This window comes from Elephas maximus, chromosome 3, assembly GCF_024166365.1.
Source record: "Elephas maximus indicus isolate mEleMax1 chromosome 3, mEleMax1 primary haplotype, whole genome shotgun sequence".
Lineage (NCBI taxonomy): Eukaryota > Metazoa > Chordata > Mammalia > Proboscidea > Elephantidae > Elephas > Elephas maximus.
Window position 1 is genome coordinate 140,385,193 of NC_064821.1, and position 144,179 is coordinate 140,529,371.

A 144,179-nucleotide genomic window follows, 5' to 3' on the forward strand; every position below is an offset into this window, starting at 1 on the left:
AAGTTGAACCAACCAACCAGCTTCCTTGCTTCTCATTCTGACAAAATTGTGGAAAATGTTCAAACATGTGATCACCCAGAGCCTCGCTTCTCACCAGTACTTGATCTATTTCTGATGATATTTGGCATATTAAAATTGCCACCTCATGCTACGGATTAGCAGCACCCTCTTTACTACTGAAAGCAGAGTCATCAGTGCTTTTAAAACTAGTCAGACTTGAGAACCAACTTAGAAAACTCATCCTTACAATTCTGTTTCTCTGGAACCACTCGCAGTACCAAATGTCTTAGGCTGGATTCTCAAGAGAAGCAAAATCGTGAAACGTGTGTATGGATGTGTGTGTGTGTGTATAGCTATATATAGATAGAGTGAGACAGAGAGCTTTATCTCAAGGAAATTGCTCACATGGTTATAGTGGATAGCAAGTCCCAAGTCCACGGGTCAGACATCAGGCTGGAGGCTTCTCCCATCTCATGTATCTGCAGGGGCTGACAAACCCAAGATCAGCAGGTAAGGTGGCAGGCTGCTGGCTAAAGTCCCAAGAGCCTGATATCAGATGATGACCAGCCAGATGCAGGATCCAGAGCAAGCAAGCGAGCTTTGCCAAAACATCTATATATATATTGGATGCAGGCCACACCCCCGAGGAAAATCTCCTTACAACTGATTGGCTGATCACATCAGATCACATCATGCAGGATGACTACATTACCATATAACTGCCCAATTATGTCATTACATAACTGCCAAACCACTGAGAATCACGCCTCAGCCAAGATGACACACAACCTTAAGCACCCCACATTACAAGCCCAATGATTACCTTAATAATTTTCCAAACTGGTAACTAAAAAAACCTATAAATAATTTTATCTAGTCCTCTAAAAATGTTAAGTCCTGTTTAAATACACGTTCATCTACTCTACTTTTGCTTCCTAGGAAAGGTAACTCTCATGATAGTCAAAGACAAATAGATGTTGACATTCTAAACTTGCCTCATATTTTTTCATTATGAAAATGGACAAATAACACAACTAAGTATTTATACTATTATGGTGTAAATTCCAAATATTCTGGTATAAAATAATATTTACTAAGAGGTTATTCTACTCAGATAACTTTGGTAGGAATATGCCATTTGGCTAAAGGCCTAAGAGAATTGATTTTTGACTGTATAAACAGGTGCTTCCTTGAGGGGATCTACCTCTCTTTGGTTCAAAGAGCTCTGTGCTTGTGAATTTGTTGAGGATCTGTGGCTGTCTATTACTGTGATTCAAGTCAGGCTATGTTCACCAGACCTAGAGTGTTTCTGCTTATGCAAATCAAGTAAGACTTTAATAGGTGTGTCTCATCTATTACATTTCTAGAGACACTGAACAAGGAGTTCATGCCAAAGAGCTTTGATGGACAGACCATTCTGATTACTGCTTCAGCTCTGTACTCAGCATAGTAACTGAGGTCACGTTGTCTTTTAGGGTTAAATGTTGTGACTTGACCCTTCCAATCTCATCTTCCCATCATCCTCATTCATTTCAATGATCCCATTTCCATGGTAGCAGTTCCCACTGTCCTTCATAAAATAGCCACCGCAGAGTTCTTTGAGGAGGTGAAAACAGTTCTGTAGGACGTATTTCTTACAGCCTTTTTGAAGGTAGTGTCTTATTGACCTTTCCAGGGGATAAAAGTAGGGGCGAATGAGCATGTCTGTGGAGTGTACAACTGATTTTTGCTCAAAGGATTTGGACTTTTCCCCCTGGTTCCTGAGAGGTCATCTTTAAACACCTGAGATTTTCCCAGTGATTGGAGTCTTTTTAATTCCTGGAGGGGCCCCAGTCACACTTGAGAATTTATGCTGAAGGGACAACAGGGGCCTCTTTGAGAGGACAAAGAGGAAACGTCCCTAAGAGGCTGGTTTAGAGGGATATTGCCAAAGGAAAGGAGTAACCAAAGGATCTTGAGATATCTCCTGCTTACTCTGAAATGGGGTAGCAAATACATATATATGTACAGACGGACAAACCAAATGTGGAAAATGTTCACTGGTAAATGTATATGTCGAATACATAAAGTTACCACTCTTTCACTTTTTGTTTGTTTGAATTTTTTTTGAAAAGGAAGATTTGGAGCTCTTGTCCCAGGTTCTACTTTGTTCTCTTGAGAAGAACATTCTGAAAACAAAAGGTTAGGTGTCTAACATGAAGACTGCAGGAGGGATGGGTGGTGGCAGTTCCCCGTGGCCCAGAGCAGGATACAGCTGTTGGGGGCTCCAAGCCGCTGGACAGCTGCTCATCACCTGTCACCTCTCCAAGCCTGGGAGATGCTGGGACTCTTCTGCATCAAACAAGGCTAAAGAACATTTCTGCGGAGTAGAGACTTTGCAAAACACCTCTCCCTGACTGGGAGTTGAACCCAGGTTCTGGCGGCGAAAGCGCCAAATCTTAGCCATTAGGCCACCAGGGAACTGCTGTGAAGCCTGTAATCTCCCACCTCCAGACAGTACATCTTTTTGCACCAAACTTTCGGGGAAGCCTCGACGCCCACCTTCTTGGATGCTGCCGTCTCCGGCAGCGATCGTCAACCAAGGCCCTTTCCTCCTTGCCTTCTCAAAAATGCAAGCCAGCCTGCCACACGCCGAGCGCTGTCAGCTCTCCACAAGTTTCGGAGCAAGGAGGCTCCTCCCCCCCGCACCTCAGACCTGACCTACAGATGCGCCTTTGCCGGGTGGCAGCGTGTGGAGAGATGGTGGCCGGATCCAGGGCAGGGGACGAGCCTGCAGGAAGGAGGTCCCCAGGGTGGGAAGGGGGCCGAGCACAAGCCCCTAACAACTCCAACATCAAAAAGGGCTCAGGTGGATGCAGAAACGGAGACAGCCTGGAGGAATAACTCTTTCAAACAAAGCCCCGGGCCCCCGAATTGAACTCCGGATTTTCCACCTAAAGTCATTGTCCCTGCAGTTATCCCATCTTTGTTGATGGCAACTCCATCCTTGCATATGCTCAGGCAAAAAACTGCGAGTTCTCCTTGGCGCAGGTCTTTTCCTCAGACCCCACATCTAATTACTGGGAATTTACACGTTCTCCTTGGTGGGCCAGTGGTTGAGAGCTTAGGCTGCTATCCAGAGGGTCCGTAGTTCGAATCCACCAGCCGCTTGTGGAAACCCTATGTGGCTGTTCTAACCTGCTCACTATGAGTCGGACTAGACTAGACCCCAATGGACCTTTTGGTTTTCTGTCTGTCAAATGTGGACCTTGGCCTACACAGTTCCTTCTTTTCCTGAGCTCAGAATTTGGACCAAGGACTCTCCTGATAATGGCGGGAGATCAATTTAAGGCGTGACCCTGCGCTCGCTCAGACCTTAGGCTTCGAGACCCTTAATTTCAGGGCGTGGGGTTGGGCTGCCTTTGCTCCTTTTATGTGGCTCTGTCCCTCAAAATCAGCCTGTTCCTGGCCTGTCTCGGGAAGTTGGGGACATGCCTGAGACCGCTCCGCTCGATTGGCCTCTCTGGATCAAGAAACCAACTCCCTTCGGGTTCCGCCTGCAGAGAAGCTTCAGAAGGCGATTTTTTTCCGTTTCTTGAACTCGACGGTGCCCAGGTGTGCGAAACGCGGGGGCGCACGCGGTCAGTTTCTGGTTCTGCAGTAGCCCGCTGTTCTCTCCGCCTCTGGAAAGAATCCAGTGCAGGCCTTCAAGGCTGGCTTGGCCTGTGTTGGTTGTTCGATGTTTTTAAAGAGCCAAATGCCCGAAGACGCATGTTTCAGTCTTTGCTGAAGTACGGCTAAAACATGAAGAGATGATTAAAGCAGTGGACTGAAATTGAGTCGCACAGAACAAGAGGCGCCACAAGTGTCAGAGGGGGGACAGAGAGGAGGTGCTGAGGTAAAAGGGCTTCTGAGGAAAGAGCCCAGTTCAGGCCCCAGGGAGAGCGCAGGGTAGGGCCTGGAGGGAGGGTTCTACTGTTCCCGGGTGGACCGGAAGTGTGGATCATTTTGAGTGTGTGTGTGATAAAACAGGTAACAAAACACTTGCCACTTCAACCACTTTATGTGCACAGTTCAGTGACAGTAATTAGGCTCACTATGTTGTGGAACCATCACCACTATCCCTTTCCAAAGCTTTTCATCATCCTTAACAGAAATGCAGTGCCCCTTAAGCTATCTTTCCTGCCTTTTCCCTCCCACCTGCCCCTGGTGACCGCTCATAAAATTTGATTTCTATGCATTTGCTATATTCCACTTACTTGGAATCATGTAACATTTGTCCTTTTGCGTCTGGCTTCTTTCATTCAGCATAATTTTTCTAGGTTCATCCATATCTTAACATGTATCAGAACTTCCTTTCTGTTTATGGCTGAGTAATATTCCATCCTATGGATATACTCCATTTTGTTTATCCTTTCATCTGTTGATGGACACTTGGGTTGTTCGCACCTTCTGGACAATGTGAATAATGCTACAATGAACATTGGTGTACAAGTATCTGTTTGCACTTCTGCTTTCAATTTTGGGGTGTATAAGGGTAGTGGAGGTGTTGGGTCATTTGGGAATTCCATGGTTAACTCTTGAGGAACCGCCAAAGGGATTTCCAGAGGCTGTACCATTTTACAATCCCACCAGCAATGGGTGCCGGTTCCAATTTTCCACATCCTCAGTAATAGCTTGTTTTCTGGTTTTCTGCCAAACGGTTGAGCACTCGACTATTAACGGAAAGGTTTGCGGTTGGAACCCATGCAGACACGCCTCGGAAGACAAGTCTGGCGATCTGCTTCTGAAAGGTCCAAAACTCCAAGCCGTTGCCATCGAGTCAATTCCGCCTCATAGCAAGCCTATAGGACAGAGTAGAACTGCCTCATAGGGTTTCCAAAGCTGTGATCTTTACAGAAGCAGACTGCCACACCTTTCTCCCGCAGAGCGGCTCGTGGATTCGAGCTATTTTTCGGTTAGCAGCCGAGCGCTTTAACCACTGCACCACCAAGTTAACCCACCCACTGCCAAAGTGGGTGGGTTAACGCACCACCAAGTTACAGCCTTCAAAACCCTATGGGGCAGTTCTGCGCTCCACTCATGTGGCCACCATGAGTCCTAATCCACTCCATGACGACTAACAGCAAGTGGGGGGATGAATAACGAGTAATGACATTGAATATCTTTTCATGGAAACACGGATCATTGGTCAAGAGCACCAGGGCCGTTAAAGGGGCCACGGAGGCGCTGGTCCGAAGCCCCGGGGTGACTGCGTTCACGGCTCCAGGCTGTGGGGAGCTGGAGAGCCGGAGAGGAGCTTAGCTCTGAAAATGCAAGCTCTAGTGAGCTGCGGCATCCCCAAGCCCGGGGGACTGAGCCCCGCCCCCCCCAAGTCCCAGCTTCCCGGATTAAAAAAAAAAAAAAAAATTGATAGGAGCAGAAAACTACTTTGGGGCCTAACGGAAGCCTCATACTCCTTTGCCTGAAAGGATTGTTGGTGTTTTTCCCCCGAGGGCTTTCTGCAGCACTTTGCTGCTGGCAGTCGAATTCGAAATGTAGTTGAATTTCGTATGTCGGAAGCCGAAGTACTTGGGGAGTGCAGGTCTTACAATTTGTATGGACAAATTCTTACGCAAGCTCACTCACGTGGTTCCCGTAGCGTAGTGGTTATCACGTTCGCCTCAAGAGCGAACGGTCCCAGTTTAGAACTCGGGCGGAAACAGGCTTTCTTTTCCCAAAAGACAAGCGTTCTCCAATAGCCTTGTAAGGAAAGGAAAAAAAAAAAACATGGCAGGAGGACTTCCATTACTCAGCACCTGAAACCAGACCTCATTTCTCTGCCCTAAGTAAGATGGGAGACCAGGACACAATTCTCGTCTGGTTCTTCGGAGGGGGGGCACCAAACGAGACCTGCTTTATGTTAGTTTTAGTTCCAGAGAGCTCTAAAGGTTCTCTTTGTTCTCTTCTATCACCTGAACCTTCTCCACAGGCTGACGCTGAAGAAGAAAAAGGCTCCGGATAGACCCTGGCTTAGGGCTCCTTGGCTACTCTCGAAACAAGGACCGTGGGACCCCACACGCTGGCTTTGAGTTCTCACATCAAAAGCAAACGAAAGTGACAGGAACAAGAGAAAGATAACAAAGAGGCATTAAAGCTAAGTCTTGAGAGGAATGACCAGTCAAGACAAATGCAGTGAGCCTTGGTTCGCTCGGTGCTTACTGAGGCCCTTTCCCGGACTTTGCTACTGGCAGTCGAATTTCGAAATGGGAATCAATTTCGTACACTGAAAACCACGAAAGTTGAAGACGGCCGGCATAAAGTTTTCATAGATGTTTCTTAAAACGTAACAACCTCAAGGTTTCCGTAGTGTAGTGGTTATCACGTTCGCCTCACACGCGAAAGGTCCCCGGTTCGAAACCGGGCGGAAACAGTTGCTTTTTACTCCTCAGAGCCTATTGCTACTTTTTCCCATTGCTTTTCTTTTTTCTTTTCTTTTGTTTTTTGGTTCTAGAATTAGACTAGAAAGCCCCAGAGGGAAATGTACAAACTGTGATGCCCCAGAGGAAGTTGCAATACAACCAGAAGTACTGCAAGATTTTTGCCACTTTATATGAACCTAAATCCTAGGGTTCATCTATGGAAATGGATCCTAAGACGGTAGAAGCAGGGCGGAAAGAATATAGTGCTGGATACGGCTAGGTTTACTTATTGATATAGGTGCACTAGGTAGAAATTCTGGAGCCATTGTATTAGTTTGAGCAGCTGACAGCAATTCGAAATTGTTCACTTGTACCAGTTGACTGAAAACTTGCACCCAAAGTTGGCCTACAGTAAATGAACTTGAAATGCCAGAGCGTCTTTGATACATTTATTGCAGAGGAAAATACTTAATGGTTTAGGGGATTATAAAGCTACAGTAAATTTATCATGTAAGACATGTTCATTCACCCACATCTATAGCCCCAGGTATGGTCAGGAAGACATTACCTTTAACAGACTTGTGAGAAATACATTTAAGGGACCTGTCCTGGCATCCTCAAAGCATTCCGTGGTAGCGATTCTGTGAAGGACAGTGGGAACTGCTGCCATTGACTTGGGATTTCTGAAATTAACGGGAGTGTCTTAGTCAGGCTTGCTAAAGAAACAGAATGAGGGATTATAAATAGATAGCTAGACAACTAATGGTGATTGCAACTTTATTTGTAATGATGAAACCATAGAGCCAACGGAATTTCCAAAGTGTATGGAAAGAGTTAAATAAATAATATCAACACCAAACCCGTTGCTGTCGAGTCGATTCCGACTCATAGCGACCCTATAGGACACAGCAGAACTGCCCCACAGGGTATCCACGGAGCGCCGTAGTAGCATTTAACCTCTACACCACCGGGGTTTAAATAAGTAATGTGGGGGGGGGGGACTTCTTAGTCAAAAACAACGCCCACGATTCCTCTCTTTAAATCATTTCCGAGTTCACAGTTTCCAAGCAAAGAAGATAGAAGGGTAACTAAGGTTGCTCCCTGCCTTTACATTGTAGGATTTATGGAGCAGAAACGCTGGGAGTATCTTAACACTTATAAAATCACAGTTGCGTCCCTGGGTGGGCTCGAACCACCAACCTTTCGGTTAACAGCCGAACGCGCTAACCGATTGCGCCACAGAGACCACGAGGAACTTTCCTGCTTTCGGCTGGGAGTGAACGTTTTGAATCACTAGGTGGTGCCAGCCGCTTTCTGCAGTACGAATTGCTCAAAGCCTCGGAGAACCCGGTAGGTATTGTTCTTCGCGTTGAAGCTTGTGCGTTGGGCGAGTCTGAAGCTACTACAAGGGCAGCCAGAATGACCCCTCCTTGCTCCTCATCCGCCTGAGATGCCAGCGACCCCCGGAGACCTCCGGGTCTTCAGCCCCTGCCAGAGCCCAATGGGGTCCATAACACAGCTGCTCCGCCTTTGCCGCCCTCTCCCGGCCGTGGCCGCCTCCCCGCTCGCCTCAGTTGCAGTCGACCGGGCGGGAGCGGGGAAAGTAAGTGGGGAAACGGGAACGGTGAAGAAGAGCGAAGGAAAGTAGGGAGGCGTGGACGAGAAGGAAACCTCCGAGAGGCCTGTGCTGAGACACAGGCGAGGGCCTGGGGAGGAGAGAATAGTTTTTATGATGTAGCGCAATGGGGAGGGACGAGATGAGAGACGGCAGGAAATGGGAGAAAAGCAGAGCAACTGTAGTTGTTCAAGAACAAAACAGCAAAACAGTGTGAATGTTTTTATGTCAATAAAGTTTAAAGAAGACATTTGAGCTCCGGTAGGTCTGTGGTGCGCTGCGATCTATAGTGGTTAGTACTCTGCGTTGTGGCCGCAATAAACTTGGCTCGAATCCGAGTCGTGGCAGCGTCTGGCGCTTGTTTCATCACGCACTGGAGCGCTTTTTTTGGCTTGCATTTCGTTCCCTCACAGGCATCGCTCACCATCTGCGGCTAGAAGACAGCAGCCCTTACAGCTACGGGCCAGAAGGGAAGGAATCATGACAGTGTGCATACCTGGAGCCTGGTCTAAGGGAAACCTGGCGTGCTCCCCACATCCGGGCAAAGGGTGAAGTGCCTCTTACTGGGCCTTAGAAGTACCTTCCACTACTGAGATGATGTGGTCATAACCGTTTTCCTTGCAAAAGTATTTCAAATATCAGCTGGGCTTTTTTACATGAAACCAGAATAAACTTTCACTGCGTTTACAGTAAAATCCAAACTCCCTGCCGTAGTCCGCGTGCGGGCCGTGTCCCTCGCCTCTTGTCCCTCAGTTTTTGTGCTAACACTAAGTTACTGAAGTGTAATTCACACTGAATATAAAGCAGAAATCTTTAGTGAATAATTACTGAATTTTGACAAATGTAATCAAGTCACAGAAAGGCTCCATCATCCCAGCAAGGTCAAAGGTGCTCCTTTCCAGGTTTAATTAATCACTCTTCTGAGGTCTATCACCAGAGATTAGTTTTGCCTATTCTTGAAATGCACATTTTTTGGATCTGACTCTTGTGTTTTTGTTTTTGTTTGTGTCATGCAACATTATGTTTTCAAGGTATGTCTATGTTGTTGCATTTATTCTTAACTGTGGCATTGCGGTATTGTTGATGAACATTATTCTAAAGTGTGAACGCACCGCAGTTGATGGATATTTGGATTATTTCCAGTTTGGGCTATTGTGAAAAGGCTGCTATGAGCATGCTTGTCTGAGTCTTTGTGTGGACATATGCATCCACTTCCCTTGAAGTGCTGGGTCAAGGATAGGTCCAAGTTTAACTTTGATAGAAGCTGCCAGGCCTTCCTCTACAATGGTTTCTCACCCACAAAGTCGGTTGCACTTGTTCCACATTCTTGTCAACACCTGGCGTTCTCTGTCTCTTAAATGTACCATTCTGGTGGGTTTATACGGGTACTTTTTCATGGTTTAAATTTTTGTTTCCGTAATGAGTAATCGTGTGCAACTTGTTTTCTTAAGCCTTGTGGCCATTTAGAAATCCTGCTTTGTGAAGAAAGCTTATTCAGTATTTTGCACACTGTTATTTGGCTTGGCTTTTTATTACCAAAAAACCAAACCCAGTGCCGTGGATTCCAACTCATACGACAGAGTGGAACTGCCCCATAGAGTTTTCAAGGAGCACCTGGTGCATTTGAACTTTCAACCCTTGGTTAGCAGCCGTGACACTTAACCACTGTATCGCCAGCGTTTCCACTTTTTATTATTGGTCTCCAAAAGCCCTATATACAAGATTTGAGTCGTTTTGCAGATAATCATGTTGTAAATATTTTCTCCCAGTCCATGGCTTGCCTTTTCACTTTCTTAGGTGGTTTTTCGAACAGAAGCTTTTAATTTCAATGAAATCTAATGTATCTTTAAAAAGAACATTTCTTATATATAAGGCTTATTGTGTTCTCTAAGAAATCTTTTTAACCCAGGATGGTGAATGTATTATCCTAATTTTTTTTCTGCGAGCTTTACCATTTTTGTTTTATTTTTTGAATCTTTGACGTCTCAGATTCCACTCCTGATCACAGTAAGCTTGTCGACTACCAATTCTATGGCCTTCCAGAAATCTTCTCTATATTGCAAAATCATCCACAATAGTTACCTGCTTTGCTCTCTGACAGCTACAGGGGCCATGTGTCCTTCCATTTCCCCCTTATTCCTCCTCCATCTCTGACATTCTCCTTTTCTGTAGCTGAGAAACTCAGAAAAAAATGAAAGAAAATGAGAGGGCTAGTCTAATCTGTGCTCAAGAACTCAGGCTCTGGGTTAGGAATCTGATTTAGCCCTTGTATGGCCTGAATAGGTGTCTTAAACTTCATGTGCTTCAAAATTTTCATCCTCTGAATGTTAAGTTTAAACAAAAAACACCGGCTGGGAAAAACATGCCATTTCCTCCAGCAGTCGCTATTCTTGGTGCAGTGCTTATACCGCCTTGCCTTCACACCTGAAGTTCAAGTGCTCCCACCCTGGGGAAGGCGCCGACTTGCCTGCTCACTGGAACCCAGGACGCTGCGCTTGGCTTTCTTCTGCTTTGGTTCAAACTGAAGACCGGGATACAACTGGACTAGATCACCCCTCTTCCTCCCCCAGAGGCTGAGGGCCCAGTTCTAGGGAACGCTGACTTCATGGTAGCTGTAGATCAGGGAATTTCATAACATGTTTTTTTCCCTTTTCTTCCTTCTTTGATCTGTCTCCCCCCCCACCCCACACACACAAACCTACCCAGAGGAAAGGATTCACCACTATTCTGTTGAGGTGTCCCTTTGGTGTTCTTTTGGACAGGCCAGTTATCCTTCACCTACAGGAGCAAAACAGCAGCCGGCCTCAGGTGAACCACAACTCATTGAGTGTCCCGTTGCACATCACACACGTGTGCTTGGCCGAATTCGGACAAAACTCCATACAGCGCGGTCTCAAGCTTCTCTGCAGGTTGAACCGGAAGGGTGTGGGGTTCCGTATCGCAGAGACAAGCCTCGAGGAGAGCTCTCACATCTGACCCTGGTCCTCCAGGACAGGCCAGGAAGAGGCTGCTTTTGAGTGACACACAGAGACAATGAACAGGCACAAAGGCAGACTGACCCCAGGGTCCCAATGTTAAGGTATTAAACCCTAATGTCTGAGCTAGCTGAGAGTCTGGAGTTAAACTGACCTCCCCTTTTTCAGGAGAGTCATTTCTCAGCTCAGGGATACAAAGGACAAGGATCGTGTAGACCAATGTCCACGCTTCACCGGCAAGAAAATGCAAATTCATGACTAGATGCAGAGTCTGAGAAAGGGATCGGTGTCAAGAAAAGCTCTAATTTGTGCTCTGAGCATTGGAAGGATGGAGTTGCCGTCAACTAACATGGAAAAACTGCGCCTGCAGAAGATTTTAGGGAGACATTCACAGTTCATTTCAGGCCCCGAGGCCTTGGTCGAAAGAGGTTTCCATCTAAGGTATCTTCGTTTCTACATATATGTCCCTCCCCCCCACCATTTTCTTCTTTTCTTTTCTTTGAGCTGGAGTAAGGGCCAGTGCTAGGCCCTTCTCATCCTGGGCTCCTCTCCTTCCACCTTCCCCTCCCTCCCACCCGCAACCGCGTCCAGGGCCCTGAATCCCACAATCACCTCCCGACACGCTGCTCCCTAGCAAAGGCATAGTCCAGAAGAGCCAACTCCCTCCACGACTTTTGGCCTTGGCTGGCCTTTTCGAAAAAGCAGAGAAGGAATGACTTTCGGGACGATCCCTGCAGGCGAGGTCAGCACCGAGAAAGGTGAGAGGACCCGGACTTCTCAGAGCTCAGTGCAGGGGGCTCTACTGCCGATTTGAGAGAAAGAGTTTAGCTTAAGGGTCTCTGGAGGTCTATTGGTTAGAATTTGGCACATTCATCCTGCGGCCTGGATTTGATTGCCTCCGGGTCAGGGAAATCTTTAGGCAATGCCTCTCTTCTAACTGGACCCTTCCTCTTTATCCCCGTAGTGCTGGCGTGCTGTGAGGGCCAGGTGCAGAAGAGCCCCACACAGAGGGTCCCAAAACTCTGGTGAAGGAGGGGACATAATGGTGAGCCGTTGGTCACTTCTCAAACCCAGGGCTGGACACCCGGCCCCTCAGACTTCCAGCAGCAGACCCTATTAGGTGCGCTCCCTCTTTTCTTCCTTAGGGCACAAGGTTTTTGCCTTGTCTCCTTTTCACAAAAGGGAGCAGCATCTTTAGAGAACTCCTAAGCATGTTGCCCAAGGGTAGTATTTAGTCATGCAGAAATTCCATCTGCAGGAGCCTCTCCCCCAATGTGCTATCAAAATACCAAACCAAACCCGTTGCCATGGAGTGGATTCTGGCTCATAGCCACTCTGTAGGACGGAGTGGAACTGCTCCATAGGGTTCCCAAGGCTTTAATCTGTACGCAGCAAGCACTTAACCACTGTGCCACCAGGGCTTCTCCTCAGTGTGCTAAACCAAAATAATAATAAAACCAAAACTGATTCCGACTCATAGAACAGAGTAGAACTGTCCCGCGGAGTTTCCGAGGAGAGTTTCCGAAGAGAGCATGGGGAATTCGAACTGCAAACTTTTTGGTTAGTGGCCATAGCGCTGAGCCACTAAGGCCCCCCCGCCCATCCGCCTGCTAGGCTGCTATAATTGTGAGAAGGAGTTCTGCTTCTGGCAATGGCTCTTTACTCTTTACAGAGCCACTCTACCAGATAACATTCATAAAGTGTGGACAATATATATATTTTTTTTAATTATCTGAAGTTTCTGGGAGACAACAAAAGCAGGCAGGCACGTGGAGGAAACCAGGACAGGGAATGACTTTTCATATCTCAGATTTTTGTCCGAGGACAAAGCTTAGTCTGCTCTATTTGGGTCAGTGAAATTCCAAAACCAAGCTGTCTTGCTGACTGAAAGGATCAGAGGAGAAAGTTGGGGCAACCACAGCAGTTAGAAAATCAAGGGGGAAAACCCCAGTGTGGTGCAATTCATTACTTTTGTGTGTGGTCTTTCTAGCCAAGGCCTTGTAACTCCCACCCAGGTGACTGTGTGATAGGGTAGTTGTGGCCTACCAAGAGGATTGGTCAGTTTTGCCTGAAAAGAGAGCCAATTCCAGAGCAGAGAGGAGGAGCCCACCACCAAGGAAGCAGAGACCAACAGGAGAGACCCAGCAGCAGAGACCAGGCAGCAGGGGACTGCACAATGGACTTCCCAGTCCATGGAGAGAGAAAGTGGAGTGCCTTTGGGCAGAGACTAAGGGCCAGGGAGAGGTGGTGCCTGAGAGCACAGCTGGGGAGAGGCTATCCTGATGAAAGAACTATATCCTGAGTGTTCCTGAGCCTGAATTACAACTATTATCTCCCTTGGAATAAACTCCATAAACATGAGTTTGGTCTTTGAGTTCTGTGTAGCCATCTCGATGAATTATCAAACCCAGTAGAAAGTGCTGTGGGAGGGACAGTTGGTGTCAGAATTGGTAAAGATGGTGGAGAGAGGAGGCTTGTCTGGCCTCCACCACGTGGGAGCCAGCCTTATGCTGTTGAATTTCATTCTCCTTTCCCCTTGTGAAGTTAGAGGAGGTCAGACATCGTCCCTATGCGTTTTTTACACGAGAAAGGAAAAGCTTATGGAAGGGAATTGCCAAGTTGTATGTAAAAACTCAGCCCAACAAAAGACCAGACTTAATGGTCTGCCTGAGACTAGAAGGACCCCGGTGGTCGTGGCCCCCAGACCTTCTGTTGGCCCAGGACAGGAACCATTCCTGAAGCCAACTCTTCAGACATGGATTGGACTGGACAATGGATTGGAGAGGGATGCCGGTGAGGAGTGAGCTTCTTGAATCAGGTGGACACTTGAGACTATGTTGGCATCTCCTGCCTGAAGAGGAGATGAGAGGGTGGAGGGGGTTAGGAGCTGGCGAAATGGACAGGAAAAGAGAAAGTGGAGGGAGACAGCGGGCTGTCTCATTGCGGAGAGAGTAATTGGGAGTGTGTAGCAAGGTATATATGGGTTTTTATGTGAGAGACTGACTGGATTTGTAAACTTTCACTTAAAGCACAATAAAAATTATTAAAAAAAAAAAAAAAACTCAGCCCAAATTTCTGGCTAACCCCTGAATTATGCTTGTATGGGCAGGCACCCTCCAAGCAGTCCAGCTGTGGCTAAAGGACTGAAATGAGATTTCGCCTGCCATCGCTTGCAGGGGAGAGTTTGCAGTTTGATATAAACCAAAGTAGCAGCCTGCTTGTAAAAAGAAACAAAAAAATTCAGTACTCTTTATAATACATAACAATCAAGAGTCTCTACCTTTATCATTCATAACATCTACAGTACAATCCAAAATTACATAAGTTGCTCCAGAAAATTATTACATAAGAGAAAGAGAAAAGGCGGAACATGGTCAAGACCAGACAATCACAGGAGACTGACCACGAGACATCAGCTAAATGTTGGAAATAGGAAGCAAGAAGTTGTAAGGTGTAATTACAACTATGCTCTAGATTGTAAAGTAGAAGATAACCATAATAAGTGAAAAGACAGTAAATCTCATCAGGAAATAAAAAATTATAAATTAAGGCATCACCACCTACAAGTGAGGAGTCCCAACAAAAGGAGAGTAGCAAAGAGTATAACAATGCCTGTCACCAGCAGCAACAACACTAGGATCTCTACCCACTCCAAGGCTTGCAGGCCTCCCAATATAAACACAACACACTCAGGCATTCATAATGTCCAGTGAAGCATCAGAACAAGGCTTTAATCACATAGGGAAGAGACAGACCATGGCCAACTTCAATAGTAGGTGTCAGCCCTCCATCCTCAGCAGATCTCACTCAGCAGGGAGATGGTCTGCATGCTCCCCTCTGGTGCTGCAAGAGAGGGATCCATTGCCTCCTCTCCAGGAAGAGAGCTAGAAGTGGGATAACTCACACCCCTAGCTAAGCAGTTTCTAGAAATGGTGACAAGCGCTCATCTTCTCCTCTGCCTTCTCGTTTGACGGAGTTTTGAGGTTCTGTGCGGGACTCTTCTGCGTCTGACCCTTGCAGCACACAACTGCAAAAAGAGGAAGAAGATTCCTCTGCGTGACAGTCGCTGTGTGCCCTCAAACCGATGCTGATACCAAAAAGCCAAACACAGTGCCATCGAGTCGATTCCAACTCATAGTGACCCTATAGGACAGAGTAGAACTGCCCCATAGAGTTTCCAAGGAGCACCTGGCAGATTTGAACTGCCGACCCTTTGGTTAGCAGCTGTAGTGCTTAACCACTAAGCCACCAAGGTTTCCTGCTGACTGATAGCGACCCTTTATGACAGGGTTAAACTGCCCCATGGGGTTTCCTAGGCTGTATCTAGGATCGCTAGGCCTTTTCTCTTGCTGAGCGGCTCGTGGGTTCGAACCGCTGACCTTGCTCTGAACTGCCAAGTGCTTAACCGTTGCACCAGCAGGGCTCCTTTGAGTGATAATGGACATTGCAAAAACAATGCCCTGACCGAAAATCGAAACCGGGTAGCGGAGGTGAAGGCGCCAAATCCTAACCACTAGACCATCAAGGATCTACATCGGGCTATTTTTCTTGAACCCACAGGAAGTAACTAACACTCCTTGAGCTGAGCTCTGGGAAACCCCGGCCCGCCTACCCTTCTGGAAGCGCGCTGCTCCTCTAGGGATTTTCCCCAAAAGGCCGCTTTCCTCCTGCTGTCTCCGCAAAGCCAGCCCGCACGGGAGGCGCCAAGCACCCTGGGGGTCCAGAGACGCACACGAGAAGCTCGCAAGGTCCACGGGTCGCAGAGCGAGTTGGCTGGTCCCGGCCTCGCCTCAGAATCCACCTAGAGATAGGCCTTTGCGAGGCAGCAGCACATGGAAGAGGTGATCCTCAGTGGACGGGGTTGCCGGGAGGAGGTGTGGAGGGAGGACGCCCAGGGTGAAAACGGCCCCAGCCCAGAGCCCGCGGGGTCGCCCTCATCATAAAGGACGCAGGTGGATGCGGGGACCGAGACAGCCTGGATGGAAAACTCTTTCAAGCAGGGCCACGGGGATGCGGCCCTAAAAAGTGCCGCAGCTGCACTTTTCCATTTTGTTTGACGGCAACTCCATCCTTCTATATGCTCGGGCCGGTAATTTCATCAGATTCCATATCCAATTAGTCAGCAATTAGTAATGTCTCCTTGGTCGAGTGTGGATATTGATCTGCTCCACGGTTTCTCATCCCTGGCACTACTGATGTTTGATGTTTAGGATCAGGTAATTCTTAATTGTGGTGGACTCTCCCATGCAGTGTAGGCTGTTTAGCAACATCCCTGGCTTTTGCCCACTAGACGCCAGTAGAATCCACACACCCCCAAGTCATGACAATCAAAATGTATTCAGACATTGCCAACTGTTCCAGCCGATACGGCAGGGGACAAAATCACCCTCTTGTTAAAAATAAAACTATTGATGTGCACAATCCTCTTATTCTTGGTTCCCGAGCTTGGGCTAAGGACTCTCTTGATGAAGGCAAGGAATCGACTCAAATCGTGCCCCTCGGCTCACTCAGAGGTCAAGATTTCAGACCTCGGTATCTGGTGAGGGTTGGCGCCACATCGGCTGGTCGCCAATGTGTTGGCGACACCATTGTACCATTTGCTTGGCTGTCTCTTTAGATTTGGAGCCCTGGTGGCATAGTGGGTAAGGGCTTGGCTGCTAATAAAAAGGTCGGCAGCTGGAATCCACCAGCCGCCCCTCGGAAACCCTGTGGGGGCGGTTCTACTTGGTCTTATAGGGTCGCTATGAGTAAGAATCCACTCGACGACAAAGGGTTTGAATTTTTTTGGTTTGGTGTTTGAAATCAGCCTCTTTTGCGGTTGTCCCCGAGGGCCTAACAGGGGGCTGGGTTCACTCAGCAAGGCTCTTATCTTTTGGAACCTCACACTTCTTTCTGTTCGGGTTAAAAAAAAAAAAAAAAAACTTGAGGGGCCACGTTTTCCGCTTCCCAGAAGCGGGAGGAGCAGGTGCCATGGTGCAAGTCGGCCAACATGGTTAGATCACAGCCATGCCGACATTCGCTGTCCTCATGGCACCTCTTGGTCCCACAGGGCCGGAGTTACGACCTGCGTCAGCCTGAGATCTACAGACCCCAGAAGGCCAAGAGAGGACATGTGGGAGAAACCAGCCAAACCTAGTTCACGAGAGACCCCAAAAGGGTCCAGAAGCTAAAGGAAGGTGGTGAATACCCTTCTGTTGGGGCGGAGGGGGGAGGCGGGAAATAGAACAAAGGAAAGGGAAGAAATCCCACGAAATTTCCATTTCTGAATTGCCAAGAAGTCGGCCTCCTCTGGAATCAGAGAGCCCTCTAGTGGCTGGTGAAGGTGAGTTGAGTCCCATCTCCGCTGCCAAAGCAGACAAAAAGAGACACCGTTGTCCTGTTGCCAGTGAGTAAGCAATCCCCAGGTTTGCCCAGTTGAGCAGCACTTGAACTTCCCTACCCCAAATTTCTGTGGATTCCAAAGATGAAACTGAATTTTTTTTTCAATTACCCTTATTTGAAGAAAGACTTAGGTGTGAAGGAAATGTGAAAACCACCACAGTGGGGAAAGCGACTACTATTGAGATTGTCACATTCCTCCCGTCCCTTTAATTACAATTCCACTTTTCCACTAGACCTAGATGGGGCCCAATGCACAGTCTGTGGAACCTTCTGTGAGTCTAGGGTAGATGAATCTGGGAGGTCCACTAGTGAATATTTGAAGTGTAGAAGTCACTTTATTTAGATATGCATATGCGTTTTATTTTTTAAAAAAAAAATATGTAAAAAGTGAATCAAGCACATCGGCTTCATATTACAAACCTGGAAAAGAAAAGTTAAGTATGAACAAATGACAAGCAAACAAAGTCTGACATTCACTACTAAACCCTAAAATCAATTTTCTTGTTCTAGCCTGTTTTTCCATTCTGTAGCTCAACCTCTTCCCACATCTTCTTACATGTGCAGAAAAAGTCAACACTTCCTCAACTTTTAATTTCCAACATTGTACCCAACAGTGTAGCAAATTAGGGACCCTCGTAGGACTCTTTTTTCCTAGAAAAAGAGAGAAAATTATAAATAACATGTGGGTTTGCAGATTATGTGGTTAGAAATAAGGAAAACATCTGAATAAATGACTCAAATCTTAAAAATATAATTTTTAGAAATTCATAACAGCCAAGCTAATTAAAACTGAGTAAAATACTTGAGCAGACTTTCTTTATGAAAGGGGGTCTTAATGGCCAAAAGACACAAGAAAGTACGTTCAACATCATAGCTCGCTATGGAAACGCAAGTTAAAAGCTCAACGATGAACAACCTTTGCCATGAGACCTGAAGAACTGGATGGTGCCAGGCTATTGTTACTGAACATTTTTTTTCAGGATTCTATAGAGGAATCCTGATCAAAAGGGGGAAAATGCAGAACAAAATTTCAAATTCTCTTGGGCTTTAGACTTTCTAGAGCCATGGAGGGCGGGTGAACCCCTGAAAATATTGCCCTGAGATAAGCTTTAAACCTCAAACCTAAAACACCTCCGAAATCCTCTTAAAACCAAACAATACTTTAGCTTAACTAGTGAAAAATATCTGCCTTGAGCATTATGTTCTTTTTTAAAGAATAATATTCCATTGTATTTTCAGTGAACGTTTATACAGCAAATTAGGTTCCCATTTAATAATTTCTACATGACTTGTTCAGTAACAATGGTTACATTTTACACAGTATGTCAACTTTCTCATTATTTCCATCAGATTGTTCCATTTCCTGTAATCTAGTTTCCCTGCCCCCTTGCCTTCTCGTCTTTGTTTTAGACTAAGTTTTAACTTTTGTTCTCATATAGATGATTTTTTTTTTTTAGGAGTATAGTACTCACAGGTGATATCGTTTATGAGCCAATGTATAATTCAGCTAGATGATGACCTCATGGAACAGTTTTGGTTCAAGGTTTAAGAGTATCTCAGGGCAATAATCATGGGGAGTCCAGTAAGTGTGGACTTTTTAAGAACTTGAGTTCTGTTCCACACTTTGCTCCCATTCTATCAGAATCCATCAACTGTGTTCCTGACCAGAAGAGTCGGTAGTGGCAGCTAGGTATCATCTAGTTTTTCTGGTCTCAGGGTAGATGAGGTCATAGTTCATGTAGACTATTTGTCCTGTGTACTAGTTTCTTCTCTGAGTTTTGGTTTCCTTCATTCTCTTTTGTCCATATGCATAGAGACCGATAGTGGTGTCTTAGATGGCCGCTCACAAGCTTTTAAACCACAGACGGTACTCACCAATCTAGGACGCAGAACAAAAACTTAACATACTATATTATGGCAATTAACTGAGTTGTCCCATGAGACTACATGGTCCTAAGCCTTCAGACCCCATAAACCAATCCCACAAGGTTTTTAATAAGTACCTGTGTTTGTGCCACCTGTGCACTTTGTTGTATGTATGAATGTATATGGATGCTTACTTACATACACCTGCATATACGAAAAACAAAAAAAACTGTTACCATCGAGTCAATTTGGACTCAAAGGAACCCTATAGGACAGAGTACAACTGCCCCATTAGGTTTCCAAGGAGTGGCTGGTGGATTCGAACTGGCGACTCTTTGGTTAGCAGCTGAATGCTTAATCACTGCACCACCAGGGCTCCTGCACCTGTTTTGCTGTGTATATGCTCAAGAACAAAACAAAATAAAATTTAAAAATCACCCAGAATGAAACAAACAAAAAACCTCAATGAGATAACAGTACGCGCCCACCAGCACAAGCAGCATTTAAAAGACAGAGAACACAAGATACGGAGTAAGTTACTGCCGGTTAGAATTCCGTTCTAGAAAACTATTTGGCACCTTCTGATGAAGTGAAGCTTGCACCTATCCCATGACGCAGCCGTTCCAGTACTTGGTATACGTGTATTGAATAAAAATGCAACATATCAAAATTTGTGGGGAACAGCTAAAGCCGTGCTGGGAGGGAAATTTATGGGACTAAATGCTTATATTAGGAAAGAGTCTCAAGTCAATAACTTTAACCTATCACCTCAAGGAATGAGAAGAGTAAAATTAACCCAAAGCAAACACAACAGGAAATAAAAAGCAGAAACCAATGACATTAAAAAGCGAAAAAACAACAGAGAAAACTAATGGAACAAACGTCGGTTTTCTAAAAAGAACCGTAAACTTGACAAAGGAAGGAGAGAAGATACAAATCACTAGTATCAGGAATGAAACGGCGTATCACATATCCCTGACTTGGAGCTGATGAAGCCGGCAAACTGGAATACAAAAGGTTCCAACAAAATCCTGTCCTATCTAAGAGTAGGAAAAGGACAGCTTAGCAAGACAGAAAACTTTTAGACAATAACCACTCTCCTCCAGCCAACGGCCACAGAGAAAATTATTTTTATTATGTAGCATGATGGGGTGGGAGAAACGTAGAGAAGACATGAAAGAGAGAAAAGCAGAAGGACCTGTACCTGTCCGAGAACAAATCAGCAACATACTGTGAATGATTCTTGTCAAAAATATTAAAGAAAGCACAGAGACTACCAGGAGCTTGTGGCGCGCCGTGATCGTATAGTGGTTAGTACTCTGCGTTGTGGCCGCAGCAACCTCGGTTCGAATCCGAGTCACGGCATTGTCTGGTGTCTATGATGGCTGAACGTAGCGTATCCTTTGCTTTTGCTTTTCGTCTCTGTGCTGGCTGCGCCCTTTACCTGAGGCCAGCGAGTTCCACATATTGCTGGCTCCCGAGCACATGGCTGTCAGGAGAGCGGAAGTCAGCCCTACATTGCACACACCTGAGTCGTGGTCATCTGGAAACCCCGGACTTGCCTAGTGTCTGAGCACGTGCACAAACTATCCCAAAAAGTCAAGGCTGTCCATAGCTTCCACTAAGGAAATGTGTAGTCTTAACCCCCCCCCCCTTTTTTTTTTTTGTGGTCGAGTTATTTCAAATATCAGTGGGGACCTTATAGACGAAAAGAGAAATGAGATGAAATAAGAATTCCCACTCCAACAGGAAATTTTACAATTTTACAAAAAAAAAGAAAAAAAAATTCTAACCAGTAAGTTATTGAAGTATAATTCACGTAGAGTAAAATACACAAATCTCAACTACACAGTCCGATGAATTTTGACAAATGTAATCATCACCTAGATCAAGTTACAGAAAGTATCCATCCTTTTGAACACTTCTCCAGTCAATCTCTACCTCACTCCCACCTAAGCAATCACCATTCTGTTTTTTATCTCCATAGATTAGTTTTGGCTATTCTTGCAATTTACATAAATGACTGTAATTTTTTGTGTTTGTCTTTTTTTTTTAATGCAACATAGTGTTTTTGAGATATATCCTTGTTGCTGCATGCATGTTTGTGTATTTTTTGGTGTTATTGATGAGTGTAATTTCTATGTGTGAATAAAAGACACTTGATGAACAATTGGGTCATTCCTAGTTTTGGCTATTGCGAAAAGGGTGCTATGAAAATTCTTGTACAAGTATTTTTGTGGATATGTGCATTCATCTCTTTTGCATATGTACCTATTTGTGGAATCACTGGGTTTTGGAGTTTTGCAGAATGGTTGTGCTATTTTACTGCCTCAATAGCAACGAGAGATACTGTTAATCCACATTCTCGTCAGCACCTGGTGTTCTCTCTTTTTTACGTTTTACCCATTCTGATGGGTGTATGTTGGTATACCATCATGACTTAAATTTTTGTTTCCATTATGAGTAATGATGTTGAAGGTATTTTCTTATGTCTTTTGGGTATTAAAAAATTCTCTTTTGTGAAGAGAGCCTCTTCCCTTTTAATTGGCTTAACTTTTTTTTTTTTTTACTTTTTAAATAAATATTTTATCCTACAATACATTTGTACATACAGAAAAGTTGAGACGATAGCACTGAAAATTCACATGTATTTCATAACCAGTTTCCCCATTTATTAATATCTTAGATGGTACATTGGACACAATTAATGAACTAATATTGATACATTCTTATTAACTGAAGTACATATTTTTTTCAGGTGTCCTTAGCTTTTGCTTAAGATCCTTTTTCTGTTCCAGGCTACATCATTATATTTAGTTGCCATGTCTCCTTAAGCTCCTCTTAACTGTGACAATTCCTCAAACTTTCCTTGTGTATGATGGCTTGACAATTTTGAGGAGTACTGGCCAGGTGTTTTGAAGAACGTCCCTCAATTGGGACTTGTCTGATGTTTTTCTCATGATTAGGTTGGGGGTATGGGTTTGGAAAGGTAAAACACTATTTCATCCCATCAAATCAACATGATCTTACCACTGTTGATGTTAATCTTGGTCACCTGGTTGAGGTAGTGTTCCTCAGGTCTTTGTTGTAAAGGTGCTCTTTTTCCCCCTTTCCAGACTGTTTCTTTGGAAGAAAGTCACTATGAGTAGCCACATTTAAGTAGTGGGTTTTGTGTCATACCTCTTTGAGCCCAGGCTACCTAAATTATTTGGGATTCTTCTGCAAGGACATTAGTCTATTCTTATGACAATGGGGGGCATTTATATTTACTTACTCAATCATTTGTTTATATTAATATGAACTCCTGAATATGTAGTTTATACTCTGGGTTAATCTAATACTACTGAGTGTGTATTGTTTCTACTATTTTAGTTTGGCCATTGGGAGCTCTTTCAATTGCCTCCTGTGTCCCTTTGACCAACCCCCATCATTCTGTTTCTTTTTAAAAGAGTTCCTGGCTCGCACAAAGAGCAAAGGGTTCAACTAGGCAGTTTGAACCCAGCCAGAGGCACCTCAGAAGACAAGTGATCTGCTTCCCAAAGGTCACAGCCTTGAAAGCCCTGTGGAGCAGTTCTACTCTGCCTATATGGGTGGGATGCCACGAGTCATAATTTACTCCACAGCAACTAATAAACACCTTTCTTAAAGTCAATATTTATATTTACACCAGTTTAAAGCCTAGTTTACATTTCTACCTACAAACATAAGCTGACAGTTTTAATAAATGCACTCATGATATGTGGTGTACAGATCCAGGCAGAGTCTCACTGCTTCTGCCCACCCTTCTGCTTTGTCTCTATACATTCTTATTTCTATCTAGATCAGGGCCACTGCAGCTGCCAGCGCTTTGATCAGCTTTGCTCCTCCTTGGATACCCTACTGCTTTCTGGCATCAAATGACGCTGCTGAGGGCGGCTGAGCACCCAAAGCTGGTGTAGTTGAAGATCATAGGCTCTTAATTCATCCAGGCTCTGGCCTAAGGGTTCTATTGACTGCTTCTTGCCAGCTCTATTCTGATTTTTACCCTCAATCCTCACTACTTTCTGGACCCTAAGGCCATGATCTCTAACATCTTAACCACTACCGGGTATCTGTACCACCTCTTTCCTGGAGGTTCAGTTGCTTGATTCCCTACTGTGTGGTGAGCACAGTGCCCAGTCCGAGACCCAGTGTGGGAGTCATGTTATGATTCTTTGCCTGGGCTCCTTGCACCTGCCCGGAGAATAGGCAAATGTGACAAGAATATTATTTCTAAACATTTCATGCTACTGTAACTCAGCAGAACTTACTTCCCAGCTTGTAAGACACGCTGCAGGGGTGGTTATTGCACTTCAGGCCAAGCACTAATTCCTTCAGGATCACACCCTGGTTCCCTAGGCTGCCAAACTACTGTGTAGGCAAACTCTTGAATATCTTTTATTCCAGTATCACTGCCTGGTTCTCCACAACTTCCTCATTGACAACAGGATTGCTCCTGGCTGCTGGATCTCAGCGTAGACCAGATTTGCCTATGGAATAAAGAGTCTAGCAGAAGTAGGAAAAGGGTTGCTGCTCTGGTCTGTTATGCACAATAAAAACTTGTGCAGTTGTACCCAGATGCAATAAATGAACTGTTGTGGAAAGAATAGGAACCACACATTGGCCAGGAGTCAAAATTGGGTGCACCTGTACTACCGTTGAACTACCAGTGTTCCAAATTCAAGGTTGCCTGCATAGCTCATGACACTCCCAATAGCCTTGTTTTTCCCTGAGCTGACATCCTTGAGTGACTAAAGAGGAGTGGTTAAGGGAAGAAATCTTGGAGTGAATTTTCACTTACTTGCTCTTTTGTAGGTCTCTGTAACACACATAACAGTTTAAAAACAAGCCTTTTTTTTTTTTTTGCACTTTAAGTGAAAGTTTACAATTCAAGTCAGTTTCTTATACAAAAACTTAAATGTACATGGTTATATGACCCTAGTTACTCTCCCTACAGTGTGACAGCACACTCCTCCTCTCCACCCTGTATTTCCTGTGTTGGTTAATACAGCTCGCAAAAACAGGAACTTTCAATCTTTGGTCTTTTCCAAGGACTCAAAAGAGGCATCAGGGAAGAGAAGCTCAAGGATCACCTAGACCTCCTGGAGTACCCCAGACACATCCCCAAACATCCAGCCTCCTGAACCACCACTGGGTACTGAATACCTGTCTGGGAAAGAACTGGAACCCATCTCAAGCTTGGAAGGAAAGCGATGGGAGGCACCAAACAATGAGGGGGCAAAGAGGTTGCATCAGCCAGTGAATAAATGACTTTCTCTTAGATTCGTGCAGATTTAGGACCAGAGACAAGAGACTCAATGGTTTCTGACGTTTTTGTACTGAGGTTTGTTATGAATTGAATTGTGTCCCGGAAAGCTACGTGGTGTAAAGCCTAACCCCTATACTTGTGTTTGTAATTCCAATTGGGAATAGAGTTTTCTTTGTTATATTAATGAGGAGAAAGCCCTATAGGGTGAGTCTTAAACCAATCAATTTTGAGATATAAAAAGAGCAGATTAGGCCTAGAAACAAGGAAGCACAAATAGAGAAAGATTGATGCCACTCGGAGACTACCAAGAAACCAAGGAAGAGAAGCTGAAAGAGACAAGGATTTTTTCCCAGAGCTGACAGGGAGAGCCTTCTCCCACAGAATAAAAAAAATTCGGACTGATAGCCTCTGAAATTATGAGAAAATAAATTCCTGTCCGTGAAAGCCTTCTTCTTGTGGTATTCCTGATACAGGAGCAGTAAGAAACTAAGACAAGGCGTATGGCCCAGCTGGAGCCCTGGTGACGCTTGGGTGGCAACTAATTCCGCAATTTGAATTCACCAGCTGCTCCTTGGGAACCCTACGGGGCAGCCCTACTCCGTCCTAAAGCGTTGCTCCAGTGTGAATCGGAATCGATTCAACGGCACCGGGTAGTATCCAGTTGGAAAACAGCCAATTTCCGAATTAGTCTCTTTCAAGTCGAATCATTTTATTTGAATGCAATAACTTTAGAGTGTTGTCTGAAACCCTGTGTCCTGGGCATCTTTTATGTGTGTTAGCTGTTTCTTCCAAAGAGAACACTATTTAAACCCATTTTAAACCAAAACCAAACCAAACCCATTGCCATCGAGTCGATTCCGACTCATAGCGACCCTATAGGACAGGGTAGAACTGCCCCATAGAGTTTCCAAGGAGTGCTGGTGGATTTGGTTAGCAGCCATAGCACTTAACCATTACGCCACCAGGGTTTCCAAAGCCATTTTAGAATTGCTTTTTCCAATTCCTGCCGGAGTCATTTTCTGAATAGCCATAGGACTGTAAGTAAAGAAAACCCAACAGCAGCAGCATTGGTGGTTCAGTGGTAGAATTCTCGCCTCCCACGCGGGAGACCCGGGTTCGATTCCCGGCCAATGCATGTCGTCTTTTTTTTTTTTTTAATTCCACTCCCTCTTTCGCGTGCCCAAAACCGTTCCGCTTCCTGCTCTGCTGGGCTATCCATTGCACCGGCAGCACAGGTCATTTTGCTGTCCCGCTCGGCAGCGGGAAAGGAAGGAAAATGAGAACTATACACCTGGAGTTATTTCTGGAGCAGAAGACACTAAGGAGTCGATCTGAACTGGCACTTTGGGTCGATCTGAACTTGGACGTGTGGTGATCCTGTAGGGGTTAGTACTGGGCATGCAGAGCAGCAACCACATGGCCAGACTTGGTCTTTGAAATGACAAGTGAGGTGGGTGGGTCTCCGGGGTTTTATGTACTTGAAATCCAAACCATTATTACTTTTATATTTTCTCTTCGCAAATCCCTGGAATCTAAAATGTCGTTTGACCATTGATTCAAGTCCTAAAACTTGAACTGACCACTGGGCCACATCTCACTATGGAGTGGAGAACAAGAAATAAAATTCCTGAAATGAGAGAAGCTGTGGGCTGGGCAGATATCCCAAAGAAGGACGCTTGTGGGGAGGAAATTCTCAAGATGAGGTGAGCTGTGCAGAGGGGCCTGAGACCTTCCTTCCTGAAGCTTTGCTGCTCTTGGTAAAATTAAGGACAAAAAGGAGCCATAAGTGGAGAGCAACATGTACAGGAAAATCACTTTTCTCACTCCTGTTTGTTTAACACTCCACCAGGTAAATCTGCACGTCAGGGTGTGGTTTTTAATGCTCATGGTTAAGCAGCACTGGGAGGAGGCCATGGCAATCCTTGGCTCTGGGGGTTTGGAGGAGGAGACTCTGGAAAAGGCATACCTGGGTGCATGTGGTTTGTCCACACCGTTTTCATCAACTCTTTTCTTCAGCAAAGCTGTGTGGTCCCCGGATATCATATCAGAGCTACCACATTGGTGGTTTCAGTGAACCTGATTCTTTCTTGAAGGGGCAAGAAGTGACTGACCGAGGCCATTGGAATGAGATGTAAGCACAGAACTTCAAATGCTTTTCCCCATCTTGTCCTCTGTCTGCTACCTCTGCACCTGACTTTTCACACCTCAGTTCAAAATAGCCCGTAGTCTCTCTGTTGTAGTTGTGGGGTGCCATGGAATTGATCTCGACTCATGGCAACCCCATATGACAGAGTAGAACTGCTCATAGGGTTTCCTAGGTTATAATCTTTATGGAAGGAGCCCTGGTGATGCAGTAGTTAAGTGACCAAGAGGTCAGCGGTTGCAACCCTCCAGCTGCTCCGGAGAAGTAAGATGTGGCCTTGGAAACCCTATTGGGGCAGTTCTGCCCTGTCCTATAAGGGTTCTATGAGTCGGAAGGAAGTCATCAGGAACGGGTTTAGTTTTCCTTTAATCTTTAGGGGAGCAGATCACCAGCTCTTTCTCCTGCGGAGCAGCTGGATAGATTCGAACCTTCAGCTGAGCAGTTAAGCAGCCGAGCGCTTAACGGCTTCACCTCCAGGGCTCCTTTGCAGTCTGTCAAAAGATTTACACTTCTTCATGCTCCCTGGAAGGAATGTTTCCCTCTTGATCCTATAATTCCTCCAGGATTGACTTTTTTAGAGAGCCAATCAGTATCACAGACTAGTTCAACATCCTGAATTATTTGAATTTCCCAAACTGGGATAAATATCACACAATTAAAACAAAAACAAAAACCTGTTGCCATCAAGACGATTCCAACTCATAGTGACTCTACAGGACACAGTAGAACTGCCCCATAGAGTTTCCAATGAGCACCTACTGTATATCAAATTACAAAACATGTACAAGAGTTATACCTAAAATTCTGAATAGACACCAAAAGGAGATCGTATTAGAGAACCTCACTTACACACCCACCCTACCTCTGTGATTTTCCAGTGGTTCCATAAATACTAATCAATGCCTCCTCAAAGAAAGAAATGTGTCATACAACATTTTTTTTTTTTCTTTCTATCTCTCTCACACACTTTTGAGTCTTTGGAACTTGCTCAAATCAGTAGACTTGTTTAGGCAGAAAAAAGTGGAGTGGATTCCTACCTTTCAAGAAATGTTGACGGTCAAGTTCACATTTTCATCTACACAATTTTGTTTCCCTGGTCTCTGAACTTGGGCAAAGGATTCTCCTGGTAAAGGTGTAGGGATCTCCTCAACTCAGGAACCTGTGTCCATTCAGACCTTAGGTTTTAAGACCCTTAATTACAGGATCATAGGGTTGAGCTAGAGTTGCACTTCTCTTTTTGTTTTGTTTTATTGGCTCTATTCTCAAAATCCACCTCTTCTGGGCCTATTCTCCAGGGCAAAGGAGAGGGCCGGGTCCATGAAGCAAGGCTGCTTTTGCTCCTTCAGATTTTTGGGAGAGTTCCTAAATCAGCAGGAATCCAGTTTCCCTTTTCTGTAGAAAAACGTCTGTAAGTTTTTTCCAGCATTAATCAGTGTCAGATCTACAAATGATCCAAACCAAACCCCCTGCCATCGAGTTGATTCCAACTCATAGCAGCTCTATAGGACAGAGTAGAACTGCCCCATAGGGTTTCCAAGGAGCACCTGGTGGATTTGAACTGCTGACCTCTTGGTTAGCAGCTGTAGCACTTAAACACTGTGTTTCCCTACAAGTGATGTTTAATAGTATTGTTCTCTGGCTGAAAGACACTTTCCTAGAAATGATATGATTACAATCCTCCCTGGAATCATGACCCACTTATGAACACACCTTCTGTTTACTATCATCTTCCCCTATTTCCATTTACTACCTGTTTTGATGCACATTTTTTCAAATGGTCATGCTATTTAGCTCAGGTTTACTTTTTAAATCATAGAGGTAGCAGCCTTGCTAACACTTCTTGGGCCCATCACTGGGAAATCTCATAGAATTTGACAGGTAAAGACTCACGCACTCCAGCCCTGCAAGCTGTCTACCTGGAGCCAAGCAGGAAGCAAAGTCATTGCTGGTCCCTAAAAGCACCTAGAAATGTGGGCCTGCCCTTTTAGTGGCTTTAAGGCAAACTATTTGTAAATAAGTAATTGTGGGTCCCCCCCCCCATCTTGTTTTCTAGTTCTGGGCCAGATTCTGGTCTGAGGGTACAAAGATGGCAATACAATCACTGCCTTCAAAAAGGTCACACTCTAGTGATTGAGGTGTAAGTTGAAGAATGTGGTCTTTGCTCTCCAAACCATATATTATATGAAAGTCCACATGGTTCTCTAATTCATGTGCTCTGGAATTACCAGAGTGTTTTTGGAAGAAAATTCCTGGGATCCACTTCCAGTGATTTCATAGCCGTGAGGTCTTAGAATCTGCATTTTTTAAAAATAATTTATTTTGTTTTTTGTTGTTGGTGGTGAGAATATACACAGCAAAACGTGTACCAATTCCACAGTTTCTACATGTACAATTTAGTGACATGGATTACATTCTTTGAGTAGCACAACCCTCCTTTCTGAGTTGTTCCTTCCCCATTAATATTAACTCACTGCCCCCCAAGTTTCCTATCTACTCTTTTCAGTTGCTGGTGTCAATTTGATTTCATGTAAATAGATCTTAAACAAGCATACTGCTCAAGGCAGACATACTTTCCTGGTTAAGCTAAACTATTTTTTTTATTTTAAGAGGACTTCAGGGGATATTTTTGTTCAAGTTTTAAAGATTATCTGAGGGCAATAGTTTCAGGGGTTCATTCAGCCTCCACGGTTCCAGAAAATCTGAATCATGAGATTTTGAAATTCTGTTCTGCATTGTCTTAGTCATCTAGTGGGGCCATAACAGAAATACCACAGGTGGGTGGCTTTAACAAAGAGATATTTATTTTCTCACAGTCTTGTCGGTTACAAGTCCAAATTTAGGGCGTTGGCTCCAGGAGAAGCCTTTCTCTCTCTGTCGGCTCTGAGGGAAGGTCCTTGTCTTCAATCTTCCCCTGGTCAAGGATCTTCTCAGGTGCAAGGGACCCCATGTCCAAAGGATGTGCTCCACTCCTGGTGCTGCTTTCTTGGTGGTACGAGGTCCCCAGCTCTCTACTTGCTTCCCTTTCCTTTTATCTTCTGGAGATAAAAGGTGGTGCAGGCCACAACCCAGGGAAACTCTCTTTACGCTGGATCAGGGATGAGTCCTGGGTAAGGGTGGTGTCTCAATCCCACCCTAATCCTCTTTAACATAAAATTACAATTGCAAAATGGAGGACAACCACAGAATGCTGGGAATCATGGCCCATCCAAACTGATACACGCATTTCTTGCGGGACATAATTCAATCCATGACATGCGTTTTCCGCCTTTGATCAGGATTCTTTTATAGTATCTTTGATCAAAATGTACAGTATAGCTAGGCACAGTCCTTTTCTTCTGGTCTCAATGCAAAGGAGACAGTTGTTCATGGAGGCAATTAGCCACACATTCTATTTCTTCATCCTATTCCTGACTCTTTTTCCTTTGTTGCTGCAGGCAAATGAAGACCAATCATTGTGCCTGGAATCTTTACTTTTTACCAAGCTATCTGGGTGATTCTAGAGCATGTAGACAGCAGATGAGTTTGAAAAACAGTGCTTTAGGGAATTGATTGATGTGTTACTAAACATAATAGTTTTTTTTTTTAATTAAATTGAGAAGCTTTTATTGAAAATTGCATGACACTCAATAACATTGTTGAGGAAAATTAATCATGTTTTTGCCTCCTAGAAATAAAACAAAGCTAAAACCAGGGGGAAAAAAAAAAAAAAAACATTGCCGTCGAGTCAATTCTGACTCACAACTACCCTGTAGGACAGAGTAGAACTGCCCCGTAGGGTTTCCAAGGAGCCGCTGGTGGACTTGAACTGCCAACCTCTCGCTTAGCATCCGAGCTTTTAACTTCTGCGTCACCAGGGCTCCAAAATAAAGCTACCACTCCCTAAGTCTTTCCTAGATACAGTCATAGAAAAACCAAAAAATTGAAAGAATAAAAACAAAATCCATCAAATACACAGAAATAAGTCTTATCAGCCGACTCACACCTTAGTTATAGATGGACTCACCTTTAACCTTATTACCCTCAGCTATTCAAACATTGACATGAATGAGACTTCAGTTATCATATGTAAATGAAAACATTGGCATAAACTGCTGAGTGGGTCCAGCTGCCTCTCTCCCCACTGCATGGTTCCTCAACTTTTCCTGGTTTCTCTCTTTTTCCTCTTTCCTTCCTGCTCCTCCTCCTTCCTTCTCTGGCTCGTCTGGGCTCACTAGCGCAGGCCACCAGAATATCGGAATACTCCGCCGCAATCTGAGAGGATGACGAACTGTTTTTCATCAGTGGGAGTGCGTTTTTCTCTAGTCAAGGCTTTTTATTTAGAGCTTCCCTCCTCATTCTTATTTTATTATAGCACTTCCCTCCCCAATCTTAGTTTCTATGAACTTTTTTTCAGTTCAATGTGTTATTATCCATTACCATTATTGTTTTTGATGCTCAAAATGTCTCAATTTGGACGAGTTCGGATCTCTTCAAGCTGGTGCCTGTGATCTTTTGACGTGTTTCCATGAATCAAGGAGCATATTCTTCCTTTCTGGCACAAGAAGTTCCAAGCTCAACTTTCCAAAATCAGCCATTTCTCGAAGAATCTGGTTCTTTTGGTGGAGAATGGCATTCACAACAAAGATGTAGCCCCTAGGTAGCATTGCTTCTAGGCTCTGTAAGTGGACATGGTGAGCAAATATTCATATTTAATTCATGAATTTATACTGACACTTTCAATCCCAATCCAGCACCAAGAGGCTCTTCCTCAACTTCCCCTAGTCTGTATTTTTATCTCTTCTCTCTCCTGTTGATAACCCTGATTCCAAACAATTTTTAATACATTTACTCATGTGCTCTATCCTATAATACACACAAAATTGTTTCCAAATTATTCCATCAATATGACTACCAACAATGAATCTACAAAGCAAAGTTCAAAATTTCTTTGCAGATTCTTCTGACATAAGAATATACATCACTGTGGATCACAGAGAACTGCATTTAAAATTTACTTGATTACTTTTTGTGTGATTGTATTATCATTTTGACATGCAGTTAAATTTAAAATTTTCTACTTTTGTTTATCAATTGTAGTGTTTTTTTTTTGAAAACGTAAAACATCACATGGTTTAAAAATCAAAAGTATATTAAAAAGATACTACTTAGCAAAGCCTCACCACCATTTGTATAGCTTAAACCACATTCCCTAGATGAAAACATTTTTATTACCTCCTGAAAAAAGTACAAACATGTCTACCCTCTCCTTAAAGAAAAGGTAGAATACTGTATACATTTTTTCCCGTCTTGCTTTGCTTTTTTTCACATAAACAATTTATCCTAGCAAAAACTCAGCAGCAGTCCATAGAGATCCTCACATGTAGAACTCCATTATGTGTATGCATGACCAGGTCATTCTTTAATGTCTTATATGCAGTCTAACCATTTTGAAATCATTAGTCCAAGTGATCAAACTCACTTTTCAAAGGCAAAAACTAGGCTTAGGAAGAAGAAAGGGAATTTTGAGTGCCAAAGTAACATGTCATAATAATCTCTTTGTAAGGTATTTTTTTTTTAAGGTATTAAAACTATGTATATAATTTAAATATAAAGTTTACATCTTTTATACACATATTTAGTGTTGTGGTGTTTTGTGTACATAAATGAAATAGTGAGACAAAACTGTAAGGCAACTTGGATACATATATCCCCTGACACAACAATGAGTACCCCTGGATATCTTGATATATTTACATTAGGAAAGGCTCAAATTAATTCCCACTTCTCTAAGACCAAATATTTATTGATCAACCCAAATCTACCTACTATCAATTCAATTCTGTTCCACTTTTGTTCTGACACCAGGTGCACATGCAGCATCTCCCAATGACCCTAACTAACCATCTGGAGCTAGAGCAGGCCTCACAAGTAAAGGGCACAGACACCAGCTGCAACCTTGGGAGTCCTTGTGACCCACTCACTTCTGACCTGCTGGCTTCATACTCAGAAATTCTCTCTACCCCTTCAGGATGCCAGCCATAAGCTCAGAGGTGTTCATTCCCCTTACTGCTGACCTGCTGGCTCTAACTATTCCCTTGTGTTTGATAATTCACTGCAATGACTCACAGAACTCACAGAAAGTCCTATACTTACAACTACAGTTTTATAGCAAAAAGGATACAAATGGGGAGACACATAGGGCAAGGACTGGGAAGGTTCTGAATGTGGAGAGTACCTGTTTCAAAAAGGGCTGTGAGACCCTTCCATGGGCACAGATGTCTCTCACCAACCTGGAAGCCCATGGAGCTTCTGTGTCCAGAGCCTTTTTCTGGGCCTCATTACTTAGGCATGATTGAATTTTTCCCCAACCTCTGCATCCCCTCTCCCCAGGTTGTCTGATATCAGGAGGTCCTCTTTCTAGCCTTTCCTGCCCCCACTTGAGTCACTTTATTAGCATAAACCATCAAGTGTGGTCTGGAGGCCTATAGAAAACAAAAGCACCTCAGTTACTCAGCAAATTCCAAGCATTTAGAGTTATCTCAAGGAACACTGGAAACCCAGGTGGTATAGTGGTTAGTGCTATGGCTGCCAACCAAAGGGTAGGCAGTTCTGATCCACCAGGTGCTCCTTGGAAACTCTATAGGGCAGTTCTACTCTGTCCTATAGCGTCACTATGAGTTGGAATCGACTCGATGGCCCCAGGTTTTGTTTGTTTGTTTGTTTGTTTTGGTTTTAAGGAGCACTGGAGACACAGTGGTTAAGTGCTGGGCTTCTAACCAAAGCTTGATGGTTTGAACCTACTAGCCACTCCAAGGGAGAAAGGTGTAGCAATGGGTGTCTGTAAAGATTTGCATCCTTGGAAGTCCTACTGGGCTGCTCTACCTTGTCCTATCGGGTTACTAGGAGTCAGAAGTAACCTGACATCAAGGGGTTTAGTTTTTTGGGTTTGTGTTTTTTTTTTTTTAGTTTAGAGTTATCTTGGAGAAACCAAGGACAAAGATCAATTTCTTCAGATAAAGTTAAATCTTTACTGCACTTCGAAAAACTAAAACTGTGAAGTTTCTAGGACATGATATACTGAGCAATTGGAAGGTAATGGTCATGGCCAAGCTCTCAGAAAACAGAAATGTGGCTGTATAAGTGTCACAGTCCTATCTTGTAGCCTCAATAGCATGTGGTTGATTTTGGGTCACAGAAGATGAGGTTAGTCTGGTTTATCTGACTGTATAAATGTTAAACAAGGTTGTTTTTTGTTGTATATCTAAAAAATGTTTGTTGTAAGAAAAACTTAGCAAAAAAAAAAAAATGTATAAAGAAGAAAATGAGAGTTCTCCTGCCTGCTGAACCCACTCCCCAGATAAAACACTGCTGAGACACCTTTTTATATTGCACATAGGAAGCTGTGGTGGCTTTGGAGTGTAATAGGTGCTGTTTGGACAAGCCACCCAGGAGGTCCCAAGTCCTGCCCTGACAATCATCTGCCCTCCCTGGACAATGAGAAATGGGTGAAGGCAGAGAAAAGGAAAATAACACTGCTGTTTGCAGAAATTTCACCTTGGGACAGGAAACTCTGGTAAATGAGGCCAAGTACGTGATTTATAACAGAGGCTTTAAGAGCTGTGCCATTGAGCTAAACCCACAGTGGATTTTACCTCAATTTCCTGAGATGTAAATGAAATGATAGAAGTCAATAAAAAGGGAGGTGCAGAAAGAAAGGAAGGTGGATGAGTCCACCCACACAGGTCAACCGTCCTCAAGTCCTACCTGATAAAGGGATTATCATGTCCTGATAAATGTGGAGTTATATGGTTCTTATTCACACAGTAGCATAGTGGTTAAGCGTTAAGGCTGGTAACCAAAGATCAGCGGTTTGAATCCACTCAGGCGCTCCTTGGAAACCATAGGGGACAGTTCTATGCTGTGAGTTGGAATCGACTCGCAAGTAACGGGTTTGGTTTTTGGGTTTTATTGAGATGCTCATACAGGGTCCCCGTGAGTCAGAATCCATTGGACAGCAAGAGATTTTTTTTTTTTTTTAATTGAAATGATCATAGATATGAGTCAGAATCGACTCGGGGGCGGGATTCGTACTGCCAAACATCCTATAGGGTCACTATGAGTCGGAATCCACTTGACTGCAGTGGGTTTGATTTTTTTTTTTTTTTTTTTTGCTTTTTACTGCCAAACAGTTGCAAAGTCTTGCAGCGGTGTAACGGTGAGCACTCTGGACTCTGAATCCAGCCATCGGAGTTCAAATCTCGGTGGAGCCTTAGAGTTTTCTTAAATGAAGGACTAAAAAAAAAAAGAAGAAAAACTCCTTAAATTGTGAATAAAGCTTGTTACTCCCCTTTCCGCGTCCCGTATCTGATCCTCATTTAGGAGCTAGAAAGGTTTCGGGCCCGGAAGGAAGGAAGAAGGGCGAGCTGCTGCAGATCCCCGCACCCCTCCTGCTCCCCGTGGCCTTCTCCGCCTCGCGGCCGGTCCCCTTTTCCTCTCGTCTCCTCCTCAGGAACTGAGGTCTCAGAAAATAGCTAAGAAGGAGGAGAGACGGGGAAGAACAGAGAAAAGAATACGAAGAAAAAAAAAAAGGGAGAAAGTGGGGAATGGAAGGGAGAGGTACTGGGCGTTCACAGCAGCGGTGTCAGTTGCTGGGTGTGGACCACCGTGGCTCCTCACTCAGGAGCGCTCCCGTGCCTTCCTGTCCCACCCGAGAACCCGGTTCCACCGATAAACCTCAAAGCTGCTTGCCTGACATTTGTCCTTGCAAAGTTTCCTTTCCCTGTGTGGAGGGGTGAAGTGGATTAAGTTGGTTGGCAAGTGAGTGGAAGCCAAGTGAACCGCCTTGTGGGCTCCCTTGGTGTAGACTCGCAGGTGGTGCATCCATCCACCCATATGCACAGCGTTTTTCCCCTTGCAGGGTGTCTGCAGGGGGAGGAGTGGAAAACTGGAAAATCAACGCATAACAATGTTTCTTTAGAGATAAAGAGAGAAAGTCAGATAATTGGTTATATGGGTTGAAAGTAGTTATCTCTGGAGAATAGAAAATGTAGAAAGGGATCAGGGCACTACTGTTTTTCATAACAAACTATTGGGCATATACTGGGCAAATAATTTGTTATGTAGAATGTTTTTTATTTGAATTTAAATTTTGACGTACTCTTATGTATCACTCTTTAAAGATTCTGGGGTTTGTGTCACATTGTACAGTCTTTTCACTGTAAGATTATAATAATGTTATTAGGGCAATTTTGAAGCAAACAACCAACCATTATTCCCCTTTTCATGAGCTAAGCAGATGGACTAACAGACTTGAAGATCCTCTCACATGTAACTGTCTCTATAGCTCACACTCTGAAGCACAGCAACTGAGAGGACTGGACGTGATTTAGTGTAAACACTCCTGAGACCAAGGAAATCCATTAAACTCTGCAAATGTCAGCTTCCTCATCAGCAACTCGCCAAACCTTCCGTTCAGTGTTGGCGCAGATATAACTGGGCAATCTTCCATGCTAAGGAGAAGAGAAGCTCTCAGCTCTTATTCATCGAGCTAGCTCAGTCCATAGGCCATACAAGTTCTCATTTTAAGGTCCTGCACATTGCCTAGTTTTCCTTGTAGCTACCCTTGACCCACCTCTTTGCTATCCTCTTTGGTATCCAGTGGCTCCTGGGGTTGTGTGGATAGACCCCTGTGTCCTGTCTCCAAAGCTGCCACAAGGAGGGGCCAGGACCGTTGCCCTTGGGACTATTGTTATCTCTTCAAACTTTTTTTCTGTCACTCCAGCGCTCTGTTTCCAGGACTCCAATTACATGGATATTAGGCCACTTGATGTTTTCTCACAGGTCAGAGATGCTCTGTTCTTTTCATTTTAATTCTTTTTTCTCTCTGGGTTTCAGTTTGGATAGTTCATGTTGCTATGTCTCATCCAGTGTCTTTTTCAATTCTACAAGTTCTATTTGAGTCATGTATATATGTCTTTCATTTCTCTCCTCATCAAGCTCATGCTTTCCTCCATTTTTCTGAATATATACAGTGTTTATAATAGCTATTTGAATATTTTGTCTATTGATTCTATCATCTAGGTTATTTCTGTGTCTCTTTCTACTGATTTACTTTTGTCATAGTTATGGATCATATTTTCTGGCACCAGGGTTCCACTATTGGCATACCTAATAATTTTCATTAGATGTCAGGCATTATGAATTTTATGTTAAGTATTTTTAAAAACATTTTTATTTAATCCTTTAAATATTTTTGGACTCTAGTCTGGGATGCCATTAAGTTGCTTGGAAATAGTTTGATTCTTTCCAGGCTGGCTTTTAAGCTTTGTTAGGTGGGTTCAGAAAATCCTTAGTCTAAGGCTAATGTGGACACACTGTTGAGGTATTACCCTCCTGAAGACACTCCTTCATGACACATGTATTAGTTGCTCTTTCCATAAAGGCTGGTGGGAGTGCACACTCTTAGGGGCTCAGTCTGAGCTTTGTCCTACACTTCTGTGGTTCAATGTCTCCAAAGAAGCTGTTTCACATATATTTTATCTTGTCTTCTAGTGGTTTAAGGTAGAAAAGTAAATGCCATCTCTCTTAACTCCATCATGGCCCAAAGCAGAAACCTGTACACTTTTCTTACATTTCACAATTAAGTGGGGGAAAAAACTTATCTTCCATGTTATTTCCTGTCTCCCATACGTAATATGCAAAGTGTGGTGTCATAGTGCTTAAGTGCTAAGGCTCCTAACAAAAAGGTCTGCTGTTCAAATCCACCAGGCGATCCCTGGAAACTTATTGCGGCAGTTCTACTCTGTCCTGAGGGGTTACTTCAAGTTGGAATAGACTTGATGGCAATAGGTTTGGCTTTTCTTTGCCATGCCTAACATGTGCCATACACTATGTTATGTGTATTATTATATCATCCCATTAATCTATACAATAACTCTATTAGACAGCTGTCTACTCATAGGTTCTTGTCAAACAGATTAGCGAATTGAAGTCAGCTAGACAGAGGGTTGAAAGAACAGAAAGTTCTGTTCACAGTTGCAAACTGGGAGACAGGCAGGTTCTCGTGACCTAAGGCTGCCAGCTCCCTGAGCCAGGGCAGATTTGCTCCTTTTATAGGGAGTGACATATACATGTATGAACTGCAAGTGGAGGATCTTTAGTCCTTTGATGCATGCTCAGTCCACACAATTTTAGGGAATGGGTTTTTGCACAGGGCTCTAAAAATACTGCCCACAGCCCTGAAAAAATGGTGATGGCTCACTACTGCCACCTCAGGAATGTCATATAGCGGGCAGATTTGGAGTCAATGTACCTGCACCTTGCCCTCCTGCCAGGAGAAGACAAGAAACCTGGAGATTGGACTAATGATGGTAAAGTGCTGTAAAAGTTTTTTAAAAAAATGTAGCAAGAATAGACTTTTCTGAAAAACAACTATTATGGGATGGTTAATAACTCCTAATAACCCTTTCATGACTGCCTGCTTCAACACTGGAGCCAGAAAAATAAAGAGGCTGCTTTTGGGGCAAGGGGTGTTATAAAAAGGTGGGAATAGTAGCATCAGCATCAGAACCTTTCAGAATTCAAGGGGGATAACAACCAGGATCAGCCCAAAGCTGATTCCTATGAGGTGGCAGTCAGATATACCTCCACCTTCCAAACTTTTTACAAATCGTGACAGCAGCCATCCCTCCCACGGCATGCTCTACTTCTCTTCTGGGTTCAATGATCCTTCCAATGGCCACACGGAACCACACTTACAGTTTAGTGGTTTATTAAGGAAGTAACAGGGTACAACTCGGGATCAGGATCAACAGGCTGCAACTCAGGGTCAGGATTAGGAAGCATGTAGCAAAGTCTCCTTTCTTCAGTGTAGGACATCTCTCTCAGCTCCTCTCAGCTATTCAAGGATCCTCTCGGCCCCCTAGGAACAGGCTCCTCTTCACTCTGCTGTCTGTCACCACTGATTCTGCCACTGGGCCCCTTCCAGGCCTGTCACCATCTTCAGCAATATAGCCATTGACCTGTGTTACAGCACTTTTAGGAGGTTCGTCCTGTCTGAAAAACCTCTGTGGGGTGTGCTGTATACATATAAATTCCTCATCAGTTTCAAGGCATGGATCTCCCACCAAGGCCATGAATTGAACAATCCTCTCTGTAGGCCACAGACACTTCATTCTCATAGTAGGCTACAGATACTCCATTTGCATTGCCTATAGTCACTGTATTTGCATGGTATATTGACCAATCAGGCAAGGTGCATACTAATTACAAGGCAGGCTGCATACAGCTCAGAGCCAGACAAAAAGTATCAAACCTAAAGTCGTTTACAGCTTACTCAGGAAATATCAGCCTGAGCAAAAGTAACAATCCCTTTGGGGCTAGAAAAGTAGGAAAAAGGCCTTAGGGGGAAAAAATCTCTAACTCTTTTACCAAAGAACCAAGGCAAAATGTCAATTAAAGAATCTCATGTCACCACAGGTGTGTTCAGGTGGTATCTGTAGAGAATTCTCCAGCAATAGATGGAGGACTTGGGAGCAAGACATCAAGCAGGGCAGCTATCAACCAAAGAAAAAAGTCTGAGGAAAGCTTACATATTTAAAGGGCGTTTGATGAAGTGTTCCCACCTGGTTTGTGATACCAACACTATTCCTCATCTCTACAAAGATGCATTCAAAGTGGCGTTGATGTGCTTGTTAAGCATGTTGCGTATGAATATGGAATTAAATACATATTTATTCATATTAAATATTCATCCTTGTACCACCTAAAACAATCTCAAATACTACCAGTGGTGCCCGTACCACATACAGGAAAACTGGCTATTGAAAAGTAAAAAACAAGCCCCATCTGGGGGTACAAAGTTATTTGCTGTGATGGAATCTCCTTACGCAATCTCTCAGGCCAAGGGCACAAAAAACCACTAAGTGCCAAGGAAACATAAAAATAGCCCACCATAATTTAGAAGAATTAGAGAGCCAGAGGGATCTCCAGAAACTATCCCAGGCACCCTCTCATTTACAGACAGAGAAACAGGCTCTGCGTTGAAATCCATGACTTCCCCAAGGCATGTGGCAAGGCTGGTGCAGACGGAAGTTTCCTGGACCCCCTGAGTCTAAGAAGATGTAGGTAGGAGGCAGATGGATTCACTCGGGACAAGGCCACAGCACAAGAGCCTCCTGGGGCGGGGGGGGACATTGGAGACTGAGACCCAGGATCTAAGGGCTGTACATTTTCAGAGTGATTTGACCAGAAAGCCCATGCTTACATTCTCAGGTCAATGAGGAATTCCAAGTCTCTGTCCTTTAGTGAGACTCGTGTTCCAATCTCCAAATCCTGGGTACTTTTTGTACCTTACACCTTTTTTGTTAGGTTTTGAAGCTGACATTGCAATGTGAAACTCTCAGACGTGAAGGGATTACAGCTAATTTCTTTCAACATCGATTGAATTCACCTGACGTCTCCACGGGCTGGTTGGAATCCACACTCTTCATTTTATGTTTTTGCCTCGCTGTAAACTATATCTCCACAGCAACATCAATATCAATTTCTCTGTGGAAAAGAATCTAGCTAAGCAATCAAGAAATGGACATGAATTGCAGGGATTTATTGTAATGGAACAGAAGTCTGACAAGCAAACAAAATGCTGTGACTGTTCAGCAACTCACCACCCATCTCTGGGTGTCTTGATGTGACTTGAGGGTCAGAAATTTAAGTCAACAGGAGCTGGAGCTTCTTGAAGCTGGAAATCATATGAGGAGGAACCTGTCTCTGCTACTGAGGACTGTGGCTTCTGGGTAAATTTAAAAAATAGAAGTCCCAGAGTCATTGACTATGTCTGCGTTGAGATGACAGTGTCAGAGGCCACAATTAGTAGCTAATGAAGAACTTTGAAAGAAAGGGAAAGCTGTATGCAAAGGTACTCTCCACCTGTCCTCTCCTGTAAGTTCTGGTTCTTCTCTGGATAGAGAAAAACCAGACAAAACCAAACCCAGTGCCGTCAGATCGATTCCAACTCACAGCGACCCCGTAGGACAGAGCAGAGCTGCCCCCACAGAGTTTCCAAGGAGCACCTTGCAGATTCAATCTGCCGACCCTTTGTTTAGCAGCCATAGCACTTAACCACTACGCCACCAGGGTTTCCCCGGATAGAGAAAAAAGAAGGGTGTTTGAATTCTTAGTGACACCGGGCCGCGCATCCCCACGCAGGACCAGCTTCATGGGCACGTGACCTGTGCAGTCACCGAGGGCCCCACGCACAGAAGGATTCTCACGTTTGTTTTAATGTTCTGCTGTCATCATCTTGGAATCATTTGTAATTTTATCTTTGAACTTGTGTTTTGTAAGTGAAATTCAATTAGACAAGGAAGCGGGCACGTGAGTAGAGGAAATGCGCACAATACATCTGTCTGGCCCAGTTCCTCGCTGGCTCGTTCACATACAACATTCTTCTTAACCCCATGAGCACAGAATTAAGGTGAACTGACAATGCATGCGGGGTTCAAGGAGACTCAAAGTGACTACAAGGTGTCAAGCACAAGGCAAGGCAGAGTCAAGGCATGACAGATTCAGACGGTTTAAAAAAAAAAAGATCCTTTTTACACTGAGATAGTTTATTACTTACACGGGCAGTGAAAGGAAAAGCTGTCAAAGGTGCCAGCTCCTCGCGGCCCTCTCATAAGTCGACACTCAAAAAAGGTGGCCACATGATGGCAACATAAGTAATTGGACAGTCTGTGGCTGAGGAGTCAATGGCTCGCTGCAGCTGAGCAGTTTTATACCCCGTGGCTGTGCCCTAAGGAGGGCTAGGTGAGAAGTCCCACCCCTCACTGGAAGCAGGGAAGTGGACCGGAAAACTGTCTAGCGGCAGCCTCCCACAAGAAAGAGAGGCAGATGAGAAAAGGGTCAAGCTCCTCACAAGACTATCCTATGTTCCTGGGTGGAGGACTTGGTGTCTTGGTCATCTAGTGCTGCTATAACAGAAACACCCCAAGTGGATGGCTTTAACAAAGAGAAATTTATTCTCTCACGGTCTAGTAGGTTACAAGTCCAAATTCAGGGTGTCAGCTCCAGGGGATGGCTTTCCCTCTCTGTCCGGCTCTGGAGGAAGATTCCTCGTCACCAATCTTCCCCTGGTCAAGGAGCTTCTCAGGCACAGGGACCCCAGGTCCAAAGGATGCACTCTGCCCCCCGATGCCGCTTTCTTGGTGGTATGAGGTCCCCATTTTCTGCTTCCTTCTCTTTCCTTTATCTTTTGAGAGATAAATGGTGGTGCAGGCCACACCCCAGGGAAACTCCCCCTACATTGGATCAGGAATGTGACCTGGGTAAGGCTGGTGTTACAATCCCACCCTAGTCCTCTTTTAACATAAAATTACAATCACATAATGGAGGACAACCACAGAATACTGGCACTTGTGGTCTAACCAAGTTGACACCTATTTTGATGCGACACAATTCAATCCACGGCACTCGGGTTCTGGCCTATGCGGACATGTCCAAGGTGGCCAGAACACCACGGCAGACCCTTCCCCTGCACGAGGTGTGTCTAAAACTGATGCCGGCACTAACAGCCCCAGGGAAGAAATGCTTTCTTGTCAACCAGGACTTGTTTCAGGATCTTCAGGCTGTGAAAACGGACAGGATTTTTTTACTAACATTAAGAACAGCATCAGCCATGGAATCTTCTCTCCCTCTAGCGTTAGGGATTGAATTGTGTCCCCCGGAGAGATATGTTGAAGTCCTAACCCCTGTACCTGTGAACGTGACCTTGTTCGGGGTAACGAGGTCTTTGTCTGAAGATAAACCCACTGCGGTGAAGTCCATTCCAGCTCATAGCGACGTTAGAGAATCAGGAAGAAAACTGCTCCGTAGGACTTCCAAGGCTATTTTTATGTGTGTGTGTGTGCGTGCGTGCGTGCGTGCGTGCGTGCGTGCGTGCGTGCGTGTGTTAGGTGAAAGCTTACAGCACAAATTAGTTTCTCGTTCAGAAATTTATACACAAATTGTTTTGTGACATTGGTTGGAATCTCCACAGTATGTCAGCATTCGCCCCCTTTCCCCTTACACCCCAGGTTCCCCGGGTCTATTCGTCCAGGTTTCCTGTCCCTTGCTGCCTTCTCATCTTTGCTTTGGGCCAGGTGTTTCCCATTAGGCCTCCTATACTCGATGGAACTAAGAAGCTCATTCCTCACACGTTATTGTTTGTTTTATAGGTCTGCCTACTCTTTTTTGTTGTTGGTTCTTTTTTGTTTGTTTTTTAATTGTACTTTAGATGAAGGTTTACAGAGCAAGCTAGCTTCTCATTAAAAAATTAATACGCATAGTGTTCTGTGACATTGGTTGTCAACCCCACCACACGTCAACACTCTCTCCTTCTCGACCCTGGGTTCCCCATTACCAGCTTTCCTGTCCCCTCCTGCCTTCTAGTTTCTCCAGTCTGTGTCAGACCTTTAAATTTGGTCTTTTTTTTTTTTTTTTGCGTTAGAATTTTGTTCTACATTTTTCTCCAGCTCTGTCTGAGCCCCTCCACTGTGATCCCTGTCACAGCAGTCGGTGGGGGTAGCCGGACACCATCTAGTTGTGCTAGACTCAGGCTGTGGTACTTGGGGTCCATTAGGCCTTTGGACTAATCTTTGCCTTGTGTCTTTGGTTTTCTTCATTCTCAAGGCTGTAAATCTTTACCGGAAGCCGACTGCCACTTCTTTCTCCCACTCTTTGAAGAGAGTTATCAGTTAAGTAATGCCAGAGAAGGGTGGTTCCTAGTCCTAATCCTTTCTGAGTGCTGTCTCATCAAAGAGAAGAGACTCGCAGAGAAGGTCAGGCACAGGAGAAAGACACCACGTGAGGAAGATCCCTCACAGACCAACCAAGGCCAAGAAACCAAACTCCGGGGGGGAGGGAGGCTGCTACCGACAAGAAAGGCTCCTCTCCCAGAAGCCCACCGGGAGGATAGCCCCGCCGACGCCCTAAACTGGGACACTTTTACACCCCCGGGAAACTTAACTGCATTTTCACTGTTTAACAGGTCTTCGTAAGAAACTTTGAGCAACGCTACCAATGACCCAGCAGACAATCTCAGCTGGCGTGTTAAAGGGATCGCTCGTGAAGAGCAAAGTGAAAAATACACGGCCACTGGAGTATTTCACGTAAACAACACTAAAGAAAAAAAAAAAAAGAAAACCTAGACAGGCTCAAAAACCTCCGCCCCTGAAAAACGGAACTGCAGAGAAAGAGAGAGCTATAATCAGTCTATCGTTTTACCCAAAAAAATCAGGGGAAAGCGCGAACGCAGTCCCCCACTACCACAAATTATGCAGTCGAGTTTCCCACATTTGGGGAAATCGCAGGGGTCAGCACATCCGGAGTGCAATGGATAAGCCTCGCCCTGGGAAAACCACCTTCGTGATCATGGTATCTCCCCTGCCAGGTAAGTATGAGTTGTTCACCGGCTGCCCCGACACAGCCGCGCGCTCCTTACACTTTACACAGACGGTCATTTCGCTAGCCTCACTCCCAACCCTCAGAGCCCTTCTACGCTCCTGAACCACAAAATTTCAAGCGACACACCTGGACTCCTTTCCACAGCACGAAGAGTCACAACGTGTTTAAGCAGCAGATGCTGATCCAGCAACCACTGCGCTGCCGTATCTACATAAGACCCTGCCCCGTCAGTGACGTCACGGACAGCGCTCTTTCTGCCTACCCACGCCCCGCCCCTTGCCCGCCTTTTCCTCCGCCCATTCCTCCCAGGCGGCCAATGAGCGGACCGGCAGTCCGAGTAAGAAGCGACGTCTACCTTCCCCCTCCCCAGCTACCACCTCCCCGCCACCGTTTAGGCGGCGAGCCGAGCCCGAGGCCTGGCCCAGCCGCGTCTCTCCAGGACTCCGCGCTTTCTTCACCTCTCCTTCCCACACCCCTTTGGCGTTCGTCTCGGAATAGTGGCCCCTAATACGTAAAACAGAGCAAAACTTGATATTAGCCCTGACCTCAAAATCATTTTCTTCCACGGCATAAAATGTATCTTTTTTTCTTTTTAATTTCTGAAGGCACCTGAAGAAGGCCAAGACAAGTGTGCCACTGAGAGAATTTGCAGCCATCCACGGACCACAGAGACATGTTTAAACACGCTTTGTGTGGAATAAATCCGTGCGTGTATCATCTGGAACCCTAGCAGCAGCACTTTTTGACTTAACCGCCTGTTACTCAGTGACCCTGGTTACACTTTTCACAATGTGTCAGCTTTCTCCTTATTTCCATTCTCGTGGCTCTGTTTCCATTACTTCCTTGCCCCCCGTACCTTCTCATCGTTGGTCTAGGGTAAATTTGGACTGTTAGGTCTCATTATTTGGAGGCACGCAGTAGTCGCAGGTGATACTATTTATTTTTTGAGCCACTCTGTGTTTGGGCTGATAGGTGAACACCAGGAGTGGTTTGAGATCCGGATATAAAGCGTATGCCAGGGCGACAGTCTCAGGCGTTCGTCTGGTCTCTACCGGCCCAATAAGTATTGACTTCTTTAGGAATTTGAGTTTCGTTCTACATTTTTCTCCCATCCTATCCTGGACCATCTATTGGATCCCTGGTCGGAACGGTCGGTGATGGTAGCCGGGCACCATCTCGTTATTCTGCTGTCAAGGTAGATGAGGCTGTGGTTCCTGTAGGCTATTAGTCCTGTGGACTAGTTTCTTCTTTTGAGTCTTTGGTTGCCTTTTTCTCCTCTTTATTTGTTCTTAAGCTAAAAATCCTCCGGGACAACTTTCTTGGCATTCTGACCAAACTGAGAGAAAAAACCTGGCATCACCCTATAATGAAGCTCAAAGTGAGCAAATTCCACTCAGCTTTCCATCAGCTTTTGAGGTCTCTTCTCTTAACTAGAGATGATGGGATTTACCTGAGAAAATCATCTCACACCAGTCACAGCTCTGACAGGAAAGAGAAGGTACATTCAAACTGAGGGATCTAAAGAGAGTTTTATGAAGGGAATATTTAATCCTGTGAAATGTGCGGGCAGGATTAAAAGAATTCAGCATAGGATAGTGAAGCACCTGGGATATGGAAACTGCAAGGCGGCCATTACCACCTCTAGGCCTGGATGGAGGTGGGTGGGGAGGGAGGGTAGAGAAGCCTTTCCGGGACCCTGAGAGCCTTGGGGAGGGTCACAGGACAGGAGTGTGGTCTCTGGAAGAGGAATCAGCAAGGGACCCTCAAACCTGGCCCTCGCAGGGAGGGACCCCTAGGGGATTTAAAAATACCAGGAACTCTCTCTACTCCTATCCATTGATTACCTTCCTCTACCTCCTGTTGGCTGCACCCAACGGGAACCATGAGGGCAAGGAAGTCCAGGAGATGCTGCCTGTGGAGATCAGATTTAGTTGTTGCTTCCTTGCTCTTTCTGCCTTTTTTCCTTGGAAATATTTTTGACATTGTTCGCACAGCTCTACTATTACGGTATTAATTTCCAAGATATTTATTTGCTGAATGCTCCTTTTTAAAAAAATTTTATTTTTTATACACATGTTGTTATGTGACACTAGTCGCAATCCCCACAATGTGACAGCACACTCCCCTCCTCCCACCCGGGTTTCCTGTATCCATTCAGCCAGCCCAGTCCCTTTCTGTTTTCCCAACCAGCCTCTGGACAGAAGCCACCCATTCAGACTCATGTATCTGCCTGAACCAAGCAGCACATTCCTCACAAGTATCATTTTATGTTTTATAGTCCAGTCCAATATTTGAATGAAGCCACCGCTGAAGCTTCCCTTGCTCTTCCGCAGGTCCCCCATCCCCGCAGCCCTCCAAGCCCCAGTCTATAACTGCGGCTTGACCGGATCTTTCCCCCGGTCCTAACCTTGGTTCGAATGTGGTGTCAAATCTGGAGCATGCGCCCACCAAGACCTTGGTGCAAACTCAGGCCCTGAAGAGCAGTGGACCCAAACGTGACTCTGGACCTGAACTTCACTGAAGAGGAAGACGTTGTCCTGCACACAGCTGCAAGGCTGCGAATTGCAAAACTCAGGTTCCCTTCCCTTAAGGATGACTCAGCACCTGGATCTCCAAAAATGGACATGGGGAGGGATGTGGTGTTGGATTTTGGGCGCCAATCCCGCCCCCTGGGTAGTGAAGAGCATAAAAGCTCCATGCTCCACTGATGCTGGGAGTGCATGGTCTTTGGGTTGCTATGCCCCATGTTGCTCCTTGTTTTTCGAAACACGAATACAAAGACTCAATATTCCAAACATGGTTCAGGTAAATCCCATCATCTCTAGTTAAGAGAAGAGACCTCAAAAGCTGATGGAAAGCTGAGTGGAATTTGCTCACTTTGAGCTTCATTATAGGGTGATGCCAGGTTTTTTCTCTCAGTTTGGTCAGAATGCCAAGAAAGTTGTCCCGGAGGATTTTTAGCTTAAGAACAAATAAAGAGGAGAAAAAGGCAACCAAAGACTCAAAAGAAGAAACTAGTCCACAGGACTAATAGCCTACAGGAACCACAGCCTCATCTACCTTGACAGCAGAATAACGAGATGGTGCCCGGCTACCATCACCGACCGTTCCGACCAGGGATCCAATAGATGGTCCAGGATAGGATGGGAGAAAAATGTAGAACGAAACTCAAATTCCTAAAGAAGTCAATACTTATTGGGCCGGTAGAGACCAGACGAACGCCTGAGACTGTCGCCCTGGCATACGCTTTATATCCGGATCTCAAACCACTCCTGGTGTTCACCTATCAGCCCAAACACAGAGTGGCTCAAAAAATAAATAGTATCACCTGCGACTACTGCGTGCCTCCAAATAATGAGACCTAACAGTCCAAATTTACCCTAGACCAACGATGAGAAGGTACGGGGGGCAAGGAAGTAATGGAAACAGAGCCACGAGAATGGAAATAAGGAGAAAGCTGACACATTGTGAAAAGTGTAACCAGGGTCACTGAGTAACAGGCGGTTAAGTCAAAAAGTGCTGCTGCTAGGGTTCCAGATGATACACGCACGGATTTATTCCACACAAAGCGTGTTTAAACATGTCTCTGTGGTCCGTGGATGGCTGCAAATTCTCTCAGTGGCACACTTGTCTTGGCCTTCTTCAGGTGCCTTCAGAAATTAAAAAGAAAAAAAGATACATTTTATGCCGTGGAAGAAAATGATTTTGAGGTCAGGGCTAATATCAAGTTTTGCTCTGTTTTACGTATTAGGGGCCACTATTCCGAGACGAACGCCAAAGGGGTGTGGGAAGGAGAGGTGAAGAAAGCGCGGAGTCCTGGAGAGACGCGGCTGGGCCAGGCCTCGGGCTCGGCTCGCCGCCTAAACGGTGGCGGGGAGGTGGTAGCTGGGGAGGGGGAAGGTAGACGTCGCTTCTTACTCGGACTGCCGGTCCGCTCATTGGCCGCCTGGGAGGAATGGGCGGAGGAAAAGGCGGGCAAGGGGCGGGGCGTGGGTAGGCAGAAAGAGCGCTGTCCGTGACGTCACTGACGGGGCAGGGTCTTATGTAGATACGGCAGCGCAGTGGTTGCTGGATCAGCATCTGCTGCTTAAACACGTTGTGACTCTTCGTGCTGTGGAAAGGAGTCCAGGTGTGTCGCTTGAAATTTTGTGGTTCAGGAGCGTAGAAGGGCTCTGAGGGTTGGGAGTGAGGCTAGCGAAATGACCGTCTGTGTAAAGTGTAAGGAGCGCGCGGCTGTGTCGGGGCAGCCGGTGAACAACTCATACTTACCTGGCAGGGGAGATACCATGATCACGAAGGTGGTTTTCCCAGGGCGAGGCTTATCCATTGCACTCCGGATGTGCTGACCCCTGCGATTTCCCCAAATGTGGGAAACTCGACTGCATAATTTGTGGTAGTGGGGGACTGCGTTCGCGCTTTCCCCTGATTTTTTTGGGTAAAACGATAGACTGATTATAGCTCTCTCTTTCTCTGCAGTTCCGTTTTTCAGGGGCGGAGGTTTTTGAGCCTGTCTAGGTTTTCTTTTTTTTTTTTTCTTTAGTGTTGTTTACGTGAAATACTCCAGTGGCCGTGTATTTTTCACTTTGCTCTTCACGAGCGATCCCTTTAACACGCCAGCTGAGATTGTCTGCTGGGTCATTGGTAGCGTTGCTCAAAGTTTCTTACGAAGACCTGTTAAACAGTGAAAATGCAGTTAAGTTTCCCGGGGGTGTAAAAGTGTCCCAGTTTAGGGCGTCGGCGGGGCTATCCTCCCGGTGGGCTTCTGGGAGAGGAGCCTTTCTTGTCGGTAGCAGCCTCCCTCCCCCCCGGAGTTTGGTTTCTTGGCCTTGGTTGGTCTGTGAGGGATCTTCCTCACGTGGTGTCTTTCTCCTGTGCCTGACCTTCTCTGCGAGTCTCTTCTCTTTGATGAGACAGCACTCAGAAAGGATTAGGACTAGGAACCACCCTTCTCTGGCATTACTTAACTGATAACTCTCTTCAAAGAGTGGGAGAAAGAAGTGGCAGTCGGCTTCCGGTAAAGATTTACAGCCTTGAGAATGAAGAAAACCAAAGACACAAGGCAAAGATTAGTCCAAAGGCCTAATGGACCCCAAGTACCACAGCCTGAGTCTAGCACAACTAGATGGTGTCCGGCTACCCCCACCGACTGCTGTGACAGGGATCACAGTGGAGGGGCTCAGACAGAGCTGGAGAAAAATGTAGAACAAAATTCTAACGCAAAAAAAAAAAAAAAAGACCAAATTTAAAGGTCTGACACAGACTGGAGAAACTAGAAGGCAGGAGGGGACAGGAAAGCTGGTAATGGGGAACCCAGGGTCGAGAAGGAGAGAGTGTTGACGTGTGGTGGGGTTGACAACCAATGTCACAGAACACTATGCGTATTAATTTTTTAATGAGAAGCTAGCTTGCTCTGTAAACCTTCATCTAAAGTACAATTAAAAAACAAACAAAAAAGAACCAACAACAAAAAAGAGTAGGCAGACCTATAAAACAAACAATAACGTGTGAGGAATGAGCTTCTTAGTTCCATCGAGTATAGGAGGCCTAATGGGAAACACCTGGCCCAAAGCAAAGATGAGAAGGCAGCAAGGGACAGGAAACCTGGACGAATAGACCCGGGGAACCTGGGGTGTAAGGGGAAAGGGGGCGAATGCTGACATACTGTGGAGATTCCAACCAATGTCACAAAACAATTTGTGTATAAATTTCTGAACGAGAAACTAATTTGTGCTGTAAGCTTTCACCTAACACACGCACGCACGCACGCACGCACGCACGCACGCACGCACGCACACACACACACATAAAAATAGCCTTGGAAGTCCTACGGAGCAGTTTTCTTCCTGATTCTCTAACGTCGCTATGAGCTGGAATGGACTTCACCGCAGTGGGTTTATCTTCAGACAAAGACCTCGTTACCCCGAACAAGGTCACGTTCACAGGTACAGGGGTTAGGACTTCAACATATCTCTCCGGGGGACACAATTCAATCCCTAACGCTAGAGGGAGAGAAGATTCCATGGCTGATGCTGTTCTTAATGTTAGTAAAAAAATCCTGTCCGTTTTCACAGCCTGAAGATCCTGAAACAAGTCCTGGTTGACAAGAAAGCATTTCTTCCCTGGGGCTGTTAGTGCCGGCATCAGTTTTAGACACATCTCGTGCAGGGGAAGGGTCTGCCGTGGTGTTCTGGCCACCTTGGACATGTCCGCATAGGCCAGAACCCGAGTGCCGTGGATTGAATTGTGTCGCATCAAAATAGGTGTCAACTTGGTTAGACCACAAGTGCCAGTATTCTGTGGTTGTCCTCCATTATGTGATTGTAATTTTATGTTAAAAGAGGACTAGGGTGGGATTGTAACACCAGCCTTACCCAGGTCACATTCCTGATCCAATGTAGGGGGAGTTTCCCTGGGGTGTGGCCTGCACCACCATTTATCTCTCAAAAGATAAAGGAAAGAGAAGGAAGCAGAAAATGGGGACCTCATACCACCAAGAAAGCGGCATCGGGGGGCAGAGTGCATCCTTTGGACCTGGGGTCCCTGTGCCTGAGAAGCTCCTTGACCAGGGGAAGATTGGTGACGAGGAATCTTCCTCCAGAGCCGGACAGAGAGGGAAAGCCATCCCCTGGAGCTGACACCCTGAATTTGGACTTGTAACCTACTAGACCGTGAGAGAATAAATTTCTCTTTGTTAAAGCCATCCACTTGGGGTGTTTCTGTTATAGCAGCACTAGATGACCAAGACACCAAGTCCTCCACCCAGGAACATAGGATAGTCTTGTGAGGAGCTTGACCCTTTTCTCATCTGCCTCTCTTTCTTGTGGGAGGCTGCCGCTAGACAGTTTTCCGGTCCACTTCCCTGCTTCCAGTGAGGGGTGGGACTTCTCACCTAGCCCTCCTTAGGGCACAGCCACGGGGTATAAAACTGCTCAGCTGCAGCGAGCCATTGACTCCTCAGCCACAGACTGTCCAATTACTTATGTTGCCATCATGTGGCCACCTTTTTTGAGTGTCGACTTATGAGAGGGCCGCGAGGAGCTGGCACCTTTGACAGCTTTTCCTTTCACTGCCCGTGTAAGTAATAAACTATCTCAGTGTAAAAAGGATCTTTTTTTTTTTAAACCGTCTGAATCTGTCATGCCTTGACTCTGCCTTGCCTTGTGCTTGACACCTTGTAGTCACTTTGAGTCTCCTTGAACCCCGCATGCATTGTCAGTTCACCTTAATTCTGTGCTCATGGGGTTAAGAAGAATGTTGTATGTGAACGAGCCAGCGAGGAACTGGGCCAGACAGATGTATTGTGCGCATTTCCTCTACTCACGTGCCCGCTTCCTTGTCTAATTGAATTTCACTTACAAAACACAAGTTCAAAGATAAAATTACAAATGATTCCAAGATGATGACAGCAGAACATTAAAACAAACGTGAGAATCCTTCTGTGCGTGGGGCCCTCGGTGACTGCACAGGTCACGTGCCCATGAAGCTGGTCCTGCGTGGGGATGCGCGGCCCGGTGTCACTAAGAATTCAAACACCCTTCTTTTTTCTCTATCCGGGGAAACCCTGGTGGCGTAGTGGTTAAGTGCTATGGCTGCTAAACAAAGGGTCGGCAGATTGAATCTGCAAGGTGCTCCTTGGAAACTCTGTGGGGGCAGCTCTGCTCTGTCCTACGGGGTCGCTGTGAGTTGGAATCGATCTGACGGCACTGGGTTTGGTTTTGTCTGGTTTTTCTCTATCCAGAGAAGAACCAGAACTTACAGGAGAGGACAGGTGGAGAGTACCTTTGCATACAGCTTTCCCTTTCTTTCAAAGTTCTTCATTAGCTACTAATTGTGGCCTCTGACACTGTCATCTCAACGCAGACATAGTCAATGACTCTGGGACTTCTATTTTTTAAATTTACCCAGAAGCCACAGTCCTCAGTAGCAGAGACAGGTTCCTCCTCATATGATTTCCAGCTTCAAGAAGCTCCAGCTCCTGTTGACTTAAATTTCTGACCCTCAAGTCACATCAAGACACCCAGAGATGGGTGGTGAGTTGCTGAACAGTCACAGCATTTTGTTTGCTTGTCAGACTTCTGTTCCATTACAATAAATCCCTGCAATTCATGTCCATTTCTTGATTGCTTAGCTAGATTCTTTTCCACAGAGAAATTGATATTGATGTTGCTGTGGAGATATAGTTTACAGCGAGGCAAAAACATAAAATGAAGAGTGTGGATTCCAACCAGCCCGTGGAGACGTCAGGTGAATTCAATCGATGTTGAAAGAAATTAGCTGTAATCCCTTCACGTCTGAGAGTTTCACATTGCAATGTCAGCTTCAAAACCTAACAAAAAAGGTGTAAGGTACAAAAAGTACCCAGGATTTGGAGATTGGAACACGAGTCTCAGTAAAGGACAGAGACTTGGAATTCCTCATTGACCTGAGAATGTAAGCATGGGCTTTCTGGTCAAATCACTCTGAAAATGTACAGCCCTTAGATCCTGGGTCTCAGTCTCCAATGCCCCCCCCCCCCCCAGGAGGCTCTTGTGCTGTGGCCTTGTCCCGAGTGAATCCACCTGCCTCCTACCTACATCTTCTTAGACTCAGGGGGACCAGGAAACTGTTCATCTGCACCAGCCTTGCCACATGCCTTGGGGAAGTCATGAACTTCAACACAGAGCCTGTTTCTCTGTAAATGAGAGGGTGCCTGGGATAGTTTCTGGAGATCCCTCTGGCTCTCTAATTCTTCTCGGAAGAATTACGATGGGCTATTTTTTTATGTTTCCTTGGCACTTAGTGGTTTTTTGTGCCCTTGGCCTGAGAGATTGCATAAGGAGATTCCATCACAGCAAATAACTTTGTACCCCCAGGTGGGGCTTGTTTTTTACTTTTCAATAGCCAGGTTTCCTGTATGTGGTATGGGTACCACTGGTAGTACTTGAGATAGTTTCAGATGGTACAAGGATGAATATTTAATGTGAATAAGTATGTATTTAGTTCCATATTCATACCCAACATGCTTAACAAGCACATCAAGGCCACTTTGATGCCTTCTTTGTAGAGATGAGAAAGAGTGTTGGTATCACAAACCAGTTGGCAACACTTCATCAAATGTGCTTTATGTATCTAAACTTTCCTCAGACTTTTTCCTTGGGTGACAGCTGCCCTGCTTGATGTCTTGCTCCCAAGTCCTCCATCTATTGCCAGACAACTCTTTGTATATACCACCTGAACACACCTGTAGTGACATGGGATTTTTTAAGTGACCTTTTGCCTTGGTTCTTTGGTAAAAGGGCTTGAGAGATTTTTTTCCCCATAAGACCTAAGGGAAAACCTTGGTGGTGGTGTAGTGGTTAAGTGCTACGGCTGCTAACCAAAGGGTCAGCAGTTCGAATCCGCCACGTGTTCCTCGGAAACTCTATAGGGCAGTTCTACTCTGTCCTATAAGGTCGCTATGAGTAGGAATCTATAGGGCAGTTCTACTCTGTCCTATAGGGTCGCTATGAGTAGGATTCGACTCGACAGCCCTGGGTTTGGTTTGTTGGTTTTTTTAAGATGTAAGGCTTTTTTTTTTTTAAGGCGTTACCTTTGTCCTAATTTTCTAGCCCCAAAGACTTTGTTAGTTTTCTTCAGGTTGATTGATATTTCCTGAGTTAACTGTAAACAACTTGAGGTTTGATACTTTTTGTCTGGCCCTGAGCTGCAGGCAGCCTGCCTTGTAATTAGTATGCGCCTTGCCTGATTGGCCAATAAACCATGCAAATGCAGTGACTATAGGCTATGCAAATGGAGTATCTGCAGCCTACTATGCAAATGAAGTGTCTGTGGTCTAAGGAGAGATTGTTCAATTTATGGCCCCGGTGTGAGGACGGTGCCTTGAAACTGATGAGGAACTTGTGTATATATACAGTTAACCCCACAGAGGTTTTTCAGACAGGAAGAAGCAGAAGGGAGAAGAAGCAGAGAAAGAAAGAGGTAAAGAACCTCTTAAAAGAGCTGTAACGCAGGTCAAGGGGTATTAATGCTGAAGATGTTGACAGGTCCGGGAGGGGCCCAGTGGCAGAGCCAGTGGTGATATACAGCAGAGCCAAGAGGAGCCCTGAATGGCTGAGCGGAGCTTAGAGAGATGTCCTGCACTGAAGAAGGGAGACTTTGCCTCCATGCTTCCTGATCCTGATCCTGACTTCAGCCTGTTGATCCTGATACGGAGTTGTACCCCATTACTTCCTCAATAAACCACTAAACTGTAAATGTGCTCTGTGAGTTCTGTGTGGCCATTGGAACAGAGCATCAAACCCAGAAGAGAAGTAGAGAGTGCCGTGGGAGGGATGGCTGGTGTCAGAATTGGTAAAAAGGTTGTCGAGTGGAGGTGTGTCTGGCTGCCATCTCCTGGGAATCAGCTTTGGGCTGATCTTGGTCATTATCCCCCTTGAATTTTGACAGATTGTGATGCCGTTGCTACTATTCCCACCTTTTTACAGCACCCCGCGCCCCTAAAGGAGGCTTTTTATTTTTCTGGCTCCAGTTTCCTCTTCCTCCACCCCTTTCCTCAAGCCCTGTCTTACCTCCTTCATGGGCAGACAGCATCAGCTCTCTCTCTGCCTTGGATTTGCAGCTGACATGCATCAGGAGATTGGAAAATTAGGAAGATCCCTTAAGCTGCCCTCTCTTTCAGTGATGGTGTGGATTGTAAATACTGTTGTTGTTAGTTGCTGTCAAGTGGATTCCTAGTCATCACGACCCCAGGTGTGCAGAGTAGAACTGCTCCACAGGGTTTTCAAAGCTGTGATCTTACGGAAGCAGACTGGCGGGTCTGTCTTCCAGGGTGCCGCTGGGTGAATTTGAAACACCAACCTTTGGGCTAGTAGTCGAGAGTTTAACTGTTTTTGTCACTCCGGGCCTCCAGGCATTTAAATAAATTAGAGCATTATCTTCTCACTGTCAGAAATAACTTTAGATTTTTCCTTATGTGAAAATGCTGAACATCAAACTATAGAAGAAAAGCCTAGGTCTTGTGTTGGCAGGTGTGGGCATTTTGCCAACCCTTCTCAGGGTGTGCTCTCACCCTGCTCTCACTTCTGAACCACAGTGTCCTAATAAATTGAAATAACCTCGAATTCTTCTTCACTAGTTTTTTTAGTACTCGAGGGCACTGGGTTAGTCAAACTGAGAAAAGGCACGAAGGACCATGGCGCCCCCTCGTGGCTACTGCGGGCACAGCACACAGAGACCTGCAAACCCCCAGAAGATGCTAGGACAGGGCAGGTTCAAAGAAAACCAGCTGAAACGTGCAAGATGCCGAGTGAGTGTTCAAGACATTGACAGTACAAGCCATGCATCCTACAGACTGATACAGCTCGATGAAAAAGAGCTGTGAACTTTTCTTCCCAGCAGGTGGAGGTTTCCTTGTCCAAATATAAAATATCTGAATTAAGACCTAAGTCCATTTTCATTGCCTTTCCAATGAGAAAACATGGGTTTGCAGAGAGTTTAAGGGCTTTCATTAGTCGGAGCTTAAGGGCTAAATTATTCTCTGGCTCCCTGAGGGAGGAGTTTCTGACCAAAAGGAGTCTATCCACACGGTGGCTAGGAACTCCTTAGATACTGGATTCTAGGCATATCAGATGTACCAAGATTATTTTCAAAGATCTTTAATCTGGTCTCTGACTAGGGGTACTACCTCTGGGAAGGCCTCCTTTCCAGTCCTGGCATCACTAGTTACCTTCTGTTTGACCTTGGGCCAGCTCCTTCAATGTTTCAAGTCTCATATGAAAATAATAGTATTAACTGTCTCGTAGAGTTATTGTATAGGTTAATGGGATGATATAATAATACACATAGCATAGTGTATGGCACATATTAGGTGTACCAAAGAAAAGCCAAACCTACTGCTGTCAAGTCAATTCCAACTCATATTGACCCTCTAGGACAGAGTAGAACTGCTGCATAAAGTTTTCAGGGAGTTCCTGGTGGATTTTAACTGTAGACCTGTTGGTGAGGAACCTTAGAACTTAACCACTACGCCACCACGGTTTGCATATTAGATATGGAAGACAGGAAATAGCATTAAAGTTTTGTTTTTCCCCCTTAATTGTGAAATATAACAAAATTGTACAGATTTCTGCTTTGGGCCATGATGGAGTAAGAGAGATGGTATTTACTTTTCTACCTTATACCACTAGAGGACAAGACAAAATATATGTGAAACAGCTTCTTTGGAGACACTGAACCACAGGAAGTATAGGACAGAGCTCATACTGAGCCCCTAAGAGTGTGCACTCCCACCATCCTGAAGGGAAAGAGCATCTAACTCATGTGTCATGAAGGAGAGTCTTCAGAAAGGTAATACCTCAACACTGTGTCCACATTAGCCTTAGACTAAGGATTTTCTGAACCCACCTAACAAAGCTTAAAAGCCAGCCTGGAAAGAATCAAACTGTTTCCAAGCAACTTAATGGCATCCCAGACCAGAGTCCAAAAATATTTAAAGGATTATATAAATATATTTTTTATTACTTAACATAAAATTCATAGTTCCTGGCATCTAATAAAAATTATTATTAGGGATGCAAAGAAGTGGAGTCCTGGTGCAGGAAAAAAGGATCCATAACCATGAGAAAAGTCAACAGAAAGAAACACAGAAATAACTCAGATGGTAGAATCAGTAGACCAAATATTTAAAGCAGCTATTATAAGCACACTGTATATGTTCAGAAAAGTGAAGGAAAGCATGAGCTTGATGAGGAGAGAAATGAAATACATATATATATGACTGAAGTAGAACTTGTAGAATTGAAAAGTACACTAGATGATTTTATCAGTTAATTGGACACTGTAGGAGACATGACAACATAAATTATCCAAAATGAAACCCAGAGGGAAAAAAGAACTAAAAATGAAAAGAACAGAGCATCACTGACCTGTGAGAAAACATCAAGTGGCCTAATATCCATGTAATTGGAGTCCTGGAAACAGAGCAGCTACAGTGACAGAAAAAAAGTTTGAAGAGATAATAGTCCCAAGGGCAAGGGTCCTGGCCCCTCCTTGTGGCCACTGTGGAGACAGCAGGTAGGGATCTATCTGTACAACCTGAGGAGCCACTGGATACCAAAGAGGATACCAAAGAGGTCCATCAAGGGTAGAGCCAAAGAAAAGTAGGCAATGTGCAGGACCTTAAAATGAGAAGTTGTGTGGCCTATGGACTGAGCTACGTTGATAAGAACTGAGAGCTTCTCTTCTCCTCAGCATGGAAGATTGCCCAGTTATATCCGAGCCAACACTGAAGGCAACATTTGGCGAGTTGCTGATGAGGAAGCTGACATTTGCAGAGTTTAATGGATTTCCTTGGTCTCAGGACTGTTTAGCACTAAATCGCGTCCAGTCCTCTCAGTTGTTGATGCTTCAGAGCGTGAGCTATAGAGACAGTTACATGTGGGAGGATCTTTAAGTCTATTAGTCCGTCTGCTCAGCTCATGTATAGGGGAATAATGGTTGGTTGTTTGCTTCTAAATTGCCCCCAACAACATTTTTATAATCTAACAGTGAAAAGACTGTAGAATGTGACACAAACCCCAGAATCTTTAAAGAGTGATACATAGGAGTACATCAAAATTTCAAATCAAATAAAAAACATTCTATATAACAAAGAAATTATTTTTATTTGTTGTTGTTGTTGTTAAGTGCTACCGAGTCAGTTTGGACTCATAGCAACCTCTATGTACAACAGAATGAAACACTGCCTGGTTCTGCGCCATCCTAACCACCGTTGTTATGCTTGTGCCCATTGTTGCAGCCACTGTGTAAATCCATCTTGTTGAGGGTCGTCTTCTTTTTTGTTGACCCTTTTTATTTAGTATATATTTTTATTCAAGTTATGTATGCCCAAAAGTTTGTTATGAAAAACAGTACTCCCCTGATTCCTTTCTACATTTCTTGTTCTCCAGAGATAACCACTTTGAACTCATACAACCAATTATCTGACTATTTCTCTCTTTAATGCTAAAGAAACATTGTTACACGTTGATTTTTCAGTTTTCCACTCCAGGCCCTTCAGACAACCTGCAAGGGGAAAAATGGTGTGTCTTTGGGTGGGTGGGTGCACCACCTGCTAGTGTACACCAAGGGAGCCCACAAGGCCCTTCACTTGGCTTGCACTCACTTGCCAACCAACTTAATCCACTTCACCCCTCCACACAGGGAAAGGAAACTTTGCAAGAGCAAATGCCAGGCAAGCAGCTTTGAGGTTTATCGGTGGAATCGGGTTCTCGGGTGGGACAGGAAGGGATGGGAGCGATCCTGAGTGAGGAGCCACGGTGGTCCACACCCAGCAACTGACACCGCTGCTGTGAACGCCCAGTACCTCTGCCTTCCATTCCCTACTTTCTCCCTTTTTATTTCCTGTTCTCCCTTCTGTTCTTTCCTGTCTCTCCTCCTTCCTCAGCTATTCTGAGGGTTTTTGGAATCTCAGTTTCTAAGGAGGAGAGAAGCTGACGAGGGGACGCGGCTGTGAGGAGCAAAAGGCCGCGGGGAGCAGGAGGGGATCTGGAGCAGCTCTGGCTCCGCGGAGCCTGGGGCTCCCATCCTGCTTTTTCCCGCCCAGCTTGAGACCTTTCTTGCTCCTAAACGACAATAGGAGGGAGGACACGGAGAGGGGTGTAACAAGTTTCATTCACTATTTAATGGGCTTAAAAAAAAAAAATCTTTGATTTGGCTTAAACTCTAAGGTCCCACTGAGATTTGAACTCGGATCGCGGGATTCAGAGTCCAGAGTGCTCAACATTACGCCGTGGAACCCCCTCAGAAGCTGTTGACTGCATCCCATACCGAAACTCAAATCTATTGCTGTCGGATCCATTTTGACTCATATCTATGAGTATCTCAATGAAAAACCAAACCCAATGCCACCGCTGTTGAGTTGATTCCAGCTCATATGACTATCAAAAAACAAAACAAAAAAACACACCAAACCCGTTGGCCGTTGAGCAGATTCCAACGCATCTCAACAGAGGTGTGTAAATACTCATTTAGCATCCATGTTTTCCACGGACTAATCTCAAGGCAGTCCTCCTTCAGACAGGACTTGAGTACGGTTGACCTGTGTAAATGGACTCACCGGTCTTGCCCCTCTCTGCCCCTCTCCTTTTATTGACTTCTATTATCTTGTTGTATTATCATTTTATTCGGAGCCCTGGTGGCCCAATGTTTAAGAGTTTGGCTGCTAACCCGAAAGACTGGAAGTTGGAATTCACTAGCCGCTCCTTGGAAACCCTATGGGGGCAGTTCTACTCTGTAATATAGGGTTGCTTTCAGTTGAATGCTATGGCAAAAAACAAAAACAAAACATTTCATTCGCACCTCAGGAAATGAGGTAAAATTCACTTTAGGTTTAGGGCAATAGCACAGTTCTTTAAAAACCACAAACTCTGCCTTATTTACCAGAGTTTCCTGTCCCAAGGTGAAATTTCTGCAAACAATTGTGTTATTTCCTTTTCTTTGCTTTCACCCACTTCTCTTTGTCCAGGGAGAGCAGATGATTGTCAGGGCAGGACTTGGGACTTCTTGGGTCCCTTGGCCAAAAAGCACCTATTACACTTCAAAGTCCCCACAGCTTCCTATGTGTAATATATTAAGGTGTGTTAGCAGTGGTTTATGTGGGAAGTGGGTTCAGGAGGGAGGCAGGATAACTTTCATTTTCTTCTTTATACACTTTTTTTTTTTTTTGGTAAGTTTTTCTTACAACAAGCATCTATTTGTCAGATTTACAATAAAACAATTAACCATGTTTACCCATTTACACACTTAGACAAACCAGACTAACCTCATCTGCTGTGACTTAAAATTGACCACATGCTCTTGAGGCTCCAAGACAGAGGTCTGACACTTATACAGCCACAGTCGGTTTTCTAAGAGCTTGGCCACATCCATTACATTTAAATTTCTCAATGTTATCATTCACTGTTTTTCAGTTGTTTTCTAAAATACACTGTATGGTAAAGAATTTAACTTCATTGAAGGCATTTGATCATTGTCCTTGGTTTCTGAGAGATAACTCTAAACCCAAAACAAAAACAAACCATTGTTGTCAAGTCGATTCCGACTCCTACCTACATTTATATAGTACGGGGTAGACCTGCCCAAGAGAGTTTCTGAGGATTTAAATCCTTATGGAAGCAGATCGACACAACTTTCTCCAGTGGAATGGCTGGTGGATTGAAACCACTGACCTTTGGATTAGCAGCCCAGCACGTAACCAGTGTCCCACCAGGGCGCCTTGAGATAACTCTAAACCCTTGGAATTTGCTAAGTAATTGAGATTCCTTTGTTTACTAGGAAACCCTGGTGGCATAGTGGTGGAGCGCTAGGCTGCTAACCAATAGGTCGGCAGTTTGAATCCACCAGGCGCTCCTTGGAAACTCTATGGGGCAGTTCTACTCTGTCTTATGGGGTCATTATGAGTCAGAATGGACAACGGGTTTGTTAACTGTAGGCCTCCAGACCACACCTGAAGGTTTATGCTGGCCAGGCTAGAAAGACCATCTCCTGTTATCAGCCAGTTTGGAGGGGGTGGATGACTTTTGCTGGAAAGTCCATATATAGTAGATACAGGCCACACCCCTGAGAAAGTTCCTCTTATAGCTTGTTGGCTGATCACATGAGATCACATCATGGAAATGATTATACTATATTACATTATGAAAAAGCAGTATGTCCAACATCTGCCAAACCACTGAGAATCATAACCTAATCAAGTTGACATGTAACATTAACCGTCACAGGTCCTATATGCTCAACCTGCCATCATGTGGCTGGCTGATAGCCCCCACCTTAACAACTGGGAACTGGTATCATATCAGGGACTCAGAGTTGTTTTTCCACTGTTGGTTTTGGGCACTCAGTAGTGGCTGTAGCCAGATTAGCCTTGGTGAGCGGAAGCCCATGACACTGAGTCCATGCATAATTTCTATCCCTGCTGCAAGGCCACTTTGTTTATGAACCCTTTGGGTAGTCCTAGAATTTCCATTTAGTTTCTGTTGATGGTTTTCACAGCACCACTGAGATTGTCTATCAGATCACTCATTGACATCATGTTTGTGTGTGTGTGTGTGTGTGTGTGTGTGTGTGTGCAATAGCTGCTTTGAAGTCTGCTAAATCTAACATCTGGGACATCTTTGAGCTGAGGGTTGGTTTCTATTGACTTATTTTTTCCTTTGAATATGGCTCACATGTTTCTTTGAATGTTTAGTGTTTTTTAAGTATTAGACACTTTTAATGATACATTGTATATTCTGATGTCTTTCTCTAGAGTATCAATTTTTCTAGGAGACCTTATGGGCAGCTCTACTCTGTCATATAGGGTCACTATGAGTTGGAATTGATTTGACAGAACACAACAACAACAAGCATTTTGATTACTGGCTGATTACCTTGAACTTGTGTAGGACTGGATTTAGGCTTTAAGGTGAATCTGTGGAAAGTTCAAGGTGTTTACCAAAACCCTCAGCTTGTTGGAACTCAACCTCCAAACTTTGTCTCCCCTGCAGCTCTTATCAGGGCTTGGTTCGCAGCTTTGTTAGGGCCTGTCAACAGTAGACCTTACATTAGGGTATGGGTTGTGTTCTTAAAGTACAGTCTTTCTGGAGAGAGTCTCAGCTGGATGCTCAGAGTGGTAAAGAGTTGTTAACAAAGCTTGAATTCCAACGTTGCCTGGTACTGACCTCTAGGATCTCTGTTCTGTTCTCTACCCTGTAGCATCTATCCTCTGGCAAGCCTGGGGTAGTACCTTCCTGCACACGAGCAGCTCAGCACTCAGCAAATAACCTGCAGAGGACCCCCATATGGAATTCTGAAAATTGACCTCTAAACGGTTTTCTCCCTTCTGGTGGTCTAACCTGTCCTAGTGTCTAATCTGATCTCTGCCTCCCCATGTGAACACCATGCTCTGCTGGGATTTCAGCTTGCTGTACCACCATCAGGAATTCTCCCCAACCCTCTCTCAGGGATTACAGTCTTGCACCGCTTCTGTCCAATGTCTGTAAACTGGTACCTCACATATTTTGTCATTTTTATGGTTGTTTAAAGGAAGAAGACTAATTTGGAAGCAGTCACTATGTCATAGCTGCAGGTGAACAGAAGGGCACACAGGCTGTAGCAGACCCCCTTTAAAACGGGGGCTTTTCCACATGGATTACCGATTCTTGTCAGTGCCTTTGCAAATGAGGATTTAATCACGTGCGTTACTGATTTCAAAATAATTTGAACATCATTTTCCACGTTTACAAATGACCTGGGCCAAGGATTTTCTTTTTATTTTCTTAATGCGTACAATAAAAAAAAAAAAAATGACCTGGGACTGCTGGGTTTACTTTCAGCATGATGGTCTCACAAATACCTAGGCTGAATATCCTGTTCTCCGGGGGTAATTCAATACTTCTGACTCTTCTAGGACCACAAAAGAGAGGATTGGCAAAAGGAGACCTGTAAGGGACCGGTACTGGTCCTGTTGGAGAGGACCAGGCCTAAGCTGGGCAGGTGCAGTAGAAAATGATAACATTCCCAGCATGGGGAGACAGGTGGAGGGATGAGAGGCCACCATGAGGGGCAAAGGTGGAGAGGAGAGGCCCAGAGAGACAAGCTGTCTTTTCTGGGGCCAATGACTAGACACAGTGAATAGACACAATGAATAGGTGGGATCTTCCTCACCCTTCTCTTCATTCTCAAAATCCTGTCCCTCTTCCCTCTGAATCTCCCTCTGGATAATCTTCTCCATCCCTGTCTAGGCAGGGCGGAGCTGGAGGCCTGGTCCCATTGCATCTTCTCTCCCATACCAGTTAAACTTTTTTCTATGGGGACCTGTTTTGGGGGCCTGTTGAAGCCTGTACAACTTTCTTGGAATAATGGCTTTTAATGAGTAGAATACAACATTTAGAATGACAAAAAAGTAGCGACTTTTGAATCTAGTTATCTTTGTGAGGCTTCCAAGTCTGAAAGGAGATTGAGATAGCACCAACCCCCCAAGAATAGGAAGCACCATGGACCCTAGACCCCAGAATTGGGACCGTCCAAAATAAGAAATCTTAAGTTTAGTTGGTCTCAGGGAAATTGAAACTTTCAGACATCATTCTTCTTTACTGGCCAAACAAAAAAAGCAATTCCCAGGAGCAGAGTTCCAAGATGAAGGACCACAGGACCCCGTAGTGCCGCCCTGGGAATTCATATGGCTGCAGGAGCAGCCATATCCCGATCCAAATAAAACACACTGACTGGAAGCTGGAGGGTACTGAAGACCTTGAAATCAGAAGCCCTGCGCTGTGCAGAGTGAACAAGCAGGGTGACCAAAAGCCCTGAGCTTCTCTTCTCCCTGGCAACCTGAGATCAGTTGCCAAAATGTAAGATACCTGGGCAGAGACCAAAGTCAACCTTGGCACATTGCTGATGAGGAAAGTGAGGTTTGCAGGGAGTTTAATGGATTTCTTTGGCTTCCCGGCTGGTAGGGACTAAGTCACTGTCCAGGCCCCTGAGCATCCTGCTTCAGAGCACAAGGGGGAGCTGGGCATTGGAGAGAAGCTCCTGTGCAGAGGGGGCATCTGACTGCGAGAGCAACTCCATCCTACCTTGGGCCTCTAAGAACAGTCTCCTCCTGTGCTTTTTTTCCTCCAGAGGGAACTCTAGACGTCCATGGAAAAGAAAGGACAACCAGGATCTAAGGGTCTGTTTCAACCTACCCCATGAGGTCCTTCATAGACCTACCACGGATCCACCCTCTTGGTGCTGTTACTGGAATGTGCAAACTTTCCACGACCATTGCGGGTACTTTTCTCCCAGTTCTTCAGGCACAAGGGAAAGCTCCCACGACTCCAAGTGCATGTACTGTTTCTCTGCCTCCCCTTCCTCACTGTGTGGTCTAGAGCTGCGCTCTTCACTTCCTCCCTGAAGGCTTTGGGGAAATACGAAACCAAAAGCAAAAGGAATTCACTTATTAATAAACATATGTTTATTATCGAGCAAAAAGAAAAAAGAGAGAGAAAACAATTTGCAAGTAGCACACAAAGGGCTACAAAGCTGTACTGGTTTTGGAGCTCTATATGGAATTAAAGCTACAGTTAGTTGAACATTACTCTTCGTAAACAATCAGCTTAGTCAGTTTAAACTGGCATGAAGCTTGCTCTGACTTTCTCTTCTTCCTAATTCCTTATCAGTACCTCCTGTGGTTGCCCCTGACAATAATGCACTTCACATTGCACTTGGTTAGTTACTTTCTCAACATTCCTCCCAAAGTCCCAGAGAGGCTGGAGCAGATCTCTGCAGCCTCAGAGCCCGGAGTCCTGCTGGGCGGTAGTTTGTGGAGCTTCCTGCCCTGCTGGTGGTGAGCAGCGACTGTACGGAGTCCCCCCAGCTCACTTGGGCTTGATGTCAACACCCAAATGTGTCCAAAGGCAGGACTCTCAGCCTAAGTGTCTGTTGTGCTACCAGTCTCTGGAGTGCGCATGGTTGAACAGGCCAGAACAATGTTAAGATGTCCCCAGCCTGAGGTTAAAGGGCAATTCCTGACGTCAGATAACAAGTTTGGAAAACACTGGCACTGTGGGTCTGTGGCGCAATCAGTAAGCACCTTTGGCTGTTAACGGAAAGGTTGGTGGTTCGAGCCCACCCAGGGAAGCTATGCTTTACTTTAAGCTCTTCGTAGCTACTTAATAGCCGCTTTAGGTTTTTAGCAACTTTTATTCTCAGAGTCCTCTGGACCTCTATCCACTTTGAATCAGATGCCAAAATTTGCTGCGCAAAGATTCAACTCCCATAAAAGTGATTAAAAGAAGGAAATTTTTTTTTTTTCTGCAAAAAATATAATTCCTGAAAGCCCGCAAAAGCAGCTTCGAAGTTTACTTATTCCAGAGCCACTGCACGGATTCTCTCACTTCCTGCGGCTGAGGTTTCACAACTGCACACCCCGGAAACCTGAAAAGTTCCGATAATGCAGAATAAGAAAACTTCACACCTGTGGTGCAGTTGCAAACTCTGCGAGGAAATCTTGGTTCTGCCACAGTGGGACTTCGGAAAAGTTATCGAATTTTTTGGGTGTCTCTATTTCTTCATGTAAAAAAAGGGGCAAATAGAAGTACTTCCCTCATGGGTTCACCTAAATTTTAATGAGAGGGGCACATAAAGCATTTGAGCCCTGAATAAATGCTCCCTGACCTCAGCTATTATAATTGTTTTCAGTGGCATCATCATCACCCTTTTCATTATCTACCCCACCCTTTTCACAACTGCATATCCTTTCATAATACAGATAGACAATTGTATATTTAAGCATTTCTTAATTGATGGACATGACATTGGTTCTGATGTTTATTGTCATAAATAATTCTTCAGAGGACAGCTTATACAGATATTTTTAATCACGCGTGCAAGTATCTCTCTCAAATGGATTCCCGGATGTGGTGTTGCCTGATCAAAGTATTTGTGCATTTCTAATTTTGCTAGTTCCTGCCTACTTGCCCTCCAAAGGAGCTCTACCTAGTCATGTCCCCACATTCTGAGAGAATGCTTTTTTCTGGGCAACACAGTATCTGGCATTTTAATAGCAGCTCAAGCCCATGACTTTTGCGTAGAGAATGCTATTGCTTGCTGGTTTCACACATTATGAATTTTGTGGATGAGGGGCTGGCTCTGTGATGTTCTTCTGTCTTCTGACTCCTGGGATTCTGGAAAAGTGGTTCCCAGGAGAGACTTGAGCTTGCATTGACCTGACTGTAGAGGTGTGGACAGAGGTAACCCTTTTCCCATCGACCCTGTGACAGAGAGCCCAGGCTGCAGCTGCCGAGGAACCCAGAACTCACCCACTCTCCAGAGTGGGGCCTTCATGGCTGGTCCTGAGCCAAATACAAATTGGAAAGGGAAGACTTTCTTTTTTCTTTTTTTATTGAATTTTAGGTGAAAGTTTACAGAACAAGCTAGTCTCTCAACAAACAGCACACACATTGTTGTATGGCATGAGTTAACAACCCCACGACATGTCAACGTTCTCCTTCTCAACCCTGGGTTTCCTATTACCAGCTCTCCTGCTCCCTCCTACCTTCCAGTCCCTGCCCCAGGGCTGGTGTGCCACTTTAGTCTGTTTTTCTCCATGGGCCTGTTCAATCTTTGGCTGAAGGGTGAACCTCAGGAGTGGCCTCATTACTGAGCTGAAAGGGTATCGGGGGCTATATTATCAGGGTTTCTGCAGTCTCCGTCAGGCCAGCAAATCTGGTCTTTCTTTTTTAATTTTTATTGTGCTTTAAGTGAAAGTTTACAAATCAAGTCGGACTCTCATACAAAAATTTATAAACACCTTCCTATATACTCCTAATTGCTCTCCCCCTAATGATACAGCACACTCCCTCTCTCCACTCTCTCTCCTTGTATACATTCGGGTAGCTTCTGGCCACCTCTGCCCTCTCATCTCCCCTCTAGACAGGAGATGCCAACATAGTCTCATGTGTCGACTTGATCCAAGAAGCTTGTTCTTCACCAGTCTCATTTTCCATCCCCTATTCCAGTCCAATCCCTGTCTGAAGAGTTGGCTTTGGGAATGGTTCCTGCCCTGGGGTAAGAGAAAGTCTGCGGTCTATGGTCGCCAGGGTTCCTCCAGTCCCAGTCTGACCATTAAGTCTGGTCTTTTTACGAGAATTTGGGGTCTGCATCCCACTGCTGTCCTGCTCCCTCAGGGTTTCTCTGCTGAGTTCCCTGTCAGGGCAGTCATCGGTTGTGGCCGGGCACCATCTAGCTCTTCTGGTCTCAGGCTGATGTAGTCTCTGGTTTATGTGGTCCTTTTTGTCTCTTAGGCTCATAATTATTTTGTGCCTTTGGTGTTCTTCATTATTCCTTTTTCCAGGTGGGATGAGACCCATTGATGCATCTTAGATGGCCGCTTACTAGCGTCTAAGACCCCAGACGTCACTCTCCAAAGTGGGATGCAGAATGTTTTCTTAAATAGATTTTATTATGCCAATTGACTTAGATGTCCCCTGAAACCACCGTCCTCAAACCCCTACCCCTGCTATGCTGGCCTTTGAAGTGTTCAATTTTTTAAGGAAATCTCTTTGTTTTTCATTTAGTCCATTTTTGTTGACCTCTCCTATATTGTGTATTCTCTTTTCCTTCACCTAAAATGAAACTTATCTACTATCTAATTAGTGAATACCCCTCTCCCTCTCTCCCACCCTCCCCTCTCTCGTAACCATCAAAGAGTATTTTCTTCTCTGCTGAAACTGTTTCTCCAGTTCTTATAATAGTGGTCTTATACAATATTTGTCCTTTTGCAATTGACTGATTTCACTCAGCATAATTTCTTCCAGATTCCTCCATGTTATCAAATGTTTCATGGATTCAACATTGTTCTTTATTGATGTGTAGTATTCCATTGTGTGAATATACCATAGTTTATTTATCCATTCTTCCGTTGATGGGCACCTTGGTTGCTTCCAACTTTTTTCTATTGTAAACAGTGCTGCCATGAACATGGGTGTGTATATATCTGTTCGTGTAAAGGCTCTTATTTCTCTAGGATATATTCCAAGGAGTAGAATTGCTGGATCATATGGTAGTTCTATTTCTAGCTTTTTAAAAGGAAGCACCAAATTGATTTCCAAAGTGGTTGTACCATTTTACATTCCTACCAGCAGTGTATAAGTGTTCTAGTCTCTCCACAACCTCTCCAACATTGATTATTTAGTGTTTTTTGGATTAATGCCAGCCTTGCTGGAGTGAGATGGAAACTCATTGTAGTTTTGATTTGCATTTCTCTAATGGCTAATAATCAAGAGCATTTCCTCATGTACCTGTTAGCCGCCTGAATGTCTTCTTTAGTGAAGTGCCTGTTCATATCCTTTGCCCTTTTTTAAATTGGGTTATTTGTCTTTTTGTGGTTGAGTTTTAGCAGAATTATGCAGATTTTAGAGATCAGGCGCTGGCTGGAAATGCCATAGCTGAAAACTTTTTCCCAGTCTGTAGGTAGTCTTTTTACTCTTTTGGTGAAGTCTTTGGATGAACACAGGTGTTTGATTTTTAGGAGCTCCCAGTTATCTGGTTTCTCTTTGTCATTTTTGGTAATGTTTTGTATTCTGTTTATGCCTTGTATTAGGGCTCCTAATGTTGTTCCTATTTTTTCTTCCATGATCTTTATTGTTTTAGACTTTATGTTTAGGTCTTAGATCCATTTGGAGTTAGTTTTTGTGCATGATGTGAGGTATGGGTCTTGTTTCATTTTTTTGCAGATGGATATCCACTTATGCCAGCACCATTTGTTAAAAAGATTGTCTTTTCCCCAATTAACTGACACTGGGCCTTTGTCAAATATCAACTGCTCATATGTGGTTGGATTTAAGTCTGGATTCTCAGTTCTGTTCTGTCTATGTGTCTGTTTTTGTACCAGTACCAGGCTGTTTTGACTACTGTGGCAGTGTAACAGGTTCTAAAATCAGGTAGAGTGAGGCCTCCCACTTTGTTCTTCTTTTTCAGTAATGCTTTAATTATCCTATTACCTTCTATATGAAATTGGTGATTTGTTTCTCCATCTCATTAAAAAATATCGTTGAAATTTGAATGGGAATTGCATTAAATCTAAAGATGGCTTTTGGTACAATAGACATGAGCAAGGTATGTTTTTCCACGTATGTAGGTCTCTTTTGGTTTCTTTTGGTATTTTTCTCTGTATAAGTCTTTTATATCTTGGGTAAGATTTGTTTCTAAGTATTTTATCTTCTTGGGGGCTACTGCGAGTGGTATTGATTTGGTGATTTCCTCTTTGATGTTCTTTTTGTTGGTGTAGAGGAATCCAACTGATTTTTGTATGTATGTTTATCTTGTATCCTGATAGTCTGCTGAACTCTTCTATTAGTTTCAGTAGTTTTTTTTTGAGGATTCTGTAGGGTTTTCTGTGTATAAGATCATATCATCTGCAAATAGAGATACTTTTACTTCTTCCTTACCAATCTGGATGCCCTTTATTTCTTTATCTAGCCCAAGTGCTCTGGCTAGGACCTCCAGCACAATGTTGAATAAGAGTTGTGATAAGGGGCATCCTTGTCTGGTTCCCATTCTCAAGGGGAATGCTTTTGGAATCTTTCCATTAAGGATGATGTTGGCTGTTGGCTTTGTATAAATGCCCTTTATTATGTTGAGGAATTTTCCTTCTGTTCCTATTTTGCTGAGAGCTTTTATCATGAACAGGTGTTGGGCTTTCTCAAATGCCTTTTCTGCATCAGTTGATAAAATCATGTGGCTCTTGTCTTTTGTTTTATTTATATGGTGGATTACATTAATTGCTTTTCTAATATTGAACCATCCTTGCATACCTGGTATAAATCCCGCTTGGTCATGGTGAATTATTTTTTTGATGTGTTGTTGAATTCTATTGGCTAGAACTTTGTTGGGGGTTTTTACATCTAAGTTTATGAGGTATATAGGTCTGTAATTTTCTTTTTTCGTGGTGTCATTACCTGGTTTTGGTATCAGGGATATGGTGACTTCATAGAATGAGTTCAGGAGTATTCTGTCCTTTTCTATGCTCTGAAATACCTTTAGTAGTAGTAGTGTTAATTCTTCTCTGAATGTTTGGTAGAACTCTGCAGGGAAACAATAGCAGACAGGGCTTTTTTTTGTTGGGAGTTTTTTGATTACTTTTTCAATCTTTTCTTTTGTTATGGGTCTATTTAGTTGTTCTACCTCTGTTTGTGTTAGTTTAGGTAGGTAGTGTGTTTCTAGGAATTTGTCCATTTCTTCTAGGTTTTCAAATTTGTTAGAGTACAATATTTGGTAGTAATCTCATATGATTCTTTTAATTTCTGTTGGGTCTGTTGTAATATTGCCCATCTCATTTCTTATTCAGGTTATTTGCTTACTCTCCTGTTTTTCTTTCATCCATGTGGTCAATGGTTAATCCTGTTAATTTTTTCAAAGAACCAGCTTTTGGTTTTGTTAATTCTTTCAATTGTTTTTCTACTTTCTATTTCATTTAGTTCTGCTCAAATTTTTACTTTCTTCTAGTGCCTGAAGGTTTCTTCTGTTGCTCTCTTTCTATTTGTTCAAGTTGTAGGGATAATTCTTTGATTTTGGCCCTTTCTTCTTTTTGGTTGTGTGCTTTTATTGATATAAATTGGCCTCTTAGCACCGCTTTTGCTGTGTCCCAAAGGTTGTGATAGGAAGTGTTTTCATTCTCACTGGATTCTATGAATTTCTTTATTCTATAATCCAGTCTTTTTTGAGCAGGATATTATTCAATTTCCAAGTGTTTGATTTCTTTTCCCTGCTTTTTCTGTTATTGATTTCCACTTTTATGGCCTATGGTCAGAGAAGATGCTTTGTAATATCTCAGAGTTTTGGATTCTGCTAAGGCTTGCTTTATGACCCAATATGTGGTCTATTCTAGAGAATGTTCCATGTGCACTACAAAAGAAAGTATACTTGGTTGCTGTCAGATGGAGTGTTCTGTATATGTCTATGAGGTCAAGCTGGTTGATCATGGCATTTAGATCTTCCGTGTCTTTGTTGAGCATCTTTCTGGATGTCCAGTCCTTCACCGAAAGTGGTGTGTTGAAGTTTCCTACTATTATTGTGGAGCTGTCTATCTCACTTTTCAATGTTGATAGAGTTTGTTTTATGTATCTTGCAGTCCTGTCATTGGGTGCATAGATGTTTAATATGGTTTTATCTTCTTGGTGTATTGTCCCTTTAATCATTATATAGTGTCCTTCCTTGTCCTTTCTGATGGACTTAACTTTAAAGTCTATTTTGTTAGTAATTAATATTGCCACTACTGCTCTTTTCTGATTGTTGTTTGCTTGATATATTTTTTCCATTCTTGAAGTTTTAGTTTGTTTGTGTCTCTAAGTCTAAGGTGTGTCTCTTGTAGGCAGCACATAGACGGATCATGTTTTTTTAATCCATTCTGCCACTCGCTGTCTCTTTATCGGTGCATTTAGTGCATTGACATTCCGTGTAATTATGGATAGGTACAAGTTTACTGCTGTCATTTTGATGTCTTTTTTTTTGTGTTGTCGACAGTTTTTTTTCCCCACTTAATTTTTCTTGTTGAGTAGTTTATATATTTTCTCTTCCTCTTCTTTGTTGTTGATTTTGTTTCTGCTGAGTCTCTTTTTTTTCTTCTATTTTATTTTGATGAGTAGGATAGTCTCCTTTGTCGTTACCTTAACATTTATCCCTATTTTTCTAAGTTTAAACCTTACTTTTATTTCTTTATATCTCATTGTCTTCCTCTCCATATGAAAAATTTATGACTATATTTCTACTACATTATGACTACATTTCTTAGTCCCTCTTTATTTAATGTTATCTTCTTTTACATAATGACACCACTGTTTCCCTGTTTTGAGCGTTTTTTAATCTCAATTTATTTTTGTGATTTCCCTGTCTGAATGAACATCTGATTGCTCTGTCCAGTGTTCTAGTCTTGGGTTGATACCTGATATTTTTGATTTTCTAACCAAAGAACTCCCTTTAGTATTTCTTGTAGTTTTGCTTTGGTTTTTTTTTTTTTTTTTAATAATTTTTATTGTGCTTTAAGTGAAAGTTTACAAATCAAGTCAGTCTCTCTCAAATAAACTTATATACACCTTACTACATACTCCCACTTACTCTCCCCCTAATGAGTCAGTCTGCTCCCTCCTTCCAGTCTTTCCTTTCATACAATTTTGTCAGTTTCTAACCCCCTCTACCCTCCCATCTCCCCTCCAGACAGGAGATGCCAACACAGTCTCCAGTGTCCACCTGATGCAAGTAGCTCACTCCTCATCAACATCTCTCCCCAACCCATTGTCCAGTCCAATCCACGTCTGCTGAGTTGGCTTCGGAAGTAGTTCTTATCCTGGGCCAGCAGAAGGTTTGGGGACCATGACCACCGAAATTCTTCTAATCTTAGTCAGACCATTCAGTCTTGTCTTTTTATGAGAATTTGGGGTCTGCATCCCACAGTTTTCCTGGTCCCTCAGGGGTTCTCTATTGTAATCCCTGTCAGGGCAGTCATTGGTTGTGGCTGGGCACCATCTAGTTCTTCTGGTCTCAGGATAATGTAGTCTCTGGTTCATGTAGCCCTTTCTGTCTCTTGGGCTTGTAATTACCTTGTGACCTTGGTGTTCTTCATTCTCCTTTGATCCAGGTTGGTTGAGACTCATTGATGCATCTTAGATGGCCGCTTGTTAGCATTTAAGATCCCAGATGCCACACCTCAAAGTGGGATGCAGAATATTTTCTTAATAGAATTTATTTTGCCAGTTGACTTAAATGTCCCCTGAAGCCATAGTCCCCAAACCCCCGCCCTTGCTCTGCTGACCTTCGAAGTGTTCAGTTTATTCAGGAAACTTCTTTGCTTTTGGTCCAGTCCAGTTGAGCTGACCTTCCCTGTACTGAGTGTTCTCCTTCCCTTCACCTAAATTATTGCTTTGGTTTTTACCAATTCCCTAAACTTCTGTTTATCTGGAAATGTCCTAATTTCACCTTCATATTTGAGAGACAGTTTTGCTGGATATATGATTCTTGGCTGGCAATTTTTTTCCTTCAATGCTTTAAATAAGACATTCAATTGCCTTCTTTCTGCATGGTTTTCTGCAGAGTAGTCTGAGCTTATTCTTATTAACTCTCCTTTGTAGGTGACTTTTCATTTATCCCTAGCTGCTCTTAAAATTCTCCCTTTATCTTTGGTTTTGGCAAGTTTGATTATAATATGTCTTTGGTGACTGTCTTAAAATCTACCTTATGTGGAGTTCAATGAGCATCTTGGATTGATATCTTCTCATCTTTCATGATATCAGGAAAGTTTTCTGCCAACAAATCTTCAACAATTCTCTCTGTATTTTCTGTTATCCTACCCTGTTCTGATACTGCAATCACTCGTGGGTTATTTCTCTTGATAGAGTCCCATATGATTCTTAAGTTTTCTTCGTTTTTTAAAATTCTTTTATCTGATTTTTCTTCAAATATATTGGTGCCAAGTGCTTCATATTCAAGGTCACCAATTCTGCCTTCCATTTGCTCAATCCTGCTCCTCTGACTTTCTATTGAGTTGTCTAATTCTGTAATTTTACTGTTGATTTTCTGAACTTCTGTTTGCTGTCTCTTTGTGGATTCTTGTAACTTAGTAAATTTTTCATTATGCTCTTGAATGACCTTTTTAATTTCTTCAGTGGTTTTATCTGTGTGTTCCTTGGCTTGTTCTGCATGTTGCCTGATTTCCTTCTTGATGTCTTGAAGGGCTCTGTATATTAATCTTTTTAATTCTGCATCCGGTAATTCCAGGAAGACACCTCCATCCAGAAGATCCTTTGATTCTCTGTTTTGAAAGCTTGTCAAAGTGATCGTGGTCTGTTTATTTATGTGGTTTGATATTGACTGTTGTCTTTGAGCCATCTGTAAGTCATTGTATTAGTTTATTTTGTGTTTGCTTACTGTATCCTAGTTTCTTGATTTGTTTTGTTTTGGTATGTCCAAAATGGGTTGCTTGTGTGAGCTAGCTTGAGTATTTTTGCCTTTGGAGCTCTGACGTCCTGTAACCAGATGGGTAGAGCTGTTATCATGTATATGAGCTATGAGTCCATTCACTTTTCTTGTGTAGATTCAGCTCAGGTGTCCAGGTAGCTGGTCATCAAGTGTGTGGTACAGGCTTTGTCCTGCAGTCTTAGAGAGGCAGGGGTGTTTGGTGTAGGTACCGGTATCTGGTTGCAGCAGGGGGTCATGCTCTGAACAGGGCAGGGTGCTGAGAACCGTTCCCCGAGTGTCTCTGAGGAAAGCACGTTCCTGTTCCCTAGAGCGTACAGGTGGGTGGGTTCTGCGGATGGACCATGGGCACCTAATGCTTTTGGTTGTAAGGGCTGGGAGGTACCAGTTATCCTTTGGCCCCTGTCGCGGTGGCTGGGAGACTTGAGCAGAGCCACCAGTCCTTAGGCCCCTGATGTGGGTAGGTGAGGACCCTGTTTAATAGGAAAAGCAATGTCAAATATCAAACACCCGCCTCTCCACCACACAGCTTCAACAGTTGCAGTCTGTCAGCAAGGGCCTGTTCTCCTGAAATAGGCCCACATAGGTCTATGCAGGTGGAAAGGTATTCAAGGTCCGTGGACCATTAATGCCTGGACAGGAGCCGCTTCTGTTCTGAGCTCCCCAGGTTAGTGGAGCTGGCAAATTACCTTTTCTCCCTGTTGTGAATTTATTCGTTCTCCAAGTCTGGGAGCATGGCCCAGGGCACTCGAATGGGCCTATCTCAGGCCCAAGGAAATCAACAGCCACCGAAGCCGGCTTGGGGGTGGGAGGGGGCACGGTAAAATATATGCAAGTAGTTAGCTTTGCTGAAAGTGCTGTTCTTCTCCGGTTACGGAGGTGCAAGTAGGCTGAGCAGCTGGCTGCTTCTCCCTGAGGAAACTGTGGCTGAACACTAATACCAGCCCACTGCAGCTGCTCCTGGGAATGGTGCCCGAAGGATCCCAGTGATTCAGGTCCGGCAACTCCTCTCTGCTTCTGAACTGTATCTCCCTCCCCTGCTGCTGAGTCCGTTTTCTAACTTTGATGTTCAGGGCTCCTAGTTTGTCATAAATCTAATAGTTTTAGTTGATTTTTAGGGTCTTTGTTGTAAGAGGGATTTCTGGAAGCATTTGGCTGTTCCGCCATCTTGGCCACCTCCTCTGGTCTTTCTTTTTGAGTTAGAATTTTGTTCTATATTTTTCTCCAGCCCTGTCCAGGACCTTCTATTGTGATCCCTTTCCAAGCAGTCAGTGGTGGTAGCCAGGCACCGTCTAGTTGTACTGGACTCAGTCTCGTAGAGGCCATGGTAGATGTTGTCCTTTAGTCCTTTGGACTAATATTTTCCTTATGTCTTTACTTTTTTTCATTTTTCCTTGCTCCTGAGGGGTGAGACCATTGGAGTATCCTAGATGGCTCCTCACAGGCTTTTAAGACCCCAGATGCTACTTACCAAAGTAGAATGTAGAACATTTTCTTTATAAACTCTGTTACACAAATTGAGCTAGTTGTTCACCCAGATCATGGTCCCCGCAGCCCTCAGCCCAGCAATTTGGTCCTTCACGAGGTTTGGATGCATCTATAGAGCTTCCATGATCTTGCCTTGTACAAGTTGTGCTGGCTTCCCCAGTAATGCGTACTGTCTCACCCTTCACCAAAGTTATTGCTTATCTATTGTCTACTGAGAGTTTTGGAAAGGGAAGACTTTTAAGTTTAATTTTTCATGCGATTAGGGCTTTAAATAATGGATTTTTTTCTTATTTTCTGTGGCAACTAGAGGAGTGATTGCATCCTTGAGACTTTATTTGGGGAAACTTAATACTAGAGGGTGTTCTATTGTGCTTGCGTAATTGTTTGGTCCATGCTGGTATGTGGTGCTTACTATAAAATATTGTCTGGTGAGCTGGGGTGGACAAGTAGCTAATGAAAACTTGTCATAGGAAATAGAGGATGAATTCTCATATAATTTTACCTAGAATTTATTCCGACTTTGACCCTTTTAGAGGTTAGGGTGATAACATTAAAGAGACATCATTTGAACATCTAAAATGCTTGCCATAGTGACCAGGTTGCAAGTTCTTAGGCAGAGTCACATGAGTTGGGAGTAGGACTTTTTTTTTGTACTTCTGTGATCCTTTCAGCCCAGAGGGATTTGCATATGGTTGTGTAACAATAGAAAATCTAGGGAATATGTAGAAAGGCACATGTGGTGAGAACATTTTCAGCTTCTCTACTTAAGCTGCTAGTTCCTGATGACTGAACAAATACTAACCTCATTGTTTCAAATACAGACTATGTATTGAAGTTCAATAAGTGTTTAGGAGAGTGGAACAAAAGCACAGGACTGAGGCTTTCTCTAATTTCTATTTCACAAATGATACATCAGTGGTGAGGCTGACTCATGCAGGGGAAGAGTCCCCCACCCCTGCCTTGCTTTTTCCTTCCCACCTCTTTTTGGTGACTCCTATCATCCATTTATATCTGGGGTAATGAGATAATATCCAGTTTAGACTTAGGAGAAGGAAAGAAAGAACACGTTAGGACTTCAGCCTGACACGTGCTCTCCCTCAGTTTATAAGAATTCCCTAAGTGGGATGAAAGCCCTATAAAAAATGTTACCATTCCTTATTCCATAGATCAGGGTAGACAGATTATTGTCAGGGTAAGAGTGAGGGTTTCCTGGGTGTCTTGGCTAAACAGCATCTACTAGCATCTCGACCAATTACTGCTTCATCCATACAATTGATAAAGTTGTATGCCTGTACTATTGTCTTAAAAGGCCATATAGCAAAATATTAACAAGAATTACCTCTTAGGATTGGAATTGAGAAATGGGAAATTTCATTTCTTCTTTACATCTTATGCATTTGTTTGTTTTATGGCAAGCATGACTTTATTACTTTTATAAAAATAAATGACCGACTTTAAAAGAATGTATTAAAATCCTCAGACAAACCAGATCGTGTTGACCTGCTGTGACTCAAAGTTGACCACAGGCTGCGGAAGCCACAAGGCAAATCATTAACCCACAATCATTGCCTCTGTCCTGAGAGCTCAGGGAATTAACAGTGTTTACAGACTTCTTAAGGCATCATAATGCAGAAGTTCCACAGGATTTTCTTTCCTTTCTTCTTCCCTTGGTTTTTCCACTCTTCTCTGGGCTAGAAGCCCACAGATACTAAAAAAAAAAAAAAAAAAAAAATCTTAAAAAAAATTCTTCATTTTGTATTTCTAGAAGCATTACCATTACTTTTTTGTGAAAAAGAAAATAGAGTTATGGTATTCAAAACATACATTGGCTACAGAACTTTATTTTAATGAAATAGGAAGGCAATTTGTGGAAATTTTTGTTGTTGTTTAGCTGTTTCCCTTTATTTACTTATTTATTCATTTATTTTTATTGTGCTTTATTTTTTTTTTTTAGGTGAAAGTTTACAGCTCAAGTTAATTTCTCATTCAAAAATTTATATACATATTGTTTTGTGACATTATCCCTGCAATGTGACAGCATACTCCTCCTTTCCACCCCGGGTTCCCTGTATCCATTGGATCAGTTCCTGTCTCTTCCTGCCTTCTTATCCGGCCTCTGGACAGGAGCCACCCTTTTGGTCTTGTATATCTGATTGAACTAAGAAACACATTCCTCGTGTGTATTATTTTTTGTTTTATCATCCTATCTAACCTTTGTCTGAAGAGTGGGCTTCGAGAATGGTTTTAGTTCTGGGTTAACAGGGTGTCCAGGGGCCATAGTTTTAGGGACCCTCAAGTCTTTGTCAGACCACGAAGTCTGGTCTTTTTATGTGAATTTGGGCTCTGCTCCACACCTTTCTCCTGCTCCATCCAGGACTCTCTGTTATGTTCCCTGTTAGGGCAGTCATTAGTGGTAGATGGGCACCATCTAGTTCTTCTGGTCTCACTCAGGCTGGTGGAGCCTCTGGTTTAGATTGGTGAAAAACTTATCTCAGTGTTAATAATGCTCTGAGTGAAAGAAAGAGTGAATCAAATGAATACATACAGATAGATAGCTTTTCAGTCAAGATGTGATACAGGCCCAAAGACAGCAAACCCATTCTCATAAATCAGGAAATACACACTTTCAAAAAAAAAAAGCTTATTTGACACCCAAATTCCATCAATGACAAAATTAATCAAAACAAAATCTTAAGAATGAAAAAGCCATGTGTGCTGGGTGTTCTGCATTGTCCCTCTAGATCCATTCTCACTATTATCCACTCCATTTTATGTCCCAGGAGGCTGACCCCTGCATAAAAAGTTTCCATTGCCCACTTGATTCTTGGAGGATACAGCCAATGGGATACATTAACTGGAGATAGAAGGGTGGCAAGAATATGACGTGGGGAGTAATTATTCCCTGCAGGCTGGCAGAGTTGTGTTCCCTCCATGAAGTCCACAGCTATTGTCCAGGGCCGCTCCATGACAGCTGCAGACTTAGCTACAACTATGACTTCATCCAGGTTCCAGAAATATCTCTCTCTCCTTGCCCCACCAGGTCTAGGGATGGTAATGACTCTTCACTGTTGCAAGTGCTGGGATGTTGCACCATCTTTTGGTGACTGCTTTCCCCTCTTAGACAGAGTCCAGTAATCTTGAGATGGAGGTCCCAGGAAACTTCCTCAATCCTCAGCAGGTAGGGTCTTCAGAGAACCTCAGGGGATGTGCCACAGGATTATCTGGGAGCTAATTGTGTCTGTAGTCAACTCATTAGCAGAAGAATAAATACACCCTTCTTCCTTTAAAACTACCTGCAGTGAAAATTTCATTGTCTCATGGGCAGATCCATTCCCCGACAAAAGTCAAAAGGCAACAAACTGGTAAAATACTTGAAAAGCCTTTCTAAGCCTGACAGAAAACTCAGAAGCCTCAAGGGGAAAGGCTGATACATTTAACTACATAAAAATGTTATGAATTTGCATGGCAAAAAACAAATCATAAACAAATTTGTCAAGCACACAGCAGCAGACAAGGTGTAAGAATGGTGTGCGTGTGGTGTCTGACCTCCTCTAACTTCACAAGGTGGAAGGAGAATCAAGATTAGCAGCCCAAGGTTGATCCCTATGAGGCAGAGGTCAGACATGCCTCCTTTCTGCATCTTTACCATTCTGACACCAACCATCCTTCCCATGGTGCTCTCTACTTCTCTGTTGGGTTCAGTAATTCATTGCAATGGCCACTCAGAACTCATAGACCATACTCACGATTATGAGGTTTATTAGGGAAGTAACAGATTAGACTCCTGCTTTGAGGAGCTTCTCAGGGCAGAGATCCTGGGTCCAAAGGGTGTGCTGGCTTCTGGCTGTTCTCCGTTGGTGGTAGTGGGATCCTCTCTTTTTCACCCCTGGGGCGGCTCATCTCAGTCCAGCAAGATGGCAAAACTAACCTATCCCCTTGGTGGGCCACAATTACCCCATTACACAGTCCCACCCAATCACTTGGGTGGGAGTTATAAGATCATGTCTAGAGAGGCCACACAAAAGTGATACATCACACCGAGCAAGGCCAAGGCCTGGGTGATTTAGATCCAGACAATTGATTACTTATGTAGACAACAAAAGGATGAGTAGCCAAAGGTGCCTTGGTTCTAATCCCTCACACTAAAAAGGAAGACATGGAAACAAAAGGGGCCCGATGAATACAGCAACAGTTGTGGGGTATCTGTTGCTGGTGAGCCAATTCTAGAACGCAGCTAAGCAGTTTTATAGTTTGCAGCTATAGCCTGAGGGTGAACAGACCATAAAACCTCATATCTGACATCAGAACCTGGAAGGCGATAAAAAACTGTCCCATGACTGTCTCCCAGAGAAGATAGGGAGGGAAGTGGAGAGATGGTCTCAGGGTAGTTCTTCACAAGCCTCATGGCAGTTCTTTACATGCCTCCAAGGTCTCTTGTTCTGGGAGAATCGCTTTTTATGTTTAAGGATAAATCATTTCCCAGAAAATGATTTGGAAAAAGATAGTGCGAATGGTTGCACAGTTTGAAGAATGTAATCAATGTCACTGGGTTGTACTTGCAGAAATCGTTGAGTAGGCGTAGGTTTTATTAGGTATATTTTCACCAAAGGCACTCAGATACATATTTCTTCTCTCTCTTTTTTTTTTTTTCCTGATGTGTTGAAAATATATTGTTGCTGTTGTTAGGTGCCCTCAAGGGGGCTCCGACTCTTGGCCACCCTATGTACAACAGAATGAAACGTTGCCCAGTCCTGCTCCTGCTAACAATCCTTGCTATGTTTGAGCCCATTGTTGCAGCCACTGTGTCAATCTGTTTGACGGTCTTCCTCTCTTTCACAGACCCTCTACCAAGCATCATGTCTGTCTCCCGGGAGTGATCCCTCCGAATAACACATTCAAAGTAAGTAAGAGGAAGTCTCAGTGGCAGCAACTGACAATTTACAAGCTCTTTTTTTAATTCTGTTGGGGGAGCTTAGGTTGCAAAGTAGTTAAGACCTCTCAGCTGCTAATCAAAAGGTCGGCAGTTGAAATCCACCAGCGGTCCTTGGAAACCCTATGGGGCAGTTCTACTCTCTTCTACAGGGTCACTAAAAAAAAAAAAAAAAAAAAAACTAAACCCAGTGTCATTGAGTCGACCCTATAGGACAGAGTAGAACTGCCCTGCAGAGTTCCCAAGGAGCGCCTGGTGGATTTAAACTGCCGACCCTTTGGTTAGCAGCCATAGCACTTAACCACTATGCAACCAGGGTTTCCATAGGGTCACTATTTGTCAGAATTCACTCGATGGCAATGGGTTTTTCTTCTCTCTCTTTTTTTTTTTATTCGCTTGGTAAGCGGCCAGAGAAGATTTTATAACAATGAAAGGGAGGATAAAAAGTACCCGCCCAACGTGGGGCTCGAACCCACGACCCTGAGATTAAGAGTCTCATGCTCTACCGACTGAGCTAGTCGGGCGCTGCTGTTTTTTCCTTTCTACATAATTATCATTGTCTTTAGAGAGCTGAAGTCATAATTACTCAGTGTTGAAGTAATCCCTGAGTTTACAAATTCATGGACGCAGTCTCTACCTTTTCCCACTGAAAAACTCGAGGCTCAAAGACAGAGCTTGCACAGGGTCCGGCGGATTCACCGGACGTGGCAATCAAGAGTCCTGAAACCCCGATATTTCCGAAAATTCCTTCTGGACCCGGTCACTCTGAGAACCCGGTTTTGAGAACTCGGGCCCCGGAAGAGCGCGAAGGGAGGGCGGTGAGTGCGGCAAACAACCGCCGGGAGCAGGAGGACAGCGGAAACTTGCTCTTGGGACCTTGGAGCTGCAGCCCAAGCTCCGTCTTCCCGGTCCAAAACCCTTTTCTGCCCTAAACCATGATGGGGGAGGGGAGGCAGAGGGCGACACGTTATTGGAAAGTAGGTCCAATACCCTATTTGGGAGCACAATTTTGTTTTAAAATACTAAAATTTTGTGTGGACCGAATAAAAGAGCATATTCTTTGCGTAGAGGTCCCACCCAGATTTCAACTCAGACGGGATTCAGAGCTTCAGGCGTGATTGCTCGCCGGGTCCTTGGCTCCTCTCCCCAAAGCGTTCAGATCTCCAACCTCTGAAAGGCGTGAGCTCCGGGGTCATTCTCTTCATTCTCTAGAAGGGTCCTCTCGGCTGCTCCCTTGAAGGTGGAGGAGACTGTCCTTGCAGCCTTGGTTACAGCTTCCGCGGATTTTCACTTTGCCCTGAAGCGTCTCTTCGCATGGCTGGTGGAAACTATAATTCACCAATTCTTTGACTGCACTCCTGAGAGGCTGCCTCCAGCAAAAGCAGAATTACAGCTTTAAAAAGACTAGGCAGCTGAAGAAGTTTCAACTACATGTCATGACTGGGACTTGAACCGAAGTTGCTGAGACCATAATGCAGAGTCCTAACCACTATACCATCAAGACCGCCTGCACAGAACAACTGTACTTAAGTGCTCAAGGGAAATGGATGCACACGTCCACAAAAAACTCATCCAAAAATATTCATAGTAGCCTTGGTCAGGAGCAAACACTAGAAATAACCCAATTGCCCATCAATACTGGTGCGTTCACACTTTGAAATAAACTGCATTAATACTGTAGAAACTGACTAGTGAAGCAGGCAGGCAACAATGTGGATGAATATAATTAAAAATACTAAGCAGCTTGACCGAAAAAAAAAAAAAAGCCAGGTACTACAAGATATGCATTCATTAATGTGAACTCCAAAAGGAGGTAACACTAATCTCTGGTGATATAAATCATTATAGTGAATAACTAAGCGTGGGCGGGGAGGCGATTGATTGGAAAAGGGTTCTACAGACCTTGCTGGGATGATGGAATTCCCTGTAACTTGATCTGGGCAATGGTTACATTTTCCATTTTAATAAGCTGCCCGGTTAAGGTTTTTACATTTCACACTACGGGAGTTATATCTGAAGAGTTAACTGTTGGCATAAACATGGGGAATGGAGGATGGGGATAACACCGTGTAGAGCATGGCAAGGAGTTTGGATTATATTTTCGACTCACTAAAAATTCATTCTTCTTTAGTCTAAAAAAGTCACACTGATAGCTGAAATATCTCAGTCAGAAAAATGGTTGTGACCACATCTCATTAGACTCAGTGAGAGGCAGCATTTCACCTTCTCACTCATGGGGAACATCTATAGTTTCCCAATGACCAGACCCCAGGTTTGTGCACTATCAGATTTCCCTCGCTTCTCCTGACTCGCAGCTCTGAGTCCTGCCACTCTATGGCCTCAAATAAGGGGTGCGGCCTGTGCAAGAATTAAAGGCAGACCTCAGGAGGAGTCAGTTCGTGCCAAGACAGACGCCTGACACTGCCGAGGTTACTGTGGCCACCACGAAGAGTACCAACCACTCACTATCCGATCACCGCAGGCCATAAACTTGCTGACAGATGATGCGTTTCCTTGAATAGTTTTGAAGTAAAAACATTCACAATATTTCCTTGCTTTGCTGTTGGATGGCTACAGATAGTTTGCTTTTCTCTCTTTCAAGTCTTCTCTCGGTTCACTCCCTCGCCTTCCTTCCTATTCCGCTACGTCAGAAAAACCATTCTCTCCCCGCCAGGATGCCTCCTGAGTCTCCGCACAGGGCCTCCTGGAGGTCTGGTCCTCACCCACGCCTTCTCTTCACCGTTCCCCTTTCCTCCCCTTTTTTCCCAGCTCCCGCGCCACCGACGCCAACCAAGTCGAACCGGGGGTGTCCGGCGGTGCGGGTGGGCTGGCGAAGGCGGAGCAGAAGACGCGAAGGGACGTCCCGAAGCTCACCGGGCTCAGCGTGTCCTGGGCCCAGTCCGGGTCAGGCGGGGGTCGCAGACTAGGGGGTCTCTGGGGGTCGTTGGCTTCTGAATTAGGCGAAGAGCAAGGAGGGCGAATGCCATTCGGTGGCCCTTCTAGCTTGGGACTCACCGAAAGCACAGGTTTCAAATGAGAAGAAGAGCGCGATTTGTCCCCCCAACCCCTCTGGTTTTTCGACGCTGTGGAGCCTACGCAGCTGTGCCGCAGAAAGCGGGTGGCATCGGGGTTAGTGAGAAATTCTTGTTTATTGAGACCAGGAACACTGGCTACGGAAGACTCTGTGGCGCAACCGGTTAGCGCGTTCGGAAGTTAACCGAAAGGTTGGTAGTTCGAGCCCACCCCAGGAGGGGGAGCACTCCGTTACCGTCCTGTCCTCTCAGGTTCTCGGAGAAGAGTCATTGAGAACATATAAGGGATATGGCTGGGAATCCGGAAATGCTTGAAAGAATAAAATCATCATTAAACGAGCTTTTCCCAGTGTTTATGTGTACTATTATTTATTGAACACTTCCATCATTCTTGTACACATATCTCTGGCGACTTGTGCAAGTATTTCTATAGAGTACAGTCTGGAAGAGCAATTGCAGAAGAGGCACTATGCTGGGGCAATCTTAGGGCTCACCTTGTTTCCTGGTTTTCAAGGGTTGGTCGCCCCGGTTGCCTGATTTCCAGTGTTTTGAAAATCGGTGTTTCATAAAATTCGTCTTTTTTTGTTCAGGAGCCCCGTTGCCACAGTGGTTGAAGGCGCTCGATTGCTAACCCAAAGTCCGAAGTTTGAACCCACCAGGTGCTCTGCGGGAGAAAGATGTGGAAATCAGCTTCGGTAAAGATTACAACATTGAAAACCCTATGGGGCATTTCTAGTCTGTTCTGTAGGGTCGCTATCAGTCGGAATCTACTCCACAGCAACAGGTTTGGTTTTGGTTAGTCCATCTTTGCTAAAAGTGGAAAGCGTATGTTTAAGTGTTTTTCATTTGAGTTCAATAGTTGTATAAACGTATTTGCATTTCAATTTACTTTTCCAACTCAATGAGTCATTTTCTTCATACATTTGCCAGCACAACAAATTTTTTATACATCTGTGGTGCAACGAGTTCCTTTATGTGGCCTTTTGCCTTGGTTCTTTGGAAAAAAACACCTCTAGAGGTTTTTTTCCTAGCCTTGATGAGTTGTTACTTTTTCCCTAGTTCTTTGAAAAAACTACTTGAGGGACCTTGGAGGTTGCTTTCTACCCCAGAGGGCTGTTATTATGCCCAGGAAAGAAGCCAGTCTCTACAGGGAGTAAGACCTGGTGATCTGCTCCTGTAAAGATTGGCACCTAGGAAACCTCATGGGGCAGTTCTACCCTGTCAAGTGAGGTCACTATTAGTCAAAATCCACTTGATGGCACCTCACATGTTTGGTTAAAAATTGTAGATAGACATAGAAGTCTCCATGTTGCAAGCACTAATGTAACAATTGATGCAGGCAGGGATTATCAACAAACATTAAAACTTTTTAAGGATTCACACGTGCACACATACAGTGTGTTTACACACTCTCTAAGTATCCCACAAACTATCTAAAAATTACAAAGTGAAAAAAATGTCTCTTTACAGTAGAGAAGACAGACACATCCTTACACTAAGAATCAGTAACAGTGATGAACACACTGACCCCTCTTTCCTTCCTGACAGGATGCTGTACAAAGCACAGGGCATTACATATGTGGTGTTCTTGCCCAAAGTGTTCAGCTTGATCAGAATGTAGGGCAAGACAATGGGTCTGTCCTCTTCAAAAATTTAATGTCATCAAAAACCACAACAACAAAGGAGTAGGAAGGGGGTAGAGAGACAGTTCAATGTAATTAGGAACAAAGAGATGTAACAATCAAGTGCCATTTAGGAGCCTTGATCCGAGGTTGGAGAAAAAACAACAGCACCGCAACTTTCAACCTGCCCTCACTCTGGCCCTCTGGCTCTAGCTCTCTCACTTTCACACTCATGATATGTTTATATCTATCTTTCTCTCTATCAATCCAACTATCTGTCTATACAAAACAATGGAGGAAATTTGTATCTGGATACTATGTTAGATATTATTGAATTAATGTTGATATTCTTAAGTTTGATAATTGAATTGTATTATGGTGATATACATGCTGAGGTATTTAGGAGTTTTCTTTTTGTCTGAATTTACTAAAGAAATATGTATGTTTGTGTGGGTGTGTGTAGAGAAAGAAAGAGCAAATGAATACCAATTGCTGAACTTAGTATAACAGTGTGAGGTGATCATCGTATTGTTCTTTCAACTTTTTCTATAGGTTTGAAAATTTTCCAAGCAAATAGTTGGTGGGGATGGGGACAGGATGATTGTAAAATACGGTAGGCTGTGAAGCTCTGGCAGAGTCCTGGACTAAAATTGGTCTTTATCGGTCTCCCTCTTGCAAGAGGATGTGACAGTCCCCAGTACCACTCACTGCCACAATAAAACAAAGATCACTAACCTGCTGTACAAACTCATCTGACAGGATCCCCTCTTGCCACCCAGGATTTGAGAGAAGTGTCTCTTTCATCCTTCTTCCTTGAATCAGCTTTCTCTAGACTGGAGGTCTGGTAAGTTTGAGGCTACTTTGGGTGTTTCAAAGTTTCTGAATAAAATGTCCTGCTTTTACACATGATTGCAAAAGACAAGTCAATGTTTATGAGAAATTTATTTCCAGGGGAAAAACAAACAAACAGCAACAAAACAGGAGAGTAAAATTATTTGCAATGTCCCAGTTTCATCTACGCATATTCTCTGTATCTCTGTGTGTCCTCAGCAGAGACCTCTAGGATGGAACTTCTGCCAGAACTGTACAGGAAGGTTTTTCCTCATCATGTGTAAACAGCAAGCTCTCAGGATCCTTCTTAGGTAGAGTTTATCCCTGTTTCTTTGGGGACCCCGGCCTGGACAGGTGTGAATCTGCTGCCCTGCTTACAGACACCTCGCTGCAAGGACAGACGTTGTTGGCTGAGTTAGCTCTGTCCCTAGGTGTGAGATCAAGTATTGTTTTTCTACATAATACCAGGCAGTTAGTAACATTTATCTTTGGAAGGAAGTGGTGCACCTAAACTGGGTTGTTATCACTCTGAGATATAAATATATAAATGATGGAATTTTCTTATATTAGCTTTGAAAAGAAAACTTTATCATTTTGATATCTACAAAGAAAATTTTAGGGAACAGACCATGTATAAAATAAAGTGTAATTTCAGAGATTTTAAAACCCTCATCTTTCAAGGAAATGGACATGTGCCAAAAAGCTGATGAATAGTCTGCAGTGATACTAAGTCTTGATCCCAAGTCCTTGAGATTTCCTTCCAGCTGCTGCTAACTCCCGTCATCCATGGAATGGGGCTGGGGAGGGAAAAGGATCTGGTTCTCTCAAGATTATCTGTGAAACTAGTCATCGGTGCCCTTCAGGAAGTTATCACATTAGCAGGCTGAGGGGTCGCAGTTTCTGCTGTGAAACCAGCTGTTCAGAGTAAAAATTCTCAGTGGCTGTGGCATCCGATACTCATCTTGCTTTCAGGTTTGGACTTTTACTTGTTTTGTTGTATTAGTGTTGGTCATCAATTTGGAAACTAAGCGGAAGTTTGTGACTATGCATTGTTGAAATTAGACAAGCTCTTTTCATAGTTCCAGCATTAGTTTTTACCTGAAACAGAAAGAAAAAAGAATCCAAATGAGGATCTTCTGTCAGGCGCTGCCGATAGCTAAGTGAGGCTAGAGTGAGAAGTAAGTAGTGATGGAGGCCAGGTGTACACTGAGTGCAGTTAAGTGGATGAGCCACAGTCTGGAAGGAGTTAGTGAGGACAGCAGGTTAGAGGAAATGTGCTCTGAAATAGACTTAGGCCCCACCCCCTGGTGCTGGTGATAACCCTGCTAAAAGATGCTGCATGTGGTTGGTCAAATCCCTCCTCAGCTGCCAGTTTACTCTCTATTGTACTCTTCTGGAGGAAAATGAAGACCTCTCACACCTCCCAGGAAAAGATGTGGGTAGCCTCAAGCATGCACATTCAGGAACAGCTGTTTATAGGAGAGAATATTTTTAGGAAAATCTGCCTCCTAAATTCATGTCCTATTCTTTGTAAATAGGAGGGTGGTGCCAAGGGAAAAGCCCTAGAATGTGTAAACCAGCAGGGACCATCCAAGTACAATTCTAACTTTTACAGTTGAGGAGACAATGGTTGCAAGAGGCTAAGGACCCACTAAACCTGCCTGACCTGCAAATGACAAACTGGGACCAGAATTCAGGCCTCTGACCTTTTCCACTGCATCTCAGAGTCTGACAAGGGAGAGGAAAGGCTCCAACCTGGATAAAGCCAATGAGCATCAGAGGCTATTGGGTCATCTTGGTAGGGAAAGGAAAAAGGCTTTACAGAAGAGGCTTGCAAGAGTTCTTCTAAAGAGATCAGGGAAAAAAGGAATCACCAAAGAGAGAAAAATGGGAATTAGCAGATAAAGAGGGAGGCTTTAACCTTGAACCAATCCATTTTCACCCTGTGGAGGCCAATATTCTCTAAAGTTACTTCCACATTAGGTTGTATCTTAGGGGAATTTCTAGGAATATTTTCAATAGATAAATTAACAAAATTTTGAACTGAAAAGTGAAAAACTACTCATTTCTTGTTTTTAGGTGGTCTTTATTGCCTGATTCATTTCAAATGAGTTCTTAGGAAAAAAGTTTTTTTTAACCTGTGGTGATAATACACACAACTAAACATATGCCAATTCCACAATTTCTACATGTATATGATTGACATTGATTACATTTTTCCAATGGTGCAACCATTCTCACTATCTTTTTCCAAATTATTCCACCACCATTAACATAAACTCAATGTCTCCTAAGCAAAACTCCCCATTTCTCACTCCCTTCCACCACTGGTAACTAATAATTTTTGGTTTCTATATATTTCCTTCCTCCACCCATCTGTCAATCTGTCAGTCGAATGAGATACATCATTGCTGACATCAGAGAATCTTGGCTGAAGGCAGAGAATACCTGAAAGATATTTACCTATGTTTTATTGCCTATGCAAAGGCATTTGACTGTGTGGATCACAACAAATTATGGGTAATATTGCGAAGAATGGGAATTCCAGAACACTTAATCGTGCTCATGCAGATTCTGCACATAGACTAAGAGGCAGTAATGTGAACAGAACAAGGGGATACTGCGTGTTTTAAAATCAGGAAAAGTATGCATCAGGGTTGTATCCTTTCACCATACTTATTCAACCTGTATACTGAGCAAATAATCCAAGAAGCTGGACTATATGAAGAATGTGGCATCAGGATTTGAGGAAGGCTCATTAACTACCTGTGTTATGCACGTGACACAACCTTACTTGCTGAAAGTGAAGAGGACTTGAAGCACTTACTGATGAAGATCAAAGACCACAGCCTTCAGTATAGATTACACCTCAACATAAAGAAAAAAATCCTCACAACTGGACAAATATGCAACATCATGATAAACAGAGGAAAGACTGAAGTTGTCAAGTATTTCATTTTACTTGGATCCATTAACAGTGTCCATGGAAGCAGCAGTCAAACAATCAAAGGACTTATTCTACTGGGCAAATCTGCTGCAAAAGACCTCTTTCAAGCGTTAAAGAGCAAAGAAGTCACTTTGAGGACTAAGATGAGTCTGCCCATACCATGGTATTTTCAGTTGCCTCATATGCTATGCGAAAGCTGAACAATGAATAAGGAAGACCAAAGAACTGATGCCTTTGAATTATGGCCTTGGTGAAGAATACTGAATAGTTCATGGACTGCCAGAACGAACAAATCTGCCTTGGAATAAGTACTGCCAGAATGCTTCTTAGAAGTATTTTGGACATGTTATCAGGAGGGACAAGTCCCTGGAGAAGGACATCATGCTTTATAAAGTAGAGGATCAGTGAAAAAGAGGAAGACCCTTGATGAGATGGACTGACACAGTGGCCACAACAGCAGGCTTGAACATAGCAATGATTGTGAGGATAGCACAGGAGCAGGCAGTGTTCCATTATGTTGTATGTAGGGTCACCATGAACAAGAACTGACTTGACAGCACCTAACAACAACAACACATATTTCCTTACTTTGTTTAAGTGAGATCATATGGTATTGGTCCTTTTACAACTGACTTATTTCACTCATCATAATGTTTTCAGGGTTCATCCATGTTGTGGCATGCATCATGACTTCATTTCTCTTTATGGCTGAGTAATATTCCATTTTGTCTATCCATTCATGTTGATGGACATTTCAGTTGTTTCAACATTTTGGCTGTTGTGAAAGTGTTGCAAAGAACATTGGTGTGCAAGTTTTTGTCTGCATTCCTGCTTTCACTTCTCGGTATATACCTAGAATTGGGATTGTTGAGTCATATGGTAGTTCTACAATCTTTTTTTTTTTTTTTTTTTTTTGAGAAACCACTGAATGGTTTTTGTTTGTTTTTTAAGTACTTTATGCCATTGCATTTTTGTTTTTAGGTGCTGTTGAGTGGATTTCAACTCATAGTGACTCCACGTGACAGAGTAGAACTACCCCACAGGGTTTTCTTGGCTGTAATCTTTTCAGAAGCAAATGGTCAGGTCTTTCTCCCATGGAGCCACTGGGTAAGTTTGGAATCACCAGCCTTCAGGTTAAAAGCTGAGTGCTTAACCACTTGCACCTACAGGGCTCCTTTTATGCTGTTGTAGAGAATGGGAAATGTAAATATGTAATATGTTTCCTAAACGTTTAGTTTTTGTTTTTCCTGTTGTAGTCTCTTTGGAGCCCTGATAGCACAGTGATTAAGAGCTGAGGCTGCTAATCAAAAGGGCTGGCAGTTTGAATCCACCACCACTCCTTAGAAACCCTGTGGGGCGGTTCTGCTCGGTCCTATAGGGTTGCTATGAGTCAGAGTTGACTCAACGGCACACAACAACAACAACATAGTCTCTTTAGGAGAATAAGTCCTAAAAGCTCTTTTTGGGGGTTTTGTTTAATAAAAAAATGTTAGTAAAAAGCAAGTTTTTCAAATTGCAATGCTGAACCACTAGTAGATTGTGAAATCAATGTTGTGACTAATTATGGGTTTTATTTAAAGAATCAGAAATGACGATACTAGGACCCATTACATATAGTGAGCACAAAAATTTTTTAACATACATTGGGTCACAAAGAATTATGTATTTCTTACTGCATCTTGTGATCAAAAAAAGTTTGAATGACTACATAGACAGTTATCTGTCTAATGTATCATTTACCTTTTTTCTCTTCTCTTTATTCAATGATATAAAAAAAAGACTGTTGAGAGAGGAATGTAAATTTCGTCAATAGTTGATGTTTCAGCCTTTTCTATGACATAGCCGCACCTTTGGGATACTCCTGTGCTAGTGATCCGAGATCCTAAGAGACAAATGGTCTACCTCATCTCTATCTGCATACTAGCATCACCCAGGGAGCTTTTTTTTTTTTATTATTATTAACTTTTATTGAGGTTCAAGTGAACATTTACAAATCAAGTCAGACTGTCACATACAAGTTTATATACACCTTACTCCGTACTCCCACTTGCTCTCCCCCTAATGAGTCAGCCCTTCCAGTCTCTCCTTTCGTGACATTTTTGCCAGCTTCCAACTCTCTCTATCCTCCCATCCCCCCTCCAGACAGGAGATGCCAACACAGTCTCAAGTGTCCACCTGATATAATTAGCTCACTCTTCATCAGCATCTCTCTCCTACCCACTGTCCAGTCCCTTTCATGTCTGATGAGTTGTCTTCGGGAATGGTTCCTGTCCTGGGCCAACAGAAGGTTTAGGGACCATGACTGCCGGGATTCCTCTAGTCTCAGTCAGACCACTAAGTATGGTCTTTTTGTGAGAATTTGGGGCCTGCATCCCACTAATCTCCTGCTCCCTCAGGGGTTCTCTGTTGTGCTCCCTGTCAGGGCAGGCATCGATTGTGGCCGGGCACCAACTAGTTCTTCTGGTCTCAGGATGATGTAGGTCTCTGGTTCATGTGGCCCTTTCTGTCTCTTGGGCTCTTAGTTATCGTGTGACCTTGGTGTTCTTCATTCTTGTTTGCTCCAGGTGGGTTGAGACCAATTGATGCATCTTAGATGGCCGCTTGTTAGCATTTCAGACCCCAGACGCCACATTTCAAAGTGGGATGCAGAGTGTTTTCGTAATAGAATTATTTTGCCAATTGACTTAGAAGTCCCCTTAAACCATGGTCCCCAAACCTCCGCCCTTGCTCTGCCGACCTTTGAAGCTTTCAGTTTATTGTGGAAACTTCTTTGCTTTTGGTCCAGTCCAGTTGAGCTGACCTTCCATGTATTGAGTATTGTCCTTCCCTTCACCTAAAGCAGTTCTTAATTAATCAGTAAAAAACCCTCTCCCACCCTCCCTCCCTCCCCACCTCATAACCACAAAAGTATGTGTTCTTCTCAGTTTATACTATTTCTCAAGATCTCATAATAGTGGTCTTATACAATATTTGTCCTTTTGCATCTGACTAATTTCACTCAGCATAATGCCTTCCAGGTTCCTCCATGTTATGAAATGTTTCACAGATTCGTCACTGTTCTTTATCGATGCATAGTATTCCGTTGTGTGAATATACCACAATTTATTTACCCATTCATCCGTTGATGGACACCTTGGTTGCTTCCAGCTTTTTGCTATTGTGAACTAAAAAAACAGTGCTGCAATAAACATGGGTGTGCATATATCTGTTCGTGTAAAGGCTCTTATTTCTCCAGGGTATATTCCGAGGAGTGGGATTTCTGGGTTGTATGGTAGTTCTATTTCTAACTTTTTAAGAAAATGCCAGGTAGATTTCCAAAGTGGTTGTACCATTTTACATTCCCACCAGCAGTGTATAAGAGTTCCAATCTCTCCGCAGCCCCTCCAACATTTATTATTTTGTGTTTTTTGGATTAATGCCAGCCTTGTTGGAGTGAGATGGACTCTCATCGTAGTTTTAATTTGCATTTCTCCAATGGCTAATGATCGAGAGCATTTTCTCATGTGTCTGTTAGCCGCCTGAATATCTTCTTTAGTGAAGTGCTTGTTCATATCCTTTGCCCACTTTTTGATTGGGTTGTTTGTCCTTTTGTGGTTGAGTTTTGACAGAATCATGTAGATTTTAGAGATCAGGCGCTGGTTGGAGATGTCATAGCTGAAAATTTTTTCCCAATCTGTAGGTGGTCTTTTTACTCTTTTGGTGAAATCTTTAGATGAGCATAGGTGTTTGATTTTTAGGAGCTCCCAGTTATCTGTTTTCTCTTCGTCATTTTTGGTAATGTTTTGTATTCTGTTTATGCCTTGTATTAGGGCTCCTAATGTTGTCCCTATTTTTTCTTCCATGATCTTTACCGTTTTAGTCTTTATGTTTAGGTCTTTGATCCACTTGGAGTTAGTTTTTGTGCATGGTGTGAGGTATGGGTCCTATTTCATTTTTTTGCAAATGGATATCCAGTTATGCTAGCACCATTTGTTAAAAAGACTATCTTTTCCCCAATTGATTGACACTGGTCCTTTGTCAAATATCAGCTGCTCATATGTGGATGGATTTATATCTGGGTTCTCAATTCTGTTCCACTGGTCTATGTGTCTGTTGTCGTACCAGTACCAGGCTGTTTTGACTACTGTGGCTGTATAATAGGTTGTGAAATCAGGTAGAGTGAGGCCTCCCACTTTCTTCTTCTTTTTCAGTAATGCTTTGCTTATCCGAGGCTTCTTTCCCTTCCATATGAAGTTGGTGATTTGTTTTTCTATCACCTTAAAAAATGACATTGGAATTTGGATCGGAAGTGCATTGTAGAATAGACATTTTTACTATGTTAAGTCTTCCTATCCATGAGCAGGGTATGTTTTTCCACTTAAGTATGTCCTTTTGAATTTCTTGTAGTAGAGCTTTGTAGTTTTCTTTGTATAGGTCTTTTACATCCTTGGTAAGATTTATTCCTAAGTATTTTATCTTCTTGGGGGCTACTGTGAATGGTATTGATTTGGTTATTTCCTCTTCAGTGTTCTTTTTGTTGATGTAGAGGAATCCAAGTGATTTTTGTTTGTTTATCTTATAACCTGAGACTCTGCCAAACTCTTCTATTAGTTTCAGTAGTTTTCTGGAGGATTCCTTAGGGTTTTCCGTGTATAAGATCATGTCCTCTGCAAATAGAGATAATTTTACTTCATCTTTGCCAATCCAGATGCCCTTTATTTCTTTGTCTCGCCTAATTGCTCTGGCTAGGATTTCTGGCACAATGTTGAATAAGAACGGTGATAAAGGGTATCCTTGTCTGGTTCCCGTTCTCAAGGGAAATGCTTTCAGGCTCTCTCCATTTAGAGTGATGTTGGCCATTGGCTTTGCATAGATGCCCTTTATTATGTTGAGGAATTTTCCTTCAATTCCTATTTTGGTAAGAGTTTTTATCATAAATGGGTGTTGGACTTTGTCAAATGCCTTTTCTGCATCAATTGATAAGATCATGTGGTTTTTGTCTTCTGTTTTATTTATATGGTGGATTACATTAATGGTTTTTCTAATATTAAACCAGCCTTGCATACCTGGTATAAATCCCACTTGGTCGTGGTGAATTATTTTTTTGATATGTCTATTGGCTAGAATTTTGTTGAGGATTTTTGCATCTATATTCATGAGTGATATAGGTCTGTAATTTTCTTTTTTTGTGATGTCTTTACCTGGTTTTGGTATCAGGTAGATGGTGGTTTCACAGAATGAGTTGGGTAGTATTCCGTCATTTTCTATGCTTTGAAATACCTTTAATAGTAGTGGTGTTATCTCTTCTCTGAAAGTTTGGTAAACTCTGCAGTATAGCCATCCGGGCCAGGGCTTTTTTTTGTTGGGAGTTTTTGATTACCGTTTCAATCTCTTTTTTTGTTATGGGTCTATTTAGTTGTTCTACTTCTGATTGTGTTAGTTTAGGTAGGTAGTGTTTTTCCAGGAATTCATCCATTTCTTCTAGGTTTGCAAATTTGTTAGAGTACAATTTTTCGTAATAATCTGGTATGATTCTTTTAATTTCAGTTGGGTCTGTTGTGATGTGGCCCTTCTCGTTTCTTATTCGGGTTATTTGTTTCCTTTCCTGTATTTCTTTAGTCAGTCTAGCCAATGTTTTGTCAATTTCGTTAATTTTTTCAAAGAACCAGCTTTTGGCTTTGTTAATTCTTTCAATTGTTTTTCTGTTATTTAATTCATTTAGTTCAGCTCTAATTTTTATTATTTGTTTTCTTCTGGTGCCTGATGGATTCTTTTGTTGCTCAGTTTCTATTTGTTCAAGTTGTCGGGACAGTTCTCTGATTTTGGCTCTTTCTTCTTTTTGTATGTGTGCAGCTGTTGATATAAATTGGCCACTGAGCCCTGCTTTTGCTGTGTCCCAGAGGTTTTGATAGGAAGTATTTTCATTCTCGTTGCATTCTATGAATTTCCTTATTCCCTCCTTAATGTCTTCTATAACCCAGTCTTTTTTCAGGAGGGTATTGTTCATTTTCCAAGTATTTGATTTCTTTTCCCTAGTTTTTCTGTTATTGATTTCTACTATTATTGCCTTGTGGTCTGAGAAGATGCTTTGTAATATTTCGATGTTTTGGATTCTGCAAAGGTTTGTTTCATGACCTAATATGTGGTCTATTCTAGAGAATGTTCCATGTGCGCTAGAAAAAAAAGTACACTTTGCAGCAGTTGGGTGGAGAGTTCTGTATAAGTCAATGAGGTCAAGTTGGTTGATTGTTGTAATTAGGTCTTCTGTGTCTCTATTGAGCTTCTTACTGGATGTCCTGTCCTTCTCCAAAAGTGGTGTGTTGAAGTCTCCTACTATAATTGTGGAGGTGTCTATCTCACTTTTCAGTTCTGTTAAAATTTGATTTATGTATCTTGCAGCCCTGGCATTGGGTGCATAAATATTTAATATGGTTATATCTTCCTGATCAATTGTCCCTTTTATCATTATGTAGTGTCCTTCTTTATCCTTTGTGGTGGATTTAAGTTTAAAGTCTATTTTGTCAGAAATTAATATTGCTACTCCTCTTCTTTTTTGCTTATTGTTTGCTTGATATATTTTTTTCCATCCTTGTGAGTTTTAGTTTGTTTGTGTCTCTAAGTCTAAGGTGTGTCTCTTGTAGGCAGCATATAGACGAATCGTGTTTCTTTATCCAGTCCGAGACTCTCTGTCTCTTTATTGGTGCATTTATTCCATTTACATTCAGGGTAATTATAGATAAGTGTTTAGTGTTGTCATTTTGATGCCTTTTTATGTGTGTTGTTGACAACTTCATTTTTCCACTTACTTTTTTGTTCTGAGACGTTTTTCTTTGTAAATTGTGAGATCCTCATTTTCATAGTATTGGACTTTATGTTTGCTGAGTCATTATGTTTTTCTTGGCTTTTAATTTCAGTTATGGAGTTGTTATACCTCTTTGTGGTTATCTTAATATTTACCCCTATTTTTCTAAGTAAAAACCTAACTTGTATTGTCCTATATCGCCTTGTATCACTCTCCATATGGCAGTTCTATGCCACCTGTATTTAGTCCCTCTTTTTGATTATTGTGATCTTTTACATATTGACTTCAGTGATTCCCTGTTTTGAGCATTTTTTTTTTAATTAATCTTAATTTGTTTTTGGGATTTCCTTATTTGAGTTGATATCAGGGTGTTCTGTTCTGTGACCTTGTGTTGTGCTGGTATCTGATATTATTGGTTTTCTGACCAAACAATTTCCTTTAGTATTTCTTGTAGCTTTGGTTTGGTTTTTGCAAATTCTCTAAGCTTGTGTTTATCTGTGAATATCTTAATTTCACCTTCATATTTCAGAGAGAGTTTTGCTGGATATACGATCCTTGGCTGGCAGTTTTTCTCCTTCAGTGCTCTATATATGTCATCCCATTGCCTTCTTGCCTGCATGGTTTCTGCTGAGTAGTCTGAACTTATTCTTATTGATTCTCCCTTGAAGGAGACCTTTCTTTTCTCCCTGGCTGCTTTTAAAATTTTCTCTTTATCTTTGGTTTTGGCAAGTTTGATGATAATACGTCTTGGTGTTTTTCTTTTTGGATCAATCTTAAATGGGTTTCGATGAGCATCTTGGATAGATATCCTTTCGTCTTTCATGATGTCAGGGAAGTTTTCTGTTAGCAGATCTTCAACTATTTTCTCTGTGTTTTCTGTCCTCCCTCCCTGTTCTGGGACTCCAATCTCATGCAAGTTATCCTTCTTGATAGAGTCCCACATGATTCTTAGGGTTTCTTCATTTTTTTTAATTCTTTTATCTGATTTTTTTTCCAGCTATGTTGGTGTTAATTCCCTGGTCCTCCAGATTTCCCACTCTGCATTCTAATTGTTCTAGTCTGCTCCTCTGACTTCCTATTGCATTGTCTAATTCTGTAATTTTATTGTTAATCTTTTGGATTTCTGCATGCTGTCTCTGTATGGATTCTTGCAACTTATTAATTTTTCCACTATGTTCTTGAATAATCTTTTTGAGTTCTTCAACTGTTTTATCAGTGTGTTCCTTGGCTTTTTCTGCAGTTTGCCTTATTTCATTTCTGAGGTTATCCCTGATGTCTTGAAACATTCTGTAAATTAGTTTTTTATATTCTGTATCTGATAATTCCAGGATTGTATCTTCATTTGGGAAAGATTTTGATTCTTTTGTTTGGGGGGTTGTAGAAGCTGTCATGGTCTGCTTCTTTATGTGGTTTGATATCGACTGCTGTCTCTGAGCCATCACTAAGATATAAAAAAGATATAGCAGTGATTTTTTCTATAATTGCTCACTGAGTCTTATCTTGTTTTGTTTTCTTTCAATATACGTGGATGGGCTACTAGATTGTGCTGTCTTGTTTGTTATAGCCCTTGACTTACTTATGACCTCTTACTAGCTGGTTTGGGCTGGTGCCAGATATATATGCCGGAGTCTATTCACTATTCTTGAGTAGAATCTGATTTTGGGTCATCAAGTGTGTGCTGCACTCTAACACCTATCCACCTCGAGAAGTAGTGGTGATAGTTGTGTGCACCAGATTCTATTAGCAGCTGGGGTTCACACTCCAGGGGGGGCAGGATGCTGACAGGCTTCCCCCAAGTGTCAGCGAGGTAGGTTTGTCTCTATTCCTATAGCACCTTGGTGGAAGGGCTCTGCAGCTGTACCTTAGGCCCCCAATGCAAGTACCTCTACTGATTGGTAGGTGTCACCCTCCTTAGACCCCTAAGGCAATAGGCTAGGTGGTCTGGGGGGAGCTTCAGCCCTCAGTTCCCTGTTGTGGGTCAGTTAGGCCTCTGTTGAATAAGCAGAGATATCAGGCCTGGGAAACTTGTTTTTCCAGTAAATCCACTAATAAAAATGTAGTCAGATCCCTGTCAGTACTGTCTTTGTAGTATAACAGCCACCTTGTTCCCTGTAAGTATGAAAGCCCGAGATTTGGATCATATTTGCTTGGCTGGAGCTGGTTCTGCGTTTTTAGTCCAATTAGGGAAGGATTTTTGGTCCCTGGGTTTTTTGTGGTTGCTTCTCTCAGGCCGGAAGAAAGGGTTAGGAAAAGACCAAAAAAAAAAAAAAAAAAAAGGGAAAAGCAAAGCCATGGAGCCGGAGCCATTCTCCCTCTGGCTCAGGAAATTCCAATGTTAATGAAGCCGCCTGGGAAGGGGAGGGGAGGGTTCAGAAAAACAGCAGAGAGTAGCACCCCGGAATATAGGCAAAGTTGCTTATCTTACTTGGGATGACTATTTTATCTGAGATTCCCGAGGGGCGTGTCGCCTATGTGTGCTGGCTGTGTGGAGACTGTCCCCGAGGATCTGGCCCACCGAAGCCGCGGTCAGATCCTCTGCTGCCAGTCCAAAGCCCAGCGTCAAGGTCCCCCTGCTGGGACGCTGCACTCCCGGCTCCAAAATCAGTCACTGCCTCCCGGGGACTTCTCCTCCCACCAGCCGCGTTGCCACGCCACCTCCGCAGACCGGCTGGGCCCCCTCCCAGAGTTAGTTCAGGGGAGTAGAGCCACACCCTGTGTTTGCGCTGTGAGAGGATGCCGTGTTCAGCTCCCCTGGGCCCAGTCCTAAGCCCAGCGCCAAGGTTACCTGACTGGGACACTGGCTCCAGGCTCCAAAAACAGTCGCTGCTTCCCCGTAGTTGTTCGTTCTCCGTCTCTGTCACTCAGGTCAACTCTTTAAATCTGTGTTTGTTGTTCAGGGTTCGTAGATTGTCATGTATGTGATCGATTCACTTGTTTTTCCGAGTCTTTGTTGCAAGAGGGATCCGAGGTAGCATCTACCTAGTCAGCCATCTTGGCCCCCTCCACCCAGGGAGCTTTTTAAGAAGAATGATGGACAAATCCAGCACCACACTATTTAAATCAGAATCTTTAGGTGTGGAGTCAAAGGATTTGTGTTAGTTCAAAGCTGACCAGGTTCTTACTAGAACTGCCCTATTTCCCATCATTATCTTTGCTTCTCCCCCTCTCTTCCACCAAAGGCTTCTTTCCCATTGGACCTAAAGATTTTATTCTTCCTTCTCACAGTCTCGGGTAAATCACTCTCTCATTTGGACTTCCAAGATAAACATTGTCCTGAGAGTTCTTGTTTTCCTTCTTTTTATCTTTCTGAGTCTTTACAAAATTGGCCTTTAGATTCCTTTTTCCCAAAGCCAGTTCACCACAAAGGTCTCCTCATGTCAGGTAGATGGAATTCATACTCCAGCATCTGTCAGTCAGTGTTAAGTGCTTTTCAGGCAGGGAGCAACTGATTGCTGTGGGACTGACATAAACACGCAAGTAATTCCAGGTCCCTGATCCATCAGGCAAAGTAGTTCCAGTAGTCTAAGTGTATTCCTCCTCAGAAGGGTCCTTGAAAGCAAGAGGAAATCGTAAGCATGATAGTGAGAAAGGGATCCAAGGTGGATGTTGTGCAGGGAGGGCTAACAAGGTGGATATTGCACACAGCAGAAACTGAGTAAATAGGAAGCCTGGGGGAATAAAGGCAGTTAGAGGATATTCTGCAGATTTATAAACACTTTCGCCAATCTGAAGATATGCTTGCTTTTTTTATTTGTTTGTTTGTTTCTCGGTAATAAGAGTTACACACCATAATGCAACTGGGATATTATAGTTTGAATACAATGAATTTATGCTTTGCAAAGGATCAACAGGAACTATACTTTTAATATTTTATTACTTTTATTTTTTATCAGTTTCAAAATGGGGGGTTTTGCTCTTTTTCAGGTTTATATCACCTTTCTGGTCTTCACACTCTATCAAAAATTACTGACCGGGAATCTAAATTAAAAACACAGGGGCCTATCTGTTCAGAGACATAAATACTCTACATGTGTGGTCTGGATGCTCTGAGAAGTATTCCAGAAGCCCTCAGGTTGGTGTTTAGAGAAGTGGTCTGGCATGCCTTCCTGAGTCCCCCTCATAGAGAGTTCCTGATGTAATGAATCATTGCTATGTCTGCCACCTGAGTCAGGCAAAAAATTAAAATATTTTTTCTTGCCTAGTTCACAAGATTCTTTCCCAGCTGCTGCCTGAACTTCTCCAGCCTTCATTTGCATCACAGGGCTGGTTGCTAGACCATGGCTGTGTGTCCCACTACTACTGTTACAAGAGAACCTACTCGAGTCTTTGAGGAGAGAACAAATAACCAGGTCCCACCTGTCCTCCAACGTCAGAGGACTACAAGGGTTCCTGCATGTCTACCCCTATTCTGCTTCCCCAGGTGTTTTCGGGGGTAATTTGGTCTATAAAAACTGTTCCAGTATAAATCAACTTTACAATCAGCAGGTTCTACTATACCCAATGTTTCAACTAACCCCAAAATGGGGAGGGGCCTTATTATTTTTTTTTTTCAAATACACTCAGGAACATTACTTCATTTGATGTCTACAGCAATCAATGGAATGCATGATTTGACCCATTTTATAAATGAGGAAACAGAAATCGAGGAAGGATAAGTCACTCGCAGAAAGTTAGTAAAGACCAAGGCCAAGCCAAGCCCATTCCTGTCGAGTTGATCCCTACTCATAGTGACCCTATAGGACAGAGTAGAACTGCCCCATAGGGTTTCCCAGGAGCAGCTGATGGGTTCAAACTGTCCACCTTGTGGTTAGCAGCAGAGCTCTTAACCACTGTGCAACCAGGGCTCCTTAGTAAAGACAGCACTGACAAAAAAAAAAAAAAAAAAAACAAGCAAAGAAGATGGGATGGCTGCTGCCTCCTGCCCTAAAGGCCTGTGATGAAGGAGCCAGTTATAATAATGTGACCTCCAGCTGTATGTATTTCGCCACTGTACTCACACGTTGCCTGTCCTGATATTGTCATGGCCCCTAGAATGTGAGATGAAAAGCAGGACACCTGGTTAAAAAGTCAGTCATAGTGTCGTGGAGGCATAGAATCTTATGTGAAATTAGGACCTTGGTAGGAGCTAAGGGCCTTCAGAGCCTGTGGCCAACTCACCCATGGTGAGTTTGCTTGTGAGGCTCTCTGCCAACTGGCATCCTTGAGCCGGTTGATCACAGAATCTCTTTCTCTCATAGTTGGAAATGTTAGTATTCCCAATGAAGTCCTCAAAAGACTTGATTGTGTTTTTCACATGCTGTGTGAAAAGGTAGCATCCACCAATCCCTTTCTGTATCTTCTGACGTAAGTGGATCAGTTCTTGAGCCTAAGCCTGAATTAGGGAATTGTATTTCCTAAGATAGAAAGAAGAGGAAAATATAAGAGTGAACATAGTGAATGATAGGCTATGACAGTTTCATCAGAAACATCTCTTAGAACACCCCCAGGGAACTCTCCAAGTTGAATTCCTGCACAAGGAGTTTGTCTTTCCAGTGGCAAAAGGGATGAGACAAAAGCCTTGGGTATATTTGTTTTACTACCTTTGCTTTCAAATGATGCCCCTTTAGTTCCTCACTACAGCCAAGTTGACACACAACCTTAACCATTACAGTCCACCTCTTGTCAACTTGGCATCTGTACACATCTCCTTAAACAATATAAGATCTCTAAAAAAAGACAATTACAAAGTCATAGTTTACCTGACATGATACATCTAACATGCTTACAACCGAAAACGCACTAGCCCTGTTTACATCTTATATATTTTATAAGTGAAAAACACAAAAATATTTCATGCACCCACACAAGGAAGAAATGCTCATAACAATTACAGTCCTTGTTTCTGCAACTGGGCACATGGTCATGTTTAGAACTACCTTCTTCTACCAACCATTCCATATTTGCTTTGCCCTCACCAAGCACCTCAGCTGGTCATTGTTCTTTGCCTGCTGAGGTGACCTAAACCTTCATTCCTGAAGGGTCTGGACCATTAGTAATCATGTTGGAATTGGGTTGCTGTGTTTTTCATTGACTTTAATAACAGGGCATGGTAATACTAAGAGATGCTTTAAGGGATCGCCTGTATTCCAGACATACTCTTCTTTACCTCCCTTGGTTGTCAGGGTCAATCACACCAGCAAATATGTTAATAACCTTGTTTGCCTGTTGATCCAGAGGCATGATTAGGCCAAATGGCCAGGTGGTGTTCTTAAATTCCAGTTCAGTGGAATCTTTGGTGTGTCTCCATGTGAGAGCATTCCTCCCTTTGGAACTAAGATGTCTAGACCTGCAGAGCATAGGGTCATGGGGACAGGGAGCAAAATTTTGCAAGTGGGTCAATAGGGGTATTAGTGAGTGGCACCACTCCCATTTCCACCCCTGATTCCTGGAACCGTGAATCCTGTCTATGGGAGAAACAGCACCATGTATTGGATGCTGGTTTAGAACATATACAGCCTCCTGGAGAACATTGTCTCAATCCTGCAAAGTGCTGCCACCTAGCTGGCACCATACTTGTGTCTTTAGAAGGCCATTCCATTGTTCCATCAAGCTAGCTGCTTCAGGATAATGGGAACATGGTAAGACAAGTGAATTCCATGAGCATAGGCCCATTGCTATACTTCATTTGCTGTGAAGTGAGCCCCTTGATCTGAGATGATGCTCTGTGGGATATCATAACAGTGGATAAGGCATTCTATGAGTCCACTGATCATAGTTATGCTTGCAGGGAAGGCTAATCCATATCCAGAGTAAGTGTCTATCCCAGTAAGAATGAAACTGTGCCCTTTCCATCATGGAAATGGTCCAATGTAATTAACCTGCCACCAGGTTGCTGGCTGATCACCTTAAGGAGTGGTGCCATATAGGGGACTCAAGGTTAGTCTCTGCTGCTGGCATATTCAGCATTCGGCATTGGCTATAGTCCAAGTTGGCCTTGATGAGTGGAAGGCCGTGTTGCTGAGCCATACAAAACCTCCATCAATGCCACCATGACCACTTTGTTCATGAGCCCTTTGGGCAATGATGGGAGTGGCTGGGAAGAGATGACTGGTTTCTATAGAATGTGTCATACTATCCTCTTGATAGTTAAAATACTCCACTGCGGAGGTCATCCCTGGTGATCATTCACATAAAACACAAATATCTTCATTTTTTTGGCCCATTCAGAGAAGTCTGTCCACATACCTCTTCCCCATACTGCCTTGTATCCAATTTTCCAGTCACGTTCCTTCCAAGTCCCTGACCATCCAGCCAAACCATCTGCCACAGCCCATGAATCAGTATAGGATGACACATCTAGCCATTTTTCCTTCAAGGCAAAGTTAACAAGGAAGTGCACTGCTCAAAGTTCTGCCTGTTGGGAAGATTTCCCTTCACCACAGTACTTCAGGGAGGTCCCAGAAAGGGGCTGCATTGCTAAGGCTGTCCACTTTCGAGTGGTGCTTGTGCTTAGTGCAGAACCGTCTATCATGGTTTGAATTATGTTCCCCCGAAAATGTATCACTTTGGCTGGGCCATGATTCCTGGTGTTGTGTGATTTTCCTATATGTTGTAAATCCTGCCTCTATGATGTTATGAGGGAGGAGGGGCAGAAGTTGTGTTAGTGAGGGAGAACTCAATCTACAAGATTGGATTCTGTCTTGAGGCAATCCCTTGAGAAATAAGAGAGAGAAGTGAACAGAAAGCCAGGGGGACCGGACCTCATACCACCAAGAAAGCAGTTCCAGGAGCAGAGCATGTCCTTTGGACCTGGGGTTCCTGTGCGGAGAAGCTCCTAGACTGGGGGAAGATTGATGAGAAGGCTGACAGAGAGAGAAAGCCTTCTCCTGGAGCTGACGCCTTGAATTTGGACTTTTAGCCTACTTTACTGTGAGGAAATAACTTTCTCTTTGTTAAAGCCATCCACTTGTGGTTTTTGTTATAGCAGCACCAGATGACTAAGACACTGTCTATGAACCACGCATGAGTTTTCTCTTCCTCAGTCAACTGATCACAAGGAACTCTCTGTGAGGCCATAGGTGCAGACTGGGAGAGGGCAGGTAATGTGATAGGAGTGGAGACAAGGGGCATTAGGACCATTTCCTCACGCAACTTACCTTCACCTTCAGGTCCTGCTCCTGCCCGATCTTGTATATACCACTTTCATTTCATGATGTAATGTTATGTCTGACTTTATGGCTCTGTGGGTCAGACAACACCCAGTTCGTGATGATGGTTAAGCAGTCTTTACTGAGGCCCAGTAACAAGTCAAAATCATCTGTTTTTCAAAATGAAAGTATTGTCTGCAGAGGATGGCAGGGCTTTGCTCCAAAATCCTAAGGGTCTACACTGTGATTCACCAATAGTGGCCTGCCGAAGACTCCAAAGAGCATTTCTATGTGCCTCTGACACTTCAAGCACAATTTGGTCACCTGGATAATATGGCCCAAGAGGCAGAGTGGCTTAAGGGCAGCCTGAAATTTTGTGGGATTAATTTCCCATCCTCTAGCATGCAAAAGTTTTACTAATAAGTTCAGAATCATTGACACTTCTTCCCTAATACATCCATTCAGCATAATGTCATGTGTAATGGACCAATGTGACATCTCGTGAAAGGGAAAGATGATCCAGTTTCCTACAGACTACTTTATGACATAGGGCTAGACAGTTGATATACCCATGAGGTAGGACAGTGAAGATGTATTTCTGGCCTTGCCAGCTGAAGCCAAATTGCTTCTGGTGTTCCATCGAAACCGTAATCAAGAAAAAGGCATTGGTCAGATCAATAGCTACATACCAGGTACCAGGAAATGTATTAACTTGCTCAAGGAAAGAAACCACATCTGGAACAGCTGCAATTGGAGTCACCACCTGATTTAAGTTTACAGTAATCCACTGTCATTCTCCAAGATCCATCTGCTTTTTGCATAGGTCAAATAGGCGAGATGAATGGCGATGTGGTGGGAACCATCACCCTTGCAGCCTTCAAATTCTTGATGGTGACAGTGGTCTCTCCAATCCCTACAGAAATGTGGTATTGCTTTTTGTTCACTATTTTTCTAGGTACGGGCAGTTCTAATGGCTTCTGCTTGGCTTTTCCTATCATAATAGCCCTTACTCCACTGTTCCGGGATCCGATGTTGGGGTTCTGGCAGTTGCTGAGTAAATCTATTCTGATTATGGATTCTGGAACTGGGGAAATCACTACAGGAGGGGTTCGGGACCCACTGGACCCACTGTGTGATGAACCTGAGCTAAGTCTCCAATAATAATCTGACCTCCATATCCCCCTACTCTGACTGGTGGACCACAGTCATGTTTTGGGTCTCCTGAAATTAGTGTAATTTCAGAGCCAGTATCCAATAATCCCTGAAAAGTCTGATTATTTCCATTTCCACAATGAACAGCCACTCTCATAAAAGATCACAGAACACTTTTGGGAAGCCTGGGAGAAAGATTAACAGTATAAATTTTTGGCAGCATAGTGGGGCCCTTCCTCAAGGTGACAAGGCCTCCCCCATATTCAAGAGGTTGTAGGTCTGTGAACTGGCTCAAGTTTGGGAATTGATTGAGGGGCCATGACTCTCTATTTTGGTGATTCAAGTTTGACTACAGTTCACTTGACCTAGAAATCTTCTGCTTGTACAGATGAAGTAAATATTTAGTAAATTTCCCTTCTATTTCATTGGTAGAGACACCATGACTAAGCAGCCAATGCCATGAGTCCATGCAAGTCAGACTAGGGCTAATTAGTGCTTTGGCACTGCTGTTTATTATGGTAACCACGCCCACCTTGTCTTTGTCAATTGTGTGGCACCACTTAGGCCCTACCATCATGGGGTCCAATCAGTTCCGTTGTAGTTAGGTGTCTTAATTCAGTTCGGAAAGTTTTTTTGGTGTGTTGCATACCTCCTCCTAGGTCAAGCTTTGTACTTCACCTTTTGTGACTTACTTGGACTTAAATCTAGTGTAGAAGCAGAAAAATGGGTGGTGTGGATATGTTCTGAGAACATTCAGCAATGTCTTGTAAGGCGTCTACCTTAGATAATGCCACAGGCAATGACTAAGATGTGGCCTCAGTTGTTATCTCAGGCAAAGGCTCTTTAGCCACAGCTGGGTTAATCTCATCAGATGGGGGTGGAGGGGCTAATGGTTTTACTGGGGAGGGTGGCTTAGTAGAAAAAGATGAAGAAGTCTCTTCAGATGGGAGTGAGAAGGCTGGTCCTGTTGAGTGATTCATTGGAATTTAGGGGCTTGTTGTCCCCAACTTCCTGATTATCTGCCCACATGTCCCCATCTCAAGTTTCAGGATCCAATTTATTCCCAACCAATGCCCCCTCTTTAACTTCAGACACCATTTGAGGTTGAGAATTCATTTGGCATTGTAATTCAGCCACTCTTAAAATAAGACTATGGGTTTGGTTTTCAGCAATATCACCTCTGTTACTACAAGAAATAAGGTTTTCTTTCAGGGCCTATGGGGCAAAGTTGAGGTTGTTTATGTGGTGTTTGAGCTGTGCTTTTGAAGCTCTGAGCTCATCTCTTTCTTTCACCACTTTGTCTTGCTAAGGTAAAACCAACCAATTAGCCTCCTTATACTTCTCATTCTGACAAAATTGTAGAAAAGTATCAAACATGTGATTGCCTGGAGCCTTGCCTCTCACAAATACATAATCTATTCATGGAGATGTTGCCATCTCATACCATGGATTATCAGTGCCGTCTTTACTACTGGAAAGAGAATCATCAATATTCTTAACAAGACTTGAGAACCAATTTAGAAAACTCATCCTTAGAATTTTGTTTCTCTAGAACCACTCTCAGTACCAGTTGTCTTAGGCTGGGTTCTGTAGAGAAGCAAAACCAGTGAAGTGTGTGTGTGTGTGCGTGTGTGTGTGTGTGCATGTGTGTGTGTGTGTGTGTAAACAGAGGGAGACAAGTAGATTTATCTCAAGGAAATGGCTCACGAAGTTGTAGAGGCTGGCAAGTCTCTGAGTCTGTGGGCAGGCATCAGGCTGGAGGCTTCCCCTGAATCAGGCAGCTTCAGGGGCTGATGAGCCCCAGATCAGCAGATCAGACTGCAGTCAACTGGCTCATAGGTCCTGGAAGCTGACAAATCCAAGATGGGCAGATAAGATGGCAGGCTGCTGGTTTACAGGCTGCAGTAGATGAACCCCATGATCAACAGAGATTATGGCAGGCTGATGGCTCCAGTACCAGATGTCAAGGCTGATGCAGGATCCAGAGTGAGCAAAAGCCAGTGAACTTTACCAGAACATCTACATATACTGGATGCAGGCTATATCCCCAAGGAAACTCCCCTCACAACTCATTGGCTGATCACATCAGATCCCATCATGGAGGTATTTACATTATATCACAAAATAGAGTATATCTAAATTCTTACATAACTGTCAAATTACATCATTACATAACTGCTAGACTACATCGTTAGATAACGGCCAAACCACTGAGAATCATGGCCCAGCCAAGCTGACACAGAACTTTAGCCACCACAGATCCCTATGTAGAAGATGTGCTCTGTGAGATTAGAGACAGTGCCATATATTATGGAACTCACAGCACCCAGTAGAATGTACACACACAACTAAGCATTAAGGTAATAGTTACAACCAGGTACTCCTGAAGCTGGACTGGACACTTATACTCATCTACCCCATCTGATAGCTGAATCTTCCCCTTTTTGCACTATGAAGAGGTCATCTATAGATCATATTTCAAATTCTATTCTGTAGAGTTCCTATTAAATTTCAGAGGAAGTAAAGACAGACTAGGGAGAACCAAGGGCTCCACACCTATGGTGTTGTCTTATGCTGGATTCCCTAAAGAAAGAAAATCAGTAAAGTGTATAGAGAGAGAGAGAGAGAGAGATGTATATCAAGGAAATGGCTCACATGGTTGTAGAGGCTGTAATGTCCCAAGTCCGTGAGGCAGGATAGAGGCTTTTCCTGATTCACATAGCTGCAGGGACTGGCAAAACCAAGATCAGCATGTTGGAGGACAGGGCTCTTGCTCATATGCTGTGAAGAGCAATGAATCCCAAGATGGGCAGGCAAGACCACAGGTAAGAAGCTGGCTCAAATCCCAAGAAATGGAGGTCAGACAACCAGGAGCCATTTGCAGGATCCAGAATGTGCAAAAGCCCCTGAGCACTGCCAGAATGTCTGCCCACAGTCAACGCAGGCCACATGCCCAAGGAAACTCCTGTTTAACTGACTGCTACAGCAGATCCCATCATAGGGGTGATCACCTATCAAATATCAACAGGGAAGTGATCGCAACATCACACAACTGCCAAAATACTGAGAATCATGGCCAGCCAAGTAGACCCACAATCTTAACCATCATAGGCTCCTTTTATCAAGCATCTGTGCTTTAGTGTGTCTTACACACTTGAGCATCTGAGATCTCATTTCAATACAGGGTTAAAAAAAGTTTTGAATGCCACAATCTACCTTATGTCTGAAACTTTCTGAGGATAGGAAATGCTGGTCCTCAGCAAATTAATAATTCATTTTCCAGGCTACATTTGCTCAATTATCTGTCTACCCAATGGTCCTGCCAGTTAATACCCTATATAGTACGATACATAGAAAAAAATCAAAGTTGGAGAGGAGAAACCTTTTTATCAGAAAAACTTGAAAATTATCTTCTGTAGTAGAAAATGTTAGTCTATTAATGACAACCACCACTCTGACAAAAAAATAAAAGAAAGCATAATAATTACAGCAAATATTTTTTGAGAAGTTCAAATGTGCTGGATATTGTTCTAACTCCTTTACTTTGTAATCATGTATTTAATATTCATAACCCTCTGAGGCAGTTAATGTTGGTATCTTCATTTTACAGATGAGGTAACCAAGGTAACTGAGACGCAGTAAAGTTAGGTAGATTTTCCCAACATTACAAAGCTAGAAGTTAGCATTGCTAGTATTCTAACTCAGGCATCTGTCTCTATTTCCTTTATATATTATTTAAGGGAGAACCCCAGAGACCTAAATTCCTCCAGGCCCTGGACCACTATCCAGTTCCCATACCCCTCTGGTTGTCTAGTTTTATGCCTTCTTGTAAATTTCTGTCCTTCTCTTTGCAAAAAATTTGCTCTTCGTTCTACTAGCACGGGCTACCCCACTTCAAGCAGAAATTGACACTTTGCCATAGCCTGCCCTGCACAGATCCCTCCTTACCCAATCCTTGTAGCTGGTATCTCCTCCTCAAACTGCAGCTCCTCCCCCAGCAGCGATTCAATGAGGGCCTTGTATTCTTCACACTCTGAGAATAGACAGACATACCTGCCTCAGTGGAAAGCTGGACCTGCCACTGATGATCACTGTTTTCAAGAGAGGAGGCAGGGCTTATCCAAAGGACACAAATAACCCCAGTTCCAGGCTCTATGCTGGTATTCCACATCTTTATTTCTCAGTCTCCCAGCTGCAAAGCAGTTGACCATTCCCATTTTAGAGACAATTAAAGAGAAGCTGAAAGAACCCTGGCGGCACAATGGTTAAGAGTTCAACTGCTAACAAAAAGTTTGGCCATTCCAAATCTCCCAACCACTCCACGGGAGTAAGAAGTGGCAATTTATTTCTGTAAAGATTATAGCCTAGAAAACCCTATGGGCAGTTCTGCTCATCACCTGGAGTTGCTATGAGTCAGAATCAACTTGAAGGCAATTTGAGTTTTTTTTTTTTTAATTAAAAGAGAAGCTCAGAGACAGGTATAAGAATTGTTGAAGATGATTCAACTGGTATTTGGCAGAGTCAGAATTCATATCCCCTAAAAAAGACTCTGATTCATGGGCCTCTTTACCAAGCCTTGTTGGCCTCTTCAGTAGAACACTCACCTGGGGCATGAAGTAGCTATTTCCTGTAAGCTTGGGAAGGCCCTAAGGACTATAGGACTGATGGTTCTCCTGTGCTGACAGTTTCAATAACACCGTAATATTTGAAAGTTTATCTGGATAAAGCTGTGTAAAAATGCAGTGGGGAAAAAAATACCTGAAAGACTTATCTTCAAATGCTAAAATGTATTAAGTTAGAACTGGTAGGAAGGAGTGTTTCCCATGTGCCAGGCTTTGTTCTAGCAGATTTTCAAGAATTAACTCATATAATTATTTTTGGTACCTGAAGAGAAAGGTACTACTCTTATTACCACTATAAATGAAGAAACTGAGGCATAGAGAAGATACCTTGGATTTGAGCCCAGGACATTTATCCTCAAGGTACATGCTCTTAATCACTGTGATGTATTACCTCTATCCTAAGATCTTACTTAGGTGATATCTTCTTCTCTAGCATCAAAAATTTTATCCCACAGTTTTATCGGGATTATAATGAATAATGTGAAGGAAAAACAAAAATCTTACTTCTCCTATCCCCCAAACCTTTTCACTTCTTTGAGAAGTAGTCTTCGTTTTTACTTTTTGTCTATGACAGTAAGTTGATTAACAAATTTTATCTTCCATTGATTTGTTGAAAAATAACTGTGTGAGTTTGAAAGCCAACAGTTCAATGTCATCAAGCATCTTCCTCTAATATCCCTGACCTTCTTGTTCCCCTATTTCCTTTAGCCAATATATCTCCACCCTCTCTCTCATTGTTAACAGAATTGGGGTTGCCAGTGGATTTTCAGATGTGAAAACTGACTGTGGTGAAGGAGGGGCCAGCCTCTACACCAGCCTGCCTAGACTGGTGGTCTCCTCCACTAGGCCTTGTTCTCATTTTGGCCTCATAGCCCAGATGCTGGAGGTCCACCTGGACTTGCTTGCAGTCTGCAAGGTTCATATTCAGGGAGAGATAGAATGTTAGAGATTCTATGAGTTTCCTGGAAATACTTCCTTGAACTTACGCAGGAAAAGAATCTTGGTGCAGGCATGTGGACTTCCCTCTGTGTTTGTTATAGATGTTCTCATCTCTAGATTCCCAAGGCTAGGTTGGGAATACACAGTGTTAAGCTCCTTTGAGGAAAGTATGGTGTACTAGTAACTCTTTCTCCCCAGTGTAGCTGACAAAATGCTTTTTCAGTAAGAGTTCGAATTGAATCCTGAGATACTTAGGTCAACAGTGATGTTATATGTTTGTAGACTCTGAAACAGGTTCCTGAGCAAGAAAAGGCAGTTTTGTGCCTGAACTAGGATTTTAGCCTCTGTTCCTCCCTACACTCTCACTGTGAACTTTGGAAAGTTGCTTTACCCCTTTATACCTCCGTTTTTTCATCCTTTGCAAATTAAGAATAAAATATCCACTTCTACCTCTCTAGGAGTCTGGTCAGGATAAATTTTATTTTGATGAACGAGAGTGAATAGCCTTTAGTTTCTGGAGAGTGTTTTGTTTCTCCGAGAGCAGACAGACAATCATTCATCATTTTGGTGGCCGTAGGACTTACTGTATTTCTGCAGCAGATTGGCCAGGGTGTAGGCAGTAGCTTCAGATATAAGGAATTTCTCTTTGAGGTCTCTGAACTGCTGTTTGCTTTGTGCTACCTGGGAGAGCAACTCCTGGTTGATTTCCAGGATATTCCTGTCTGTCCTTTGCCTAGAGCAAGTGGTGAGAGATAATTCCATGTCAAATCTTATGGTGGAAGGAGTGGAGCCAGAGCTGGGGAGAAGAAAACTAGACAAAAATAAAAACAAGTTAATAGATTATACTAATGGCTGCATATCTTGATGAATTTACTAAAAAATCATTGAATTGTATGGCTAAAATGGGTAAATTTTGTGGTATAAAATCATATCCCAAGAAAGTTTTTTTTTTTTTTAAGTGAAAAAAGTGATTTAAACCAGTCTAGCAGTGATTCATAACCTACTTTTGGGATAAACGCTGTCAGGATCCCACAACACTGGGCAGTCCTGAGCCACTGAAGCAAGGAGCAAGACCTAGAGCTCAGCCTAAGGCACTGCCTCTAGCTCAGGCTTCCTCAGGAGTGCCAGAGGGAGGACCAGAGCACGAGGTAATGGTCTGGAGTCACAATAACAGAATTGGAAGGTGGCGAGTGTCATGGAATCTTAGGTGCCCCTGCCTTCCAGTTGCCTGGGTCATGCTGATACGCAAGGCTGCCTGGTCTAATCTGAAGGTGGGAACCACCCTCAGCACCAGTCTCAGTGTGTGCGTGCCCTATTGCTGATGTAAAAGACCTGTCTCTTTCTAAAATTTTAGCATGTTTTTCATTGTTTACTTCTATGCGAGTGCATAGAAGACATCAAGGATTCCATATCTCCCCCAAATTCTTTCATTTTCTTAAAGAATATCATGAAGTCACTTTTTCTTCTTCATAGAAAGCTTAATGGAAAACTTAAAGATAATCTTAGTGTTCTTGTTTGGTTCTTCTCCAGTTTGCCCCCTACCCCCACCACCATTTTAATATTATAAGAACAAAATCCTGAGAGTAATACTCTACTCAGTTTGTGAATACTTTATAAGGTTTTTGCCTTGACTATCTCATGTTCTTCTTGCTGTATCCTAAAGTTATGTTGGCTTCTTTTCCCTCAGCAGGGAAACATGCTGGGTTTTCATTAAAGTCAAGTTGCACATCCCTACCTCCAAATCCTACCCTCCTCTAGTGTGTGAGTTACTTTGTTTTTTAATTTCCATATACATATTTTGCACTTTTCACTTAAGAATTTCATTCTAGCTCCACAGGGTCCCTTTCCAACTTGTCAAAATCATTGAAATATCTCATGCTAGTTGATTATCTCCCACTAGGCTCATGATTCCTTGGACCCCTAAGGTTTATATACATCTTCTTGAATACATGTAGTGGGCATCTATTTTGGGATGACTTGTAAACTGATGCTATTTTTTTATGTTCAGGAGCAGTTTCTATGGGACAGTGATTAATAGATCTGTTTGGGTTGAACAAAAGTCACTGACCTGTGGTTATCCTGTGGTTGTATTTTCTGATAAGATGTATAAAATCAAGATCATGGATCTGCAATTGTTTGTGGTGATCCACAGCATTCCTGTGCAATTGGGTTTAGTGGCATAGAAGCTGACATTTTAAGGAAAGGCACAGACAGACAGGAAAGTGATTTCCTGACATACCTCCTCACTTTCTAGGTATCCATTCATCCTGGGTTTTGTGAACCTGAGACTAAGAAGACTGCATGGAATGTTTGTTTCTTCCTTTTAGCATCCTGGCTTGCCTGCCCATTTGGTGGGGGAGGCCTTTGGAGCCCAGCGAAGAGGGAGATTTATGGGAAGGATTTCTTGAGGAAGGAATTTGTGCAGAAGGGCCACAGACTTCCTATGGAGGTGGGCCCTATGCTCTGCTGGTCTTGGTAGAATTAAGGACAAGGATGAGTCATAAGTGGAGAGAGCACCATGTACAAGAAAATCAGTTTTCTCACTCCTGTTTGTTGTACATTCCACCAGGCAAATCTTCAGGTCAGGGAATCATTTTTGATGCTCGTGGTTAAAGACAATTGGGAGGAGGCCATAACAACCCTTAGCTCTGGAGGTTTGGAAGAGGAGACTCTGGAAAAGGAATGCCTGGGGGCATGTGGTTTGTCCATACCGTTTTCATCAATTCTCTTCTTCAGCAGAGCTTGTGTATTCCCCAGATATTATATCGCAGCTACCAGTCTGGTGGTTTCAGTGTAGTTAATACTTCCTGATTTGTCGGACTTTTGATCTTCACGACTGGGGTGGAGGTGTGGGTTTCCACTGTCATTTAGTTAGCAGAGGCCAAGGATGTTGCTAAACATCCTGCAATACACGGGAAAGCCCCTGCCCGCCACAAGAAAAGAATTACCAGATGCAAAATATCAATAGTGCTGAGTTTGAGAAACTCAGTGCTCATGCCTGAGTGACTAAAACTAGAAAACATGAATTCCTGACTAATTGGATTTGGGGTTGAAGGAAAACTCTGGAGTCAAAGAAAACTCTTAAGTTTCTCACCTTAGTATATGGACGAATGGAGTTGCCACCAAGTAAGATAGGAAAACTACAGGTGCAGCAGGTTTTAGTGGGAACATCTAGCCCAGAACCCCGGGCCTTGCTTGAAAGTGTTTTCCATCCAGGCTGTCTCCATTCCTACATCTGTATGAGTCCTCCTTTTATTAGGTTGGAGATACCTGGGTCTTGGTGTTCAGCTTCCTCTTATCCTGGGCACCATCTATCCTGCCTCCTGCTGGCAAGCTCATTCACTGCCCTGGTTCCCTCAACCAACTCTCACAAGTTTCCTCTGTGCAAAGGTGTCCCTAGATCAGTTGTGAGGTGTGCCTAGGATGAGGCAACTCATTTCTTCAGTTATGGACAAGGAGATAGAGTAGTTCTCTGATGATCTAGTGGCTAGGATTCTGGGGTTAATGATCCTGGGTCAGTTCAGGTCTCCACATGCAGGAAGTCTCTTTTTATCTGAGGAGGTCTGGGTGCTCCAAGGACCAGAAGTAGAAGAGCCTCAACACTGAGTCCAAATGTTCCTTGTTAGGGGAGTGAGGGATAGGGAGAAGGTGGGCAAGAGTAATGGTGAGCCTCTTCTTGGGTCACACTGGCTTGCTTCATGTTCGTATTGACATGGGTAAAACTGGCTTTAGACACCCACTAAGACTCTTACCCAGGTTTACACAGCCTTGCAGAGATTCAAGTCGCTGTTGGACTACACCCAAGTTGCCGCTGCTGCTCCAGGGGCTCAGATGCCATTGAGCTCTGAATAGCTGAGTGAGAGGCCAAGCCAAGGCATGGCGTTTGTATGTACTCTCCAGGTACGTGCATCAGCTTAGCATCCTGGACTATGTTTGCTGGTTAATTGATTACTAGGCTTTTGGAAGAGGTGACTGGATGCTATAAACACTATGATGGGAGGGAGGTGAGGGTTCGGTGAGGTCATAGAGACCTGTCCCATATGTAGATGAGGTCATTCAGGAAGGTGATATTCAGTGACCCAAGAAAGGCAGCATGTGAAGTATGTGTGAACGGAAAACTATTTCCAGTGCCATAAGCAGAAAGTAGATGTAAAAAGGAGAGTATCAAAACAATGGTATCACAGCAAAGCCCCACAACTCTACCACTGCTGTGATCTTTAACTCCCTCCCCTCCTCCCCAGCAGACTCTTCCAGGCACTGCACATGTTTTCTCTGTTGCATTCAGCACTCCCAAGATGGGTTCATATCTGTCTTGTGTCCATTGTAACCCAGGAGGAGAGTGACAGCCATGGAGGTGGAGTGGCCTGAGCCCATGGAGGCGGCGTGGGAAGTATGGAGAAGAGATGGCCCAGTGGTGGCTGGTTGGGATCCTCTGCTTCAAGGCTGTGCTGTGGGTTCCAGTTGGGGTCTGTGGCTTGAATGATTTCTTGAGGAGCAGATCGCAAGTGTGGCTGTGGGCAGATAGGGGAGGATGGAGACTGTGTGTGCGCAGTGAAGAGATAGGAAGGTGCATTGCTCTGGCAGGAGCTCCAGCCATACTTACTCGTCAGAGAAGATACCAGGATCACGAAGGAAGCTTTCCCAGGTGGTGCTCATCCGTTGCACGCCAGATGTGCTACCCTTGTGGTTCCCCACTTGTGGGAAACTGCATAATTCACGCTTTCCCTGATGTTCTGCATTTCACCACAGATCTATCTTGCACTTGCTACTCTTCTAGGTCTTTTCTAAGTTCCTTCTGTGCCTGTTTTTTTTTAAGCCCGTCCATCTTCCTGCTGGGTATCTGCATGACCTGCAAAGTTTTGCCATTGTCAGACCGGAACCGCCAACATTGTGTTTCAGTCTGTCATTCTCTCTTCTCTGTCCTTTCTCTTCCCCTACCTCTCTCCTTCCATACCCTTTCTGTTCTTAATTGCAGCACCTTCCACTCCTGCCTTGGGGACCCGTCACTTCCGCATTCTGACATAGGCCTGTGGGTCGGCTCTCCTGCCTGGAGACTTTCCCACCCTGAACCACACCCAACCCTCAGCCGGAGGAGCCCCAGCTTCTCCAGCCTTCCTCCCGCTCCCTCACCACGCTCTGCACCCACCTGCAGCGACTCTGGATGCAAGCTGGACCTCAGAAAGGGCGGCTAGAGGTGGCGGTGTGGGGCTGAGTACCATCGAGGGGAGTGAGTTGGAGTGAGTCATAGGTTTTGTTTGGGAAACTCTGGAGGCTTACTGGTTAAGAGCCACTGCTATTAACCAAAAGGTTGGCAGTTTGAGTCCAAAGGTTGGCAGTTTGAGTCTACCGGGCGCTCCTTGGGAACTTTGTGGGGCAGTTCTACTGTCTTAATAAGGTGCCGGGTTTTTGTGTTAATTTAGAAAATTGAATTCTCCCAAACAATTAACCATTTATTGCAAAATTAATGTTAATTATTTTTATAATAGCAACATTTCCATTCAAATGCTCAAACACCTTAAAAAGCAGACACATTCTATTATTCTAATGATTACGAGACTGATCATTACTCTTGCACAAAAACAATTACAAAGGACTAACTTGGTGGACCAAAATTTGTTTCTTCATTATCTCTATTATGTCTAGCCCTTTTCTTCTCCTAATTCTTATTTTTTCTGTAGATTACAATTTTATCTACCTAACCTAACAAGTTAGGTTACCTTCTCAGACCTACTAAAGTAAGTTTGCAGTTGACAATTGAAGATTCAGGACAAGAACAAGGGATCTGGATGAATTATTGATGTTTTTCTATGGGGGCCTGTTACTCAGTTGAAAAAAGCCTTTTTCAGAGGTGTAGTTTAAGCTGACAAAACAGCTCAATTTGATATTTTAATTTGAATGCCATCACATTATACTGTTGCCTGATGTTTTAAGTCTTAGCTTTGGGTGTCTGTCGGTTTGTTAGCACTGTCTTCCAAAGACAACACCATGTGAAGCCTATTTTGGAACTTTTACAGTGGTTCTAGTGCTTCTTTCTTGCTACATTCCTACTACAAGAACAAGGTGAAACATTGGTGTTTCAATGGTAGAATTCATGCCTCCCATGAGAGAGACCTGAGTTCGATTCCCGACCATTGCACTTCAGGATTTATTTCATTACACAGGGTTTTCATACCTCCTTCCTACTACGCAGGATTATCTATTGCACAGGCATGTCTGGCCATGTGGTGGTTCTGGCAGCCAGGAGCAGAAGACCTTAAAGAGTTGTTCTAAACTAGGACTTCCCAGGGCCCACCACAAAGGAGAATATTTTCATCCTAGGGCTGGAGAAAAACCCACAAATAACATTTCAAGAGAATCAAGTAACATCTAGAATTCACTTACAAAAAATAAGAAGGGATTCCCATGTATTGGAATTTTAGAGGCACTTCTATTAAACCTTGTATCAGAGCAGAGATGAAAATGGAAATTAGGAAACATTCTGAACAGAATAAAAAGGAGAATCCTGCATATGTTGCATTTGTTATCGTCAGTTGCTGTGAAGTCAGTTCTGACTCGTGGTGACCGTATGTACAACAGAAGGAAACGTTGCCCGATCCTGTGCTATCTTCCTGGTTGTTGCTGTGTTTGAGTCCATTGTTGTGGCTATTGTGTCAGTCCATCTCTTTGAGGGTTTTTCTTGTTTTCACTGACTCTCTACATTACCAACCATGATGTCCTTTTCTAGTGATTGCTCTTTCTTGATGACTTGTCCAAAATAAGCGAGCCAAAGTCTGGCCATCCTCACTTCCAAGGAGCATTCTGGCTGCATTTAAGACTGATTTGTTTGTTCTTTTTGGCAGTTCATGGTATACTCAGTATTCTTCTCCAAGAACACAATTCAAATGCATTAATTTTTCTTCTATCTTCCTTTTTCACTGTTCAGCTTTCCCATGCATATGCGGTAATTAAAAAAGCCATGGCTTTGGTCAGGCACATCTTAGTCATCAAAGCGACATCTGCACCTGAACCAGTCCTCAGAAGACAACACACAGCTTTAAACCTGAATAGTAGAAAATTAGTGCTGATCATTAATGAGCAAAGTCTCCATCAAAAAAGTTGCAAAAGGAACAACAACAATAAAAGCAGATAGGAGTACAACTTAAATATAAAAATTGGAAATAAATATACAGAAGAAAAGATTAAGTAGTTGGTTCTTTATAAACACTACTGAAACTGAAAAAACTAGGGTAAATGGGAGATAGAAAAAAGAAAGACAACAAATAAGGAACATGGGGAATAAAACAGAAGTCTTTACCACTGTATTTGTAGATATAAACAGATAATAAATATCATGAACAGATATGTGGCAATAATTTTTTTAATTAAATAAAATGAACGAATACCAGAAAAATTATCTCCAATGATTTTGAAAATAGAAGTCTTACAAATGCTAAATAAATCAGAATTCAAAAATCTTCTTGCAAAGAAGGACCAAATGGTTCACTAGAAGAAATTACTCCAATTGCAAACTAACTCTAAAAAAATTAAAATATAGTATACTTCTCCAGTGTATTCTGTGGATTAGATTGAAACACCTGAAAAAAGCAATAGGAAAAACAGATGCTATAGACCTGTCTCACTGGCAAACATAGATGCAAAAATCGTTTAAAATATTTTACTAAGCTGAATTTAAAACATTTATATACATTTGTTCATACATATCCCCATGCATCTGTCAGGTTGTCGGTACTGTGGTGGTCTGTGTGTTGCTGTGATGCTGGAAGCTGTACCACCGGTATTTCAAATACCAACACGGTCACCCATGACAGATAGGTTTCAGTGGAGCTTCCAGACAAAGGCAAACTAGGAAGAGACACTTGGTGGTCTACTTCCGAAAAAGTGACCAGTGAAAACCTTGTGAATAGCAGCAAAACATTTTCCGATATAGTGCAGGAAGATGAAGCCCTCAGGTTGGAAGACGAATCATAAAATATGACTGAAGAAGAGCAGCCTCCTCAAAATAGAGTCGACCTTAATGCCATGGGTGGAATCAAGCTTTGGGACCTTCATTTGCAGATGTGACGTGACTCAAAATGAGAAGAAATAGCTGCAAACATCCATTAATATGTATATACATATGAGCCTTGGTGGCACAATGGTTAAGCGCTTGGCGGGTAACTGAAAGACCAGCGGTTTGAACCCACCGAATTTACCGAGGGAGATAGATGTGGCAGTCAGCTTCCATAAAGATTTACAGCCTTGGAAATCCTATAGGGCAGTTCTACTCTGTTCTATAGGGTCTCTGTGAGTCACAATCTACTTGACTGCAATGGGTTTATATGTATCAGAATTGACTTGACACCAGTGGGTTATATATATATCGTGCTGAAGTTGGTTTCATTCTGGGAAAATAGTTTTCATTAGAAAAAACTAATTCATTTAATCACATTAACAGCTTAAAGGAGGAAAATCATAATTACTAAAACAGAGAATGAGGACAGCTACTGAATGGAAGTTCCCAGCCAGCTGAGGTAGCATGGACTCACCATCTTGAACCCCTCAGCCACCAAGAAGGGTAGACAGGGAGTACAGGAAGGCAACTTCACCTGAGCTCCCAACAGGAGACAGAGTACTCCGTAACTAGGAATACAATGATTTCCCATCCCCCACTTCTTTCCTCTGTCTGGCCTCCACCACTTTCCAGTGTTTGAAAAAAAAAAATTCATTATCAATTTATGATTAAATGTTGTTATTTTTCAACAAACAAACAAAAAAACAACCTTAAAGTCTTTGGGGGGCACAAATGGGTAAGGGCTGGCCTGCTAGCTGAAAGGTTGATGTTTCGAACCTACTCAGAAACCCACTGCCATCAGTCAATTCTGACTCATAGTGACTCTATAGGACAGAATAGAACTGCCCCATAGGGGTTCCAAGGCTATGAATCTTCAGGGAACATCAGTGGCCGGTGGGTTGGAGCTTCTGATCTTTCGGTTAGCAGGTGAGTGTTTAACCACAGCACCACCAAAGCTCCTAACCTACCCGGAGCCATCGCGAAAGACAGGCCTGGCAATCTGCTTCCAAAAGGTCACACCCTTGAAAACCCTATGGAGCAGTATACGCTGCCCACGTGGGGTCACTATGAGTTGGAACTGACTCAGTGGCAACTAACAACACTCTGGCTTCTGTAACAATACACTGGCTACTGTAACAAATTACCACCAACTTAAAAAAACAAACTCTTAGCAAAATAGGAATAGAAGATGAAGTATAGTCTGATAAAAGACAGCTCAAAAAAGACAAAAAAAAAAAACCCCAAAAAACCCTACAGCAAACATTATACTTGATGGTAAAATACTGACCCTTCTCCCCATATTAATCAGGAATCATCAGGAATCAGACAGCTATGCTTACTTTGACCACTTCACATTTATGGTGGAGATCTTAGCCATGTGGAAAGGGCAGGGGGGTGGGGGAGAGGAGGAAAGACAAGAAATGAGAGTGAAAAATGAATACTGTGATTACTTACAGACCTCACCTTCTGTATCCTTTTTGCTATAATAAAACTAATAGTATAGTGATTTTCTGAGTTCCATGAATCTGTAAAATAAAATTACAAGTTTTGCTTTATGAAGACAAAGAGTTCTCTTACTCACAATACTATAAAGGGATTTTGTTAAATGTTGTTAAAAACCTATATACTGTAAAACAAACAAACAAAAACTTTGATGCCGATACCTATGCCTTAAACTATTAACTAACCTTTAGAAGTAGCGTATCTTGTTTTGCATAACTATATCTAGATGAGTAGGATCAATGAAACAGTTGAAACTTATTATTTCAGAAAATAATAGATGATTAATGAAAATGTCCTGTTTCTTCATTAATCTTGTGATTGTCTTGGCAAGGTTCCTAATTAAGCTTTGATAGTGTTTGAGCATATACTGCTCTCTTATAAGATTTATGTGTTCTAACATAATCGTCAACCAATCAGAAATTTTTTGTTCAAAGCTCTTGATAAAATTGCACATAAGCGCTTTGGAAATCTTGATTAATCAGAGAACTGATTTATTCTGATTTGTGCTGCCCAGTTTGCAAACTGACTATAAAACCTGCATGTCATTGCTGTTGTTAGGTACCATTGAGTTGGTTCTGACTCATAGCAAACTTATGTACTACACAATGAAATGCTGCCTGGTCCTGCACCATGCTCACAAATGGTTGTTATGCTTGAGCCCATTGTTGCATCGGGATAAGCACTTCACTAAAAATGAAACTTCAGGAGGAAAGGGCACATTCTTTTCAACTTCATTTCTAAAGGAAATCCTAGGGAGAATAACATCAAAGTCTTTCACCAAAGAAACTCTTTGCCTATTGGCGGTTGCTGTAAGGCAAAGTTGAAAACCTGTCCAGACACTACTGCTCTAAGCAAACCACCTTCCCCTCTTTGTCCTGGGCTAAAATTTGCACTTCATGACCTGTTGAGCATCAAGATAAGCAAAGGCAAATAAAAATGAGTGTCAGTTACTGAAATACAGCTGCCTTTCAAAAAGAATCTCAGGAGTGAGGAGGGAAAAATCAGTTGATCATGAATTCTGCCTGAGTCACACCCTTGAGACCTGGTGTTCAAATGAATTCAGTGCAGGCCTCTGAGGCTGGCTTGGCCTGTGTTAGTTGTTTGATATTTTCAAACAGCCAGATGCTAACGTATGGCTAAAACATGAAGGTGTTGTTAAAGTATTTGGACTTAAATTGAGCCAAAAGGAACAAGCAACAGGGGCAGGATCCAGAGGCACCTCCTGCCCATGGAAAGACCTGTCTGCTGGGGAAGACAGTGGTGAGGCAGCAGGGTAAAAGGGCTTGAGAGGAAAGTGTGCAGGTCAGGCCCAACACACGGTAGGGTGAGGAAGGAAGGTCCTACTTCGTTCCTTGGTGGACTGGAAACACAGATCATTTGTCTGGAGACAGCACTGACCACTGGCACCATGAAAAAAACTACCCAACCTCTGGTCCATAGGCCCAGAGGGGCAACACCTAAAGCCCCTGGGTGGGGGGAGTACCCAGGCTGGACTCGCATAACCTGCCAACTCTTGCAGCTTCTGCTTAGTTCTGGAACTGGAAACCCTGCATGATATGCAGGATCCCCAAGCCCTGGTGTGGGCGGCCAGGGTCCTTGCTTCTGCGGTAGGTGCCAAAACCAAACCAGGCCTATCTGGAGCCAGAGTACCACTTGCCTGAAGGGTTGCTTTGGTGCTTCCCAAGGCTTTTCACTAGTCCTTGACTGCTAGCAGTGAATTTCAAAATATAGTTGAAGTTCAGGTATTGGAAGCCATAATCATTGAGGTGGCAGTTAGCCACCTGATTTCCGTACCATAGTGGTTATTACGTTCATCTCACAGGTTGGAGATCACCTGTTCACGACCTATCAGAAGCCGAAGACTTGTATGAGTCATTTCATTACCTCAGTCAGCCCCCTATTGTAACCGAACGAGGGTTCTTGTCCTGTCCTGTTAACCAAACCAAACCCAGTGCCGTCCAGTCAATTCCGACTCATAGCGACCCTATAGGACAGGGTAGAACTGCCCCACAGTGTTTCCAAGGAGCACCTGGCAGATTCGAACCGTCCACTCTTGGGTTAGCAGCCGTAGCACTTAACTGCTACGCCACCAGGGTTTCCCCTGTCCTATTAGCCCATTGAAAAAAGATGGACGCCACACCGCCAGTTGCAAGGGAAACAGAAAGTGGAAATTTATTGTTTGTTCAAACAAGGAGCAACGTGGGGCCTAGCACAGAAAGACAATGTACTCCCAGCCCCAGGGGAACTTGGAGCTTTTATGCTCTCCAGTACCCAGGGGCGGGATTGGTGCCCAAAATCTGATACGCCAATCCCTTCCATTTCCATATTTGGAGGCCCAGGTGCTGAGTCTTTTGTAAAGGAAGGGAACTTTCACTTTACAAATGGGCTGGGATGCAGCTGTCTGCTGCAGAACATCTTCCTTTCTAAGTTCAGGTCCGGGCTCAAATTTGGGCCACGGCTCTTCAGGTCCTTCGCATGTGCCAAGGTCTTGGTTTGCACGTGCTTGGGATCCCGGTGGCAAATTTAAACCGGGATTAGAGCCCTCGGCATGATCTGGCCAAACTGCCGTTAGAAAACGAGGCTTGGCGGGCTGCGAGGGGGCGGAAACTTAGCCTTGGTGGCTTCAGTATGAAAGGAAAAACGAAAGGGGGAGGGGTGGAGAAGGGCGATAGCTCCTTCTTTGACTCTCAAGAAATAGGAGAGAATTGCCATTACTGTCCAACCTGACTACACACTGTGAACCAAACCACATTTCTCTGTTGCAAGTCAAAGATGACCAAAATTGTCACCAGCTTCTGGAATGGCGTGAGATTATAGGACAATGCTGACTTTACGTAAGATTTTAGATCAGGAAATTCTTTAAAGTTCTCTTCTACTGACTGAATCTTCTCCACAGGTTGACACTGAAACTGAGTAATTGTCATGGTTTGAATTATGTCCCCCCAAAAATATGTGTATCAATTGGGCTGGGCCATGAGCCTCCATATTGCTTGATTTTCCTATATGTTGTAAATTCTGCCTCTATGATGTTAATGAGGGAGGATGGGCGACAGTTGTGTTAGTGAGGCAGGACTCAACCTACAAGATTGGATTGTGTCTTGAGTCAATCTTTTGAGGTAGAAAAGAAACAAGCAGAGAGACAGGGGGACCTCATACCACCAAGAAAGCACCATCTGGAGCAGAGAGTGTCCTTTGGTCCGGGGGTCCCTGTGCCTGAGAAGCTCCTTGACCAGGGGAAGATTGAGGACAAGGATCTTCCTCCAAAGCTAACAGAGAGAGAAAGCCTTCCACTGGAGCCCATGCCCTGAATTTGGACTTTTAGCCTACTTTACTGTGAGGGAATAAACTTCTCTTCGTTAAAGCCATCTGCTTGTGGTATTTCTGTTATAGCAGCACTAGGTAACTAAGACAACGTCCATGACAAGCAGTGCAAGAAGTATTTCCTGAGGGCCCACTTGGCTTTCCTCCGACCCAGAATATGGTTGCAGAATAGGTTGATTTCCCTGAAAGAAAACGAATCTAAATCTGAATCTGGGTCTCAAGCCAAGGACAGGCAGATTTAGTATTCCATCTTCACACCAGTTAAGTGTATATATAGCTATATTAACATTTATACACACATACCTCTACCCCCAAATAATCCTTCTCAGAAAACTATAAGGGCCTAAACCACCAATTGGAGGTTTAAGTAATTGGCAGCTTTAATAAATACAACTCACTGTGTATTAGCGTATAGATCCTGGAAGGCTGTCACCCCCTTTTCCAACCTCTTCTGCTTTGTTCCTGCACTCTCACAGCTCTGCCTTGATGGGTTGTAGGCCACTGCCCCAGTATTTACTTTACCTTTGCTCTATTCTCGGATGCACTTTGGCTCTCTGGTGCCAGATGAAAGCGTGTGTCTGAAAGTGAGAGAGTTACTTACATGTGAAGTGGTTCACTGACAATGGATTTGAGAATTTTTGAGTGATATTCAGATGATGAGCATGGAGGGAAGCAGGGTACAGATAATAAAGGTATTAAGACAATTTCCTAAAGAAATATAAGGACAGTCAGTGGATTAGGCTGCAGGTATGTCCAGATACAGGCTGTGGAAAAGTCACTTAGGACGCAGTGTGGCAAATGGATTGGAGTGGACGACACTTGGTGTGGAGACTGGGTGTAGGAAGGCCCACTTTGTATCTGGTTATATTAAAGGAGGTAAGAGTTGATGGATAAAAGAGTGCAGTCATAAATGCACAGTTTCCTTTCCCCAGTTTATTTATCCAGGCATAATCAAGGAAAGAAATGTACTTCACTACTTGACCTTGTCAAAGGACCAATATATTAGTATTTCAACCATCAAAATTTCTCTAAAATAGTTTGTACTCCTTAGACAACTAATACATCAAAACATATTGAGTTAGGAAATTGGAGTCTCCTAAACAATTAAATATTTATTTCACACTTTAAATAAAATATCCATATAATAGGATAAGCCTATGGCTGAAGAGTTGTTATATCTTTGGCCCCAGACATTAATAGGGATGTTGACTGACTACGGAGCCCTGGTGGTGCAGTGGTTAAGCATTTGGCTGCTAACCGAAAGGTCAGCAGTTCAAATCCACCAGCTGCCCCTTGGAAACCCTATGGGGCCAGTTCTACTCTGTCCTATAGGGTTGCTGTGGGTTGGAATCGACTTGACGGCAATGGGTTTGGGATTTGGGTTTGACTGACTACTGATTGTATTGAAGATGGGGCTGGAATGGTGAGGGGTCAGACACTGGAGATAGCTGAAGATACTGAGAATTTTAAGACTGGAGAGAAAAGACAGCAACATATAGTGAAATGACATCTATGGTGGTTAAGGTTGTGTGTCAACTTGGCTGGGCCATGAGTCTCAGTGGTTTGGCAGTTATGATGTAGTTTGGCAATTATGTAATGATGTAATCACCTCCATGATGAAATCTGCTATATAAAGCCAATCAGTTGAGAGGGAGTGTCCTTGGGGGAATGACCTACATCCATTATATTTAGACTTTCTGGCAAAGCCTGCTGGTCTTGGCTCACTCTACACCCTGCAGGTGGCTCCTCATCTCAGTTCCAGTTCCTGGTACCTGAGCTAGCAGCTTACCCGCTAATCTTGGGATTCATCATCCTCCACAGCCTCTGAGCCAGAGGTCTGCTCCTGACCTGCCGATCTTGGGTTCACCAGCCTGTGCAGCTAAGTGAGACAGGAGAAGCCACCAACCTAACTCACGGATTTGTGACTTTTCAGCCTCTACAACCCCATGAACCATTTCCTTGTTATAAATCTCTAAGACAACATCCAACTTGAAATATCTTAAGGACTTCTGGGAGAAGGAGCAGGAGTGTTTTGTGACAGGAGTGTTTTGCGACACTCCTGGAGCTGAATAACGAAAAACGGTGAGGAGTACAGGACGTCAGGTATTGGCCATAATACAGGTATTTTCCTGACCACCAGAGCTATCTAATGATATAATGGCTGATTGTGAGTGAGCTTCCCTCACAAGACATTTTAGGAGAAACTGCATGGCATGAAAAGATTCTTGCATCTGTTGCTGCTTTCAACTCTAAGATCTATTTTTCTGTTTGACAGTCCCTTCACCAAACAGGTTGTTGGTTTAAGATGTTTTACTATTCACAGCAATATGCATTATCATAAAGGGTTATAAAGTGTCCTAAATTGCTGAGGACTTTTGGGTAATGAGATTGGTGAGACATTTGATAGAATGGAGATGGAAGAATCCAAGAAAGCCGTTGGAAGGAGACTGCATGAATGCAGGCATCAATGACGAAAATCTGATAAAGGTGTTATCAGGAAATCTAAGGGGTAAACAAGAAAAACATTAAAAAAAAAAAATAAACCTGATTAAAATTGAGGATGTTTGGAGGGAAGGAGAGAGAAGAACCCCTACAGTGATGTGGAACAGGCCCAAGGGCCATGTCTCCCTCACCTAAACTGACATGAGGCTATTTGATTTCCTTAGTTAGCCTAATCTGTGAGAATATATATTAATTTCACAGTAGAAATATAAATATGTTTGGTTATAGAGTATTGCCCCAGACACCACTGTAAAGATGTGTAATATAAGGATCGTGTATTGTATTACCTCCTAATGAACCACAAGTGTTTATTGCGGAAATACTTCTGGCCCCTAAGTTCCTGATAAGAGTTTGAACCTTTACTACATTATTTACAGTTGCTAGTACCCACCATGTAGAAATAAAATAGATGTATGTATGTATGTATGAGTTAATGGATCAAGAAATGATTTAAAAAATACAAATACTAAGTTTAAAAGGTTCCAGAACTCTGAAAATTTCACATAAATTTGTTCGTCTATAGTTGTCCAACTTCCTATTTTCCTGGTTCTCACAAGTTTTGAGGCCCTTCCGCTTTTACCCTTCTACTTCCGCTTTTACCCTTTTATCTCTACATGTGGACAGAAATCAAAAACTTTCTCTCCCATCCTCTTTTGTCTCTCTAGAAACTTCTTTTTGGGATGGAGGGTTAAGGATAAGAGTAATTGAAGAATAGGTGTAGCCTCATCTGCCAACCCAAAGCCTTCTAGTCTCCAGTGAGTTTTTTTCAATCAGGAAAACTCCTGCCTGGGTACCTGCCATCTCAGTATCCCCAGGCACAAATACGAATGGTGCCATCTCCTGGGTCTCTAGGATCAGGGTGGTATCACTGACAGGCATGGTTCAGCAGTTGGCTGCTGGTGGTGGCAAAGACAGGCTTGGCCCTTCCGCAACCGTCTGGAAACCAGTGGCCACTGTTCAAGGTGGTTGCTGTTGTTAGGTGCTGTTGAGTGGGTTCTCAATCATAGTGACCCTATGTACAACAGAATGAAACACTGCCCAGGGCTGCACCATCCTCAGAAGCATTGTTAGGCTTGAACCCATTGTTGTACTCACTGTGTTCATCCATCTCATTGAGCGTCTTCCTCTTTCTCTCAGACCCTCAAACTTACCAAGCATGGTGTCCTTTTTCAGGGTCTCCCTCCTGATGACGTGTCCAAAGTAGATGAGATGAATTCTTGCCATCCTTGTTTCTAAGGAGCGTTCTGGCTGTACTTCTTCCAAGACAGATTTGTTCATTTTTCTAGCAGTCCATGGTATATTAAATATTCTTCCCCAACACCGTAATTCAAATGCATCAATTTTTCTTCAGTCTTCCTTATTGATTGCTCAGCTTTCACATGCATATGAGACAATTGAAAACACCATGGCTTGGGTCAGGCACACCTTAGTCCTTAAAGTGGCATTATTCCTTTTTAACACTTTAAAGAGGTCTTTTGCAGCAGGTTTGCCCAATGCAATGCATCATTTGATTTCTTTACTGCTGTTTCCATGCGTATTGATTGTGGATTCAAGTAAAATGAAAACGTTGATGACTTCAGTCTTTTCTCCATTTATCCTGATGTTGCTTATTGGTCCAGTTGTGAGGATTTTTGTTTTCTTTATGTTCAGATGTAATCCATACTGAAGGCTGTAGTCTTTGTTCTTCATCAGTAAGTGCTTCAAGTCCTCTTCACTTTCAGCAAGCAAGGTTGTGTCATCTGTTTATCCCAGGTTGTTAATGAATCTTCCTCCAATCCTGATGCCGTGTTCCTCTTCATATTGTCCAGCTATTAAGATTATTTGCTCAGAATATAGATTGAATAAATATGGTGAAAGGATAAAACCCTTATGTACACCTTTCTTGACTTTAAACCACCCAGTATTCCCTTGTTCTGTTCGATTGACTGCCTTTTGGTCTAAGTACAAGTTCCTCATGAGCACAATTAAGTGTTCTGGAATTCCCATTCTTTGAAACGTTATCCATAAGTTGTTATGATCCACACAGTTGAAAGCTTTTGCATAGTCAATAAAACACAGATAAACATCTTTATGGTATTCTCTGCTTTCAGCCAAGATCCATCTGACATAGGCAATGATATCCTTCATTCCACGTCCTCTTCTGAATCTGGCTTGAATTTCTAGCAATTTGCTGTCGATGTACTGCTGCAACTGGTTTTGAATGATCTTCAGCAAGATTTTGCTTGCGTGTGATATTAATGATATTGTTTGATAATTTCTACATTCAGTTGAATCACCTTTCTTTGGAATGGGTACAAATATGGATCTCTTCCAGTTGGTTGACCAGGTAGCTGTCTTCCAAATTTCTTGGCATAGATGAGTGAGTGCTCCCAGTACTGCATCTGTTTGTTGAAACATCTCAGCTGGTATTCTGTCAATTCCTGGAACCTTGTTTTTCTCCAGTGCCTTCAGTGCAGCTTGAACCTCTTTCTTCAGAACCATTGGTTCTTGATCATATGCTACTTTCTGAAATGGTTGAACATCAGTGTTTGGTACAGTGACTCTGTGTATTCCTTCTATCTTCTTTTGATGTTTCCTGTGTCCTTTAATATTTTCCTTGTAGAACTCTTCAGTATTGCAACTTGAGGCTTGCATTTTCCAAGGTAGGGAAGTAAAGTGGGATAGGGGTTCCTCAGTTTGTGCAAGGTGATGTTGTTGGAAGAGACAATGGGGCCATGTCAGGATCCTCTCAGAGCTCAGCCTGGCTCACAGAATGTCAGAGACCTAAACCAAACCAAAACAAAACAAAACCCATTGCCATGGAGCTGATTCTGACTTGTAGTGACCCTATAGGACAGAGCTGAACTGCCCTGGTTTCCAACCAAGGAGCAGCTGGAGGATTCGAGCTGCCAGCCTATTAGTTAGCAGTTGAGCTCTTAACTACCATGCGACCAGGGATCCAGAATATCAGAACCTAGTGTATTTTCACTGGGGATTCAAGCTTTAATATCCCACTCATTTTATGGTGTTACCCTCTTATTATTAAGGAAAACAAACAATACACATGCTTTCAGATTGACAAATGCTTACAAACTTACAAAATGTTCTCAGCTAACCCCTGTTCCACACTTAACATTTATTGAGTGCCCTCTGTGTGTAGTGCCCATCTCAATGTCCATTCCTGTATAGGATTGCTCCCAGGCTGCACCTATGTCTCATGGTGAGTTCCCTATGATCAGTTGACTGAGGAAGAGGAAACTTGGACCTGGTTTACAGATGGTCTTGTGTGATACGCAGGCACCACCTGAAAGTTGACAGCTGTAACACTACAACCCCTTTCTGGGACATCAGTGAAAGACAAGGATGAAGGGAAATCCTCCCAATGGGCAGAACTTTGAGTAATGCACCTGGTTGTCATTATTGCTTGGAATAAGAGATGACTAGATGTGCAATTGTATACAGATTCATGCAATTGTATACAATCATTTGTTTGAATTGTCAGGAATTTGAAAAGTACTTGAAAGTACATGATTGTAAATTGGTGACAAGGGAGTCTGGGGAAGAGATACGTGGATAGACCTCTCTGAATGGGCAAAAAATTGAAGATATTTGTGTCCCGTGTGAATGCTCACCAAAGAGTGACCTCAGCAGAAGAGGATTTTAGTAATCAAGTGGATAGGATGACTTGTTCTGTGGATACCAGTCAGCATTTTTCTCCAGTCAATCCTGTCATTGCCCAGAGGGCTCATAAACACAGTGTACAGGATGGCAGGGATGAAAATTATGCATGGGCTCAGCAACACGGACTTCCACCGACCAAGGCCAACCTGGCTACAGTCACTACTGAGCGCTCAATCTTCCAGCAGCAGAGACCAACGTTGAGTCCCAGATACGGCAATATTTCCCAGAGTGATCAGTCAGTAACCTGGTGAAGGGTTGATTATACCACTTCCATGATGGAAGGGGCAGTGTTTCTTTCTTACTGAAAGGGGCAGTGTTTCTTTCTTACTGAAATAGACAGTTACACTGGTTATAAATTTGTCTTCCCTGAGTCCAAAGCTTCTGCCACAACTGCCAGCTGTGGATTCACAAAATGTGTTATCAGCAGTGACGGTATTCCACACAGCGTTGTGTCTGATGAAGGAACCCACTTCATGGCAAATGAAGTATGCAATACACCAATACACTATTCAGCTTCCTGTCCTTGCAGCTGACACCAGTTGAGGTGAAGAGCTCATAGGAGCCATTGAACACTGCTGCATCCATTTCAGGGACTGTTTGTGGGAAGAGTGAGTTGTGGCATTTGGAGGTAGAAATTTACCAATGACAAAAATAACTATGGTGCTCTCCCAGGAAAAGTTCTAAGTGCTTTCTGTGCCTTAACAGCTTTGACCTTCATAGCAACCCTGAAGGATTTATTTCTATTCCTGTCATCATCACTGGTGTCCCTGGGTGGTGCTGTGAAAGAAAGGCCTGGCAGTCTACTTTTTGAAAACTCAGCCATTGAAAATGCTATGGAGCGTTTTGATTCACATGGGGTCACCATGAGTTGAAACAGGCTCCATGGAAACTGGTTTATGCTTTTATTATTATTATCATTATTTGTTTTATTATTATTAGCACAGATGAATACTTTAAGACCCAGAGAGGATTAGTGACTTGCCAGAGGGCCTGGCTTCAGAGCCCTTGCCTTCCACCCAACATTCAGATTTCACTCCTATTTGGCACATGAGCTTCTCTTCTTTACATGTTCTTCATCCCCTAACAACCCAGGAGGCTATATGTCAGGAACCGAATGACCCTCAGAAGTCAATAAAGAAAAGAAGAGGAGAAGGAAGAGGGGAAGCTGGAGAAGGTAGGGGGAGGAGAGAACGAGGCCACAAAACCTTTTGAGTTTCTTCAGGGAGACTCTACCAGGGTCCTGCAAAGATGACATAGCTCTGGCCCCCATTCTAGTTGATGGTCTGATCCAGGGAGATCCCTGAATGGGCCTCCCAGGAGAAGGAAACAAGGTCATTTGGTCTTCGAGGGGCAGGTGGGACCTCCTGAGAGGGCCCTCTCCCAGACTGAGACCCAGACTCAAGATTTTCTGCAGAATGCATGAAGATCCAGTGATTCCCACAGCAGCCAGGAGCTTGCCCTGCCCCTATTCTTTTGTCTGGTCCATGCACTCCACAGTTGACTGCTAAATATGTATTTTAAATGTTCTCTTTAAATACATTCACTTTCTTTTTCTCAAGTCATCTGAATTTTCGATTCTTCTGGCTACCACCAATGAAAGCAGATATCAGTGCCATAAGCAGAAAGTAAGTGTAAAAAGAAACACCAGAATATCAGAATAATGGTACTACAGTAAAGCCCCACAACTCTACCACTCTTTTGATCTTTAATCCCCATGGACTCTTCCAGGCATGTCACATGTTTTCTGTTTTGCATTCAATACTCCCAAGAAGTGTTCATATCTGTCTTGTGTCCAAGAGGGAAGCAATGGCCAAGGAGGTGGAGTTGCTTAAGCCTGTGGAGGCATCCTGGTAAGTATGTAGATGAGACAATGCAGCGGTAGCTTGTCAGGGTCTGTGCTTCAAGGTGGTATGGTTGGCCAGGCTGTGGGTTCCAGCTGGGGCTAGGGCTTGAATGTCTTCCTGGAGAACGGTTTGCAAAAGTGGCAGTGGGTTGATCTGTTGTGGGAATTGAATAAAGTTCTTGCCTCTCACTGGTCAAGAATGAGCAAGTAAGGCACACAGAATTTTCCACATGAGCAAAGCTTTACTGAAGAGGCTTGCAAGTGGAGATGAGGAGGGCCTAAGCAACGCATACCCCTGTGTCACAGAACAAAAGACTTGCCTGGGTTTTTAAAAGTTCTTGGGCAGGAAAAGATTCATATTTATTCATAGGCATAGGCAGGGATATGTTAACTATGGTGCACGCGCAGCAGTTTTCTAAGATGGCTCCTGTCCCAGAGGTTTCTGGGATTTGTAACAGGACTTATTATGGGGTATCGTGCCTGCACAGCAATTCCTAAGCTGTTGCTGCAGCTCCTCACTGCCCCTGGTGGAAGTTCAGACAGTGGTCACAGGTGAATGTTCTGCGCATGTCTCTGGGGCTGGTTTTATCCAGCTGCTTCTGAAAGACAACTTTAAAGAAGTTGGCGGGCTATTTTCTGATACCCTGCCTCATTGTTCTGGGGAATGGCTTTGTTTCTGTGCCCTGTCCCATTTCCTGTACTTTGTTTTCAGATTTGCGGGCCCCTCTGTTCCTGCCTTAGATCGAGAGGAGGGAGGTAACCTTAAGTGTACGGTGCAAATGTAGGAGGCTGTGCTGTGCCCATAAAAAAATGCAGTCATACTTAACTAGCAGGGGAGATACCATGATCACAAAGGTGGTTTTCTGAGGGTGAGGCTCATGCCTTGCACTCAGGTTGTGCTCACTGCTGTGGTTTCCCCACACACGAGAAACTCGACTGCATAATTTGTGGTAGTGGGAATTGCGTTAGGGCTTTCCCCTGATCTTCCATTTAGGACAGACTTTGCTAACCTTGGCTGCCACGCCCAGTAAAGCTGCTCTCTCATCACTTTTTCTTACCCCTGACTCAAATTCTCTATTCTTCCCCATGTCTCTCTCTTCCAACTCTCATTTTTTACTTCTTTGGCAGAAGTCCCATCTGTGCTTCCGCTGCCTGCTCAGAGGCTCTTTACTCTCCCTGAGACACTCCAGAATCTGCAACTTCATCCACCAGTCTCACATTTGCTAAGGACCCTCTGTTCCCACCTGCAGCTAATAAACTGACTCTGGCTGTGCATTGGGCCTGGCATCAGGGTGCTGTTGGAGTTGGGGAAGCAGGCTGGGAAGAGCACTCTTGTGGGAGAAGCACTCTTGGCTGTGGAGTCCAGAGGGACCAGTAAGGGGTGGTAGTGAGAGATGAGATTCCAGTATGTAGCCTTCTGGTGTAGATGGGAATCGAGCCAGTGGATGAAAATGTCCAGGTGCGGCTGTCCCAACATTGATTTTAGTCCTACTGGGGAAATGGATGTGTCCCCTCATCTTAAGGTTTTCTCATATAGTGAGTAAAGTGTCTAAATGAGCCCTGGTTCTTGCCTTATTGTCCGGTGGAAAGATTCTCTCTCCTCCAGGTCTGTGCTAGGCTCCAACCACAGAGAACACAGCTCTTTGCTGGAGGACAGCCCTGTGTGGGGGCAGCAGTAACTCCTCTAGGCTGGGTGGCTGTTACCAGCAGAAGAAAGGGCATAATGCGTGCCTCGTTGGAAAGCATGGAAGACTTTGCCTTCCTGCTTCCCAGTGAGCAACAAGACCTCTCTAGAGTCTCAGTGGGAACTGGAGTGAAGAAGGCATCTCTTTCAGGAAGGCTCCCTCTCCCTGCTCCAGCGATCCAGTTACTTCTGAAATCTCACCCAGCACCCTCCATCTTCCTTCTTTTGGTCTTCTTCTTCTTCCCCAGATGACCTCTGCACTTATAGACTCAGAGTTGGTGGACAAGACTGAGCTTCATCTCCATGGTTGGGGAGGGAGTTGGATGAACATTTTCCAACAACACGAAGAAGCAACAGAGATTCCTGCATGAACTCCTCCCCTTGCCGCCACTCTAGGCACAACCCATTGAGAGCCTTGGGAGAGTGTCGGGCTTGCTCAGTAAGCAGACCTTGATGGTGATGGCAGAGTCTCTCCACTGCAATTCGGGAATGGGTGGGATAGCCTGTGGGGCTAGCTGTTACTGATAAGGGAAGCCTGGGGGAAATTCCATCAGAAGCCTTGACTCTGCACTGAGCTGCTATGGAATGCTGCTTCCATAGCTCATTCTTCCCTAGGAGCATCTTGGAAGAGAAGCCATCGAGGATGGCGCCCTCTTCACTGCTCCTGTGCTCTCATGAAGGCCTTTTTTTCCACCAGGAGATTCACAGGACCATCACATAGGCTCATGGGCCCTACAGCATTAGTGAACTCCCTGCAGAAATTGTCCTTCGAACCCATCCAATGCTTCTCAAAGTACAGCCTTTGAGGGTTTCCTAATGGCAAGGCTTCACTGTGGTGGTGGTTGCTTTCTGGATCCAATGAATGTTTGTATGAAAGCTTCCACAAATATTTTCCAACTTTGATTTCTCCCAGTGGGTGTTCATTTTTGGCGTCCATGAGATGGCATGTGGCAAAGTCCTTGCTGGTAGTCTGTCACACACTTGCCCCATTTCACATGCTTACCTTCCTCAGCTTCCTAACAGACCCCACACCCATGGCATGTCCAGAAAGCCACTGGAAGTGGTGCCAGCCTCCTAAGGGCTATCTCCAATTCCTATTATGTAGCCACCCAACCCTCCTGAGAATAACCTCAGTCCCTGCAACCATGGATACTTTGTACGTGAGCCCACTGAGCAATGATGAAAGTAGCTGGGGAAAGATGATGACAGGTTTCTACATAATGCATACTCCTATCCACTTGAGTATTAAAATCTTCTTCTGCTCATGTCACCCTTTGGTGAACATTTACATGAGATACAAATATCTTCACTTCTCTGCCCCATTCAGAGAGATGTATCCACATACCTCCTCCCCATACCTCCTTGTCTCCAATTTTCCAGTGATGTTCCTTCCAAGTCCCTGACCATCCAGCCAAACCATTCGCCACAGCCCATGAATCAGTATACAGTCCCACAACTGGCCATTTCCCCTTCCAATCAAAGTGAACAAGCAGGTGCACTGCTTGAAGTTCTGCCCATTGGGAGGATTTCCTTTCACCACTGTCCTTCAGGGAGGTCCCAGAAAGGGGCTGTAGTGTTGCCGCTATCCACTTTCCAGTGGTGCTTGCATATCATGCAGAACTATCTTTAACCAGGCACGAGTTTTCTCTTTCTCAGCCAACTGATCATAAGGCGGTTCCCATGAGGCCATAGGTGCAAACGGGAGATGGTAGGTAATGTGGCAGGAGTGGAGACCATGGGCATTTGGGCCACTTCTTCACACAACTTACTTGTGCCTTCCTGTCCTACTCTGGTCCAATCTCCTATATACCACACTCCCATTTAATGGTGGAGTGCTGCCGTGCACATCCAAATTTATGACTCTGTGGGTTAGACAACACCGAGTTCATGATGGGCAGCTCAGGCTGCATGGCGACTTTGTGTCCCATGGTTAAGTGCTCAGTCTCTATTTAGGCCCAGTAACAAGCCAAAAGCTGCTTTCCAAACATGTGAGTAGTTATGCACAGAGGATAACAGGGCTTTGCTCCAAAATCCCAAGGGTATGCACTGTGATTCACCAATAGGGGCCTGCCAAAGACTTCAAAAAGCATCTCTATCTGCCCCTGACACTTCAAGCACCATAGCGTCAGCTGCATCATATGGCTCAAGTGGCAGAGCTGCTTTCACAGCAGCCTGAACCTGCTGCAGAGCCTTCTCTTGGTCTGTGCCCTACTCAAACCTAGCAGCTTTTCAAGTCACTTGATAAATAGGCTCGAGTAGCACACCCAAATGAGCGATATGTTGCCTCCAAAATCTGAAGAGGTCTGCTAGGCATTATGACTCCTTTTCAGTTGTGGGACTAGCCAGATACAATAACTTATCCTTCACTTTATAAGATCTATCTCAACATGGACTGGACCCCTAGAAATCTTACTGAGGTGGAAGATGCCTGAATTTTTGTGGATTTTATTTCCCACCCTATAGCATGCAACAGTTTTGCCAATAAGTCCGGAGTCATTGACACTTCTTCTTTACTAGGTCCATTCAGCATAATGTCATCAATGTAATAGACCTACACGACATCTTGTGGAAGGGAAAGGTGATCGAAGTCCCTGCAGACAAAATTATGACATATGTCTAGATGTAGTGCTGAGGTAGGCAACTGAAGGTGTATTGCTGGCATTGCCAGCCAAAGGCAAACTGCTTCTGATGGTTCTTCGAAACAGGTATGAAGAAAAAGGCATTAATCAGATCAATAGTTGCATACCAGGTACCAGGAGATGTATTAATTCCTTTCAGCAATGAAACCACATCTAGAACAGCAGCTACAATTGGAGTCACCACCTGGCTACATTTTCTATAATCGTCTGTCATTCTCCAAGATCCAGCTGTTTTTTGTACAAGCCAAATAAGTGAATTGAATGGGAACGTGGTGGGAATCACCACTGCTGCATCCTTCAGATCTGTGATGGTGGTAGTAATCTCTGCAATCCCTGCAGGAATGAAGTATTGCTTTTGGTTTACTATTTTCCTACGTGGGGACAATTTTAATGGCTTCCACTTGGCTTTTCCTACCATAATAGCCCTTGCTCCATTTGTTGGAGATCCAATGTGGGTTGGGGTTCTGCCAGTTGCTGAATATATCTATTCCAATTATGCATTCCTGAACTGGGGAAATCACTACAGGATGGGTTTGGAGACCCACTGGACACACCGTGAGATGAACATGAGCTAAGGCTCCATTAATAACCTGACCTTCATATGTCCCCACTCTGACTGTTGGGCCACAGTGATATTTTGGGTCTCCTGGAATTAGTGTGAGTTTAGAACCAGTATTCAGTAATCCTTGAAAAGTCTCATTATTTCCTTTTCCCCAATGAATGGTCACTTGTAAAAGGCCATAGATCTCTTTGGGGAAGGCTGGGAGAAAGATTAACGGTATAAGTTTTTGGCAGTGTACTGGAGTCCTTCCTCAAGGTGATCCAGCCTCCCCTTCATTCAAGATGTTATGGGTCTTTAAACTCACTCAAGTCTGGAAATTGATTGAGGGGCCATGAGTCTATTCTGGTAATTTACTTAGACTGCTGGTCATGTGACCCAGAATTCATCCACTTATACAGATCAAGTAAGTATTTAGATTTCCTATGTATTTCACTCCTAGAGACACCATGACTAAGTAGCCAGTGCCATAAGTCTACATGAGTCAGACTATTCTGATTACTGCTTTGACTCCACTGTCCATTACAGTAACCATCCCCACCTTATCTTTGTTGATTGGGTGCTGCTGATTGGCTCCTACTACCATAGGGTCCAATCAGCCCATTTGTATTTAAGTGTCTTAATTCTGTTCCCAGTCTCAAGTCTGACTTACATAAAATAGCAATCATGGCAGTCTTCAAGGACGTTGGGGTTCCCTTCACAAATTTGTTTCTTACAGTGTGGTAAAAGGTGTTTCTTCTGGGTACTTTCGAATATCTCAAGATTCTTTTGTTACTCCTTTCCTTTGGTATATCCCTCTAGACCTGCCTCTTGGGGACCTCCCCTCTTTGTCCTTTCAAAGAGGTCCCTCTTGCCCCTTCAGCATAAACTCTCAGGTGTGACCTGAAGGCCCTCCATGAATTACAAAAACTCCAATCACTGGGGAAATCTCAAGAGTTTACAGATTACCTTCCAGGAACCAGGACAAAAGACCAAATGCTTTGAGTAAAATTAATTGTACACTCCACAGACACACTTATTCATCCCTATTTTTATCCACTGGAAAGGTGAAGAAGACACTACCTTCCCCAAGGCTGTGAGAAATACGTTCAAGAAAACTGTTTCCACATCTTTAAAGAACTCTGTGGTGGCTGTTCTATAAAGAACAGTGGGAACTGCTGCCGTTTAACTGGGATCTTTGAAATGCATGGGGATGATGGGAAGATGGGATTGCAAGGGTCAAGTGACAACGATTAAACCTTAAAGACAAGGTGACCACAGTTACTACAATGAGTAGCAGAGCTGAAGCAATAATCAGAATGACCTGACCCTTAAAGCTCTTTGGCATTAACTCATTGATTGGTGTCCCTAGAAATGAAATAGATGGGCAGCCTATTAAATACTTACTTGATTCATATAAGCAGAAACACTCTACATCTGGTGAACATAGTCTGACTTGAATCACAGCAATAGACAGTCACAAACCCTCAACAAATTCACAGGTACAGAGTTCTTTGAATGAAAGAGAGATAGATCTCCTCAAGGAATGACCTGTGTATACAGCTAGAAATTAATTCTCTTAGGCCTTTGCTAAATGGCATATTCTCACCAAATTTATCTGAGCAGAAATACCTATTAGTAAAAGACTGTTTTATACCATAATATTTGGATTTTATACCATATTAATAGAAATGTTCCCTTGACATAGTTATATTGTTTGTTAAATTTTATAACCAAAAAATATTTCATAAGGATTGTCATCCAGGTTGATCACAGTGAAACTAGAATGAGGCAAGTTTAGAATGTGAACATCTATTTGACTGTCATGAGATTTACCTTTCCTAGGAAGCAAAAGTGGAGTAGGTAAATATTTACGTAAGCAGAATTTAACATTTTTAAAGTAGATAAAATTATTTATAGGTTGTTTTAGTTGTGGGTTGAGAGAAATATTAAGGTAATAAATGGGCTTATACTGTGTGATGGTTAAGGTTCTGTGTCAAACTTGGCTGAGCCATGATATTCAGTGGTTTGGCAGTTGTGTAATAATGTAGTTTAACAGTTGTGTGATGATGTAATTTGGCAGTTATATAATGATGTAGTCATCCTCCTTGGTGTGATCTGATGTGATGAGCCATTTAGTTGTAAGTGGAGCTCCCTTGGGGGTGTGGCCTACATCCAATATATGTATGGATGCTCTGGCAAAGCTTGCTTTCTTGCTCTGGATCCTACATCTGGCTCACCATCATCTGACCTCCAGTTATTGGTACTTGAGCCAGAGAGAGAGAACTTTCTCTAGAGAACCCAACCTAAGACATCTGGTACTGAGAGTAGTTCCATAGAAACAGAATCATAAGGATGAGTTTTTTAAATTGGATCTCAAGTCTGACTAGTCTTGAAAGCGCTCATGACTCTGCTTTCAGTAGTAAGGAGGGTGCTGCTCATCCACGGCATAAGGTGGAAATATTAATATGCAAAATATCACCACCAATAGATCGAGTATTGGTGAGAAACGGGGCTCTGAGTTATTGCATGTTTCACACTTTCCTACAATTATGTCAGAATGAGAAGTATAGGGAAGCTGGCTGGTTGGTCCTAACTTCACTAGACAAAGTGGTAAAAGAAAGAGCACAGGGCTTCAGAGTCACAGCTCAGGTGTCTCTTGACCTCAAAGTTGCCACTTATGGCTTGAAAGAAAGCCTCATTTCCTGTAGTAACAGAGCTGACATTGCCAAAAACCCAATCCGTAGTCTTATTGTAAGAGTGGATGAATTACAAAGCCAGTTGATTTCCCAAACTTGAGTGGTGTCTGAAGTTAAAATGAGGACATTGATTGGGAAGAACAGGGATCCTGAAACATGGGATGGGGACACATGGGAAGATAATTAGGAAACTGGGGACAATGAGCCCTTCAATTCCTTTGAATCACTCCCACCAGCAGAGCTAGCCCTCTTACTCCTATCTAAAGAGATCACTCCATCTTTATCTGCTTAGCCACTTTCAGTAAAACCATTATACCTTTCATCCCCAAATGATGAGATTAACCCACCTGTGCCTGAAGAGTCTTTTTCTGAGACATCGCCTGAGCTGTCACCTGTGGTGATGCCTGGGGCATCACCTGAGGTAGATGCCACACCAGGCATTCCTGAATATTCCCAGGACTCACCCCCACTACACATTTTTGCTTCTAGATCTGTAACTAGACTTAAGTCCCAGAGAGCCCCAAAAGGTGAAGTACAAAATGTGACCCAGAAGGAGGTATGCTACATTCCAAAAGAACTCTGACTTTTTTAATACGCACAAACAGAAACATGGGGAATATGTGAGGAATGGCTATTAAGGGTGTGGGAAAATATTGCAAGGAACGTAAAGTTGGTTCATTCTGAGTTTATTGATATGTCCCCACTAAGCACAGATTCTTCATTCAGTATTTCAGCTCAAGAGGTTAGGAAAAGATCTAAGGTTTTAGTTTGTTGGATCGCTGAAGCATAAATTATTTGATGGACTACACTAAATGAAGTTGAAGTACCAGACCTGCCTTGGTATACTGTAGAAGAAGGTACCCAAAACTTAACAAAAATTGGCATGTGAGGATGGATTGATCAGGTTAGACCCACAGACCCACACATAGAGTGCCCAGAGGACACACCTTTTATAGCAACGGTGAAGAAGAAATTCGTATAGGGAGCCCTGGCATCCTTGAAGCCTGCTGTGGTTGCTCTTTTACGTAAGTCAGATTTGACAGTGGAAACTGCCCTAACTGAATTAAGACAGCTAGCTACAATGAGGCTGATTGGACCTCATGGTAGTAGGAGCCAAGTGGCAACACTCAGTTGACAAAGACCAGGTGAGCATGATTGTTGTAATGGACAGTGGAGTCAAAGCAGTAATGCAAATAGTGTGACTCAAATGGACTCGTGGTGTTGGCTACTTAGTCATAGTGTCCTAGGAGTGAAATAGATGGGAAATTTGCTAAATATTTATTTGAAGAAGCAGAAGAATTCTTGGTCAAGTGAACAGCAGTCTAATTCAAATCACCACAAGAGACAGACACTGCCCCTCAATCTATTCCCAGACTTGAGCCAGTTTACAGGCCCACAGCCCCTTGAATTAAGGGGAGGCTGGGTCTCCTTGAGGAAGGACCCCACTACACTGCCAAAAATTTATACTTTTATCTTTCTCCCAGCATTCCCCAAAGGGATCTACGGCCTTTTACGAGAGTGACTGTTCACTGGGGAAAAGGAAATATCAGACATTTCTGGGATTGCTGGATACTGGCTCTGACTGAAATTAAACTATTTCCAGGAGATCCAAAATGTCATTGTGGCCCACCAGTCAGAGTGGGGGTATATGAAGGTCAGGTTATTGTTGTAGTCTTAGCACAGGCTTATCTCACAATGAGTGCATCGGGTCCCTGAACCCATCCTGTAGTGATTTCCCCTGTTCTAGAATGCATATTTGGAATATGCAACTGACAGAATTCCCCGATTGGATCCCTGAGAAGTGGAGTAAGGGCTTCTGTGGTAGGAAAAGCCAAGTGGAAGCCATTAGAATTGCCCCTCCCTAGGAAAACAGTAAATCAAAAGCAATATTGCATTCTTGGAGAGATTTCAGAGATTACTGCTACCATCAAGGACTTGAACGATGCAGGGGTGGTGATTGTCACCACAGCCCCAGACAAGTTGCCTATTTGGCCTGTGCAAAAAACAGATGGATCTTGGAGAATGACAGTGAATTACCATAAACTTAACCCGGTGGTGACCGCAATTGCAGCTGCTGTTTCAGAGTGGTTGCATTGCTTGAGCAAATTAATACATCTCCTGGTAACTGGTATGCAGCCACTGCTCTGACCAATGCTGTTTTCTTGATTCTGGTTTTGAAAAAACACCTGAAACAGTTTACCTTTGGCTGGCAAGGCCAGAAATACACCTTCAGGCGCCTATTTTAGGGGTGTATCAACTCTCCAGCCATATGTCTTAATTTAGTCCTCAGGGACATAGATTGCCTTTTCCCTTCCACAAGATGTCATATCAATCCATTACATTGATGGCATTATGCCGCTTGAACCTAATAAGGAAGTAGTGTCAATGACTTATTGGTAACACATTTGTGTGCTAGAGGGAGGGAAATTACTCTGACAAAAATTCAGGCATCTACCACGTGGGTGAAATTTCTAGGAGTCCATTGGTGTGGGGCATATTGAGATGTTCCTTCTAAAGTGAAGCATAAGTTGTTACATCTGCCCCTCCTACAACTAAAAAGGAGGCACAACACCTGGTGGTTCTCTTGGGATTTTGAAGGCAACATATTCTTCATTTGGGTGTGCTACTCCAGCCTATTATCGAGTGACTTAAAAACTTCTCCAGAATAAGAGAAAGCTCTGCAGCTGGTTTAGGCTGCTGAGCAAGCCACTCTCCCACTTGGGTCATGTGATGCAGCTGATCCAATGGTGCTTGAAGTGTCAGTGGCAGATAGAGATGCTGTTTGGAATCCTTGGCAGATCCCTTTGGTGGATCACTGCACAGACCCTTATGATTTTTGAGTAAAGTCCTGCCATCCTCTGCAGAGAAATACTCTCCTTTTGAGAAGCAGCTTCTGGCTTGTTGCTGAACACTTAACCATGGGTCACCAACTCACCATGCAGCCTGAGGAGCTCACCATTGAACTGGGTATTGTCTGACCCAGAGAGTCATAAGGTTGGAGTTACACAGCAGCATTCTATCATTAAATGGAAATGGTACATATGAGATCGGGCTCAAAGAGGGTCTGAGGGCACAAATAAGTTGCAAAAGAAGGTGGCCTAAATGCCCATGATCTACACTCCTGTCATATTACCTGCACTCTCCTAGCCTATACCTATGGCCTCATGGGGAGTTCCTTATGATCAGTTGGCTGAGGAAAAGAAAATTTGTGCCTGGTTTACAGGTGGTTCTGGATGATATGCAGGCACCACTCAGAAGTGGACAGTGACAGAACTGCAGCCCCTTTCTGGAACCTCCTTGAATGACAGTGGTGAAGGGGAATCCTCCCAATGGGCAGAACTTCAAGCAGTGTGCCTGTTTGTTCACTTTGACTGGGAGGAGAAATGACTGATTCATGGTTTTACTGGATGGTCAGAGACTTAGAAGGAATATGATTGGACAACTGGTGAGAGGAGGTATGTGGATAGAGCTCTCTGAGTGGGCCAAGGAAGTGAAGATATTTACGTCTCGAATGAATGTCCACCAAATGGTGACCTCAGCAGAAGAAGATTTTCACAATCCAGTGCATGTGATGATGCATTCTGTTGAAACCAGTCACCCTCTTTTCCCAGCCACTTCCATCATTGTCCAATGGGCTCATGAACAAAGTGGCCGTGGTGGCAGTGATGGATATTATGCATTGGCTCAGCAACACGGAATTCCACTCACCATGCCAGACCTGGCTACAGTCACTGCTGAATGTCCAATCTGCCAGCAACGGAGACCAACACTGAATGCTCAATGTGGCACCATTCCTTGAGGTGATCAGTCAGCAACCTGGTGGCAGGTTGATTACATTTTACCACTTCCATCATGGAAAGATCAGTGTTTCATTCTTCATGAGATGGATACTTCATTTGGATACAGAATAGCTTTCCCTGCACGCAATGCCTTTACCATAACTACCATCCATGAACTCACAGAATACCTTATCCACCTTCTTGGTATTCCACACAGTATCACCTCAGATCAAGGGACCCTCTTCACAGCAAAAGAAGTATGGCAATGTGCCCACATTCATGAAATTCACTGGTTTACCATGTTCTCCATCATCCTGAAGTAGCTGGCTTGATAGAACCATAGAGCGGCCATCTAAAGACACAATTACACTGCCAGCTAGGTGGCAACACCTTGCAGGGTTTGGGAAATTTTCTCCAGAAGGCTGTATGTGCTCTAAACCAGCATCAAGTATATGTTGCTCTTTCTCCCATAGCCAGAAGTCGGGGTTCCAGGAATCAAGGGGTGGAGATGGGATGGTACCACTCACTATTACCTCTAGTGACCCACTTAAAAGTTTTTTGCTTCCTTTCCCGTGACCATATGCCCTGTGGGTCTAGACATCTTAGTTTCAAAGGGAGGAATGCTCCCACCTGGAGACCCAACACAGATCCCATTGAACAGAAAGTGCAGAATTCCACCCAGCCTCTTTGGGACCCTCATACCTCTGGATCAACAGGCAAAGAAGGGAGTTACCATACTGGCTGGTGTGATTACCCTACCAAGGGGAAATCAGATTGATGTTGCATAATGGAGGTTAAAAAAGAGTATGTCTGGAATACAGGACATTCCTTAGGGCATTTCTTAGTACTACTATGCCCTGTGATTAAAATCAGTAAAAATATACAGCAACTCAATTCCAACATGACTATTAACGGCTCAAACCATTCAGGAATGATGGTTTGCATCACCCCACTAGGCAAAGAACAATGACTGGCTGAGGTGCTTGCTGAAGGTAAAGGGAATATCAATTGGTGGTGAAGAAGGGAGTTGTAAACACCAGTTACAACCATGTGACCTAGGTAGAGAAATGAGAATGGCACAGTCATCCCTTGGTGTCTATGCAGGATTGGTTCCAGGAACCCCCTTGGACATCAAAATCTGCAGATGCTCAAGTCCCTTATATAAAATGGCATAGTATTTGCATATAACCTATGCACATTCCACCGTATACTATATTTTTCTTTTTTTATTGTACTTTAGATGAGGGTTTACAGAACAAACTGGTTTCTCATTACACAGTTAGTACACATATTGTTTTACGACATTGGCTAACAACGCCACGACAGTGAATACTCTCCCTTCTCAATCTTGGGTTCCCTATTACCAGCTTTCCTGTCCGTTCCTGCCTTCTAGTCTTTGCCCCAGGGCTGATGTGCCCCTTTAGTCTCATTTTGTTTTATAGGCCTGTCCACTCCTTGACTGAAGGGTGAACCTCAGGAGTGACTTCATTACTGAGCTGAGAGGGTGTCTAGGGGCCATACTCTCAGGGTTTCTCCAGACTCTGTCAGGCCAGCAAGTCTGGTATTTCTTTTTTTTTTTTTTCCAGAATTCTTTTTGGTTTTTTAATTGTGCTTTAGGTGAAAGTTTACAGAGCAAATTAGATTCTCATTAAACAGTTAATGCACAAACTGTTTTGTGACATTGGTTGCCAGCACTGCAATGTATCAACGCTCTCTTCTCTTCCACCCCGGGTTAACTGTTTTCATTTGTCCAGTTTTCCTGTCCCTTTCTGCCTTCTCATCTTTGCTTTTGGGCTGGTGTGCCCATCAGTCTCGGATAAATGATTGAATTACGAAGCACGTTCCTCATGTGTGTTATTGTTGGCCCTATAAACCAGAAACAAACAAACGTGTTGCCGTCGAATCAATTCCTACTCATAGCAACCCTATAGGACAGAGAAGAACTGCCCCATAGGGTTTC

At 43.5% G+C, this 144,179-nt stretch overlaps 1 long non-coding RNA gene and 8 other non-coding genes across 9 annotated transcripts; 6 read left to right on the forward strand and 3 right to left on the reverse strand.

Moving 5' to 3' along the window:
* The first annotated feature begins 6,318 nt into the window (after window positions 1-6,318).
* On the forward strand, window positions 6,319-6,391 carry TRNAV-CAC (transfer RNA valine (anticodon CAC)). Its single transcript has one exon. It is a non-coding gene; the product is annotated as a tRNA-Val (tRNA).
* A 1,161-nt stretch (window positions 6,392-7,552) lies between these two features.
* Window positions 7,553-7,626, reverse strand: TRNAN-GUU (transfer RNA asparagine (anticodon GUU)). The gene has a single exon. It is a non-coding gene; the product is annotated as a tRNA-Asn (tRNA).
* A 12,884-nt stretch (window positions 7,627-20,510) lies between these two features.
* TRNAH-GUG (transfer RNA histidin (anticodon GUG)) lies at window positions 20,511-20,582 on the forward strand. Its single transcript has one exon. It is a non-coding gene; the product is annotated as a tRNA-His (tRNA).
* Window positions 20,583-25,568: 4,986 nt separating this feature from the next.
* TRNAG-CCC (transfer RNA glycine (anticodon CCC)) lies at window positions 25,569-25,639 on the forward strand. Its single transcript has one exon. It is a non-coding gene; the product is annotated as a tRNA-Gly (tRNA).
* Window positions 25,640-43,895: 18,256 nt separating this feature from the next.
* LOC126074183 (U1 spliceosomal RNA) lies at window positions 43,896-44,059 on the reverse strand. Its single transcript, XR_007516985.1, has one exon. It is a non-coding gene; the product is annotated as a U1 spliceosomal RNA (small nuclear RNA).
* Window positions 44,060-48,119: 4,060 nt separating this feature from the next.
* Window positions 48,120-83,823, forward strand: LOC126071572 (uncharacterized). The gene is made up of 3 exons (XR_007516354.1): window positions 48,120-48,194; window positions 79,859-79,919; window positions 83,572-83,823. It is a non-coding gene; the product is annotated as an uncharacterized LOC126071572 (long non-coding RNA).
* Window positions 48,327-48,490, forward strand: LOC126074184 (U1 spliceosomal RNA). Its single transcript, XR_007516986.1, has one exon. It is a non-coding gene; the product is annotated as a U1 spliceosomal RNA (small nuclear RNA).
* TRNAK-CUU (transfer RNA lysine (anticodon CUU)) lies at window positions 80,401-80,473 on the reverse strand. The gene has a single exon. It is a non-coding gene; the product is annotated as a tRNA-Lys (tRNA).
* A 47,875-nt stretch (window positions 83,824-131,698) lies between the features above and the next one.
* LOC126074200 (U1 spliceosomal RNA) lies at window positions 131,699-131,861 on the forward strand. The gene has a single exon (XR_007517000.1). It is a non-coding gene; the product is annotated as a U1 spliceosomal RNA (small nuclear RNA).
* Window positions 131,862-144,179: the final 12,318 nt, after the last annotated feature.